Below are 144,179 nucleotides of genomic sequence, written 5' to 3'. Positions count from 1 at the left end.
TGAAAACAAAAACTCAGAAGAAGACAGCAAAATCAAAAATGCTACATCAGAAGGCTCAGAAAAAATATGAATTGGTCTCAGGGTCATGGAAGAGCTCAAAAAGGATTTAAAAATCAAGTAATAGAGGTAGGGTGAAAATCGGAAGAAGAAATTAGAGTGATGCAAGAAAATGGAAAAAAAAAAGTCAGCAACTAGTAGGCACCCAACAATCAGTGAAGAAAATATCACGTCAACAAGCACAACAGACCAAACGGTAAAAGAGACACAAAATCCAATGAAAGGAAAAATGTCTTAACAGCAGAATTGACCAAATGGAAAAGGTGGTATGAAAACTCATTGAAGAACATAATTCTTTGAAAATTAGAACTGGGCAAATGGAACCTAATGACTTTATAAGACTCAAGAAAAAACAAAACAAAACCAGAAGAATAAAAAAAAGAAATAGAAGACAATATGAAATATCTCACGGGGTGGTGGTGGGGGACTGACCTGGAAAACAGATCCAGGAGACACAATTTAAAAAAAAATGGACTACCCAAAAGCCGTGATTTTTTTTGTTTTGTTTTTTTAGCTAGGCAATGAGGTCAAGTGACTTGCCCAGAGTCACATAGGAAGTATTATGTGTCTGAGGCCAGATTTGAACTCAGGTCCTCCTGAATCCAGGGCTGGTGGTCTATCCACTGTGCCACCTAGCTGCCCCAAAGCCATCATTTTTTTTAAAAGAGCTTAGACATCATATTTCAAGAAATTATCAGGAAAAACTGCCCTGATTTTCTAGGACCAGAGAGTAAAATGGAATTGAAAGAATCCACCAATCATCTCCTGAAAGAGACCCCAAAATGTTAATTCACAGGAATATCATAGCCAAATTCCAGAGTTCCCAGGTTAAGAATAAATATTGCAATCAATTAAAAAGAAACAATTCAAATATCATGGAGCCACAGTTGGAATAACACAAGATTCAGCAATTTCTACATTGAACAGAGTGCTTGGAATATGAAATTCTGGAAGGCAAAGGAGCTAGGATTACAACCAAGAATCACCTATTCAGCAAAACTGAGCATAATACTTTAGGGGAAATGAATATTCAAAGAAATAGAGGACTTTCAAGCATTCCTGATGAATAGACCAGAGCTGAATAGAAAATTTGACTTTCAAATATAAGACTCAAGAGAAGCATAAAAATGTAAACAGGAAAGGGAAATCATAAGGGACTTAATAAGATTAAACTGTTTTACATTACTACATGGGAAGATGAGACTTGTAACTCCTAAAAAATCTTTCTCATTATTAGTGCAGTTAGAAGGAGTATACATAGACAGGAGACATGAGTGTGAGTTGAATATTATGTGATAATTTTATAAAAAAAAATAAATTAAAGGGTGAGAAAGAGGAATGCACTGCAAGAATGGGAAAGGAAGAGGTAGAATGGGGTAAATTATCTGACAAAAATTTGCACAAAAGAGCTTTTACAGTGGAGGGAAGATGGGGAAAGTAGGGGGAGTATGAATTTGTTCTCATTGGAGTTGGCTCAAAGAGGGAATAATGCTTTCATTCCCCTTTTACTTAAAAGTGTCATAACTGCCCAAATTTCCCCTGTGAAGTGGATAGCCTTTTTTTTAGTCATACATATCTTCAAATGTTTCTATTATTTCTCATTTTCTTATATTTACGCTCTTTATTCATAAAACATGCTTGTGAAAATGAGGTGCTCATCATGTCTTAGCTCCTAGTGGATGTCTTTGGTGTCCTCTGTTTTTGTGTTTTGTTTTGTTTTGTTTTTGTTTTTTGTCTTTTTAGGAATCGTATTTTTTGTAGTTTTTTTAATAATATTTTTTTTTAAAAAGGTAGTTCTCTTACTCTTTAAAACGTTAAATTGTCCCCACACAAGTGAGGTACCACTCCACACATGAGCTAAGTGGCATAGTAGATAGAGTGCTTGGGAATATCGTTAAATTTTGTCTTCCTTAATTTCCTTAACTGTAGAATGGGGACAATAATAGCACCTAATGCCTAGGTGGTTGTGAGGCTCAAATGGAATAATAATTATAATGAGCTTAGCACAGTGCCTGGCACATAGAAAATCTCATATAAATGATAGCCATTATTATCATCATTATTATTATTTTTGACAAATCCTGAATCCTTACTTCTATTCTACTGATAACTTTCTCTCCCAAATTCCCTACAATCTCCTCTAACCCATATTAACTACCTAAATGTGTCAAATTTGGAGGGGCATGGAGGGGAGGCTCCCCCAGCCTCTCCCGGCCCCCAGCATGGGCAGGAATGGAGTGATCATGAGCTGCCTGGTAGAAAGCAGTTTCCCAATTCATGAGATCATAGATCCATGCGAGTGCTGCCATTGTGAAGCGCTTTGTAAACTTTAAAGAGCTGAATGAATGCCAGCTCTCCTTAGTCATTAAGAAAGCAGAGATCAGCCACAATTTTGCTGCTTGAGATTCAGGATTATTTTCCTGAATTTGTGGAGTAAGATGGTCTTTCCTTTTGTTCCTGGCTCAACAACTGAGTGGTATAAGAATGTCATAAGGATATTAGTATCATAGCTCAAGATGTGGAAGGCACCCCACAAGTCCTAGAGGCCATCCCTCTACCCATTTTGCAAATGAAGAAACTGAGGCCCATAGAGGTTATAACACTACTCATAGTGACAGAGTGTCAGTGGTGAAATAAGAATCAAATTATCTTGATTCCAAAGCCAGGGATTTTTTCTAACACCTTATACCTTGATCTCCTTTCACAAACCATTAAAATAAATGAATCTATTAATCATTCTCTCTCTCTCTCTCTCTCTCTCTCTCTCTCTCTCTCTCTCTCTCTCTCTGTCTGTCTCCTTCAATGCCATTTCCATTTCCTTAAAATCTTGTTGGATTTCTAGGGGAACTTTCTTTCGAGCCAGTCTGAGATCTTTCCCTTAAGTGAGCTGTCCCTGTCCCATTCACTCAGCACCTTTCTGACTAGGCAACCTGAATATGTCAAGATGGCTGCTGCTGCTGCTCCTGCAAAATCCCTTCTAAAAGCCTTCAGATTTCTTTAATTGTTGCTTATTGAAAAAGGGTGAAACAAAAGTTAAGCCACAGATGCAATTTCTGCCCATTTTAGTACCAAAGCTATTTTCTCCCTGGCTAATCCTTCATTTTACCTTGGCCCCTGTTTACCGAACCATCATTGCATAATTCTGAGCTAATTAACATGTTTACTGTAGGTGGCTGTTTAGCCCTGTTAAACATTGTAGCTCCTCATTGTTTATGTGGCTTCTAAAAGGTCAGGCATTTCATTCTGTAATGCTCCTGATCCCATGTCTCCCACACACCCCTCTTGGGGAGAACTAGTGCTATTTTTTTCTACTTAATGCATCCTGTATTTGGATTATATATGGAGAGTTCTGGGCTCTAATCCTTTCTCTTCTGGGAATCCTTTTTGAAGGTAATTAGGAGCAATCATTCTATTCTTTCTAAGCCTGTTTCTCCACTTGTAGAACTCCCTTCTCTCACTTTAATAAGTGCTGAACAATGATTCTGGGAATAGTAATTCTCTGTGCTCAAAATGGCTTAAACATAATGAAAACAAGAGAGAAAATTTCACATTCTCTCCATGACTTAATGAAGACTATTTTATGAGATATATGATTGTTTTATGCTATCATTGTTAGTATACTAATAAAATGTTGCAATTAAATATAAAATGTGTTTTTATTACAACAGGTGTACCTGGGCAGCTAGCACAATAGATAGAGTTCTGGGCTTGGACTCAAGACTATTCATCTTTCTGAGTTCAAATCGGACTTCAGACACTTACTAGCTGTGCGATCCTAGGTAAGTCACTTAAACCTCAGTTTCCTCACCTGTAAAATGAGTTGGAGGAGGAAATGACAAGGTATTTTTTTCTTGGCCAAGAAAACCCTAAATGGGGTCACAAAGAATCAAACATGACTGAAACAACTGAACAAAACGATGCATGACAAGTGCTCATTCATAGATTTCTCCTTGCTTCTGCCTTCTTCCTATCCATGTAAAGAAGGTTTGTAATTGCCTTCCTAGTTTCCCATGTGATTGCCTTGTTCTCCAGACCTTTAACAATGGCCTTTTCTGGGCAGAAACCAGTTTCAAGCAGTGGGCATCAGCACCTCAGATTCTCCCAGATGTCCAGGAGATGCTGTTGCTTTATTGGGAATCTGGACATCACTATATTCAGCTTTGAGAAATTCTCAGTGCAACAGATTCAGGGCCAAACAGAAACTGGGCTTAACCTGAAAGAAATGAGGTAACTGGGAAGAATTATTGTGAATAGAAAAAGCAAGAAAACTCAGACTGTCCTCTCTGCTCCAGAGATGCACTCATCAGGGGCAGCATCACTGAGACAGTAGGATGTGCCCTCAAGAGCGCTACAGTGCCCTAAAGAGCGGCTTCCTGCACTGGGAACCATTTTGGCTGACTGGGGCTGGATTTTATTTTTCCACATATTAGACAGAGAAAGAATAACTTGCCGGTAATTCTGCTCTTTAGGCCTTCTTCATAAGCACATTGTGTGGGTATAAAGCAGCACACTAGAACACTTTCCTCAATCATTTGTTGTTTTCCTAGTTGCCCCATCTTCACTGCTGACAATTACTGTAGCCTCAGCCTCCCACTGTAATCAGTACCTTCTTTCCCTCCCGCCTGTCTGCTCTAACCATTTGTTAGCGACAAACTGTTTGTCCAAGGGTAGTCAGACATCTCCTGTCTACTCCCAGTTGTGCTCTTTCAGACTAATTCCCATGTTTTTGAAAACCCTCAAATGGCTAATGGCCAATGCCACCCCTGGTCAGCCTGCAATCTGTGGCCAGCCAGCCTGGGAACAATTCCAGAGCCCTGCCCAGGCTCTCACCAAGTTCAAAGTTCTTGCCCCACAAGGCATTTTAGACTCATAAGACTGCATGGTCCTAGAGTTGGAGCCCGTGGGACCTTAGTGAATCCTGAGACCAGAGCCATATCCATCAGCTACTTACATGGACCAGAATGGCAAGAGATCCTATTTCTAGACTAGAAGGCTGGTAAAGCACTGGGCATCAGAGCCTCTCAGCCTCACAGCAACTTTGCCAAGCTGGTACTATTATTATCTCCCTCTGAGGCTCAGACTGCTTAAACACTTGCCTGATTTCACAGGGCAAGCAATATCTAAAGGGGATTCGAACTCCTGTCTTGACTCTCCACATGCTGATCATAATCTACTGCACCCTAAACTTAGGAACCACTGCCTTCAACTCTTGCCTTATATGTCAGATGGCACTTGTTGGATCTAAGCTAAAGTGCAAGGAATGTGACTTTTTAATCATGAATTTTTTCATTGGGCTCACAACATAAATTCTCTCTGCTTAATATAGCAATTAATCCACAAGCATTTATTAAGTGCCTACTGTGTTCCAGGCCCTGAACTAAATCCCAGGGATACAAAAATGGTCAGTCCCTTCAGGGAGCTTAATCTGAGGGGAAGAAACAACATGCATATCAATAGATGTATTCAAGATAACGGAACAGACAGAAGATAGTATCCAAGGGGAAGGCAATAGAGACTGGAGGAACAGAGAGAGACCCCCTGTAAAAGTGATGTTTAAGGTTGTCTTCAAGGAAGCCAGAGATTCCAAGACTCATAGATGAGAAGTGAGAGTATTACAGGCATTGGAGACAGTCAATGGAAAGGCATGGTGGTGGGAAATGAAATATTGTGCATAAAGAATAACAAAGACAACAGTGTGGCTCAGTGATGTGCTGGATCTAGTTGGGTTCATGAGAGTTGATTGTTAAATTTTCAATATGAGCTGTCTATATGTTGGAAACTGGCAAATACTACAAATCAGGGCTTGACTTATGTTTATTGTCTAGACTTAAGAAGGCTATGGAGAAAATGTTAATAATGCTGATTAAATTTGTGTGTTGCATGCACACACCGCTCCCCCCCCAAAAAAAAATTGTTGTTAAATATTTACCAGCACATTCATGGTTTGGATTGCTACAAGGGAAATAATGTACAATGGGGCTAGAAAGAGAGGTTAGGGTCATGTTGTGAAAGGCTTTGAGGAGCTAAGAGAGGAATTTGTATTTTACCCTAGAGATAATAGGGAGCCATTGGAGTTTATTGAGTGGGGGAGTGACCTCATTGGTGTGTGTGTGGGAAGAATTATATTGTGGCAGAGAGATTCATTAGAAGACAATAGGAATAGTCCAGGCAAGAAGTCAAGAGGGCCTGCCTAAAGGTGGGGATTGTGCAAGCACCCAGAAAGGGGTGGCTATGAGAGATGGGGTATTGGGAGAAAGAGCAAGGTTTGACAAAGGGATGGGTGTGGTGAGGGATGGAAAGAAGAAGCCTTCTTCATTCCCAAATTTTAAAGGATTATGCCATCACTGATGTACACACTTCATAAAATCTGCCAGTATTTAATCTGAGAAATTGACTTCTTGTACAGAGAAAACTTCAGATTGATTCATGATGAGAAGATAGAAATGGAATGGGTCAACTGCAGAGATTCAGGTTTCCATTTGTCACACACACAGACATACACTCACAGACACATACACAGATGTACACATTCACACTCATAGACACACATAGAGACATACTCACAGACGTATGCTCATACACACAGACACACACTCCCTCACTCACACACATAGATGCTCTCATGCATGGACACACCCACTGACACATACATAACACACACTCATATACACTGACAAATATACTTATGTGCACACACACTCCTACACAGACACAAGGAGACTCAGAAGCAGGAGGATCTCTCAGGACAATGGTGACTGTGCAAAACCTATTGTGGGTTGCCAAGACAGAAGAGGCGGCTGCCCATTCTCTACAGAGCTTAATTAGACTCCATAGGAAGACTATGATAGGGAATTGAAAAGCTCACTTGATGCTTGAAATTCCTTCTGCCAAGGATGAAAGCTGGCTAGTGTCCAAGGACTGCATCTGGCAGAACAACAGGCCAGCACTGACCCATACTGTGGCTCTGCTGAGACCAATCCCACAGACATTGGCTGTATTCAAAGGCAGTAACAGTCACTCTGGCCTTTCTTCATTCAGATTCCTATCTTTGCCAAGACTCTGAACTTGCATTAAGAGTTATCATCCATTTTAAGGAATATATTACCCAAGGAGCATCTTTCCTCTAGTCAGAGCTGGTTAGCTGTTGTGTGCTTTGGGTGGTTCAAAGTCTGCTGAAAGCTTCCTGATTAACACTGATGAAAGAAATGTACACGTTGCTAGAATTAAAATAAATGCAGATGGGTATGGGTACTTGAGAGGTAGATTGGTGTCATAGTGTATAACAAATCTGGGCTAGGAGTCCGTAACACCTGAAACCAAATCCTGATTTGGCACTTAATAGCTGCATGACTCTGGGAAAATCACTTATCTCTCTGAGGTTCCGTGTTTTCATCAGCAAATGAACACAATAGTAGTATCTACCTCACTGGGTTGTTGTGAGGATCAATAAGATTATATAAATGTAAAATTCTTTGCAAATCCTAAATAACATTGCGAATATTCCTCCTCATTATTAGTTTCATCACCAGTTATCTGAAGAAACTCTCGCTGGCTTGGAATTTTTAGGGGTGGGAGTGAGGATGGGATACTGATATATCAATAAACATTGTTTTCCATGAAACAGATCACTTATCTGAATATAAATGAAGGCCTCTTAGGAGCCGTCTAATGCTATACATAGCATTAGACAAGAATCTCCCCCCTCCCCATATTCCCCACAAGTGACCCTGCAGCCTTTGCTCCATGATCTCCTGGGGTGGCCTAGGTCATCATTCCTTCCCAGGATGGGTCATTCTATTCCTAGGTCACCTGGAATTCTCAAGAATTTTTTTTTCCGGACACCAAACCTGTATTTTCCTTTTGCAGCTTCCACACCAATTCTTCCCAGTTCCAGCCTTCAAGTCATGCAGAACACATTGAATGCCTCTTCCCCATGACATCATTTTTAGCTTGACCCTGAATCATGCTGGTAGCTCCTAGGGTTCTTTCACTTAACATTCGCTAAACTTGATCAATGTGGATTATAACACCACTGCTCCCACAACTCATGTTGGAGACGTATGAGGAGAGGACAGGCAGCTGTCCTTTCATAATTGGCTCCTGTCTATTTTTCTGGTGAGCTGGTAATAAGGAGGCTTAGGACTTAGGGAAATGATGAGGTGATGATGGGCCCAGGATAATCATTAGCCTTAAAGCTGTCTACTGGCTGTTTCTGGCCCTGGTTGGTTGCTGTCCTTGGGCTCATAGAAGACCAAAATGATATCACTGTGCTGGGGCCAAAGTGTCCCACTGGGGCTGAATAGCCCAATATGAGCTCAAAAGGCTCTACCCCAGGTCAGGCACAAATAGTCCATGTGAACATTTGGAGTGGAGATGCCTCTAAATTTGCACATCTTTTCAGAATACCAGTTCATTTCCAAATATCTGTTCAAAGAGTCACACTCCTTCTGTTTTGTTCCTCCTTCAGTCAGTCAGCATTTATTAAATGCCAATGATATGCCAGGCACAGTGCTAAATGCTAAATGCTAAAAGCATCTAAAGAAAGCAAACAACAATGAAAAAATGAAACAAACAAAGAAAATAAATAAAACCAGTCCCTGTTCTGAAGGAGCCCACCATCGAATTCGCTCCCTGTCTATAGCTATCCCTCCCAATCTTCTAGGTACAGCCTTAGGCTCACTTCCTTGCTCAAACTTCACTTCATTCCCTCCCTGCTCTCGACACCGATGGAATTCATTACCTCTTTCATTCTAATTCAGGTCACTAAGCCATTCTTATGTGCCAGGCAATATGCTAGATTCTGGGGACATAAAGATGAAAGGCAAAACAAACTCTTTCCTTCAAAGAACTTCCACTCTACTGGTGGTTTCTTGAATTTTAGAGTACCAGACTTGAAGTAAGGAGGACTTGGCTTCTAATCTCATGTTTACCACTGTCTGTGGGACCATGACCAAGTAATTTGACTGCTTAGTGCCTCAGTTTTCTCAAGTGTAAAAAGAGGGGCTAGACTGGTTAGCCTTTAAGTTCCCTTCCAGCTGTAGAGTTACGATCCTGGAATTCCTACAAAGTACAGTACTTCACTCAAACTCTGCTTAGTGGATGAATATACAAGCTTAGATGGCCAATGGGGGAAGTGTATCTCTGGGGCATATGGCAGAGGGGACTAGGTTATGGGGGACTGTGAGGATTGGCCACTTTAGTACCTGGATTCCTTTTGGTCCCAATCCCATAGTCTGTCTTATCTCCTCTGCCAGTAACCTTGATGATTTGTTAGGCACTCCTGCTTAGACCTAAATGCTGTTTGTCTCCATCTTCCACTCAAGGATTGCCTTCAGCAAAGGCGCACTCTTGGACTGATGATGGCTTGAGAAAACTTGTGGTTGTAACCAAAGAAATGGATATCAGGAGAAGACAGCAGAGACAGAAAGAAATGGAAAGATATGAGTACGGACAGAGAAACAAAGACATGAACATCTAGATAGAGACACCCCTCCCCCCAAGCCCTGCCACACACAGAAGACACAGAAAGAGATTCCAATGTGGAAGGAGATGAACAGAGTTGTCAGAGTATGATGGGGATGGGAAGAGGGGGTTCCTTGACTCTGTGCCTATGAATCACTGAGCCAAGGATATGCATGATTCAGTATTCTTATAGGGGTGAAAATGTGGCCTCCATGTTTGCTGAAGCTTTCAAAGGCAGTTATTTGTATTACTAGTATTAGTCCTCTAGGGGAAAATAAAATGAGAGTGAGCCAAGAAGGAAGGAAGGAAAGGTGAAGGATCAATGAAAGTTGGAAAAAAAAACCATTGTCAGCTCTCTAGATTAAACTTGGGCAATTCTGTGATTTAAAGTTTTAATTCATAATCCACGTGTGGGACCAAAGCTGCTCACTTATAAAACTCCCTCATTTTCAGTGCAGAAATTTCTGTATTTCCTGTTCTGGGAAGTGCAGAGCGCTTCATGTTATTTTGAGGAAAAATGAGTTTCTCTCTGCCTACCTAAGGACATCACTGCCTTCTCCACATGGCTCAAAACTCACCCCTCCAAAGGGCTTTCTCCTCTGCCATGCAAATACCCTCCCCTCGACTCCAAGTCCTCTTATCTCAGTCTTTTCTTCCCCATCATTACAAATGACATCTCAATCGTCTTTCCCCCTTTCAATTCATTTTAATAAACAATGTCACTCTATTCTACCCTTATTTTATCTGCATATGGGGCCACTTCCTTCCTTTAGGATAAACTCCTGCCTTTAAATGCAGCTGTTCTACAAAACATGCCCTAACACATCCTAAAGCACAGACAATGTGTTCAGGGCTAGAAGGAAAATAGTTAATAATGTGCAAGAGTGTCCACAGATGGCCAATTAGTTGCTGGCTAGCTTCGGTGATTAAGTAATGCTTTTAAGATGTAACAATTATTCGAATTCACCAAGCATCTCACAAGTAGGTACCTGCAACGTACAAAGTCACACACTAGGCACTGAAATTACAAAGATAAAACCAAGAAAACGCTGTCTTTCGGTTAACTACTGAGGTGAGGGTGGGGTATGTGTGTGTGTGTGTGTGTGTGTGTGTGTGTGTGTGTACACAGCTAAGAGTGATTTAAATAAGACTGAGGGGAGGGAGAAAAGGATAGAGCCAAACAGCACTCTGGGAAACTTTGGGTAGAGAGGAGAGCACTTTAAGGGTGGGGGAGGGGGAAGCCGGGGAAATCAGGGAAAGCATCATTGCAGGGTGAATGTATGCTGAACAGTGAAGAAAAATAAGGAGATGAGGACTATTAAAGGTAGAGATAATAGTGTTGTGTGCCCTGGCATAGTGGACAACCTGTGTGAATTCACACAGGTAGGAAATAGCATGTCAAGTTGGGGAGTCAACTGGGAATCCAACTTGTTTGGAATTTAGAGTGCTTTAAGGGCAGTCAAATTAAATAAATTTTGGAAGGTAAGGCAGAATCTAACTCTAGAGGACCTCAAATGGTAGCCTGAGGAATTTATTGTACATCCTAAAAGCAACGGGGAGCTACAGAAAAATTTAGAGTGAGGGTGTGCTATGTATATTTACTTTAGGTAGATTATCACCAATTATGTATAATGATAATGAACCTCAGTTGCCTCACTTGTAAAATGAAGATAATAATCTCAGTGGATTCTTTCTCTAGGGATTGCTGTGACACCAAGGGGAAATCAAGCATTATGCAGACTTTCCAATATAAAGTAACAGCAGTTATTTACAGTTTGTTAACGTTACCTCCATCAGCCCTTTGAGTTCCATGGTGTAGCCAGGAACACCTCCATTCTCCTTTCTTTTACAAGTGCCTGTGGCAGTCTTTATTTATTAACCCAAAGGTATTTCCTAAGATAGTCCTTCCAAATGAATATGTCACCATAACGAATAAAAACCAGCTAAGCAGTCAATGTCAGTGTATGTCCCATTCCACACCTGCAGTCACCCACCTTCCCACCAAGAGAAGAGCAATGTGCTACATGATCCTTGGCTCTATGTACCAGCCCCATTTTACAAAGGAAAAATCTTGGGGAGGAGCTGGGATTTGTAGGCACCTAAACATCCTATGCTTTGTGCCTCCTTCCTCAAAGGGAAAGAGGTGTCCTTAAATCCTTTCAGGCATCTCACCAGGTCTTGGGGGAGGAGTGACCTAGCCAGAAAATCAGGCAGAGGCTTGAGTTCCTAAGCCCAGTAAAGGAAGCCTGGGACAGAATATGGCAGTGACATGCCATGAGCCTAGGAAGGTGAGGCTGATATACAAGGTTACAACATCCTTGTTGATTATTATGACATAGAGGACTTCCCATGTGCGGTGAGAAGCAGGCACTGTGCTACTTTGCCTTCCTCTCCTATTCTAGCACATTGCCTTCCAATCTGTCTTGGTAGGGAAAACAATGACTCAATCACTTCGTAAACAAAGTCTCACTAGAGGCTTGCAGGAGGATTGACTAGTTTTGCTGAGACTTGTTAATTTTGCAGCTGGAGCAAACATTTTCCCCACCATAGACAATTGAGAGGTTTTAGGGTGTGGGTGGGTGGGGAATGTTGAGGAAAGTACCACCAATTTAGGATCAGCACCAGGTCAGTGATAACTGGGGTGGGGGGGGGAAGGTAAATGGTGAGGAAGACTGCGCCAGTTAGGTAAATGCTTCTACTCCCCCATACTGGTATTCTGAATGACAAGGGAACATAAAGAGGATAAGGAATAAGGGAGGTGCTTAACGATAATTTGAAGATTGGCCTGGGGTTACAAGGATCTGGGTTCCAATTTTTGCTCATCTACTTAATGACTGTTCCTCTCACCCCACTTAGTCCAGTCCCCTTACTTTATGAGAGGAAGCTGAGATCTCCAGAAGTTTGGTGACTTGGCCAAGGTCATACAAGTAGGAAATAGAAGAACAGAGCTTAGAACCCAGACTACCAAAGTAAAGGTGGCCCCTGGCCTCAAAGAGTTTACGTACCAAGGAGGGAAGCAGTAAACCAGGAGGACACTTTGGTCTGAGAAGTTACAAAAACATTATTGGCAAAGTTGATGAGATCTTGTTTCAGTGTTCCAGAGCTGCAGGGTGAGGGAGGAGAATGCTGGAGGAAAGTGTATGGCCATAGCAGCCAGATGGTGGGTGAGGGCTGTGGAGTGGGGAGTAGGCAGTGAATGAATGCAAGTCCCCTGAGAGCAGATTCAGGGCAGCCTTGAGGACACATGTGGCCCTCTAGGTCCTCAGGTGTGTCTTTTTGACTGAATCCAAAGTTCAAAAAAAAATGTGGCCTTGCTGCCTGTGTTCTCCACTCCTAGATTCAGTGTGTATTTATACTGTTCATACCCAGTGTCTAGAGTAGTATTGGGACACAATAAGTATTTACTCATTGCTTCCTGAATTGACTTGAATCCATTTTGTGTGAATGAGTCCAGTTTCAATATCCATCAGATTAGATCACCCACAGGATTCCAACAGCTTCCATGGAAGCTTGGGGCTCTCACTGCTAAGTAAATCCTGAGCATCTAACAATATTTGAGATGTAGACCATCCATCTTGGCTCCTCTTTTTTCCAAACCAGACCCTCAAACAACACAGCCAGGGTAGCCACAAATCTCATGGGTGAACATGTGTTTGCCTTCTCCAGTGCTCTGTATATCCTGTCCTGGCATTGCTCTGCAGAGAGGGGATGTCATTTTGGGGTCTGATGGTTGTCTTGAATGCCCCAGTACTGGGCTCTCCAAGATGGCAGGCATCTCCTGGTTTTCCTGGACTGGCCTTCAGTGACTTCAGTGGCACCAAGGTGAAGCCATTAAAAAAAAAAGTTCTAGTATATATGCAGGACTTGGGCACTAGATACTATCTGCAGTTTTCTTGAAGCTTCTGGACTTTTTGTGTGTCACTGATGATTCCATGAGCAGTAGTACTGCCTGTCTGCTCCACAGCTGGGTATGTTCCAAGGATCTTCTCAATTGCACAACATTGGACGTGTGAGAAACATTATAGATTTGGGGGAGTAAAACAAAGGCCAACAGCAATGGCCAAATTTGTTGTTGTGGGTGCCCCGTTTTCAGTAGCAAGATGTTTGGCTCCCATGTTTTCCACGCCTGAGGAACTTGACTGTGAAGATGATAATATGCAAAAGGAAGACAGCATGCTAATAACTGCACAGATAAGAAGGCTACATGCTCACAAACAACTGGATAGGTAGATAAGTAGATAGATAGCTAGGTGGATAGAAAAATGGATAGATGGATGGATGGATGGGCAGGCATCTAGATAAATGGATAGATAAATGGATGGATAGAAAGATGGATAGATGTATAAATGGATGGATGGATGGATAGGTAGATAGGTGGATAGGTAGATAGATAGATAGATAGATAGATAGATAGATAGATAGATAGATAGATAGATAGATGGATAGATAGATAGATGGATAGGTAGATAGATGGATGGATAGATAGATGGATAGGTAGGTAGGTAGGTAGATAGACAGATAGATAGATAGATAGATAGATAGATAGATAGATAGACAGACAGACAGACAGACAGACAGACAGACAGACAGATAGATAGATAGATAGATAGATAGATAGATAGATAGATAGACAGATAGATAGATAGACACATAGATAGATAGATAGATAGATAGATAGATAGATAGATAGATAGATAGATAGATAAATAGATAGATAGATAGATAGATAGATAGACACAGATAGATAGATAGATAGATAGATAGATAGATAGATAGATAGATAGATGGATGGATGGATGGATAAGTATGTAGGTGGATAATTTCAAAGCGAAAACACTAGCAGTGAGGGGAGTAAGGAAGGGCTTCTTGCAGAAAGTAGAACTTGAGATCTCTTAAAGGAAACCAGTGAAGCAAAGAGGGAAGAGAAAGAGGGAAAGCCTTTTGGGATTGGAGGACAGCCAGGGGACAGCCAGTGACAATGCTCAGAATCCAAAGATAGAGTATCATGTCTGAGGAAGAGCAAGAAGGACGATCACCCATATCATAGGGTTCACGAGAAGGAGAAAAGGACAAACAAAAGACTACAAAGGTAGGAGAGGGCCAGGTTAGGAAGGAATTTGCAAACCAAACGGGATTTTAGATTTATCCTGGAGCTAATAGAGAGGCACAAGAATTGACTAAATGTGGGGCAGGGTATGAAAGCGTCAGACTTGCTCTTTAAGAAGGTCACTTTGACAGCTGGGAAGAGAATAGACTGGGTGGGGGAGAAACATACCTTAGAGACTATCTAGCAGACTATCCTAATAGCCAAGAAATGATGAAATGAAGCCCTATACATTTGCATGGGTAGCTAGGTCCTTACAGTTGATAGAGTGCTGAACCAGGGGTCAGGAATTCTTATCTCCCTGATTTCAAATCTGGCCTCAGACACTTACTAGCTGTGTGACCCTGGGCAAGTCACTTAACCCTGTTTGTCTCAGTTTTCTCATCTGTAAAATGAACTGGAGAAGGAAATGGCATACACCTCCAATAACTAAGCCTGGCTTGAGGAACCAGCAGTCTTAAGGCCACATGTGGCCTTCTACATCCTTAAGTGTAGCTTTTGACTGAATCCAAATTTTACAGAACAAATCCAACTTGTTCTGTAAAATATGGATTCTGTCAAAAGACTGTAATTCAGGATTTAGATTTAGAAGCATTTAGAAAGCCATATGTGGCCTTAAAACTGCTGGTCCCCCACTCCTGAGCTGAGCCAAGAAAGCCCCAAATGGAGTCTCAGAGTCAGACATGACTGAACAACATCTTTGCTCTTTTGAGATATTTAATAAATGCCTCAACTCTAAGAGACTGATGTGATATAAACCAACCTTCCATAGTGATGTGTGTGTCTATGGGGAGTATGTGGGAGGGTGTGTGTGTGAGCATATGTGAGTGGGTGTGGCTGTGGGTATGTATGTGTTTTAACTAGATCTGTGATTTTTTTTAGTATGGTTTACTCCCAGTGTACTCCCAGACTCCCAGAAATTCCCTGTACCAATGAGGACATGTCATTGAGAGCCTTCGAGCACTATCTGGGAGCCCTGAGAGGTCCAGTGATTTGCTCAGCATCCTCAAAGGCAGGATGGGAACTCAGGGCTTTCTAAGCCATAGACAAGCTTTTTACTCACTGCACCAAACTGTCTTTAGATTCATTTTTAAGAAAACAGAAAATAATATCTGGTAATAAGCCAGCAGGTGAATTTCAAAAATGGATTACGTTTGCTTGTTGGTACTAAATGTACTGAAATTATCAATGATGTTTCTTTCACTTATAAGCACCTCCCCCTTCCACCACCAAAGTCTATCAAAGTCTAAGCCTAAGTCGTCTGACTTATCAATAACACAGTATCAGAGAGTCTGAGCTTTATGGGATGTTGGGGGCCCTCTCTTCCATCCCAGAGGATATGAGAAGAGCAGAAAGCATTGGGTTTGGAACCAGAGACAGCCTGTGAGAAGGGGTAGAGGTTCAGTGCATGCTACATGAGAGACCCAGGAATAGTTTGAGACTCTGGGTGTCTTGGAATGTGTTTCCGTCTTAGTCACCAGGTTCATTTAGATGGTAGTTTGGGTACACACAAGAACAAACTAATGGCCTGGATTATTTTCTTCTTTGCAGTTGCACAAAACTGCCTGATGATGAAACACCCATGAAGATCAGGGCAGAAATCCTTAATGCCACAGGGCAACCTGGGGCAATCTGCACATTGGAATGTTGGTCCATCATAACATTCAAAGAATGAATGCTAGAGGCTACCCAACTCATAACAGGAAAAAAATATACTACGCAGAATTGCCTTTCGTGACTCCATGACCAATCATCACAAGCTCTCTGACTTGGCATTGCAGAGACCACTGAGTCAACCCATATTGGAGTAGAAGTCACTTATGTAACATCCCTGACAAGTGTCGCCCAACCAACCTCCTTTTTATCTTGAAAGGATGAGCGCTGTGGGAGCGAGGGGAGTCTGAGTCCTGGAGATACTTTATCTTCTGCAGACATGTACAAGGCGATTTCTCTTTCGTGTTGTTGTTGTATAGTCATTTCAGGTGTGTCAGACTCTTTGCAACCCTGTTTGGGGTTTTCTTGGCAAAGATACTGCAATGGTTTCCTATTTCCTTCTCCAGCTCATTTTGTAGATGAGAAAACTGAGGCAAACAGGGTTAAGTGACTTTGTCTGGTGTTGTGCAGCTAGGAAGTATCAGGCAAAATTTGAACTCAAGAAGATGGGTCTTCCTAATTCCACTAAGCCACCTGCCTACCCATTTATACTTTCTATCCCATGGGAATACAAAAATATTCTGTACCCTGGTCTTTTGCTGGAGTGAGACCAATACCTACAGTTGAGAGAGCCATGAATCTTCTTTAGGGACTGTCAAGAGTACTGATAACACCTAATGATCTCACATACATCCATTCTCTCCTTTGTTTCAGTCTTAGTCAAGTTTATTCCTGCATGTATATATGTATGTATGTATGTATGTATGTATCTATCTATCTATCTATCTATCTATCTATCTATCTGTATGTCTAAGTCCAGTTGAATTCTGCTTGAGTCCTTGATTCAGTTCCATCCTGTCTGTTTTCCATCATGCTTCCTCTGGTCATTCCCTAGCCCTCTATCAACCTCAGCCTCCTCTTATCTATTCACTCCTTTGTTGTCTACAACATGTTCATGCCTCCCCAATCCTTGACTCTCCCTAAAAACCCCACCATAGTCCTTCACTTAACCCTGGAATTTCTTACAATTTGTTTTTCAGTCAAACAGTTATTGAGCTCCTACTTTGTTCAAGATCCTTTGCTAGGGAGTGGGATGAAGAAGAAAAAGATGGAATAGCCCCTGCCCTCAGGGAGCTCCTCATCTTAGGCAGTTTTTACTTTATCTTCTGTGCTGTCTGCTCACTTCCTGATCCCTTTTCACCTGGCTGAAAAGCCCATCATTCTATTAAAGTTGCTTTTTAAAGGCCATTAATGATCTTATAACTAATACCTGGAACAGTCTTTTCTCCATCTTCATCTTCACTGGCATCTCCACAATATTTGTTATGGGTGACCTCTATCCCCTCCTTCTGGACAGCCTTTGTTGCTTTGGACATAGTTTTCCCCTGGTTATCCTCCTACCCCTCTGCCTAGTGATCAATCTTTTTTGCTGAATTATCTCATCATCCTCTCCCATCGATTACCCATAGTTCTGCTCTGGGTCCTCTTCTCAACTTTCTCTACACATTTCTCTTGATGATCTCAGCTCCAACAGGATAAATTATCTTTAGGCAATTGCATTCTCACTCTATGCATACATTTTAAAATGTCTTTCCTAAATTCCATCCCCAACTGCCTGCTGAACATCATCAAATGAATGTCCCTTATTTTCTTCCCTGATTCTGCCTCTCCTCCACACTTCCTTATATCTAACATGGCTATCACCATTCTCCCAGCATCCCAGTTCACAATGTCCTATTCCTCCTGAACACTGAATTCTTCCTCACCCTCCAAATGTGATAAGTTGGAAACTCTTGCAATTTGGCACTTTGCAGCATTCCCCATGTCTCTCCAAGACTCTCCATGCACATGGCAATTATTCAGGCCTTTGCCATCTTGGACATTGTAATAGCTTCCAAACTGGCCTTGATATTTTCCACCGCTCCCTTCTTCAACCCATCCTCCTCATAGCTTCCCTTTCCACCCCCAAAGTCAGACTCTCTCCCTCCCTTGCATAAAACCTTTTCATCATTCCCCATTGATTCTAGGATAAAATTCACACTTGTGACCCTAACATTTCAGTCTCACCACAGTCTGCTTCCAACCTACCTCATGTGAAGAAAATACTTCCCCCATTTGAAATTCCAGCAAGGCTATACAAATGGGAATGCAGGTAGAGAGAGGGAAGGATGCATCGATGGCATCTAAATCAGCCTTTTCATTTTATGCTTTAGCAAATTATCTCCCATCAAGGCAGCTGTGTGGATAGTAGCACCCTGGCCAGAGTGCTGGGCTTGAAGTCAGGAAGGAAGTTATCATTGTTCAGTCCTGTCTGAATTTTCATGACCCCTGAGGTGTTTTGTTTTGTTTCGTTTTGTTTTGTTTTTTGGCAAAGATGCTGGAGTGTTTTGTCATTTTTTTCCTTCAATATGTGGGGCTAAGTGACTTGCCTAGGGTCACGTAGATAGTAAGTGTCTGAGGTTAGATTTGAACTCAGGTCTTCCTGACTTGAGGCCTGGTTCTCTACCCACTGTGCCATCAGGAATATTTGATTCCAAATCTGGCCTCAGACAGAATGATCTTGCACTTTACCTCTATCTGTCTCAGTTTCCACAACTGTAAAATGGGAATAATACTAGAACCTACCTCCCAGGGTTGTTGTGAGGATGAACTGAGATAAAATTTGTAAAGTACTGTGAAAAACTTTAAGCCCAAGGTCACACAGGGAGTAAGGATAAGAGCTGAATTTGAACCTCTGTCTAAATCTACACTGCATACTCTTTCCACAGCCTCATTCTGGATCAACGTTCCATCTTTTGCCTTAGTGCCTTTGGAGAGATTGGACCCCATTCCTGAAATGCCCTTCTTTTTCAGGGTAAGACAACAGGAAAAACAACCACAACAACAAGAACCTGTATCTGGAGTCAGAGGACTTGAGTTCAAATCCTGCCTCTGACATTTCCTGTGTGAATGTGTAGAATTTTCTTAACCTCCCTGAGGAAGTTGGTATAGACAGTTTTAAAATCTCCTTCCAGCTTTGTATCTCCAACCCTTAGACTTTTTGGAAAGCTATTTCCTTCCAGGGCTCATGCACCAAGTGACCTCCACTTGGTAAAGGCAGTCCCCTTTCTCTCATCTCCACCTTGTGCTCAGCTCCAACTTACATTTCATATGTATGTATGTATATGCACATGTACACGTATACATATATATATACATACATACATACATATATATGTATATACCATCTTGCACAATTCATCACTTACTCCCAATTTGTCCCCACCTTGCATTTTGCTTCTTAATATCTGTTTTCATTTTCCTGTTAGAAAGTAAAGTCATTGAGAAAAGGGCTGATTTTGTCATTGTAACCTCACACCAATTTCCTTGTGTATATTATGGGCTTGAAAAATGTTTCTTGAAATGAAGCCTTTGGAACTGAATAAGGTCTCCTGGTGCAGGACCATTGGTTTGGGGCCAGCTCACTGTGGAGAGTCAGGGGACCACATAGGCCATGTTGGTAAGAAGACAGAAACAGGTAAAGACTTAGAGAGTCCATCAGATTCCAAAGGAAAAGGGAAGAACCAACAGGACAGAATCAGAGAATCCACTTTGGATTCTCAACAACAGCAAAGAAATGTTTGCTCAGTTGAATGAAGGCTATTGAGACAGTGCTATGTAGCTATATCATAATTCATCTCTTAGTGTATCAGGGTGAGGCAGCAGATGCCAAGGATGCACCGGGCTCTGAGGGTAGAGATGGCATTTTCAATCCAGGAAGAAAATAAGAATCTGAAACTCAGTCATGAGGCAAATTGGTGGTAAAGTCTGAACAATGCAAATGGATTTCTGAGCTTTTATCAGTAGTGAGCTGAGGGTGGGGTTCAGAGGAAGGGGAATTGCAGGTTGGTAGCTGGGATACATGTGGTTGAGCCACCCCTGTCACCTGCAGGTGTGAAAAACTCCAGTTCATCTCTTCAGGCCCCTGCATGGGAAGAAGTGGCGCTCAGGAGAGAGGCTGACACTAGCTTTGGAGTGACAGGTCCTGGGTCCAAATCCCAGTTCTGTCACTTCTGTGTGACTTTAGACAAGCCACTTGAATTTCCATGGTCTTAATTTCCTCACTTGTAAAATGAGGCAGTTGGACTCTACCTGACAGCCCCTGGGGTCATCAAGGTCCCGGTCCTGCAACTCAGAACTGAAGAGGCACAGACATAGCAAACTCTGTAGGACAAGGCAAGGTAAGCTCCCAGGGACCTGTGTGTGAGGAATGAATGGAGATCTTTGCTAACTGACTTAAGACTCAAAGCTTGACTGAATAAGCAGGATCATTCCGATCTCTTCCAGCTGGGGTCTTTCCAGTTCAGAATCTGTTCTATATTCCAAGACACATATAGCAGGACTACATCATATGAGAGTCCAGCAAACCTCTCTGGGATTAGCATTCCTTTCAAATTTCTGCCTGTGCCCTATACAGGCTCAGCAAATTCAGCTGCCAGGCCCAGGTCAGGTTCTCAAAGCCCCCTTCTTCTCCCTTGAGCCTATCGGGCTTCCTGGGTTCATACATAATGATCCCTGATCTCTGATCCCAAGGAACCTAAGTGCTTTTTTGTCCCTGCTATATGACTCAGAGGTAGTAGTAGTAGTAGTAGTAGTAGTAGTAGTAGTAGTAGTAGTAGTAGTAGTAGTAGTAGCAGGAGTAGTAGTAGTAGTAGTAGTAGCAGGAGTAGTAGTAGTAGTAGTAGCATTAGTAGTAGTAGCAGGAGCAGCAGCAGCAGCAGCAGCAGTAGTAGTAGTATCATTAGTAGCAGTAGTAGTAGTAGTAGTAGTAGTAGTAGTAGTAGTAGTAGTAGTAATAAAAGTGATGATAACAATGGTGATGATGGTCATGATGGTGACGATGATGAAGGCAATGATGGTGACAATGATGAGAGGAAGAACAGCTAACATTTCTATAAAGCTTACTATGTATTAGGCACTCTGCTAAGTGCTGTATAACTACTATCTCCTTTGATCATTGGGCATCTATCCTCTCTTTCCCTTCTTACCCTTGACTGATACACATTCTCTAGAATATGACTGGTATTGCTATTGTCATTGCTGTAATTTTTATGGCTTATGTACAAGGGAAAAGAATATATACACAATTCCAAAATAACGCATCGGGGTAAGGGAATTAAGGTACAATTGTGAATGCATCCTCAAACTGGATGGGTCTATCTGACTCTGGCCAGTCAATTCTCCACTAGCCTGGAGGTTCCATTCTTTTGTGACCCTGGATGAGAATGGCCCCTCTATCTCAATATTATCTCTCCCACCAGTTGGCTTTGGGCTTTGCCCAAGTCAAATCTTGCCATGTAGAACTCATTAAGCCATTCTACAATCCCAGGTTCAATCTTAGTTAATGAGAAAGCATGATAGTTTTCAATAGTCCAACAATCAGATCATATTAATGTAACTAATCACATATTTTTCTTCCTGTCTCCAATTAGGAAGGGAGAAGGAAAAACAAAACAAAACAAAACAAAACAAAGACATCACCTAGAACTGTTTATCCTCTCACCTCCAAAACAGAGTGTGTCGCTCCTTCAGATTACACAAAAGTGAGCTTAATCTTCTATTACCCTCTACAAGAACCAGGTGTGATTGGAGCAGAAATTCTGATGACATTTGAAATGTTCCCTATCTCAGCCAAAGAAGAAATTATATGAGCTACAAACAGAGATACCAGTCTGCTCTCTTGATAACGTTCTTCTAAATTTCAAGGGGAGAATGGAGAGTCAGGAACAGTTTTCATCTCTGCCAAGCCCTCATTTCTTAATCTACACTGATACGTTCCAAGTTAGCCAACGATTCTTATCTTAAAAGGAAACATAAATTGTTGGGGGGATGACAAAGTGATTCTTTAGTTATCAAGATTGGTTAGGGTAAATCTCATGATACAAATGCTCCACAAATATTCTGAGGGATTTTCTCATATGGCCCCACAAAATAAGCCTGGGAAAGTCTGCGCATGACTTCCTGTACGTTTAGATGGATTTCCCATTTTCAAGCAGGTAACTCAAAATGTTACAGACAAAGTTTTATTAAAAGGAAAGAACCAAGCTCAGATCTTAGAATTAAAACTATTAATGCCCCAAACGCTGGTGGGTTGTAGTGGAGAAAAGATGCCTGCTTTAAAATCCCAGTTCTACCATTATTGCCCATATGACCTTGGGCAAGTGACTTCATCTCTTTGCTCCCCATGACCTCATCTCTAAAATAATGCTATTTGGCTCAATCATTTTCAAAGTTCCTTCCAGCTTTAAATCTGTTGCTTCGGATGTTGTTTTGTGTATCCTTCACATGACATGTTGTCTCTCCTGATAGCATGGAAGCCCCTTAAGGGACACTTCATCGCCATACCTTAGCTGACTTTGCCCTCTACCGCTGCAGGCTTCTTTTGGCGTTGTTGAGTTCTTCCTGGCCCTTCCATCTTGAAGAAACACTTAGAACAGATAGCGCCCCCCCAACCCCCTCCCCCCACATCCCGCTTCAGCCGCCATGGCTTTTTCCTTCTCCTTTATAGATTGTCTTCCCACATTAGAACGCAAGCTCCTGGCGGGCAGGGACGTCTTCCCTTCTGCTAGTACTTGTACCTTCCGAATTTAGTACCAAGCCTGGCATAGGGTGAGCACTCAAGAAATGCTAATGAGCTGACTGACCGACTTCAAGTCAGGCATATCTAGCACAGTGCCTGACACACAGTGGGGGCCTCATAACTGCGTATCAATTGATTGTGTGGTTAAGTAGTTACTTGTGTACATTCCAGTAGTATGTCTTGATGAAGGTTCCCCAGCAAATCCATTCTTGACCTGATGCACCCAAACGTTTATAGTTGTGGCATGGGTGTGGTCTCTGTTGCTCTGTCTCTGTCTCTCTCTTTCTCTTTCCTCTTTCTGTCTTTCTCTATCCCTTCCTCTTTCTTTCAGTCTCCTTCTCCTTTTTCCTCCTTTTCCACCTCCCTCCTCCCAACAATGTCTCTCTCTGTCTCTTTGTGTCCCTGTAGCTCTGTATATGTCTCTGCTTCTCTCTCTCTTCCTTTATCTATTTCTATGAGTCTATTCTTCATGTTCCTCTGTCCCTTCTTGTCCTTTAATCCCTCTTCATCCTCTTTCTCCCTTCATCTCTCTTCTTTCTCTGTCAATACTCTCTCTGTTTCTCTTTGTCTCTCTCTGTGACTATGTCTCTCTGTGTCTATCTCTCTGTCTCCCTATTACCTCTTTCTCCCTCCTCCCTTTCCTTCTTTCCACATCCAATGTTTCTATACCATAACCCTTAAACCATTGGTTTCTCTGACTAGACTGAATCACCTCCGAGCTCTCCAACGTTTCATTGCCCCACCCCCTGTGTCTCAAGATATGAACAAAAATATATCTGAAGTTTTCTTCTCTCACTGTTGCTGTTGTTCTCCCCCCACAATCTTCTTCCTCTTCTGTCTTATTTCAGCTCTGCCTTGTGATAAGTGACTCCTATTGCCAGGTATATGCCTTGGAAGTGGGTGCTTTATTTTCTACACTTATTCCTACATTGGCACAGCAGCTTGGAGAACCCTGCAGAGTGTGGAGGTGAGAGGAACAGGTGATTTCTTCATGAGTAATGCTATGGCCACCACAGATACATGATTGAGGCAGTTAGCAGTAGTATTTAAGGGGAGGGGGGAACTATTGCTCTTTCTGCTGGATGAAAAATATGACTGCCTGGGGGCAGCTAGGTGGCACAGTGGATAGAGCACCGGCCCTGGATTCAGGAGGACCTGAGTTCAAATCCGGCCTCAGACACACAACCTCACTAGCTGTGTGACCCTGGGCAAATCACTTAACCCCATTTCCTAGCCTATATATATACATATATATATATATATATATATATACATATATATATATGACTGCCTCCTTACTACCTCTGGGCAGATTTTTTTTTTTGCAGCAACCAGGGCACAATCAGCATTTGGTTCCCATTCTGAAGACAATGCAGAGCCTTCACTTTTGTAGATGTTCTGCGTGTTCCAGTTTGTGTACCTGCCAGGCATCAATGGCTGTCATTGGCACCCACCCTGGAGTTAGAGGTAATCAATCTCCTGGCAAGGTGAATGTGTAATGACGATGTGAATCACATACACTCTAGGCTGCACTTCTTTGTTTCTTTTGTAAATGTCTTATTGTGGGCTTTCCCCCCCTCCTCTGTATATATCACTGTCACATTCCAATGATTCCTTCCTTTTCCCACAATAGAATCCTCCCTCTCATAATATAAAATGTAAGGGTAGCAAAAACAAATCCTCAGAGGGGCCATGCTTGAAATGAGTGCCTCCGTTGGTACCAGCTGTCCCAAAATCTTTCTGACAAACAGTGGGCAGGGAACGGAAGTCACTGTCAAATCCTCTGATGCCATGAGGGATCCCCTCTTTGAGCAGATTTCTGAAAAACTCACAAAGTTCTTCCCCTTTACATTACCAAGGTCATAATGTAAATTCATCTCCTGGTTCAACATACTTTGCTCTGCATTAGCTCTTCAAAAGTTTTCCTACTATGTCAGAATGCTTTTTTCTTCCAAATATAAGATCACTATTCATTTCCTCCATCACAAGACAAACATTTAAGAAGTTGTAAGCACACTTGGACAAATGCTACAAACATGCTGTTGCACCCTCTAACTCCTAGCCTCCTCTGGAGTGCTGAGTTCATAGTTAGCATTACTGCAGCGCCTTCGATTTCACAAAGTGCTTTCTGTCGCTTATGTCCCTTGATCCAGAGGACAACTCCACAAGTGAGATGCTGATATTATAATATCCTTATTTTACAGATGAGCAAACAGAAGCAAATAGCAGTTAAGGGACATGACCAAGTCACACAGCTATTAATTGTCTGAGGCCAGACTTGAACTCAGGTCACATTTTAAGTATTTATCCTTGCACATCAATTTCACTTTCAACTCTGACCTGCACTGTCTGTGTAACTTCATAGGATTGTAGGACCATCGATTTAAAGCAAGGATGGATATGAAGGGCCCTCCATTCTAACCTGCTCACTTTTAAGGGAGAGGTCTCATGTACCTATGCATGCAGATACACATAGACATTTTTTTATAGTAGCAAAGAAATGGAAGGAAAGTGGATGATCATTGATTAGCAGACAGCTGAACAAATCATGGTGGGCTTGAGAGCTCAGCCCCTCAAGGGATCTCAAGAGGAGCTGGGTGTCAGTGAACCCTGACTGGGCAAAGCAGACAGAGCTTAAAAAGTCCTGCCTCCTGCAGAACAGCGAGCAGGGCAAATGAACAGCTTTGTGGTTGGTGAATTTGGCACCTGAGACTGATATACATGCATTATACATGTATATTACATATATTATTAATATTATGTATATACATATATATTTATAGACATGTGTTATATGCTGTCTGAATTATGTATACTTTATGTATTTTATATACTATGTGTATTACTTACTATGTATGATATATAACTTAGTCATCAACAAACACAAATATACTCATATATGAAGAACAAAGCAGAGTATTGTATATAAGAACATGACCTTTTGTTGCATTGTGTTTTTGTCTATTAAAATTAACATTAAAATAACAAGATTGCCCTATTTGTGTCCCCTTTTCAATTTTTTTGTTTTCTTGAATGAATGAAAGAATGAATGGAAAAGCATGTATTCAGTAGTTCCTGTGTGCCAGATCATAAGCAAATCATTGAATACAACCAAGCAAGAAAGCCCCTGCCCTCGAGGAGCTTAGGTTTTAATAGACTTGGGCAAAATTTAGAGGAAAGTTACATCCACGGAAGAGATTTTTTGAGAGGCAAGCCATAGAGAATGGTAATTAATCACAGAGTAGTTGATTAATGGATCTTTTCTCAGAATAGTAGCATGGATTTTGTTTACTATTCCCAGAACTAGAAATAGAAAAGAGGAGTAGAAGTGGGGAGAGGCTACACCCAAGGGAGGTGGTGGGGAAATGGCATGGCAGCTGGAGAGCAGTTGGGGGTGTGTGTGTGTGTGTGTGTGTGTGTGTGTGTGTGTGTGTGTGTGTTAAATGTCTTGTTGAGATTCTTTTCATCCTCTCTCTCTCTCAGTCTCTTTATTCCCTCCCCTTCTCTACTTTGCCTTTCTCCTTTTTTTATCTCTGCCTCTTTCTTTCTCTCTCCCTCTCTCTGTCCCTCACTCTTTGTCTCTTTCTCTCTTTTGTCAAATCATCAGGTTATTTTTCTTTAAAGAAAAGAAAAACAAACTTTCTTCTCTTTCTGCCCAGATAAAATAAATTCAAATTTCATCCCTGCAGTTAGAAAACCAACCCAACTTGTTAAACCAACTATGTTTTCCCACACACAGAGAACTAGAGGGCCCCCCTTCCTCTTTTTTTCTGTCTCTTTTGGAAGAAAACTCTCTTGAGTCAAAGTCTCTGTTAGGTGCTTATCTCCAGTTAGTTTCCAGTAACTGTGGGTGGGAGCAGAACATGTGTGGAACCAGGGCCAGCTCTTGCTTAGCACAATTCCTGAAATCATTTCATAGACATTGAAGGCAGAAAGAAAGGGATTTTTAGATTTAAAAAAAGTAAGTCCCTCACTCTCTTTGTGGGAGTTGAAACCCAGTCCCACATTGGGCCTATGACCAATGGGGTATCACTACCATGATAATGGGGAGGTTGGGTAGCTCTTGTTCCTTCCTTTCTCCTTTCCTCTTTCCCTCCCTCCTTTGTTTTCCTTCCTTCCTTCCTTCCTTCCTTCTTTCCTTCCTTCCTTCCTTCCTTCCTTCCTTCCTTCCTTCCTTCCTTCCTTCCTTCCTTCCTTCCTTCCTTCCTTCCTTCCTTCTTTCCTTCCTTCCTTTCTTCCTTCTTTCCTTCCTTCATTCCATGAAGTGAGGACAGTAGTGACTGGTTGACCACTCCCTGAAGGTTTGCAGTTCTCCCAGTGGGGGATTGAAAAGTCCTTGACTGGTACAGGATGGAACACATAAACATATCAACATTTTCCAAAGAAGTCTTAAACCCACAGAGCTTTCACAGCTGATTAGGGGATGCCATTGTTGGGAGGGGCAAACTGATTATTCTCTCTGCTTGGATTCACCTTTGTTCTGCCCAGAGAACACCCCTCCTTTTTTTTTCTCATTAGCTTTCTTCACTAACCCCCACATGTACAAATACCAGGCTTTGCAGAATGTACAAGATCTGACTTGTTGCAGGGAATATATTTGGAGAACTAGTCATCAGAGGTCTTATTCTGAAAGCTGGCAGCCTCTGAGGCTTAATGGTGAAAATGGTCAAGATCTTTGACCCCCCTTTCTCACCCCAGGACCAACTCGTCATCTTTCCCCAGGTTTAAGTCACATACACTATTCATCTACTTCTTGTAGTTGCCAAAAGGTGTTGACAAGAAGGACCTCTCTTACCTGCTGCTACAGAAAAACAAAATCATCAGACTTACAAGTGGAAGGAGTTCTGTATCATTTCATCTCATCGGAGGAACTCAGTGAAGTAAACAATACATGTATCATTGTTCCCATTTTACAGATGAACATACTGATGCTCAGAGAGGTTTGCCCATCACTGTTTAGATCAATTGCCATGGAGAGGAATGGTGGCAAGAGGGGAGGAGCTGTCCAGCTGGGGAGTTTTGAATTAGCCAGGGGGCAAGATCAAAGCTGAGAGGAAGTTCTGTAGCCTAAGGTCAGATGGAAACTTTCCTATCCCTGACTTCTCTCCATACGCCTTTTTCTTCTCTGACCTTATAGCTCTAGAAGTCAAGTCTCCATTCTTTATTCTCTGTCATAACACAATGTCTCTGCTTTCCAAATAGGGAATCCTCATGGTCATTTCTTCCTCATCTTCCCAGTCAGGAAAGCTTCAGACTGTACGATGGAGTCCAGTTGGGATTGGGCCAGGGAGGGGAGGGGTGGAGCCTCAGAACAAAGATGACAATTTTGCCCTTGGGTTAGAGCTCACAAATGGAACAGCTGGAATTCTAACTTATTCCTCTGGGGAGTCTGCAGTGCTGCTTACTTCACCAGGTTAATTAACAGTGTGTGCCTATTGATATAGCAAAGACACGTGTGTGTGTGTGTGTGTGTGTGTGTGTGTGTGTGTGTGTGTGTGTTGTGCATGTGTTCCCTGACTCCACCAACATGCTATTGCCAGAGAAATGTGGTCTTTCTCTCACATGGTATACCTTACCGCAATGGGATGCAATGTGGTACCATATAAAGAGTAATGGATTTAGAGTCAAAGTATATGGTTTCAAATCCTAAGTTTTGCCTGCTATGATCCTGTGAACTTAAGGTAAGCAGCTGTGGGAGTGCTAGCTCTTCAAGCAGACCTCAATACTTTGAACATCCTAAATGGTGAAACTCATGGGGACATTAGCGATCATTGGAGAGAATTTGGAGTGTTTTGTCAAGCTTCTCGACTTACAGGGATCCGTCATTCAGATGAAGACATACCTGGAGACAGGAAAGATCACCTAACCATCAGGTCAATTTATGAGAGCCCAGAAGTTGGTAGAAACAACACAAATCAGAAATTCCAAGATGGATCCTAGCTGCAGAGCTGCCTCCTTTTGTAGAGGAGACAACTCTGCTTTGAACAATGAAGGTACTTGCCCAGGGCCACACAAGATGTGTGGCTTACATGGAACAGGAGTGTAGGGCCAGTGACTCCAAGGTTTCTCAGCTCTTTCACTGTCCATTTTTATCTGTTTCCAGAGAACTGTGAACTTAGTGCTACTCATTGGTACTCTCTCCTCTACAGTATCCTTGGAAGATCTCAAAACCCTTCACAGCCATGGAATCCTAGAAGGGTAAGCCACCCCTATCCATTTTATAGATGAGGTACTTCACTGGCACTCCATCAGCATGTCAACACTGTGACAACTGAGCCTTCCATCAAGACAGAGAATTCTGGAGCATTCCCTGGGCAGCCTCGGATGGAGGCAACAAAAATGGCTTTTTCTCAAGCAAAGGGAAGCATGGGGACAGGGAATAACCCAGAAGGCATCAGGACTCCACTTGCTGGGAACTGCAGAGAGCTATAGGAAGAGCTCAGACCTCGGGAACTAGAAGAGCCTCAATTTCATAGGAGCCTTTCCTGTACTTGGCAGAAGTCACTGAGGTTATACAAGTTTGGGGGAATGATGACTCATCAGTTGGTGACATTAGCGTCTATAAGCACCATCACTAATTCTATTTTTTCCTTAACCAGTAAATAAAGGATTTTTTTTTCTTCTTTGAATTCTGAGAATCAAAGTATTAAAAGGAGACTTAGCACCAATACCCTGCCTGACCTCACATGGTGAGTTTCCCAGATTTGGTGGGTGGAGCAGTGAGTCACAGAGGTGGGAGATTGCTTAAAGTGTGCCTATCATAGGACAGCCTTTGATACAAAGATTCTATGGTTAGTACTACCTACTGGGATTCATCTGCTTGATGCTATTGCTAGTGGTACAGTGAAAAGGTTTGCAGTCAGAGGACCTGGGTTTGAGTTGTGACTTTGTCATTTAGGTGATGACAAGTCACTCTGTGGGCATCAGTTTCCTCATCTATAAAATTCGGGGGTTGGACAAGACAACCTTTGGGGTCAATTACAGCTTGAAATCTCTGCCCCTATCATCCAATATTTGGAAAGGGCTTTGAGATCCTCAAAAAACAGTTGATGGAGGAGTTTAGGAAATAATTAAGTTCCAGTATATCCAGTATGTCCAAATCCATTCATAGAGAATTGAGGTATAGTGGGCAAAACATTGGACTTGGGTTCAGAAAAACCTGTGTTTGAACCCCAAGTTATTTGCTAGCTCTGGGATCGTGGGAAAGTCACTTAACTTAATTTAGGCTCAGTTTTTCCATCTGTAAAATGGGGATAATAATTGTTCCAGCTTCTCAGGGATGTTAAAAGGTTCAAATGAAACAACATATGTAAAGTGCTTGGTAACTCTAAAAGCAAAATCTAGTATAGATTCTGTAAGTGAAACCATCCAAGCCACATTTCCTTTTGCCTTTTAGATAGAGACACATACTTAGAACTCTGCCAAGCCATCTGGGGTAGATTGGAGCCTGGCTTTTCTGCATACCCCCACCCACCCATCTACAGCATATTTGACTTGCTTTATTTCCCAGAAATGCTGAAGGGCCAGGAAACAGTATCCACTTCAGGGTAGAGGTCATTGGCTATGACTTTTCCCTTCACAGCCTTTCTCTGAAGGTCATGTGGAAAAGTTCTTACTTTCTCACCTATTTGCAGCTTCTGGTTTGTTTTGTTTTGAAGGTTCCCCCCCCCCATACTATAATTTATTTTGTAACTCAACATTTAATCTTACTTTCTTTCCTTAGTGTGTGTGTGTGTGTGTGAATTATGAAGCTAAGAAATTAAATAGTCCAGATGTATGAAAACCATTTGTTGGCATCAACTCACTATTTTTTTTTTTAGGGAGAGCCTGGCTCCAGGGTGGTGGGAGAAATGCATCTACTGCGGACATGAGTTATTTTATGTATTGTGACGAAGGGATCTAGGCATTTGGGAAGTTCTTGAAACACTCACAAATGACAGATTTATTTATCTTCCCAGAAATGATGTGGGCTGCTGATGTGAATAACACAAAATGAGAGATGGTCCCACTGGACAATCTCTGGACTTCACTGGACTTCATGGTCAAAATTTGCATGCTGTGCTTCAGGTGACCTCCATGGATTTCCCATCTCCATCCCTCCCTTCAGGATGAACAGGACCCAGATAACCCTCGGCTTTAGCTGGCTCTCACCCCAATGCTTGGTCATTTCTTGGAATAATTTGTGTAAAATCTGTCCCTGCCCACACTTGTAAAACATGATCCTTCTTAACTTGTTTATAGAAAATCAACTCAGCAATGTTAATTCACCCAAAATGAAATGCTTACCTGGTCATGACACTCTGCTGGGTGTTAAGGGATATATAATGGTGAAAAGTGAGATAGTCCTTATCCTCAAATGTACTTGCAGTCTAATGGAAAGGGTTAAAAGCAAGAGAGAAAACAAAGCTAAAATGTATGTCAGAAAGCTACGTAATTTGGGATTCGGGAGGGATATCAACAGTCACCCATTATGACTCATCTCCAAAATGAACGTATGACATTCTGAACAAATGCCTTTCCAGGCTCTGCTGAAGACCTCTGAAGAAGAGGAACCTGGTACTTCTTCAGGTGATCCATTATACTTTGGGAAAAATTTAATCCTTTTTAATTTTTCCTCCTCCCACTCAACTGACCCCCTTGCAGCTTAAACCCATGGCGCCCCATCTGCTTTCTGGAGCCAAATGGAATCATTCCAATATGGCCAGCACAAGAGAGCCCCTCAAAGACTTGAAGACATCATCATGTTCCCATTGGAGTTTTTCTTCTTCAGTCTGTATGTGTTTACTTCCTTTAATATATCTTCATATGACAGGGATGAAAGACTCTTCACCAGCCTGGTAGCCTTCCTCTGGACACTGATAGGATATGCAATGATAGCATGGTGACTGGGGTAAGAGTACAAAAGAGAATTAAGATCAGGGCTAGGACACTTTGACCTTGACTGCTTGACCCACTAACAGATGGATGTAACAACTGACCAACCCAGTGGTTAATAAATGGACAGATTGAGTGGGGTCCTGATGAGAGATCTGCTCATTGAGAAGCCTATCAGATCCCTTTTGCAGCCTGACTTTCTTAAAAAAAGGGGTTTGGAGAAGATTGGATCAGATGATCTCACATGTCCCTTCTAACTGCTCTGATTTTAGAAAAGACAAAGGAGCTTGGATCTCTAGACTTTTAGATCTAAAAGGGGCTTATCTAATGAAGGGATTCTTCACCATTTTTATAGACCATGCTCACTGTGGGCATTCATTTCAGGATTCATGGATTGTTTCTCATAATTATATTTTTAGTTAATTAAAATCAAATGCAAAGGATTACAAAAGAAAACAGTCATAGGAAATAGTTATTAAACACACACACACACACACACACACACACACACACACACATTCAAGGACCCCTGGTTAAAATCTCCTAATCTAGTCCAACTCCCAGGACCATCCCCATTTCACAGATGAGGAAACTGAGGCCCACCAAAGTGAAGTGATTTGTCAGAACACTGATCGTATCAGAGCAGCTGACTTCTAGCCCAATACCTCATTTGATTGCAGCATAGGACAACGTGGCAATGACCATGGCCTGCCCTTTGATTCCTGAAGCCTCTATTTTCCAGGGAGTCCTGCACAGCCTCAGCCTCAGGCTCCCGTATAAAAATGAAATGCTGTTTCTTATCCTGGGCTCTTAAATCCTCCCTTTCTATTCAAGCCCAATGAAATTTTACTGAGGAAGACTCTTATCAGTATGTTTTTCTTCATCCCTTGAAGGATTTCAACTCTTTCAAAGATTGGCTTGAGGCGATCGTGCTTGGACCCATTGTAAAATGAGAGGTTAGAGAAAACATTGAAGAGACCATTGGTGAGGCCCTGTAAGACTTTTTCTAGAACGTGTTGCTAAAGGGCCTGGCAATGTGACATCCCAGGTGAAGACTTGGAAGGCACCCCCGGGGGGCACTTGGGCTGACCTCCCTACCCGCCCCCCCCCCATTTTACATAGGACAAAACCACTAGACAAGATAAACGACTTGGTCAAAGTCACCTTGGAAACAAGCATAAAAGGAATGTTCACAGTTCTAGCTTCCTCCTGTAAATTTCCCCCTTATTCTGCACTCCCATGACATTTGGGGAGCCCTGCTTTGATTCTCAGGAGCACCTTCCTTGTTATCCTGCTACAGTCAAACAATTCACCTGTCATGGCTAGGTCAGTCATTGAAAGGCAAGCTAAACAAAAGTGTCCTGCATGTCCAGGAGGTTTGGCATCATTCATTAATTTTCCAGAACATGTTAGTGATTCTCCTTCAAAAGATGATCTACCAATGGTTCGCTCTCATTAACTCAAGCATTAGTATATGGCGATGGTCACAGAGCTCTCTGGTGAGCATATATGTGGAGGGGTGCCTTCTGGGTACAGTGCAGCACAGGGAGCATTTGTGCCCGGTGAAAAGTGGAACAAATATCTTCGAAGTAAGGTGTTTGCTTCACTTTATAGTAAGGAACTCACAGCAGGAATTCACAGAACGTCAAAGTTGATGGACTAACAGAACTATTAGGTTAATCTCTATTAAAAACAAACAAACAAAAACAGCTCATTGATAGGCCTTGATTTTACATTATAATAGTTTCCATATGTGCCCCTTTCTGCCTGACCTTATTCTGAAAAGAAAAATAAAAGCAGTTAATAAAAAGCAAATGACACAGCCACTACATGCCAGTGTATGCAAAACTCTATACCTATAGTCCCTCGCATTTCCACCCAAGAGGGAAGGTACATTTCCCTATTTCCTCATCAGGACTAACACTGTAATTATATAGCATTCCTTCCCCCAACCTTTTTTTTTTTTTTAAATAAGTCAGGGAAATGAGGGGGCACAGAGAGTGGAAGGAACTTGTCCAAGACCATAAAGCCATTCCCTAGCATCCAAGTTGAGACCAGCATGACTCTTTCAGGTAAAGAATTGAAAATATGAACAAAAATATATAGTTTCTTCTGTTTTAAATTCTACTGTGTTGACTCTACAATTTAATTGATTTTCTGCTGTATTAATTTTATAATGAGCCTTCATCTGCTTAAATCCACCTTGCTAAACCTTGAGTTGAACCCAGGAATCTGGATTTCCTTCTGCGTTAGTTTAAAGGTAGAATTAAAAGAATTTTTTTTTTATCTCTCATACTGGTAATCCCTGGGATACTTCCAACCCCCACAAGTTCCATCCCCAAAAGATAAGTCACATGCTGGCCTTGTGAAATTGGGGAGATTTCATCTCTTACAAGGGGACAGCAAGTCTGGTAGCACTGATCTCCTAGCAAAGATTACAAAAGGCAAATGGGTTCCATGAAAGAATTTACATTCCTTGATTGTCAGAGAGAGGTGTGATTAGCCTCACCTAAATGCCAGACCACTTTTCTTAGTATAACATAGCCAATTGTTTCATGACTACCAAGATCCTCTTTTTCTTGTGTGTCAATAAAGAGGGTCCCCCCTTCTCATTGGGGTTGCCAGCTTTACTGAGGTGGCCAGTCTGACCTGCTTTATAAACAGTTATATACATTGCTGCTAATTAATTGATTTTATTTGGAGTGTATACTTCAGCTTATGTTTAGTAAATTTGCTCTAGACAATATCTCCCAGTCTCCCACAACCCTTACGGGAAGAGCTCAAGTGGCCAGGTCTGTGAAAGAGAATGAAAAAGGGTTAAAGGGTTTGCTTCAGCTTCTCCCTATGATTTTGCTAAAGAAAAGAGGAAAATCCAGCATCATGATGGTTAGAACCCTTCCAATCATCCAAGGGCTAGAACTTGAAGGCTTGCCCTTTTGCTTCTATGATTTATGGACATATATTTGTTGGAAGAACAAGGAAAGCCTTCTCAGTATGTCTTTCTCAATTTTGAACAGGCTTAATCAGCCCTTCAGTGGTATTCCTGAGCCAATGAGGAGCCTGGCTGTGAGGGGCACATTGCGTGGACATTGAAGGACACAATGAGAACCTAGGATCTTGTTGGCAGGCCAAGTGCTTGTAACCACAGTGTGTGTGTGTGTGTGTGTGTGTGTGTGTGTGTGTGTGTGTGTGTGTGTGTGTGTGTGTGTACGTAGAGAGAACAATGTGCTGTCTTGTATTCTATCACTCTCAGTATTTATATAGTCAAGGATTGTAAAGCACTTTAGACATATAAATTTGATTCTTATTTAATCCTTTCCACAAACTTGAGAGGTGGGTGATATTTTACCCCCATTTTACATTTGAGACTGAAAGAGTTCAAGTGACTTATCCAGCGTCATTCAACTAAGAAGTATCTAAGGCCAAATTTGAACTCAGGTCTTCTTGATGCCAAGTCCCCAGCTCTAGCCACTGCCTACCAAGCTGCTGTTGTGACAATTTTCACTTCACAACAGCCCGCGAAGGGGGGCTGTAAGTGATAAGACCTCTATTTTATATTAGAATTGTATTTTTATTATGATCTTTTGAAACGTGAACATTTCACATGCAAAGAACAGAAATGAGAGGATTGCTTTTGAAACGCTGACTCTTATTGTGTACAATATCATTTGGAAGTTCTGAGGACCACAGTGGTTAACTGCATTGTGTGGGTTGCTCAGCCAGTCAGTGAAAGGGGTTGAAGGGGAATCACGTTCTTTGCATGAAGCTACCATGATGTTGGGATGGAAGACAGGCTTGGCTAGTCGCACATTGGACCAGATGCCTCTGATGTTTCTTTCAGCTCTCAGATTCTGTGACTGAGGCCTCTCACTTCCTTGATCTGACTATTATACATGTGTAAATGTGGCCTCAAGGTGCAGTTGCATTTGCCACATCATGCTCTTGGCTGATGGGAAGCAAACAGTCAACTAAAACTCTCTGTCCATTTCCGCCCCATAATTTACCATTAAAACAGTTGTAGTGGTTTCATAATTGTGTGGCTCATTCTGGTCACCCAAGAGCAGGCCTTTAGACTCCAGTACTTTGATGGATCCAGGAATGCATCCATGAGCTCTTCCTTCTACTGGTACTTACCTTAGCTCTTCCATGTCTTCTCATTCTTCATGATTGCCCCAAGTAAAAGGACCACATAAGGGAGAGGGTTATAGTCGTTATTTGCATTGTGCCTTGCCATGGCCCGTGAACTCGTCATCTCCTGCTCTGGGCCTTTTAGGGCAAGCGTGTTATCTGGGGCCTGTTTTTGCTACTTTTTCGCATGTATTTGGAGGTTGCTATTTCTTGTGTCACCATGACCCAAATAAGCATCACTTAAGTGACCTAACTTCTGGTGCTGAGCCTCTCGGTACTTAGCTGTGCTGGTCCTTGAAAGCAGACTTGGTCTGTTCCTGGAGTTCTACTGGATGCATTTCTAACCTGGTGGAACTTACCAGAATTTGTGCTCTGTTTGCTTAGTTTTGGTGAATCTAGGGTCATCATCGTACCACAATAAGGCATTGGAGTAGGACTCTGTGGAGGACGATTTGCATATTTGAGATTCCTCCCTCCATTCTGTCCGGCCTCTCTGCTTAACGTTACCTACAAAGTTCATCAGCAGCATAGCACGCCTTCGGCTATAATAAACCAAATCATTATTGAACATCTTGAATCAGACGTGGACCAGCAAAAGGGCTTTTTACCATGACTTCCAGAGTCGAAGCAAAGCATTAATCCATGTTATTAACTTTTGGTTCTTTCACTGGCTCAGAATAGACCCACCCAAACTTTCTTCTAGCATGCATTTGCATGCCTCAACGATGAGAAAAACGTGAGAGCTTCCATTCAATGTTTGCTAAAATTGCTGTAATAATGTCTCTCATCTCCATCTGATCTTGGAAATGCCACTTGGCAATGGATTCTTTGGCCATGGAAACCTATGAAACAAAGCAAGCTGTCAACTGGCCCTTTGGCATCAGAAGCCCTTTTACCCTCATCAGATGATGGCGGTGGCATGGTGTAAAAGAGGCCAGAGAGTGCTGATCATCTAGCTGTTTTTATACTACCTGCAAACATTTAGCTATCGGACATACTCACGTGGCATTGCCAGTAGCTCAAATACAACTTGAGCAATGGGACTGTAGAAATCTTGACATTCTTGCTATAAATGAAACCAAGGAAATCAAAGGAATTTGCAGCTCGATGGAAGGTTGATTAACAAGTTATCTCTCCCAAAGCAGGCTAATAAAGGCATAAGTAGAATGAGTTTTGACACATACTCAAAGGAAAAAAGCTACATCATTTCACAGGAAAGAATCATAAAATTTTTGTCAGTCAACAATATTTATCAAATGCTTACTTTGTACCAGATACTCTGCTAAGTGCTGGAGATAAGAACTAAGAAAACAGAGTGCCTGCCCTCAAGAGGCTCTCATTCTAAGGAGGAAGACTAACCTGCTTTCCCATTAATTATGTGTGTATGAGAACATTTCAGAGTTATCTAAGGTTATCTTATGGGTGACTAAATTAGATTTCCGACAGAAGGAAGTATTTCAGCTGAATCTTGAAAGTTAGGAAATACTGGAGGTAGAGATGAGGATGAAAAGCATTTCAGACTTTGGAGATGTACAGGGAAAAGGAGATAGTGTCATGTGGGGAACAGCAGAGGCCAGCATAGCTGCATCCCAAAGGACACAGGGAGAGGGAAATAGTAAAAGGAAAAAAAAAATAGAAAAGTAGGAAGAGGACCAGGTAGTGAAGGCCAAACAGAGGATTTACTATGGATCCATGCCATGAGGTAATAGGGAACCCTACAATTTATTGAGCAAAAGAGCAACCTGGTCAGACATGTACTTTAGGAAAATCATTTTGCCTATTGAATAGAGGGTAGATTAGCCAGGGGTGGGGACTTCAGGTAGACATTCCAATTAGAAGGTGATTACTGAGCCCCAGGCAAGAAATGTAATTCAGGGTGATTGTTGCTCAGAAGAGGGAGTATAGGAAACAAGCATGATAAAATTTGAAAATAGATTACGTAGGTGGGGTGAGGAATAAATGAAAAATTGGGAATGACAGTGAGACTGTAAGCCTAGATGATTGAGAGAATGGCAAGAAATAAGAAAGGTGGGAAGAGTGGAAAATTTGGGGGAGGAAGATACTGAGTTGTGTTTGGATCATACTGAATTTGAGATGCCTACTGGACATTCAGTTTGAAATATCCAATTGGTAAGTGGTAATATAAGACTGACAATCAGTTGAGAGCTTAGTGTTGAATATACATGAGAATCAATGGCATAGAGGTGTTAATTGAGGCATGAGAAATGGGGAGACCAAGAAGCAAGATAATCTAAAGAGAGAAGAGAAGAGGGCAGAGGATAGAACTTTGGGAAATGGCCCTGGTTAATGGGCATGAAATTCACAAAGAAACATCAAAGTGTCTAAGGAGAAGTCATTGAACACAAGGGGTAAGGAAGGAAGGGATCTCAGTAGGCATCTACATCCACACAGATCTGCAAAAGAATTCCTTCTCTCACATGCCCTGCAAATGGTCCTGTAGAGTTACAATGCATGGGCACGCATGGGTGCTCCTGATCTCCATGCTGCCACTCTCCTTTCTGAGGGGTTGGGAGGCTTTTTCTTTTAAATGTCAGTCTAAAGTTGCCACTTTGCCGCCTATACCCATTCGTCCAAGTCCTGTTCTTAGAAGCCAAATAGAATAAGTCCAGCCCTTCGCAGAGGACAGCTTCACTAAAGGGATTATGAGAGCTTTCCTGAATCTTCTCTTCTCTCACATGTCTCTGGGCCCTTCCCTCTACTGCTTATTTTCTTCTGCATTTTCTCTAGCATATTCATTAATATTCTTCTTATATTGTGGTAAACATAACTGAACATGCTCCACCAGAGGACATGTGACTGGACAGAGGACAGTGGACCAATCACTTTCCAATTTCTAGGAACTTGGCTTGTCTTCATGTAGCATGAGACTGTTCTCTTGTCTGACACCATGTTGTTGATTCTTAAATTTTATGGTCCACTCAATCTTTCACTTATTTTTCATACAATGTGTGGTACTGTCATGCCTCCCTCATCTTGTACTTTTAAAATTGATATTTTTGAAGTCCAATACGAGTGTGTGTGTGTGTGTGTGTGTGTGTGCGCACGTGTGCGTGCATTTTGGTCCTAAATCTTCCATCAGACATGTTAGCCATCCCATTTTGTACCATATGCAAATCTGATAAATGTGCCATCTATGCATTTCACAAAATATTTGATAAGCACGTTACAAAGCACAGCTCAGCACAGATGCCTGGGGCACTCCACTAGAGACTTTTTATCACGTTGGAATCAAATCACTAATTCAAGCTATTTGGGTGTAGCTACTTAAGTGGTTCCAAGTCAATTCAGTGGCACTATTGTCCAGCACACATCTGTCCATCTTATTCTGAGATATTGTATGACAGACCTGATCCCATGCTTTCCTGAAACTTGGCTGTCTCAAATGGCAGTGGTAGGATAAACAGATGCCAAAAGAACACCACAGGAAAGCAAATCCTGATTTCTGCTCTACCATGTGTTAGAGAAGCAGAGGAGGCAGCAGCATTTGAGAAAGAAGGCAAAATAACTTGCCTCATTTGCAAAATGTGTATTGAACACTCCAGGATTTCATTTTGGATCTGGACGTAAGGGAGGTTGGTGAAAAGCATGTCAGGAGACAAGGTTCAAAGTCATCGCTAGAGGAAATTTAGAGTTTGATACATCATGCTGGGAAGTTCTTGGAGTACCTAATTGGGCATTGCCTCTGAGCCTAAGGCACATTTTTAAAAAATGTGCTTATTGTAAGCAAACCATTATTTTATGTTTTGTAAAGCATGTCACATATGTTATTTCACATAATTCTCACATTAACCTATGAGGCTAGTGTTATTATTATGATTCCCATTTTACAGATGAGGAGGCTGAGGCTCAAGAAAGTTAAATGACTTGTTCAGTGTCACACAGCTAATAAGTGCTTGAGGAAAGATTTGAAATCTGAATGATTACAAGTCTAGCACCATCCTCATTGCTTATGTGGGGAGGGAAGTAGTGGCAAAGGAGGGAATGACAGGAAGGGAAGAGGGAGTAGAGCATGCACTACACGTGCCCTGAGATTGTTACAATAGCTGTGAAGGCCAGGCAGGAACCCAGGATCAGTGGCCAGTGGGACAAGAAAGGAATAGTTATTTATTAAGTGTTACCATGTGCTAGGACTGTGCTAGTTTCTTTATAAATAATATCTCATTTGACCCTCCCAATAAACCCAGGAGGTAGGTGCCATTATTATCCTCATTTTACATATGAGGAGACTGAGACAGATTAAGACTGAGACAGTGAAGTGACTTACCTGGAGTCACGTGACTAGCAAGTGCCTGTGGCTGGATTTGAACTCAGGTCTTTCTGACTCTAGGCTTGGTGCTGTATCCACAGTGTCACCCTGCCCTGGTGATTTCCCTCACTGAGTTGGTCCCTCAGCCAATGTGATATAACTGTTCCCATGAAGCAGAGACATTTAAAATGCAAAATCTGGCTGTGGGCTGGTCCTACTGGAAACTCTGTGAGGATTAGCCTAGTGTTAAGTACAGTGGATTCAGGGGAACTCATTGTCTGGTACCACAAGATGTCAGGCAACATTGGAACTATACAGAAACTCCTGCTAAAAAACCTCAGTAAATGGCCCAGGTGACTCAACCAGGAAAATCCTGTGAATGCATGAAAGGGATCAAGAGTAGGTATGCTTTACTGAGTTTCAGGATGAGATCAGAAGAAAACTGAAAATCAACCTCCTCAGCTTGAAGCCAGGATTCCAGACTGGTTTTTATCAGTCATATTCTCAGCTCCAAGTCACACACGATGTGTTGTCAATCAGTTCACAGTCTGACTATGAAGTCACTTTATTCCCAAACTCAGATTAGATGAAATAAGAAGGAAAAGAGAAAGAACTAAAGCTATTGACAACCTACCATTAACATAGATTCATTCAAGAGGTGTTCTTCATAATGAAAGAGATGGCTGAATTTGGAAAAAAAAAGCTTGGAAAACTGAGTGAAATTTTGATATGGCCTTCTTGAGTTTTGCGGCCTAAACCCAACTAATCATCCAGGTGTTGGGGCAGCTAGGTGGCGCAGCGGATAGAGCACTGGCCCTGAAGTCAGGAGTACCTGAGTTCAAATCTGGCCTCAGACCAAATACTTGACACTTACTAGCTGTGTGGCCCTGGCCAAGTCACTTAACCCCAACTGCCTAAAAAAAAAAATAATCGGGTGTCCCAAAACAGATGAACTTAACTAAGTTGGTGTTGGCCGTAGGTAGGATATGCTGGAGCCAGCAGAATAGGTGGAGAGAGTAGATTTTTAAATTTTCGGTTGTTAGCATTGACACTTCAGAAATTGGCAATTGCAAATGCTACAAATCAAGGCTTAATTTATTATTTGTTGAATTCTAGCCTCTAAAAAGTGATAGAAAAATAATGCAGATTCAACTTAAAAGTGAGTCATGGGGAGAATTCTCAGAGAAATCATTCTTAATAAGCAATGATTTGGAGAGATTCAGAGCTCCCCCTTTTTCTATAGTCTTCATTTAAAAGTTCAGTCTCTTGATGGACATTACTGATAATGAGATTAGATTAGCTTCCTTAACCATCTGGTCCAGACCTTGCCCAGGTGGGGAAGCCATGGTACTATACTCTGGCATGGGGGAGGGAGTGCAGGATAAATTCTTTGAATAGATTGCCCAAGCCTGGGGGTAACTTAGAAGTAAATGACATAATCAAAATTCATTAGAATAGGTCCAATTTCTCATTGAAATGTGATGTGGAAAAAAGTTCTGAGAGACAGAGTTTCTGGGTAGATTAAAATCAGTTTTATTGACTACATCTAGAAAGCAGCCAGTGAAAACAGGCTAATTGTCCCCTCTGTAGACAAGAGAACAAATCTGGCAAATCTTCAATATTTATAAAATGTTTTGAAAAAGGGGTGCACCTTAGGGTGAAGATCAATTCTGATTGGTCAATAGTAATAAGAATGAATGAATATTATAATAGAAGTTGGGCTATATTAAAATAGGAATTTTGGGGTATATGACTTAGATCACCCACGTTTAGTCAAAGAGACTTCTCAATTTCCATATCACCTAACAAAAGGGAAAATCCACATTTTTCCAGACCTGTCTGAGTGAACAAAATGAGCAGGGATCCGTTCATTAGCCTAAGCTTCTAATTCCTTTTACTATTTTTGATTTACATCTTTAGCCTGGGTAAGTCTTTGACACAGATTTCCCATACTGTTTGATTTCTGAATGGGGAAGTTAAAATGGGGAAAAACTTTGGCATTGATTCAATAATTAGTTATTAATACAAGTAAGAAATAATCATTTCTCTCAGGAATATTCATTCTTTCCCATTAATTGTTAACCAGTTGGAGTTGATTGCCCCCCTCAGGAAAAGCTGTGGGCCCGCTGCCATGATAGTCTTTGGCATTTGAGAGTGCCATCGAGCTTTATTAAAATGCTAGCATTATTAATAAAATGACTAGTTACCCAGAAAGTAGGTCTCCTGAACTTTTTAAACACCATGGTTCCCCCAACAAGAGCCCATAATTAATCACTTTAGCAATACACTCATAGTTCCAGAATGAATACATTCTCCCACCACAACACTGTGTTTTAGGACCTGTTCACGAAAGCACACACTAGGGTCATTATCATGGTGAGGATCACAGGTGGAAAAATGGAGCCAACTGGTAATAATCCTAGTGAGCGGCATTCAACACCATTATGGTAGAAATCACCTGAGAAAAGGACTGACAACCTACAGAAAACACTAGAAGAGCACAGCAATATTTAGGCAGAATTGACAATGGAATATTTGAAGATGACACTACCCAATTAAAGATAACAAAAAGACACCCAGAGAGTGGAAAAAAAGAAAAGTACATAGGAAAAGTGAGAACAAAATGGCTGAAGACTCAGCCCACAACAGCAATGCAAGAGTTCAAGTGTCGCGACTTGACTTGATTGATAATGCTTCACACCGGCATGTCACTTACAAGCAGCACCTTGCACGCTGACTGAAGCCTCATGACCCCTTTCTTACTCAAAGGTATCACGTATTTTTCACCAAAGATGTGAACACCAATGACCTTCTTCACATATAAGCCAATTATCTTCTTCTGTACTTCATACAGAGCATTTGTAACTTGTATCATTGCTGCAGCACTTCAGCAAGTGAACAATATAGTGGCTGAGGAGCAGAAAAGGCTTGCCAGAAAGCCGAAGGTTATACAGAAAAACTTTATCAATTAAGTTACTATTGAGTAAGTCAGTCACTCTAAAGCACCCAAACATTAAACCCCATGTCCTGGTGATGGCAGAGCCTTTGACTCAGTTCTACACTTGTGGCCTAGTCCTATCCTGCAAACATAAAATATATCCGAGTAGAATTGTGTTGATGCACTCAGGAGGATTTGAGGTCCACAGGTAAATCAGCTCTTTACTTCAGACATGCCACAGCATCATAACGTAAAATACAAGTGACAGAAAAAGTGTTCCTCCTGGGATAAAAGGTAAGCTTGCTATAGTTCTCCCAAGTTTTAAACTTATTATTATCACTACTAAAGAAAATGAAGCTTATGATAGAGAAAGCTAAGGCTGAGGATGCTAAGAGACTGACTGGCATCTTGAAGTCACAGCTTATCAGAAAAAAAATTTTTAGAGCAATTAACACTAGGGGATAGAGGGTGAAGCCCGGACAGCAGGGCATTCCTCTCAGATCCTCCATTTAGGGAAGAGGCACAGGATAGCCGCCATATCATTGAACTTCCGCATGCCTCTGCTCTGGTTTCCCTACTTGTCCTCTTTCTCTTTTCCATTTTCAGCTTCCTTTTTTGTGTTGTCTTCTCCCACTAGATCATACAGTCCTTGAGGGCAGGTACTGTCTTTTGTCTTTATGGAAGCCCTAGCACTGTACTTGGCATAGTGCCTGGTACATAGTAGGGCCTCAATAAATATTTATTTATTGACTGATTGATCTTTAAAATATCAGTCTTAATTTATAATTTCGGCATGATGAAAGGGGCAAGGGTTTTAACAGGTATACCAAAAAAAACCCAACAACCCTGAATAAAGTTAATGAAACACAGGGTTCATTATCCCAGGATTTCTCTAGAAAGATGAACATTTCCTCATCAAAAATAATGAAGACTTTTGATAGATGTTCTCAGACATATTATGGATATAGGACAAATACTACAGAAGTACTTAATTTACTAAAAACTTAGAAAACTATAATAGAGGGGGTGAAGAGAATAACTTTATTAAGGAGATATTTTATGGCACACACTCACAAATATTATCTCATTTGATCACAGATCAATATAACAAGTATATGCCAAATGATTTGTGGAATGTAACTGAAAGCCATTCATTCCCTTATGAGCCATGAAAAAGTCCAGGTCTAAGAGTAAAACCAGAAGATACGCCATAAGTGATAAGTACATCACCTTAACCAACAATATAGTAATACTAAGCATTAAATAAATAGGTGGAACATTCAGATCTGTTTATACAAATATATATTTTTAAAAAATAGTTTTTTAAGTATGGGGAATTCCTATTAGATATTACAGAAAACTTAGGCTTCAGGAGCCCTGGCTTATGTATTGCTTCAGAGAATGCAATGTGGAGCAGCTAGTGGTGCAGTGGATAGAGCGCTGGGCCTGAAGTCAGGAAGACTCATTTTCTCAAGTTCAAATCTGGCCTCAGACGCTTCTTCGCTGTGTGACCCTGGGCAAGCCACTTAACTTTGTTTTTCACAGTTCCTCATCTCTAAAATGAATTTGAGGAGGGAATGGCGAACCACTCCAGTATCTCTGCCAAGAAAACCTCAAATGGGGTCATGGAGAGTTAGACGTGACTGAAAACAACTGATCAACAACAACACAGATGGTGAAATCCAGTGATGAAAACTGCAGTACGGGCCATGCTGGGATAAAATGAACAGCACTTAGTGCACACCCAGAAATGCCCAATCAAATGGCTGGAACAATGTATTAGAAGGTGACTTTCCACGTCAACAAAGAGGTTACACATGCCCATGCTGTAATGACGGACCTCAAAATACGCTGGAGAACTTGGCCAATACAGTATCCAGAGGCAGGAGAACCATGACAGACACAGGCAGAGCTGCTCACCACAGCTGCCCAGGAAAAATAAATGAACAAATAACCACTGCCTCATAAAATTTAAGAATGACTTTTTAAATAGGTGTGACAGGATTGCAAGGTCGCTGCCACATATTCTGGGCTCATTTTCCCCTTAAAAGGCATGTAAGCCATCCTACAGACTTGGCTGGTCCATGAGGATAAGGTCCAAGTGGTTGACTCCCCTTCCCTGTCTTCAAGGCCATAAAAAAAGCCAGCCAATGAGGAGCCCTTTGGACTTTTCATATCCCATGCTTGACACTGTGTGTGTCAGTATGCCCTTCTGAGCAGATAGATCGATGTGTGGCATTGAGGATGGCTCTGGGTCTAGCTGACCCAGAACTGTATCCTCATCAGATAATCTCTGTATGGCCTGGTTCTTGGCCTTTTGTCAATGGTCAAGATGGTCTAGAATTGTTTCATTCAATTCCGGTCCCCAACTGAACCACTAGACAAGACCAAGTCCAGGCTGACCCTCAGATGATGTCACTGTACTGAATTCTTCTAATCACCAAATGAAATGAAATGAAGGGTTTTTAAATGATACAGATGTAGAAGAAGAAATTGAACCATTGGAGCAAGATCTGGAGTACATCTCAATCATTACAAAAATGGTGATATTCTTATCCCAACAATTACGTTGTTGGAATCTGCCCTGAAATTGTACCAGGAAAACAAACACAGCATTGAGAGCTAAGGAAAGTGTGGTACATGTATGTAATAGAACATTACAATGGAATTATGATCAATAATGTGTAAATGCACAGAAACATGGAAAAAAATCTTGATGAAATAAAATACAGGATAAATATTACAGATAATTTATGGGGGAGGGGGAAGGGAGTAAGCATTTTTAAACACCTACTATGTGCCAGGGACTGTGTTAAGTGCTTAACAACTCTTATTTGATTGCAGAGATAGTAAAGGCTAACAACAGGTGAATGCCAAATGAAAGGGCAACAAATGAGAAGACTGGCTTCCTCATGAACTACCATCACCTGAATGACGATGAATAACAAGAAATGGACAAAGAATCCTAATGGAGTCTTACCAGGAAGGATAGGAAAAAAAAAAAGCATTATGGAACGTTATGGGTTGAAAATTAATTCTATTTTAAATTGTTGCTAAGCAAGCTTCCTTTTTGTGTTGATGTTTAATATTGTTGCTAATACAATGTTTAATAAAACAGTAAACAAATTGAAATTAAATTTTAATTAAATTGACACATCTTTTCTGTCTAAAGCAAGAAAACACTTGAGTGTTTCCTTCTGGAGCAAAAGTCATTCCCAGGGTGTGGCCATCTCTGAATGAATCATGATAGGGCTCTATATTTACTATGGGAGGCTAACCTGCCTCACGTGGAATTTAGAATGAGAGAAAAGACAGGTATGGACATGTTCAAGATCGTAGATTACCAACTGCCTCAGAGTTAGAAGAGATCTCAGAGGACACTGAGTTCAGGTTTGCCTCCTCAACAGATCGTGGGACCAGTGAGCCTGCCTGGGGTTCTTAGAGACTCTGTTTATACATGCAGAGGAGCTAAACTCAACTTGGCAGGAGATGTAGTGACAGAGGAGTGGCTAGGAGAAGGTGGAGAGACAGAGACAGGGAGAAAGAGAAAGTAACAAAACCAGAAAATGACACAGACAGACAAAAAAAAGGGATGGATGTGTATGTGTGTGAGAGAGAAAGAGAGAGAGAGAAGAGAGAGAGAGAGAGAGAGAGAGAGAGAGAGGAGAGAAGGAAACAGCAGGGAATTTTCAATATTGCTCAAGAAAATGTAACAAGTAAAAGAAAGTGTTTTGCTTATAAAATTAAACATAGATATATGTATATATGTGCATAAAAAATTCCTCCACCTCCCATAGGAAGAAAGTCATCCCCTGTAATAAAGAATTTTAAGGGGAGAAAAAAAAATCAAGTTGGTAAAACCAACCAAGAGGTCAACAGTGACCATGATGGTGATTATGATGATGATGATGATGATGACAGCAGCTAGCGTGCGGTGGCACCTCAACGTTTGCAAAGTGCTTGAAGTGAATTATCTCATGGGAGACTTATGACAACCCAGGGCAGGGAATAGGTGCTGTTAGTAACCCCATTTTATGGGTAAGAAGCAGGCTTATGGTGATTAAAAGGGATTTGCCCATAGTTTCACAGCTCATAAGTGTCTGGGAGAGGATTTGAAATCAACTCTTCCTTACTCCAAGACTAGTACTCTTTCCACTATGCTACTGAGCTGCAGTTGGCTAGGGTATGCAATGTTCCACCACACAGTCCCTCACCTCTTGTGCTTGTGACATTAAACAAAATATACCCATTTAGCTGTTCAAGTCATCTTCCTTATTAGTAAAGGCAGGGTGCTTGTGTATGTATGTGTGTTTGTGTACGTACAAAATGTGTTTCCGTCTCACACGTCACAATTCTTCTTGGGAATTTTAACCACAAAGCTCCAACAGCCAGTGCTCTTCTCCCAGCTTGGCCCTAACAGAAGGGAGGCAGCTGGTAGTACAAGGGATAGAGTATCAGACCCTGTATCACCAACTGCATCTCTCACAGTCAGATAGATCTGAGTTCAAATTCAGCCTCAGATACTTACTAGCCGTGTGACCTTGGACAAGTCTTTGCCTTATCTCCATTTCTTCATCCATAAAACAAAAATCTTCCTGCTAGGATTGCTGTGAGGATATATTGATATATGTAGAAAGTACTTAGCATGGTGGCCGGTACATAGGTGGCACTAAAATTGTAATTGTTATTATTCTTGTTCTTCTATCCTGGTGATTCAGTTGTGTCACGATGATCTCACCTTTCTGCTGGTCAGCTCTGTGTTGAGCTGTGACCCTGCAGAGCTTTTGAACTCAGGGAATGATTTCAGGTGAATGACTCAGTGGTGTTAGCCTTCAGTGACATCGGCTCCTCCTGGGGCCAGAGAGGAACTCAGTTAGGTGATGGGAGAACAGCTCTTGGTCTTCCCAGACTTCCTGGGGAACCCAATAGTAGCACTCGTGATTATCATGTAAGCAATGAGGACATGTTGCTCCAACACTGAGACTTTTTGTGTGTGTGTGCATGTGTGTATGCATGTATGTATGTGTGTACATATGTATGTATATATGTATGTATGTATGGGTGTATATGCATGTATGTGGCTTTGTGTGTGTGTGTAATTCCCCTTTCAAAAGATCTTGTTTCATATGTGTCTTTTGCTTTAGATCCTGTTAACAGCCTGTCTTCTGAACTATTCTCCAAGCTGAGCTGTTTGTGTTTGTTTTTAATTAAACTAACCTGCTCTGTTTTTCCTGGGGTTCTTCCAGTTCAAAAATGTTCTTATTTATGGTCAGAAACTCCACTGAGACCTTAGATGTTTCAGTTAATCTTCATAGACTTCTCCTTTCCTGAACAGATCAATTCTGATTGGTCAACAAGTAATAAGAATGAATGAATACTATAATGGAAGGTGGGCTGTATTAAAATGGGAATTTTGTGGTACATGACTTAGATCACCCATGTCTTAGTCAAAGAGACTTCTCAATTTCCATATCACCTGTCTAACAAAAGGGAGGATCCACATTTTTCCAGACCTGTCTGAGTGAACACAATGAGCAGGGACCCATCCTTTAGCCTAAACTTAGGATTTCTTTTACTATTTTTGATTTAGGTCTTTAGTCTGGGTAAGTCTTTGAGAGAGATTTCCCATACTGGTTGATTTCTGGAAGAGGAAGTAAAAAAGGGGATTCAAACTCAAGCTGAGCCCCACTGTTCTGAGGGAAATAGCACCTAGTGAGTGGGTCCCGGAAGTTAGGGAGCCCCTACTTCTTTTCATCCACTTATCCAACAACAGGATTCCACCTGGTCTTTCTTCACCACTCAAAGGTCTGTATATAGAGATTGAGACTGCCCTGGGATTTCACTAGTTTAGGGAGCTCCAGGTAAGAAGACTTCCTCTACTAGTACATGTTGACACCTTTTTCTGCAGCTTAGAATCCTGAAAGGTTAAATGACTTTGTCCAACCAGCAAGGTCAGTGAGCCCAGGACTTTTGGCTTTAAGGGCCAGTGGTCTCTCTCTCTCTCTCTCTCTCTCTCTCTCTCTCTCTTCTCTCTCTCTCTCTCTCTCTCTCTCTCCCTCTCTCTTTCTCTCCCTCCCTCCCTCCCTCCCTCTCTCTCCTCTCCTCTTCCCTTCCTTTCCAATTTTCTGCCTTTCTCCATCTTTCTCTTCTCTCTCTCTCCTTCCCCCTCCCACCCATATATATATGTATGCATCAAGTTTATTTGTCAGCTTTTTCCTTAAGTAATTTTCATTTTTTTCCCCCACAGGCAGACATTAGTTTTTATTCTACCACTTGACTGAAACTATTTTCTTCCAAGAAAACTGATGACCTCCTCACATCCGACTCATAGGACCATGGATTTACAGCCTTCTAGGTCACCCCCTCATTCTTCAGATGAGGACATGGAAGCTCAGAGGGATGAAGTCATTTGCTCCAGGTCACACAGGCAGTAAATGGCACAGTTAGGCTTGGAAGGCCATCCTTTGTCGCTAAATCCATTGAGCTTTCACTTGTGCCAAGCAGCCTTCCCACCAATCCCCCTTTCTTGGTCTTCATTCTGCTTGATATATCTTTACTTTTTGCTGCCCTCTTCCTCTGGATCCTCTCCTCTCCTTTGGCTGCCATAGCATTCTGCTGTCTTGGTTCTCTTCCCATCTGGCTGACCCTATCTCTACCTCCTTGGTGGGTTTGCCATTCCTACCAGGCCCCCTAACAATGGGTGTTTCCCAAAACTCTGTGGGAGGCCCTCTTCTCTTTCTGTACTCTCTCTTAATGATCTCATAAGTTCTCCCGAGTTTCACTGTTATTTTTATGCAGATGACACACAGATCTACACAGCCAGAACCAATCTATTCCCTGAACTTCAGTCCTGTATCACCAATTGCCCAAAGGACATTTTAAACTAGATGTTCCAGAGACATCTCAAACTCAGTATACCCAGCAAACAATTGGTTATCTTTGCCACCAATTTCTCCCCGTTTCTGATCTTCCCGATTTCTGTTGAAGGAATTGCTATTCTTCCAGCCTCCTTCCTCACCTCTACCTCACAGAGTCCCAATCTTACATAAACTTTCAGCTAATGGACCAGCACTTTTTAAATGTATTTTTTTCCTTTTCCTTTTGTTAATCCTTCCCTATTCCTATGGCCATCTGCAATTTAGATAATAATAACAACAGTAACAGTAATAATAATCATAATAAAAAAGAAATCCCCCCACCTAACCAAAAATAGAGCCCTCAGTAACAAACAAGTTGCCACACTGTCCCTGTCCACCAGCAGAGGTCTGTTTCTGGCTCTGGCTCTTTCTACATTTCCAATACATCACTTCTCTGGTCCGAGGTGAATGATGCATTTCATCTGCATTCTTTGGGACTTGGGCAATCTCACTGCATTGTCAAGAGTCCTTGAATCCTTCAAAGTTGGCTTTCTTTGTAATGTTGTTGGCAATTGTATAAGTTGTTCTTCTTTGCTTTTTTTTTTACACTACATCCGCTCATAAACTTTGTCCTAGTTTCTTCTAATTCTGTTTCATCATTTCTCATGACTCAATAGTATTTCATTATGTGAATATACCATAATTTATTCAGCCATTCTACCATATGAGGACCTCCTCTTAATTTCCAACTTTTGGCTATTAGGAAAAGAGCTATCATAAATGTTTTTATATATTCAAATCCATTTTTTTCCCTTTGATTTCTTTTAACTATAGGCCTACTAGCTGTATAGCTGGGTCAAAAGATATTCATAGTTTGATAATTCTCTGAAGATAGTGCTAAGCTTTCTTCCAGGAGAGCTGGAATGCACGAAGACTTCCATAGCCACTCCACCAGGCACCAGTTCTTTCATGAAGCTCTTCCTGATAATGCCGGTTGCTAGTGACTTCCTTTCCTACTGCCTTGGATTTACCTATTTTGCATGTATTTGTATTTATGTCTTCATATTTATTCTGTATATGCTTAGATATGCCCTTGTCTCCCCTATTAGTGTGTGATTGCTTTGTTTGCTATGTTTGTATCCCTCATGCCAAGCCTAGTGTCTGGCCCATAGTGAGTTCTTAAATAAATGCTTATTAAGTTTTGATTGCCTGCATATGAGTCAGAGGTGTCTTACAGCAGCCCAAAAATGCTGATGTGATTGTATGCTGAATGGAGAGAGGCAGAGCTTTCTGGAAGAGGGAGGTGATAGTTCCACTGTCCCCTGCCCTGGTCAGTTCATGTCTCAAGTATGGTGTGGGATTCTGGGTGTCATGTTTGAAGAAAGATCCATGGAGGCTGGAGAGTGTTGAAGGGAGAGATCCCAGGATGCAACAGCCTCAAGTTTCTAGTGTTTGAGGACTTATGGAAAAAGGTCACAATGTTTAGAGGAAAAGGCTTGGGGAAGACTAGGGCCTGATGGCCATCCTCATGCATGTGAAGACCTATGTCATGGAGAAGTGATTGGACATACACATTGCACTTGACTCCAGAGATCAGCATGAGGAACAGGGAAGGACACCGGAAAGAGGCAGATCTGCACTGGACTTGAGGGATAACTTCCTAAGATCTAGAGCTGTCTAAAGGAGAAGGAAGTGGATTTATCCTTACTCAATGTTTTTTCCCCCAGGGAATTCTGTGGGCAATGGCATTGTGTTACCAACAACAATGTAGGCTCAAAGAGGGGAATCTAGGGGATGTGGTCAAAATAGTAATGGAGGAGCCTTGAAATCTGAGACTGTTGATGGCTTCAAGTCAAAGACACCTTAGAAGTCACCTGATCTAAGTCCTTCCTTTTATAGCTCAGGAAACTGAGGCACAGAAACAAAGGCATCTATTGAGGTTACACAGTGGCAGGACCAGGCCTTGAAACCAGGTGCTGCTGACTCCCAGGGGAGTCTTTCCACTATGCCAAGCTATAGAGGAAATGGGGAAAGTTAACCCCTACACATCAACCCTTGCTTATTCCCTACTCCCACTATCACACACTCATCTGGATATCACTGAGTCAGGAAGAGGTGAGTCAGGTGAACATGCAGGCAGGCACCTGACCAGGGCTAATTAAAGGACAGTGGGTTCTTCTTCTTAGGGCTGATGACAGATGGCATACTTTTGGGTGGTACCAGTGTTGCCTATGGCCTCATGCCAGTATCCATCCACCTGGATCCTGGAAGGGATGTTTTATAAGTTTGGGAAGAATATATTACACAAGGCAAGAAACCCTTATCAGTTGTTTCCTATGTTCTAGCATTGTACAAAGAAAGGCAAAGACATAGAGATGGGGCCAGGGGTGAGTCAAGATCTAAAAAAAGTGGGTTCATGTACACCCTATGGTTATCGTCCTTCATGCCTAAAGAGGACCACAATGACATCAGTACGTTAGAGTCAACTGTGTCTGACTGTGGCTGATCAGACCAATATGAGCCCAGAATGCTCTACCACAGGCTGGGCACAAATAGTCTATGTGAACTTTTGGGGTGGATTCTCTAAATTCAAGCATCTTGCATTTCTCCTGAGCTGCTTCAATGCTGCTTTGCTCATAGAGCACAGCACCTTCTCTGATGTGGGCACGCCATGCTGGCTGTTCTTGTGCCAGGGTCTCCCATATCTCACAACTGATTCTAAAGTTCTTCAGAGAGCCCCTGAGAGTGTCCTGTATTGATTCTTCCAATCACCATTTGAGCACTTGCCCTGTGTGAGTTTTCCATAAAATAGTCTTTTAGGCAAGAGTATGTTTGGCTTTGGAACAACATGGCTGGCCCATCGGAGTTGCACTCTCTGCAGCAGAGACTGAATGCTTGGCAGTGCAGCTCAAGGAAGGACCTCAGTGTCAGGTACCTTATCCCGTTGGTGATCTTCTGAATCTTACTAGGACAATTCAAATGCAAGTGGTTCAGTTTCCTGGCATGACGCTGGTGGATTGTCCAGGTTTCAAGGTCATACAAGGATGAGTTCAGCACAATGGCTCTGCAGACCTTCCGTTTGGTAGGCAGTCTAATGCCTCTTCTGTCCCACACTTTCCATGCTCTATACAGAGCAGATAGAAGGCAGTGTGAGAAGGGAAAGGGTTAGTCCATCTGAATCTGCAGCTGGTACCACAGTGGATAGAGAACTGGGCATGAGTCAGGAGGCCTTGAGTTCAAAATTGATCTCAGTCACTTACTGGTTGTGTGGCTCTGGCCAAGTTCCTTACCCTCTGTTGGCCTCAGTTTCCTCAACTGTAATATGGGGTAAAGAAAGAGCCCACCTCCCAGGGTTGTTGTGAGGATCAGAGGCGATAAAACACTTAGACCTATGTGGTGGGCACGTAGTAGGGGCTTCATGAATCCTTGTGTCCTTTCTCCTTCCTTCCTTCCCCGTGACAGACACGCCCTCCCTCTTCATCTCTGCCTCCTGCATTCCCGCTTTAAGTCCCAGCTTCTGAAGGCTCTGTGGATAGCGCCAATTTTTTCCGCCTAATTGGTTCCTACTTGGCTGTCTGCACGTTGCTCCCGATTAGATTTGGTCTCCTTGGGGGCACAGAGTGTCTTTCCTTTGTATTCAGGACTGTTCCTGGCACATAGTAAGTGCTTGGTGTTTATCGACTGAGAAACCAGTAATTTCAGCCGCACAGAACCCTACTTTTAAAACAGCTGCTAGTGGAGCGCATGATGTAGAGCTGCTGCCACCTGCAGGCCCAAGCGAAAATGACAGGACTGGGAACTTTGCCTTCTACTTCTGTAGAGACCATGCAAGAAACGTGGCAAGGGAGTGAGAACGCCTTGCTGGCATCCCGATATGCAGAAAGTCCAAGCTATCTTTGAAAACATTGGTTCAGAGTGGGCACAGGCCATGGTGACGTGAGGCCGACTTAGAGGAATTTCTGATATTATCCAGGATAGTGGATAATCTCTACCAAATTGCAGGCCAGGCCTGTTGTTGCTGCATGTTCAACAGGGGCAAAAAAAATGAAGTCCTTGATGCTTTGACACAGTGACACACTTTCTGACTTCCATGGATCTAGCCATTAAAAACATGGATACTGGCTGTGGCAATCAGCTCAAAGATGCGGCTGGGGAATGGTGTTGAGTGATAATGTAATACAGCCTGACCCTCTCTATGTCCCCTTTCTATTTTGGGAAGACAGCAGAAGAGTGATAGAAGAGAACAGAGAAAGTTCCTGGGGAGGATGGCACAGGGCAGGTATGAATGGGTGACTGACATCTGCAGGAATGGGGAGGTTTAGTCTGGAGAAGAGCAGACTTTGGATGGGGAAGGGAAGCCGTTGGGTGGGGCTGAGATTATGGTAACTGCTTAAAAGTAGTTGAAAGGTATCATATAAGAGAGAAATTGAATGTGTTCTGTTTAGCTCTAGGGTCAGAAAGTTCAACATTTTGCTGGATGCCAGGAAATGCTTCCTGATTATCGGAGTTCTCCAGGAGTGGAGCAGCCTGCTACAGGTCCCTCTCCCCGAAGGTCTTCAGGTAGAGGCCAAATGAACAGAAGTTGCATGTATTGTAGCAGGAATTGTTTGGGGAAGAGGCTATGTTGGCTTGGAAGAGAAGATTTAAGTGGTATTTTCCAGGTGTGTTCAAGTATTTGACAGGCTGTCTTTTGGGAAAAATATTTTCACTTGTTTTCCTTGGTCCTGGGGGACAGAATTCAAAGTGACAAAATTGCTGAGGGGTCAATTTTTGGATTGAAGAGAAGAAAAACACTAGCAAAAGTGGCCTAATGATTGGAGTCATCTCCAGAAGGAATCTGCAGCCTTGGGAGACAGTGGATTCCCCTTTAGTCTTTAAGTAGGGCTTCTCAGGGATGTGGAGGAAGGGATTTCTTTTCAAGGAGGATGAGCTCTTAGGTCTTGTCCAAATGGAGATTCTCTGATCATATCATTGTAGCCATAACTCGGTATTGAGTGAGACTGCCAATCTCAAAGGAATGAAATTGGAATGTCTTTCTCTAATGTTATAGCCCTCATTCTGATATATCCTGTCTCCCCCACCGGCTCCCCAGCAGCAGTGATTTGTGTCTCAGTTCCATGGAACCAATTACCATGAATTAGCACTTACAAAGGGATATTTATTTAAAGATATAGCAAGAACTAAAGTATAAACATTCTCCCCCAACACCCGAGGGCACCCTCTCCCTATAGTATGTGAGTCCTTGTGGAGAACCTGGTCATACTTAATGTGATTTCTACAAAGCACTTACCCAATCAAATTCACTCCAAATGGGTCACAGCTGAAAAATGGATGAGTCTGAATCCCTGCTGCTGCTGGGCTGGCCCAGACAGGTCACTCTGGAGTTTGCTTCTCACCTTCAGCCTTATGGACCCTACAGTCTTCCTGATCTCTGGTGCTAACCGTTCTGACCTGTCAAAGCGCACAAAACCATATCTTTCTCCAGTATTTCTTTACCTAATAGTAAGAGAGAACAAAGATAAAGAGGCAAAGAATAGAGGCCTGAATTCATGGGCCACAATTCAGCCTGGGATGGGGAAGGCAGGAGCCTCGTTCTGTGCCATATTGATTTTCTCTACGACCATAATAGAACCAGATGGGAAAAGATTTAAAGCCAAGAGAAAGGCTTCGGTTTTGCTGGTCAGTGACTTTTCACTGAGCCCCAGTTAGAGCTACATGACCCAGCAAGAGTCTGTGTCTTCATCACATGGGCAGCAGATAAGGACACATGACAAATGCCTTGCTTTGATTCAATGCCATGCCTTTCTGGAAGCAAGCTCCTCAGCCTCCATCTTGTGGGGGATTGCCCACCTTTACATTTTACACACTGATTTTCTTTGTTACAAGAGCCAGGAGCCTGCTAGAGAACCTGATGCTTTCTGACCACTCTGGCAACATTTTTTTGCTTCTGTTTTTCCTTCCCTGGGTTTTTTAGCCCTATTCTCAAACTCTGTCTGTCCTCACACTCTGTCCTCCTCTCCTCCCCCCTCGCCCCCACACTTTTGAGCTAGTTAAGATGCACGCTCTCTTCTTATACAGTGGGCATTTCTTCCTCTGAAATCTCTCTCCATAACCTTGTATCCAGACACCTTTGTCCCCTCCTGCCCTGGGGTGTAAGCTGCTTCAGATCAAGGATCATAGGATCAGAGCTTAAGAGTTTGAGGTTAGCACAGAAGTTCTTTTACATAGATTGAATCTGAGATTCAGGAAGATCAAGTCACTTGCCCAGTGGCATCCAAGCAGCAGAGCTGAGATTTGATACCAAGTCCCCTTTCTAGCAAATCAAGTCAACAAGGCTTTCATCAGCTCTTACCAAATGTCGGGGTAGCTAGGTGGCACAGTGGAGAGAACACTGGGCCTGGAGTCTGAAAGACCTGAGTTCAAATCCAGATGCATATACTTCCCAACAGCTTGACCCTGGGCAAGTCCTTCACCCTGTTTGCCTCAGTTCCTTGTCTGTGAAATGAGCCAGAGAAGGAAATGACAAACTGCTCCAGTATCTGCAAAGTAAACCCCAAACTGTGTCACCAGGAGTGGGGTGAGACTGAAGTGAGTCAATAACGTCAGGCACTGTGCAAAGCACTAGGGATACAAAGAAAGGCAAAGACATTTCCTCCTTTCAAGGAGCTCTCAGTCTGATTGGGGAGACAACATGTGAACGAGGGCTATGCAGGACACATTAGAGATGATTTCAGAGGGAGAACGCTGAGATGAAGGATGGGAAAGGCTTCTTTAAGAAGGGGGCTTTGGGCTGACATGTGAAGGATGCCAGAGAAGGCAGGGGATGAAGAGGGAGAGCATTCCTGGCATGGCGGAGAGCCAGAGAGAACTTCCAGAGTGTGCTGTATTGTGACTAGCATGGGGCAATGGAAAGAATGGATGAATGGCTAGCTGGCTTATAGAACGAATGAATGGATGAATGGATGAGTGAATGAATGAACAATTAAAAAGCATTTAGTAGATTATTATGCGCCTGTTAATGTGATCGTCATTTAAAAAAGAAAAAGAAAAGAAAAGAAAAGAAAAACAAAGAAAGGGATAGCCAGACCATGTCCTCAAGGAACTCATATTTCAATGAAGGAGCCCACATGTAAATAACCAGGTACACTCGAAGTAGATCCAGGGTGGTTAGAGAGGCATGTTGGAGGCAACCAGCTAGGAGATGGCTGGCCTGTGAAGAGTCTCTTGCCGGAAGCAGGATTTGATCTGACTTGGAGGAAGCCAGGGAAATGAAGTGGTGGAAGACGGACGCTTGTGTGCTGCCTCTTTTCCAGCCTTCTCATGCCTCCCTGCCTCCTTCCCCCACAGACTTTGGGAGCTAGTGCTACTGGCCTCCTGGCTGGTCCTCCAGCTCCCAGGTATTCTCACTTACTGCCCCCACCCCATTCCCGTGCCTTAAATACTCTGCTGCCTCACCTCCACCTTCCATGAACCCTGGCTTCTTTCAAGACTCGACTGAAATGCCACCCTCTCCAGGAAGCCCTTCCTGATCTTGCTCACTGTGTGCTTTCCCTCTACTCATTATCTCTAGTACATCCTGTACCCAATTCTCTGTCCATGGCTGTTTGCAGGTTGTCTCTCCCATTAGACTGGGAGCTCTTGGACAACAGGTACTGTCTTTTGCCTTTCCTTGTGACCTTAGTGCTTAGCATAGTGCCTGGCATACAATAGTGCTTACTAAATGTTTACTGACTTGAACTCTTCCTTTTGATCCTTTTTAGCTCTGTGACCTTGGGCAAGTTACTGGGGCTTCCTAAGCTTAGGTTTCCTGATCTGTAAAATGAGAACAGGGAAACATTCAATGTGCTCTTTACTGGAGTGTGAGAAGGAAGTGCTTTACAAATCTGTAAAAATGTGACTTATTGGCTCTGCAAACAACCCACTCTTATTTTCCTCACTTTGGCAGAGTCCTTGAAAAAAGCACTGGACCTGGAGTCTGGAAGACCTGAGTTCAAATCTTGCCTCAGACACAGTACTAGCTGTGTGACCTTGGCCAAGTCATTTTTGTTCTCTCAGGCTCAGGTTCCTCCTATGAAATATGAGGACAAAATAGCATCTATTTCAAAGCATTATTATGAGAAACAAAGTGGAGAATATAGGTAAAACCCTTGGCAAATATTACAATGTTACATAAATAGTAGGTGTTATTCTGATTCTTTTTTCTTTGGGGAATAGCTCTTAGATTCCATTCTCACTTGCCTTTGGTCCAAGGCTCTCTTAAATCCCTCCTCTCCTTCTTGCCGGTCCAGTACAGCCACTTCCTCCTCCAGGGATCCAGGACCTGAAGGCTGGCCTGCCCACTCACTTGGAATGCAAACCCCTCTGGGCAAAGGTTTGTTCAGTGCTATTGCATTAGAGACCTGGATGTCTGAAGTACTGAGTGAATATTAAAATAGTCCTAATAATAAAATTGTGCCCAGTCAAGTGTGTCACCCTCATTCAGCAGGGAAGGGTAACAGCCCCTTTCCCCTGAGGCTTGGGAGAGATCAGCTTACACTTTCCAGGCTGGGCACCAACTTCTTTCTCTCCATCTTCTTCCAGAACTGAAGTAAGAGCAGTGATCAGCCAGAGACCATCACTCCATGGATGCCTTAGCCTTCAGCCTGGGCATTCGGTGCCATCAAAGGTCTTTCCTGTATCCTGCCCAAGACCTAACTGGTTCTTGACCTGGCCTTCCTTCTCCTGATTGGCGGGTGGTTGCTCAGGATAATGATCTTTCTGACCTGTTTGGGGATTAAGGAGGGTATGAGATTTTTTTCTGGCTGCAATTTGAAGGCTGGTTCCAAAGGCTGTGATAGGAAATAGAAAACTCTGACTCCTCCAGCTGTAGGCACTGGCTGAATCAGGCCACTTTGAAAAGTGTGGAAGACTTCTGGATGCCAGTTGTGAGAGGTTTTGCTCTTTTTCCCCTGCTGGACCGAGTAACTGATAGCTCACCAGGCAGGATGAGGGACCTTCACCAGTATTTTGCATGTTGCTTGGCATTTTTCTCTGTTGGGTTTTTGATAGTGGCCACCGGGACAGACTGTTGGATGGTGGATGCTGATGACTCCGTGGAGGTAAGGAGAGAGAGGCTTATGCCTGGCAATCTCTTTTTACCCTTTCCCAACTTGGCATAGGCACCCACATGGACTCCCATGTAATGCCTCTGCTTTGTGTGAATCTCAGCTCTTTGCTCAGGGACAGCATTGACAATACTTGGGGATAGTTGGAGTCCAAAAATGGAAACTGTCACTCCCAGATGCCCCATGTGACCAAAATCACCAAAGGTCACAGAACAGAACTGTGAACTAGGAGGCATCAGATTAAAAAGAAGGGTGGTGGTGTGGGAAAAGCCCAGAAATCAGAGGAATTGGGTTCAAATCCCCAAACTAATTATTACTACTCATGTGATTATGGGCACATGCTTTATTGCTCTGGCCATCTGTCTCTCCATCTTCAAAAGAAGGGGATTAGAGCCCGTGTCCTCTGGGGTGTCTTTCAACTCTGGCACAGGAAAGTTGACTCTGTGTAGGGATCGGCTTACACAGAAGGAAGAAGAGCTTGGTTTCTCCCACTCCTTCCCATCTATTCATGGCCTTGAACTAATGGTCCTGGATGCTAGGCTGAGAGCTCATAGAAGTTTTCCCACTATCACAGAGACTGCATGTGGTGGGGCTGGGACTTGAATCAGGGGATGAGAGATTGAAAGTGGGAAGAGACCTGGAAGTAAACAACCCACAAGTTTTGATTAAGCAACTACTGATGACCCACCCGGACAGAGCGGGAGCTGGGGCTCCAAAGGAGTAACTAATCCTTATTGGGAAGGAGATTAAATTCAAATGGGAGAGCCAAGTACCAATAAAAATGCATAAGACAAAATACAAAAGGCTATTTAGTCCCATCCCTTCATTTTATAATTGAAAAAGTAGAGGCTAGAGAGCCAAAATAACTTGTTCAAGCTCATCCAGGAAATAGGCAGAAGATCTGGGTTTAGATCATTGGTCCTTTGACTCCAAATTCTGTTCTCTGCCCACAGTACAGCTGCCCCTCTCTTAAGAAGAAGCCACTACCGGCAGCTAAGCTCTGCCCCCAGCAGGATCACTGGGGTCACATCCAGGGCTCTTTTTGTAATGCTTCTCTGGGGAAGGAGACTTGGAGCTCAAGAGCCCTCTCTGTTGCCATAGAAATGGAGAGAGGTGAGCCAGAGAGAGCCCCCACTTCCCAGGCATGGCTCCCAGGCTGGGGGACAGGTGGTCATAGGGTGGGAGCAGAAGCCAGCTCTATCAGCATCTCTAATGAGTGGTGTATGGTAGCACAGTCCCTGACTCTCCGGAAGTCTGTTTTCTGTTGTCCAGGATCTTTTATCATCTCTGGGAAGAATGGAAGTCTGAAGGGAGTGGGCTTATTCTCTTACATTTGTAGGGCTGATGTAGGAGGAGGCAGAAATGGGGAGAAGGAGTTTTAATTTCCTCATCAGCTACAAAGAAATCACACATATAACCTACAAGTATATATACATACATACAAAAGTTCGTATGTTCCCCCCACCACCCTACCCCTCCTTGTGGAGCTTTAAAAAATCACTACCAGGCAGTTCATCACACACACACACACACACACACACACACACACACACACACACACACACACACACACACACACACACACACACACAGAGACACTTCCCTCCTCCCCTACATTCTTTTGCCCCACATTTCAAAGCCATTTTAAGATCCAGTGGCCAGCAGTTAGCAGGCAGTTGCTCAGAGGAGATGTCCACAGCTCTTGATGCCCAGGTTAAACCAGATCCGAGAATGGAGGGGGCCAGCTATGTGAGTAAGGCTAGCTCTCCATGCTGAGCCCAATCTCAATTTTAGCAAGTATTCTAAGCTGGCCACGGAAGCCCTTGAACCTGAATTGAGAGGAACGGAACCTATTTTAAAAGGCAGCACCGCCGAGCTCTGCTTCCTTTTAAGTGGTGCATCAGGAAGAAGAGGGCCCTGCTTCTGGGGTCTGTGAAGCTATGGGGCTCAGAGCCTCAAAGCATTTCTTAGGCACAAAAAGGAGGGGAGAGCGAAGGGAGCCTGCCAAAGTCAAGAACGCCAGCGCTCCGTTTTAATTAGTTTCTCAACGACTTTGGATACAATTCAGCTTAAACTGGCTGAGCTGCTGCCTTCAGTCGGCCAGACAGAGACTGTCAGGGTAAAACTCTGCTAACAGCAACAACGATGGTAACTTTCACTGAATGACAATGAGACGAACAACAGTAACTGACATTTAGAATAATCATGCAAATTTCCAATTTCACAAAGCACTGTCCATCCCGAGATCCCGAGGGATCCTGACACAACCCTGGTAGTTGTTAGATTATTCCCATTTTGAGGAGGAAGAAATCAGGCTCTGGAGCAGCTGGGCTCACGGTCACCCATCTGGGAAGCGTTGAGGGCAAGTTGCGAACCTAGCTTTCTCCTCCCTTCAATCCCAGTCTTGGCTCCAAAATACTCTGCTGCTTCTAGATCTGGACATTTTTGAGGGAATTCAGACTGAAAAATAAAGCAGAAACTACAGTATTTGGATGCTTTAAAATGTCTGAATACCATATACAACACCTTTTAGCACTTCTTTATGTGTTGTTCCTCTCACTCGAATGTAAACTCTTTGAGATCCAGGACTGTCTTGTTTCCTTCTATATTTATCCCACCCATCCCCACTACTTAATGCAGGATCTGGCACATAGTAAGCACTTCATGATCTCTCTATTATCATCTATCTATCTATCTATCTATCTATCTATCTATCTATCTATCTATCTATCTTTTTGTTATTGTTGTTCAGTCATTTCAGTTGTGTCTGCCTCTCTGCGACCCCATTTGGGGTTTACTTGGCAAAAATACTGGAGTGGTTTGCAATTTCCTTCTCCAGCTCATTTTACAGATGAAGTAACTGAGGCAAACAGAGTTAAGTGACTTGTCCAGGGTCGCACAGCTTGAAAGTATCTAAGGCTAGATTGGAACTCAGATATTCCTGACTCCAAGTCTGATCCTCAATAAACCATACTACCTAGCTGTCTCCATCTATCTATCTATCTATCTATCTATCTATCTATCTATCTATCTATCTATCTATCTGTCTATCTGTCTATCTATCTATCTATCTGTCTATCCATCCATCCATCCATCCATCTTCTATCTACCCATCTATCTTTCTATCAATGCATCTGTCTATCTAATTAATGAATATCTACCAATTAATATATTTCCATCTTTTTTTTGCTATTTAAATCTCTATAATCTTTTGGTTTTTCATCTGACTCCCCACATATATGTCTTTTCTTTCATTCATATATATATACATATACATATACACAACCATTTATGCATTTTGTAGCATTTATCTACCTTGCTCTTTATTTATATCTATCCATCTATCTGTCTAGACACCTATTCATCCACATATATGTGTAGCTATCTCTTTATTTTTCTATCCATCCATATCCATCTATCTACCTACCTACCTCTCTAATCCAATCCAACAAACATTTATTAAGCCCTAAAACATCCCAGGTACTGTGCTAAGTGTTGGGAATACAATTAATAAAAAGAAAGACAGTCTCTGCCCTTTGTGACGTTGTGATCTAAAGGAGGAAACAACACATAAAGCCCAATCTTCACATAAGTCCTGAATGAGGCACTTGCAGTATTATTATTCTAATTTTAAAGATGTAAATACTGCACTTCAGAGAAATTAAGTGCTTTGCCATTGTTCACACAGCTAGAAAGTACTGGTGGTGGGATTTGAACCCAGTGCTGTCCTGCCTCCTGTGCCATTACACCATCTTATTTGCGCAATCTGGCATTTAAGATGGAATAGTATGACTTTTATGGAAGCCCTGTCCACTTGGAGCCCAACCCATGAAGACAAAAGCCATCAACAGTCTGGTTCACATCCTTGGAATGAATTCTGGCTCTCCTTGGCCAAACAGATTTGTGATAATTTCCAAGCTTCCATCCATGCTTCTGATGTGGGTAGAACCAAGGCACAGGAGAACGAATAGGGTCTGTGAAACTTCTTCTCTATGGCAGGGATCTCATGGAAGCCTGATACTTCCTATTCCTCTAGGGATTTCTTTCATTGCTCCTTCACAAAAGGGAAGAGAAGCTTGCTGAATGCTGCACTGGGGTATTCAGAATTTAGGCATCCCCTCCTCTGAGTAAGCAAGCTTGGCAGCTGCACAGTGGAGCAAAGGAGAGTACATTTACATTCTCCCCCCAGTCCAAGCCTGTAGCTATCTCTCAGCCTCAGTCCTCCCTATGGATTGGGTCCATCATGCTGTAAACACTCATTGCTCTGCTTAGGAGGCTGCTGGATTATGCGAGGAACTCAAATGTCTGTCAGGCACTTACTTCATTCAGAGGAAAAAACTTCAGAAAAGCTTGAATCTATTCACTAGGAAGACAACCACTAAGGGCTTCTGTGTGTAATGTGCTGCTTGACCGAAGAGATAAACACCGTGAATTTGGAAAGGACCTTAGTGAATGCTCATGCCAAGCTTTTCATTTTAGAGATGAGACAGGGAGAAAATCATAGAACTTCCAAGATGGGACCTCGGAGGGAGACCTCACCTTCCCATAGAAGTCAGGCTACAATACGGCCACAAAAGGCTTTCTCACTTTTACTGAAGACCAGTGAGAGAGAGCTCCCATTTCTGGATGGCTCATTCCACTCTGGGGCAGCTCTTTTGGATAAAGTTCATTCCAACAGAAATTTTGGGACCTCCCCACTGTCAGAAAGGGAGCAGATGTCCTCAGATGAATGCCTGAATGATGTAACTACCCTACTACACGGCCTCTGGTAAAGGAAGTTAGATACTAAGTGGTCTAATTGATGTGAAGACACAGCTTCAGGTAGCTTGCACTCCAGACAAGGCAATAAGATGCACTCACACAGAACTATGGGGCCAACCAATATTCCCAAGAAGACAAGAGGCAAAACAATGCTCATTATAGGGGCAGGAGAGAACAGCTCCATTTAAGGGCATGAGAGAAGGCTTGGCACCGGAGGTGGCCTTAAGTTGGGTCTTGAAGGATGATGAGAAATTCAGTAAGTAATTGAGACAGGCAGAAGGAATGTAAATCAATCAGAAAGACCTTTTTGATTCACTTAATTAGGAAAATCATGAGATTCTACTGCATGATGCTGAAACTCATAGAGGGCTGTGTGGAAGAGGCGGACATAGGAAACAAGGACTGGAAAAATGGCCTTATGGCTATAACCAGACTCAGGGAGACCAGGCAGGGTCTTTACATACTGAGCTAGAGAATGTCTCGTAGACTCCCAGGGGCTTTGATCTGGGGTAGATGAAGTTGTTGTTTTTGTTTTTTTAAATAATAATTTATTAACTATATTTCAGAATCATTTTCTTCATAATCCTATGCATGCTAATTTATTCATTGAAAAACATGATTAAGAGAGAAGGTTCTTAGGCCTCACCAGACTAACTGTCAAAGGAGAACATGACTCACACATGCACCCAATGTTAAGATACCTCTCAATTTAACAATGAACGAACTGAGGTCTGAAGAGGTCCAGTGGTTTGGTGGAGGTCATGGAGATGGCCAAGCTGGGATTCGTCTGAGGGTTACCTGTCTCTCACCACCATGTCATGTCTGCTTCAGTGCTGGTTGTCATTGCAGTGAAGCAGAAGAATGAAGTGGATAGTAAGGGTCTCACCCGGCAGACAATTCCCTGTCTTCATCCATGCCATGGAGCTCTGTTCTACATTGATATGGTGCTTTGCTCCAGCTGCTCAGGTTTGAGTTATCTTTTTAGGTTTAAGATGAGACTCTGGCCTCCCCTTATCTCCTCAGGAAGGCAGCATGGTCAGGAAGAAGGAATTTTGGATTTATATCCTGACGACCTGGCTTTGACCTCTCCTGGCTCTCCCTCCCTGCCCACTGTCTCAGCTGAGAACCTTGCCTCATATAGTTAGGAAAAAAGGGAGGCCATTGTCTGTGAGCAACCTGTTCCTCTCTTCCATCTCCTATCACTCAGGTGCCTTCTGCCTCTCTCCCCTTCACCTCCATCTGGTCTGATGAAAGGTCCTTGCTCTTTACCAAGGCTGACTCCTTTTCCTTAAGCGACACCACCTAACCCATCTCCTCCAACAGATGGCCTCCCTCTGGCCTCCCAATTCTCTCACTTGTCTTCAATTTCCCCCCCTCTCATGGCTCATTTTCTACTGCCCACAAATGTGCCCATTTCTCCTCTATCCTGAGAAATCCCTTGTTTGACCATTATATCCCCACTATCATCCCATAGCTTTCCTTCCCTTTGTAGCCAAACTCCTCTAAAAGACACAAAAGGTGCTTCTGCTTTCCTATAATTTCCTTATTAATACCTTTCTGTCAGCTTCTGACCACTGACCAGCTTGGTGTCACCAAGAATCTCTCTGCACAGTTACCAATGAGCTTGCTAATGTTACTAAAGTGTTGCTAAGGCCAACGGCCATTTCCCAGTTCTCATTCTCCTTGCCCTGTCTGAAGTTCTTGACCCTGCTGACCCTCTCCTCCTTGATCCTCTCTTCTTTCTAGGTTTTGGGGAACCCATTCTCTTCTGGTTCTCCTCCTCCCTCTCTGACTGCTCCTTCTCAATCTCCTTTGCTGGATCCTCCTTCAGATCACTCCCTCTAACCATAGATAACCCTCAGGGCTCTGTCCTGGGCCCTCTTCCCTCCTCCCTCTGTACCAATTCACTTGGTGATCTCATCAGTTCACACGGATTTAGTTACCATTTCTTTGCAGATGATTCTCAAATGAACCTATGCTGTCCCAACCTCTCTTCTGACCTCCAATCTCAGATCTCCAGCTCCCTTTCAAACAACTCAAATTGAATGTCCTGTAGACCTATTAAACTCAATATTCAGAAAGCAGAACTCATTCTCTTTCTGCCTAACCCCCCACCCTTTCCCTTTTAGCATAGAGGGCAACACCATTTTTTCCAGCCTCACACTATAGTAGCTATCCTCATTTACACAGAGTTTACTCTGTTCCTTACACAGTGTTAAAGACTTTACAATTGTTATCTCATTTGAGGCAAGTGTTCTTATTTCATCCATTTTACAGATGAGGAAACTGAGGCAAACAAAGGTTAAGTGACTTGCCCAGGATTACACAGCTAGTAAATGTGTGAGGTTGGAATTGAACTCTTGTCTTCATGACTCCAGGCCTGGTGCTCTATCTGTTGTGCCAGTTGGCTGGTATAGCAGTAGGAATATTGGGTTTGGAGTGAGAAGATCTGGCTGTACCACTGCATGTCTGTGTGATCTTGGGATCTCCCTTCTCTTTGGTGAGTCTTGGATTTGTCCTCTATAAAATGAAGGGGTTGGGCTAGCTGCTGTCAAGAGTGAAGTCTCCCTCCCATCCCAGTAAAGATAACAACTCTGGGTTGCATGTTGTCCATGGCATTTCTGTCACTATTTCTTTTAGAAGGAAGGACGTGGAGAGTTTCTGTATTTATTATGACCTCTCCCCTCAGACTTCTATGAATTAGCTGGAGACATATATCTATGCTCTAAAAGGCTTTGAGCACTAATAGGCTTTAGGCCCTGAAATAAGGACCTGCCCATAAATTCATCAGGATCCCTCAATCTGCTGTCCCCAAGTGCCATCTTTAAGGAACAGCATGCTATGTGACATACACGTCAGGATTCCATTTTGGACTCAGGGAAATATGGTGCCTGGTATGGCAGCCCGTACAGACTGAGTCCCAAGCAGGGATTTATAGCTCAGCACTCCCATCATAGATCCCCTGAGAGAAAGTATGATCTCTTCTCTGGGTTTCTATATAGTTTCCTCATTTCTAAAAAAAACATTCATTTACCCTTTCTCACTCATAGTTGATAAATGGAAAACAATACTGCTTTAGAAATCCAAATGAATCAATAGCTATTTGGTATTCCCATTTAATAAAGGGAAGAGGCAGTGTGGTGAAGTGGGTAGAGACAGAGTCTTGGAATCGAGGAAGACAATTCAGTTCTTGCCTCTGACACATACTGTCTGAGTGACTGTGAATAAGTCAGTAAACCTCTCCCAACTCTCCAAAGCTAGAAGTTGCGGAGAAGGTACTCACCTGCTTTGGTAGAAGGACTTCCCTCAACTGGGAGTTTCCTTTTCCCACAAAAATCACAGGGCTAATCCAAAACAAAAATAAAAATTAGAAAGATAAGGCAGTTCTCCTTCCTCCCCTCCTCCCCCCCCTTCCCCCCCCTCCTCTTCCCTATGGGATCCTTCTAGGCCTGGTAGAAGAATTTCTAAAGTTGTGACCAAAGAAATTATCCCTTTGTAGTCAAGGTGAAGAGGCCTCCCAGAATGTGGCCAGACTGATTTTAACCTGTCACCAAGAGCTTGCTTTGGCAGCTTCCACTATCTGGTGCAGCCTTTGACACTCCAGGCTAACTTTTATGCCTCATAGGGCATCAGAAGAAGATGTCCATATTTCCCAATAGAGACAAGTCATGTTGGGAGATAAAGGAGTGTCTTCCAATATATAACATCCACTTTTTAGATGGTTGGCCTCTCAAATATTTATTGAACATCTGTCATTAATAAATCAACAAACTATGGCTATTTATTAAGGTACTATTCTCCAACAAGTAGTGAGAATATGAGTATAAAGAATGAAAAAAAAACTACTCCTAATGAGTTTACTTTCAAATGGGGGAGACAAGTATATAGGTTATGTACTAAATATACATTATTCTACATACAAGTAATTATATACACATAAAAACAAAATTATTATGTACATGCAGTATACAACGTAATTAGACACAGACATACACAGAGTAACTGGATACATGCATGCACAGAGTAACTGTATATACAAATATGCAGCAAAATTAGTTACCAGGTTGTTTGGGAGAGAGGGCGCTACCAGTTTGGCATTCAGGAAAGTTGTTCTGTAGAAGATGGCACCAGAGCTGTGTCTTAAAGGAAAAGAGGGACTCAATGAGGTGGAGTTAAGAAAGGAACACATCCTAGGCATGAGGGACAGTCAGTGCAAAGGCAGGGGGATGGGCGATGAATCAGATGTGTGTGAGGAAGAGAGAAAAGGTCAGTGTGGTTGGTTGGATGGATGTGTGTGTGTGTGTGTGAATGTGTGTGTGTGAGTGTGTGTCTCTCTGTGTTTGAGTGTATGTGTCTCTGTGTGTCAATGTATGTGAGTGTGCATGTCTGTGTGTGTGTTTGTGTGTGTGAATGTGTGTGTGAGTGACTGTGTGTGTCTCTGTGTGTATGTGTGTGTGAGTGTGTGTGTGACTGAGTGTGGGTGTCGTGTGTGTGTGTGAGTGAGTGTGTGTGTGTGAGTGAGTATGTGGGCATGTCTGTGTATGCGGTGGAGGAAACGTTCAATGAGGTTGGAAAGAAACTAGGTCGTGTAGGGTTTGAAAAGATTAAATGGAGAGTTTAGATTTGAATCCAAAGGCAATGGACCTGGCAAAGTAAGGGAGAGACATGGTCATATCTGCTGTTAAGAAAAATTCCTTTGGCAGTCTTGGGTAGGAGAGATTGGAGTGGGCTGAAAGTTGAGGCAGGGAGACCATTTAGGAAGTGGTTGCAATTATGTAGGCTACAAGTGATGAGCACCTGAACTAAGGTGGCATGCTTCTCACCCTCATATGTGAATAAAGAAGAGATTGCATGGGAGAAGCTGGGTAGGAATAGCAGGATTTGGCAATGACTGGACATGGCAATTCAGGTGATGGAGGAATCCAGACTTTGGACGTGTCACTTTCCAATTCTGGGCCTCATTGCCCTAATTTGTACACTGACAGAGTTGGGTTGGATCACCACGGAGTTACCTTTCTGCTAACAGCCTGCAAAAAAGTCACATCAACCTCTCGGAGCCTGTTTCTTTATTTATAATTTGAGGAGAACAATATAGCAGGCTGCTCCCTGCCTCAAAGGGCCCATGTGATGGTCATGTAATGGCTACAAATGCTTTGTCAAAGGCAAAGCCTGTCTAAGAAGAGCTGGTGTGGATGTGGTCCCTTAGGCCTTACTAAGTGCTTTACAAAATACATGCTCTCACATGAGCCTCACAGCTAGCCTTTGAGGTATGTGCTGTTACCATCTCTATTTTACAAATGGTGAATCTGAGTTTCTGAGAAGTGAAGTGACTTACCCAGGTCAATGTGGAACTCGCCTCCAAGTCTGAAGCTCTATCCAATAGACAAGACTGCCTTTCATCCATTATTGTCACTTCCTGGAAACAGAAAGCATCTTTGCTACGGGCACCTTTTGAAGTCAATCCATTGGATGGCAGAGCCCAGGTCCAACAAAACATCAGCAGGCTAGAATGGGATGAAAATCTAATCAGATGGCCTTTCCTAGGGGAGAATTTGTCACCCTAAAACAGGATTTAATTCATCCGCATCACAAACACAAAGCCAAACAGGCCTTGGGTGGGGAAAGCAAAAGCAACCAACTGCAGTCTGTTAGAGAGCTTAGTGAATAATAAGGTGAATGTGGGTCAACCATGTGACCTGGGAACCAAGAAAGCCTCTCTCCATGGAGGTAACATGGTCCCCAGTGTCAGACTTTGCCGGCGTCCTAAGCTTAGTTCTGTGAACTCCACTTTAGAGAGGATATTTGGAAGCTGGAAGGCGACCTGAGCTGCCCATAAGGATTCACTGTGACGTGGACAGCCTTTCTTCCCCTACTGAGGCTCAAAATTACCTGAACAAGATAAGGGCTTTTCACCTTGTCTTCCCTGCACAAAGGCACCTTTGAGGTTGTCTCTCCTAAGTGGTCCATTAACAGGACCTGGGTTAATTACAGTCCCTGTTCTCACATACCCAAATGAGGCTGAATACCAGAGTCAGTCGTCAGTGGTGCCCCTGGCGTTAATGCCTAATGGAATGGGGTTCCTTGTGTCCCCTAATGAGCTCATTGCTGATCTAAGTATGTTCATTGCAGGTAAATGATCAATAGCCTTGACAATGGCCTCACCTGTGTCTGCTTTAGGTCAGACTAGCATTCTTCCAGCTGGAGCTTGGCATGGCTGCTTGGACTGCTCCAGCCACCTTACACAGAACCTGCCCTATACAGGAGGAGATCCTGGCACAGCAGTCTGTGGGCAGAGGTCAGGGAGCCAGTGGAGCAGGGCACCAGCCACCTGGCCTGAGAAAAGATTCTAGTCTCCATCCTAATGATCCTTACCCCAAGCTATCCTTAATTAGCATAAGAGGAAAATGGACTCAGCCAACGGGAAGTGCAAATGACCTCTTGAGATAGTATTGAAGGCTGTAGTTATTGGATACTCACCAGAAAGCTGTTTGGTGGGACCTTTTAATAGCCCTTTCCCTGTTCTGTGAGTTCTCTCTATAGCAATGGCTAATGCTCACATAGTGCTTTAAGATTTGCCAAGCAATTTCTGAATATTATCTCAATAGACTCACTACAAGCCTGGGAAGTGGGTGCTGTTATTATTCCCCTTTTACAGGTACAGAAACTAAGGCTGAGGGCACTTGAATCACTTGTCCAGGATCACACAACTAAGATCTTCATTACTTTGAGTCCAGCACTACAACCTTGGGAGCACCTAGCTGCCTCTGCAGCTCCACTGGGCAGGGGCGGTTACAGCTTTGTCGCTGTATCCTGTGCCTGGCACATAGTAGGGGCTTTTTAAGTGCTTGTTGATTGTTTTGTTATAATCCAAGCTCCACTCAGACTCTGCTGCCTAGGCACGGCCGTGTTCTTGAGTACCATGGAGCTAACGTGCTGAGACCACACGTTTGAAAATGAAGATGAACCATGCCCATCCGGAACATGTCTGGTTTGCTGTAGTGACCAAGACTCATTTTCCTTGTCAGATTTCCCAGTGCATGGTGATATTTGGTGCTGTTGTCTGACATCTAGGAAGTGTTTAATAAATGCTGGTTGACTTGGCAAATTTTCTAGTTTCTTGGGTGGTTACATTGTCCAGCAGTAGTATTCCTGCCCAAACCATCAGCTTCCATGAAAACCTAAGGTGTGGGGCTGTGCAGAATGCTTAACAGCTTAAATAATGAAGACTGCCTCCTAGTTTTTAATACAATGTATTTTCAGACCCTTACTCACTTTGTGATCCTAGGCAAATCACTTAGCTCTATTTGCTTTAGTTTCTCATCTATAAAATGAGCTGGAAAAGGAAAATGGCAAACCACTCCAGTATCTTTGCTAAAAATAAACAAAAACAAACAAACAAACAAAAAAAAAGCAAATGGGATCACGGAGAGTCAGACATGACTGAAATGAATCAACGACAATAAACACACAACTTGGACACATGTTGAGCTGTTCAACAAGCGTTTCTTAAGGAGTTAGAAGGGGTTATGTACTATGCTACTACACTCCTGTCGATAAAAAGAAAAGCCCCAACCCAGGCCCTGACCTCAGAGAGCAATGTCTAAATGCTGCTGATCTTTTTAGATCATTTCATCCAAATGGGTTTGGGAACAACCATGCCATAAGCCTCAGGTGAATAGAGCTCACAGATCCCTGGGGTATCCAAATATTGTCCTAGAGATGCCACATGAGGAAGGAGGCTTTAAAATGCTGTCGTGCTTTTTCAACTCCTTGTTCACCAGGTTTCATTCCAAATGCTGAAGAGGGGACTCTGCTTATGTGTTCTTTGATATATGTATATATTTTTTTTTCCCCAAGGGTACATGTTTTTATATCTCTCCTCCAAGTCCTCAGTCCAAGCTTTCTCCCTTTGCTTCCCCCTACTGACCCAGCTCCCTTCTATATCAGTAAATGAAGCAACATGTGTGTTTTTCATTCCCTGAGATAATTTTTGTTCAAACCTGACTAAAGTTATTCTCAGATTTCCGAGGTAATAAGAAGCACTCATTGAGGCAGAAGGAACAAAAATATTAACTCTGCTCAATATGCATGAGGTCTCCCAAGAATACTCCAAACCATTTTCTCTTGGCATATTTACAATTCTGAGAACTCTACCATGACTTTCAGCTTATGGATACATTATGAAAAGTCTCAGGGCTTTGGTGCTTTTTAGCACTAAGTAGCTGGTTAGAATCCTCAGCACGACATTTCCGAGGTAAAGTGGTTTGCAGCTGTCAGCCTGGCAGAAATGAATGTTCCATTTGTCTCTCACCCTCACCCCAGCTGCAGCATTTGTAATCTTGCAGAGGCCCAAAGAAGAGGTGAGCGCTGGGCTCCTTAGGGCCACACTGCTGGGAGCATTCTTTGCTGTCTGTTCCGGTTAGGACTCAAAGCAAGATAAACATTCGTGTATCCAAACCGAGTCCACAAGCTTTTTCTAAGCACGCACTCTCTGCACTTATAGTTGGAGTTACAGACACAAGTATTCAGCAGTCCTCAAAGCCATTGAGGAGCTTATGTTCTATGGGCAAGATCTACCAAGTCCATAAATGCATGGAAAACACATGCAAGGTAAATGGAAAGTGATTCGTAGGCGTTGAAGCAGAGGACTCTGCTGAGAGGCAGGATGGAGTGGGATCGAGATAGACCATGTGTATGGGATGGTATCTGAGCGGAGCTTCATAGTATTTTAAGAAAGTACAAAGTGGGAGAATATTCTAAACCTGGGAGAGTGCCTGTGAGTTCCCTATATTCCTCTATATAATATTCCTAGGTACTAATGTTATACATTATTTTTTACTATACACATACTCAGTATTCTTCATATGACAAATATGATGATATTTTCCATAGAATTAAAAACATCATATTTTGAGCCCAATGGACAATATTCACTCCATTCTTACAATGGCATGAGGGGAGATTATACATTGCTGTCTTCATTTTCCAGCTATTGGGAAGGGGAACCCAGAGGAAGGAAGTACATTTCCTCCAGGGAAAACACTCATTCCACGGCTGAGCAGAGCATTGGTGCCTCACTCTACTCAGTCCTGTTTTCTAGCCATTCTCTTCATGACTAATCTCACTAAAGAATCAGGAAGTGAGTTAACTTCCTCATGGTGAAAGCATTTATTTGTTGACCAGAGTGCTTTAGGGTAACAATGGTAAGTTCTTTGCTGGGAATGAACAGAATTCAGATCACGTTTCTGACCAGTTCATTTGGTTATCTGAACCCCAGCAGCCCAGGTCTGCCTTTGATCGAAAGTGTGTCCATGGATTTTCTTTCACATGGTGTCTTCTTTGCATCTAGGTTAGTTCAAGGTGCCGTGGCCTCTGGTGGGAGTGTGTCACAAATTCTTTTGACGGCATTCGAACCTGTGATGATTATGACTCTATACTGGCTGAGCATCCCTGTACGTATACTTTAGACCTCCTTCCCTGCTGGCACAGGTACAAACTACACATCTGGCCACTGAGGCCTGGCCATCCAGGCTTGACTTTGGAAGGTTGTCTTGAAATGTATTGTGTCTGTGGCTTCCTCCCTCCCTGCTTTACAAACAGTCTTGTTGAATTTCAAATGTCTCTTTTGAGTGTTAGGAGGAGTATCACAAAGAAAGAAGCTACATTGGCCCAGAATGAATGAAAGACAAAAAACAAACAAAAACCAACACTTCTTATTCCAGTATAATTCCATAGATGGCCAGTATTTAAGCTATCATTTTCCCTTCATAGCTCCAAAGCAAGAGCTCTTATTTCTTTCTATAGAAGTTGTGTTGAAAAAAGGATTTAATCACCACTTTTCCCTGCCCTCTAAAGGACAGAAAACAGACATTACTTGCTAAACAAATCAGCAAACAGCACGGGAGTGCTGGCTCTAAATATTCTACATCGGATTACCGGTCCTGTTCTTTGGGTTTTCTTATTTCACTTCACAACCTGAATCTGTCAGAAGGTTTCCTACACATCAGAAGGAAAAATTCTCCAGAAGAGAGCGAGCATGGTTATTGCTCTTCCCAGGCTCTCCTCTCTGTACTTTCTGGCGAACCCAAGTCAGTTCCGCAGCAAAACAAAATGAGAATGTCAAGAAGACGGGGCCCATCCTTCTTTTGGTTCCGGTCCCTGCTGACACCGGTGCCTGGCATAGGGGCTTCTAGGCAACTGCTTTCCCTGTGACAAATGAAGCAAAGCTCTGGCTCTTTCCCCTAAAATAGTTTTTCGGGGGAAGAGCAGCAACCCTTCAAGGTAACTTAGTAGAGCTCATCTTGATGCCATTTTAGAGCCAGGGGCCTGAAATATGGTTAACATAATTCAAAAAGCCCATTCATTTCCTGAAAAGCCTCACTTTGCAGTAGAGTTATATCTCAGGACTTGCCTGAGTCTGCCTGCTAATAAGGCCACATAATTCAATGGGGATGAAAATGTGTATGTGTTTCATGCCTGATAAAGAATGCCTCAGCATCATTCAGAAAAGTGGAAAAGGAAAGGAAAAGAAAGGAAAGGAAAGGAAAGGAAAGGAAAGGAAAGGAAAGGAAAGGAAAGGAAAGGAAAGGAAAGGAAAGGAAAGGAAAGGAAAGGAAAGGAAAGGAAAGGAAAGGAAAGGAAAGGAAAGGAAAGGAAAGGAAAGGAAAGGAAAGGAAAGGTTGAGAATTTCCGACATTATACATTTCTCCTATGCACATTTTATACAGAAGACTTTTTTCTTGGATCGTGATTTACTTTAACCTCAACAGAAAGTAATTGAGGTTAAATTCTGGTCCATAATTTCATCTGACTGTTTTGGGAACAGAGAAGAAGTGTGACACGGAGGATAGAGAGGTGGCTTGGACTCAGGAACCAGGGACTGGATATTTAGAGTGGAAGGGACCTCAGAGGCCAAAGGCCAGCGTCTTATTTTAGAAATGAGTAAATTGAGGCACAGTGAAATGATTTCCCTGGTCTTACCCAGCTTGAGTCTGAGGCAGTATTCAAACTCAGGGCTTCGTGACTGGGGCTGCCTTTCAGTGGCCTCAGGGAAAAAGTAGCTAGTTTCACATCACTGTCTCTGACACACATTGGCTATATGAACCAAATCATTTTACTTTGTGCTGGCCCAGACAATTCTCTGAGGCTACAAGTTCAAAAGTTGGGGCTGATCTCCATTAGAAGAGAGAATTCACACATTGTAGTTTTCCATTCCAATGAAGTCAAATTCTGGTCTCCAAATCCCCATACTCAATCAGAAACCCAATTTTATATTCCCATTATGTGCGCCTCTAGTCAGCACCTTTCTCCCGTCTTTCTGAAGTTCCTACGATTTAAGTTGACAGACACTCATGCACAAATTGATGGCACCTGATTATAGCTGAACTGAGCATAGAATCAGAAACCAGAGATCTGGACAGACTATTCCCATTGGACCCTTCTCTGCCCTCCTGATCATTTCAAGGGTGGTCCTTACAGGAGAGCAGCATTTGGTTTTAAGACTTGCCTGAGGCCCTGAAAGCCTTAACCCCAAATGGATGCCACCTCTCCTTCCTCCTCTCTGTTTTCTTCTCAGAGAAAATGCCGTGTTGGTCATGATGACCTAGTCAGAGATTCCTCCTCCTTGCTGATGCCTAGGAACACAGAAATACAAACCCACTGACCATATCATTTTCCCCAAGTTTAGGCTATAGGAGAGAATTCATATTGTCCCACATGTCACTTGCTTTAACTTTAATGTAGTTCTGACTGTCCTTGTTGAATGGAAAGGTTGCAATAAAACTATGGAAAGACTCCCCTGAGTCTTCCCTGTGTACATTTTTAAAGCTAGTCCATCTGACAAATGATACCATATACCATCTTAACGTTCTGAAAGAAGCTAGGAATTTAACTAAAATATGTCCAATGGGGCTTTGAGCCAGGGTACCAAAATCTAGGGAAAGAGTGGCCTTCCTCCCTGGAATGGGGAGTTTCTCCCCATACATTCTCCTCAGGGTAATCTGTTATCTTTCTCTGTGGTCATTACCTTGTCTCACACCACCATCCACCACACTTGCCCCTGGGCCATCCCTAAAATCTGATTGCCACCCCACCTTTTGCCCAGCCAGAGCTCCACTTGGGCCAGCCTGAAACCATTTGAGGGATGGGATACCACTTTCCCAGTGACTATCCTTTCTTTCTACTTTCTCCCTCCTCCTTCCCAGTAGGAGTGGAATTTGGCCAGGGCTCAAGAATACCTGGTTAGGGCCCTGCTGAGAACTGAGAAGGAAGTTTCTGCTAGATCTGCTTTGCTTTTGTATGAATTTTTCTAGGTGAGTTCAATGATGAGCTATTCTAAGGATCTCTCTGACTCCCCATTGTCCCCAGCCTACATTTCCACCAGTTCTTATTTATTTATTTATTTATTTATTTGGTTAGAAAATGTCATGCATACTCAAGCCACAGTGTTCTCTTTAGCAGCCTAAGAAAAAAAGAAAGCCTTTATCCTGTCCATTCTAAATGGAGTCTATCTTCAGGCTGATGGGCAGGCACTGATAGATTGATGGACTGTCTGTGAGGGTCCCAGTCCTCTGAGTGCCAGGGTTCTGGACTTCTGCATGCCTGGGTCCCAACCCTCGGCAGTCAGGGTCCCAGCCCTCTGTGTTCCAGGGTTCTGGCCCCCTGCACGCCTGGGTCCCAGCCCTCTGCAGTCAGGGTCCCAGCCCTCTGTGTTCCAGGGTTCTGGCCCCCTGCACGCCTGGGTCCCAGCCCTCTGCAGTCAGGGTCCCAGCCCTCTGTGTTCCAGGGTTCTGGCCCTCTGCATGCCTGGGTCCCAGCCCTCTGAGTGCCAGGGTCCCAGCCCTCTGCCCTTGGATAATCTTGTGACCTGAGAGGGTCTGATGTAGTCCAGGACTTTCAGGAGAGTTTGACTAACCAGTCCTTCTCTTCTTCTGTCTCAATACAACCACCTGTCCTGCTTTTCTAGTGAAGCTGGTGGCGACCCGGGCTCTGATGATCACTGCAAACATCTTGGCTGCCCTGGGATTCCTCTCTCTGCTGCTCGGGCTGCACTGTGTGAAATTCCTTCCCAATGAGCCCCTCGTCAAAGCTCGGATGTGCTTTGTAGCAGGAATCTTTCTGGCTATGGCAGGTACTTGTGGCGGGGGGAGCTGATGACTCACAGGCTGTAGGATCCGGTATCTCATCCTGGAAGGATCTCAGCCCAGCCCCTCCATTTCCAGAGGGGGAAACTGAGGCGCAGACTGTTGGAATGGCTTGCTGTCACCAAGTGGCAGACGTGGGGTTCACCACCGGGTCACTGGATCCTGAAACCAGAGCTCTTTCCAGCACTCCGAGCTGCCTCCCTTTTGTAACTGAGCTACTTTGGCAAGAACAAAAACACACAAATCCATGGGGAATAGTGACTTGGAGAACGCCGTGCCACATTCTGTTTTCTCCCAGGGAGACCCAGATGCCAACCTGAAGATTCCTCGCCCTATAGCCCTAACTGATTAGAGAAAGAATTCAGGTCAAATCCACAAACCTTCAAGAAACAAAAGGACCTGGGTGGGCCCTTCACAGAAGGGGAGGCGAGGGCTCTCAAGGTGCTGATGGGGATAGCCAACCGATGAACACTTTCAAGGGAGAAGTCTTTGACTGTGGGTCCAGGATGGGGCTGTGGGCCTATTCTTCCAAGGATCAGCCTTGCTAAATTCACAGATTACAAGGCTGTCCTCAGGAGGATGACTTCTCAGGCACAGAAAAAACTATCTAAGATCCAGGGTGGCCACACCCACATAAATCACATAACATCAAGACATCAAAGGAACATACTGTGCTAAATGTGGGAGGAAATTTAAAAAAAAAAAAAAGATGAAAGATGCTGCAATATGTGCCTTCAAGAAGCTTGCAATCTTACAGAATGTAAAACTAGTTTTGTGAAGAAAAGAACTTGTAGACCATAGATTTAGAGCTGAAAGGGACCTTTTTACAGATGAGGAATCTGAGGCACAGAGAGGTTAAAGTGACCTGACCTGGGCCACATGCAAAGTCAAGAGGAAAAGCCAGGAATCAAACCCTGGTCTTTTACTTTACGTGCAGAAGTATTTCCATTCTATAGTGCTGCTTCCAAGTAGACCATAGCAAATGTTCTCTCATCACATGACAGATGAGGAAAAGGCACAGGATGGGGAAAGGACTTTTCTGTGGACCACTAGGTATTGGGAAGGCACAAACAGCAGGCAAAGATCTACCTTTCCATCTCAAGCTTTGCCTAGCAAATCCCTTGACCTTTCTCACAGGACAAAGGGTGGTATAAGAAAAGCCAATAGTGATTTGCTAAATTTTCAGACCTGAACATGTGAATAACACATTTCATTTATGAAAACAAGCAGGTCAATTTAATCTCAATTTGTTTAGTGTGAGAACAGAAAATGAGCATTTTTAAAGTTGATAGATTTCTCTCTTTTTAAAAGTTTTTAGGGACCTTGGGAAATGTTGAATTGCAGATTTAGAGTAGAAAGGAGGCTACCATCCCCAGCCTAAACCTTCACTAAAATCTCCAATTCAGCCAAAATGGACAATAGTTATTTATTTGATGGTTGTCTGATATGGAACTTGCTTACACTATTATTTGTTAAATAATAATAATAATTTCCCTACAGTGTTGTCCATTTTCAAGATGCTTTGAAAATGTGTGAGCCTCACAACAATGCTAGAAGGCAGATGCTACAATTATTATTATCCATATTTTATAAATGAAGCATCAAAACCACAGAGAAGTTAAAGTATTTGCCCAAAGTTACACAGAGAGTCAATTGAAGAGGTTGGATTGGAACATGGGTCTTCTTCCTGACTAACTCTACTATCCATCCATGACTCCACCCTGATTTTCTGATTCGTTGTGATTATGTGAAAGGCACTCTGCTATACTCTGGGGATAGAACGGGGAAAAAGAAAGAAAGAAAAAGAAACAGTCAGTGTTCTCCATGGCCTTCTGTTCTCCTAGGATAATGAGGAAACTGAGGCCTGATGCTGACAAACACCCTCCCCATGCAGTAGGCAGAGGTTCACCGGGGTTGGCCGCCCTGATCTCCTGATTCTATTCCAGAACTCTTTTCCCAGCCCATGCTGCATTATGCTGGTGTCAAGGTCCCCCCAGTCTAGGAAGCATGGGCTGCTCTTTCTGCCCATCTCTGAGTGCCCCTTTTGTTTCAGGTGTTCCTGGGATCATTGGCTCTCTGTGGTACGCAATCGATGTCTATGTGGAACGCACCTCCCTGATTCTACACGACATATTTGTGGGCCTCCAGTACAAGTTTGGCTGGTCCTGTTGGCTTGGGATGGCAGGGGCCCTGGGATGCCTTCTGGCTGGAGCTGTCCTCACTTGTGGTTCATATATCTTTAAAGGTAAATAAATGTAGAGAACATAGTTACACACATGTGTACACACATATACACATATGCTTGCATATATGAATATTTTTGTATAATAGGTGCATAGGCATACAGTTGTATACAGGATGTTCCAAATGTCTTTTTAACTATTAAAACTGAAACTGTGTATATACTACATATTTATGTGTATATACATATATAATGTAACATATACAGATAGAATATCACAATGATGTATGTTATTGTATAGATAAGAGAGAGAGGGAAGGAGAGACAGAGAGAGACAGAGACAGAGAGAGACACAGAGACACACAGAGAGAGAGAGAGAGAGAGAGAGAGAGAGAGAGAGAGAGGAATTAAAATTAAAAGATGAGTGGGCTTGTGATTATTATTTATCTTTTCAAGTTTTAGTTTTGACAACACATCCATTTAGGCTCCTTCCTTGTGACAAAGATCATTTTACTGGCCAATACTCAAGCCTGATTTGATTTCTTCTTCTCTGAATCTCTAAATTCCAAGTACCCTAGGACAACCTGACTCCCAAATGTTCCAAGAGTTAAATTGTTTGTGTAGGGGTGTTTAAGCCAGCTCTAACCAGCTTAAAAGAGCCTGCTTATTAAATGTTGGCCATCACACACTTCTCTTGTCGTATGAACAATGCTTGAGCTTGACAAGGGTGTAGTAGAAGGGTGTGGAAATGAAGTCATCACCACACTGGAGGCCTGGGGACTGTTGGCTCATAACAACAATAATGGTAACAGCAACGACAATAACAACAACAATGGCATTTCCATGATGCTTTAAGTTTGTGACATGCTCCCTGTTTTCGTTTGAGCCTTGTAATACTCCTGGCTGCACGAAAACATGATCAGTACCATGAAGGGAAAAGAAACAACACAAGCACCAATTACACCTGACTCAGTTTTGTGTTAAAACCTGAAGTTTTCCTGCACATGTGACCTATTTTTGTAGGCACATGTGACTGAGTTGAGAGGTTTAGGGTCCCTCTTGTCTTCCTCTAATGCTTCTCCTGGTGTGCAAGTGCCCCTTGGTTCTCACCTGTGCAATTTCACGTTCTCCCAAGCTGACCCAGGAGCTTTGAGATGGCCTGTGCACCTGCAGTTCAAAGGCCAGCCCAGCTATGAATGCCTTTGGCTACAAGGGATGGCTTTTCCAGACGCAGTTGTCCTCTTGCCCTTGGAGGAAGGCTCGGGATGTCCTAGCCTGCCTCTGGGGAGGAAGGAGTGATGGTGATGGTGAACGTCTAGACAAACAAAAGAAGGTCTGAGTTCACGTGATTGGGCAGGGAAGAAGTGGTGATGAGGACAGGCCAGGGAGACCTAGAGAAACTTTGGGATCTTATTCCTTGCTGCCCCTCTAAGGTGATGCCTGCCACTACTTTTTATTCTCAGACAACCTTCAGTTTACATTGTACGTATCCCATACGTGCAGAGTTATTTGCATCTTGTTGTCCCATTTTAATATGAGTTCTATGATCATAGACCTTATTCTGGCCTTTTCTTGTGATCCATGCTCAGGGTGTAGTCAACATGTAAGAAATGCTTGTTAACTGTCTGACTGACTGACCCTCGACCCCAAATTGGGTGCCATCTGGAAACAGAAATTATGTTTTACCATGTAAAAGACCTACCTGCCTATAATTGGGAATAAAAGCTTATTTCCAGTTTATATGTTAGGTACACGGTAGGTGCCTAATAAATGTCCATTCAGTAAATATTGATTAAAGGACACTTGTATTCAGGCATTATACTGGGTCCTTGCTATGTCTGAATCTCAATATATCAACAAGTATTTATTAAGCACCTACTATGTGCTGAGCACCATTAAGGACTGGCAATAGAGAGATGAAAATTACAGCAGTCTCTGCCCTCAAAGAGCTTCCTTGAATTGTATCAGGGAGACACTATGAATGTGTTTAAGGAAGTAGAGAAAATATGAAACATAAATGAATACAAAGTAATGGGGAGGGACAAAGAGGGGGGGGCTTGGATCAGCAAACACTTTATGAGAAAAATTCTGAAGGAACCAGGAATTCTAAGGGATGGAAATGATACATGAATGCATTCTAGGCATAGGGGACAACAATGCAAAGGTGTGGTGAGAGGAGATGGAAAGGAAGATGTATGTAAGAGAGAGAAAGCCTGTTCTGAGGGATTGTAAAGAGGGTAATGTAGAATAAGGATGGGAAAGTAGACTGGGACAAGCTTGGGAAGGACTTTAAACATTGGCCAGAGAGGGCTATATTGATTTTAGAGACCACTGCAATGATTGGAGTTTATTCATTAATGAGTGTTTACTGAATTGAATTAAGTACACACCCAATTGGGTTGTGGAGGATGAAGTATCTGGAAGAGGAGCGTAAAATGGGTCAAGTGGAGTCCCCAGGGGCCTTGTGGTTTTATCACCCTGACCACAAGAAGCTTCTCCTCGTCCACCCTAATCTGGTTGCTGTCTTTGGGAGACGGCCTCCATAGTCTCCTCTATGCATTTTGATTGTACAGAGTTGTTTTCATGCAGTCTCCCCCATGAGGGCATATCCACCGTACTACCTAGCTGCCTCATTCTCAAACCAGAGGTGGTGGCAGAGAAAAGCAGGCACAAATGGGATGCTTTATCTCTCTCCAACACTAGAGGGCATCAGAGAACACTAGTTATCAATGAAGCCCTTGGCTAATCACTTAGGTTAAGACTTCTGTCAATTGACTGCCTCTTGGGACCACCATTCCCCTAGGACATTCTTTCCACCTTTTGCTGTAGCTTTACTCTTTATGCCGGATCCTTCTTATCCCAGCCTCATATAGTAGCTATCTGTATGTACAGGGGCCACCAATGAGAACTAGGTGGCCTCAGAGACTCCTTTTTCACTTGAAAGTAAACAGTTCTCACATTTTCCCCAAATAATTGAAAATCTAAAAAATCTTACCTCCATTTCCCAATATTTCTCTTTCTGTATCTCTCTCTATTGGTCTCTGTCTCTCTCACCATATCTGTCTCTTCCTTTCTCTGTCTCTTGGTTTCTCTTAGGTTGGTGGCATAGCAGATAGAATGTTTGACCCGGAGTCAGGAAGATAGGATTTTAAATCTCGCCTCAGACTCTTACCAGCTGTGTGACCCTGGGCAAGTCATTTAACCTTTGCTGCTTCAGTTTCCTCATTCGTAAAATGGGGGAGGGGTAATAGCACCTGTACCTCCCAGAGTCATTGTAAGGATAAAATGAGGTACTATTTATAAAGTGTTTTGCAAACCACAAAACACTATGTAAATGCTAGTTGTTATCATCGTCGTTGTTGTATGCAATTAAGCTGAAGTAAAACAATTCCCTCAACCCTAAAGTCTTCTATATGTTCCTTCCACCCACTGTTTTGCCATGGATTTATTTCTTCATATTCATATTCTTCAGGGTGTTTTTTAAATAAATTTTTTTTCCCTACTGACCCTTTTAAATCATTAACCTGTCTGTAATGCTATAGGGCATCATTCTAAATCATTGACAAGGTGGATTGAATGCTTATTTGTAATCCACAATTCATTTCTTCCCCAAAGCTGATCAAATCCCATTTGATTTTTTTTTTTAATCCAGTCCTGGTTCTCATTCTTGTCCTACTCCTCTCTGTTATTTAAATGCTTTTCTGTAATGTGATACTGTGTTACATCATTTAACACAAGCCATAACACTTTCTTTTTTAACATAAAATACGTGTCCCCATTTCTCCATAAGAAGGAGCAGTATTTTAAAAGGGAGATATGTTATGGCACACTGAGGAACTTGCCTCTTGAGGCATGGTTTCCCCATGTCCTGTCTGGAGTCTAGAAAGGCAGCGGAACCCAAGGTAGAAAACGGCCTTGTGTAGAGAAGAAAGTCATGTGGAGATGAGATCCGAGTCATGTGAGGGATGAGGGGCATGCAGTTAGTCTGACAAATTCAAAAGAACCCTCTCCCCCTGAGACTGAAGATACAAATGGGTGAAGCTGTGGAAGATTTTGAAGTGGAGATGAGAGTGTTTAAGGTGGTCCACAGAACGTGAAAGGGTTAAGGCTGGCCATTATTATAGCTAGATAAGTGCTGCAGAGGATTTAGTGGCAGGCCACAAGCCAAGCAGACCTGAATTCAAATTTATCCTCAGACATCACTTAAACTTTGTCTGCCTCAGTTTCCTCACCTATAAAGTGACAATACTAATAGCATCTACCTCCCAGGGTGGATGTGAAGATCTAATGAGATAATAGTTGTAGAGCAGTTAGGATAGTGTCTGACATAGAGTAAGCAGCATATAAACATTAGTTGTAGTTATTATTATTATTACTTTTGGAGCAGCTAAAGGAGGTTTCAATAGGTTGTTAGAATTAGGAAGAGATTCCAGATTTGATGGAAAAGACTGTGTGTATTGAGAGCACACATTGCCGGTAGAGGTATGGAGGCAAAGCTGGAAAAGTCCATGGGAATAACCTAAAAAACATAATGGTATTCCCATCACTCTAGTATCATGGGCCTTCAAGCCCAATATGGCGTCTCTGACATGGTATGAATGGAATGTTGATATCACTTGAATGGCTAAGATGAATTTTGCCTTTTAGTTTAAAGATAATTATTTCATTTTAATGTATATACCAGAGAAAACCAGCAAAAATGGGATTTTATGCTAATTTTTAAAATTTATTAATTATTATTAATAATATTTATAAATTAACATCTATACGTTGCTTACTATGTGCCAGGCACTGTGCTAAGTGCTTTCTAGTATTCTTTCATGTTATCTTCACAAGGACCCTGGGAGGTAGGTATTATTATCATTCACATTTTTAGTTAAGGAAACAGAGGCAAATGGGAATAAAGTGACTTGTCCAGGGTGACCCAACTAGAAAGTGTCTCATGTTGGCTTTGAACTCAGGTCTTCCTGAGTCCAGACTCAGTGGTCTGCCCACAGTACCACTTTGATGCCCGAAGTTACATTCCTTAGTTATGTTTCAGCCCAGTTATTTAAGTGGTAGATAATTTAAATTAAACCTCTAGGACTTACATAAGGTAGAATGAGTTTTGGACTTAGAGTAAGGAAGACCTGAGTTCGATGCCTGCTTCTGATGTTTACTATCTATGCGACAACAAGCAAATTGTTTAGTAGCCGACGACTCACTAAGGCTTATTATGTACTAAATAACAAATAAAAATCAGTCAGCATTCGATCCACAGGATCATGCATACTCATATACTGACTTGATGCCATGGAACATGTTACAGCTTATTTTCTCTTTCAATTTGCCACATTTCAAAACTCATCTCATTTTCTCCTTTCTCTTGGTTTTATTTATTTTTATGCAGTATTTCTATGTCATTATTTTTGCAGATTTGGGACCAGAGAGGAGCTATGCTTATTCCATAAGCAAGGCCTACTCCCATGCCAGGATCTCCATGGCAAATTCCTATGTCCCAACTCGAACAGAAACTGCCAAAATGTATGCTGTGGATACAAGAGTGTGACTCCTCTTTCCCTGTGGGAGGCTGTGCCCACACCCCACTCAAATACCAGTCCATTTACTCAGCTCAATAAAGATCCATCCAGTTAGGCCAAAATATCATTCCATTTATGTCTTCAGTTGACAGGAGTGGTTAAGATCACTGGAAAGGTTAACGTAAGAGCCTCCGGTTATCACTCTTATCTTCTTTACTTCCATCTACTTCTTTCCTCATTTGCTTAAATGCTCATTATCTTTTTCATTAAAAAAAAGTCCACTTTGGCTTTCTGATCAAGTTGCCCTTAACTTTGACATGTGCTTGGAATTTGTCTATTGGTGTTACAGATGAGAACTTAGTGACATTAAGCAGGGTGTCTTTTTTAGGGAAGAAAGCTGGGTAATATCAAGAAAAGAACAGAGATTAGGATCTTGGTGACTAATGGGAGCCTTCTTACTCTCTCATGCTCTCATGAATCTCACTTCTGTGAATCATACAATAAGTATGAGAAAAGATAAATCAGTCCGGCAAATCAATGTCTACAGCTGTCCTCTTGCAGAGAAAATGAGAAAAACTGGGCAGCTGCATGAAGCTGCCATTGGTGAGAGAATGAAGATGAAACTCATTCCCCTCCACATGTTAAATGAGCGGCTGTGTTAGAGGAGAAGAGCATGGATACCATCAACTTTAGGAATAACAGGCAAAGAGATTTGCTGTATTTCTGCCACGGCAGCTGTCTCAGAGACTGCAGGCACTAAGGACTTGGACTAAAGCAGCATGCTCAAGACATGGTTTAGTCAAACACGGATTGCACCAACCTGGCCCACTTTTCCTCATGAGGTATAGCTGAATGGATGGCTCTTTCAACTAGAGGTCCCCCGTTCTAGCAGAAATCAATTTCATTGTTCCTGCTTACTAGAAATGCATAACTCTCCTGAGAAAAGTTCTGCGTCTCCTGTAAAATACGTTGTTTTTATACAGTGCATGAAATCTTAAAGTAATTGCGTATTCTGAATTTCATTGTATTTGCATCTATGATGTAATCATGAAGAGCTTCCCCTGCAGTAATTGTGGGCAAATGGCAGCCAGTGGGGTAGAAGCTATATCTAAAAATAAAGAAACCATACAAATATTGTATTACGTTTTTCCCTTATGCCTAATTATTCATGTAATTTTGGGACGTATGTAGGATGAACACATTCACGGTACCTTAGGAAGAATCCCTATATGTCGGAGCTAAGAGAGACCTTAATGATTAGGGTCTACTCCCACACCCAGGTTAAGTAGATGAGGGTCAACCCTGAGGTTTCAGAAATTGAGGTGACTTGACCAAGGTCATGCAGTGAGTTCATGACAAAGCTAGAACGAGGTTCCAGCCACCTGGTTAGCCCATGTTTTTCCCCCTCTGCCACACTGCCTCCAGATAACTGACCTCAATAGAGGCTCTTGGAAAACTAGAAATAAAAAAGTCAAAATTGAATGTCAGTCAGATTAGAGTTCCAAGAAGTGCTTGAAGTATAAGATGCAAGAGAACTAGGTTTTACTTCATCCTTTGTCCTTGTGTATGGAAGATGAAAGTTGACCCTGGTGTATTACATGTGAAAGTAAGGGCAGCCTTTCAAGGGAACTTTGACAACTTTCTTTCTTTGTCCTTTCTTAAGGCCTCTTTTTTTTTTTTGTATGGATGAGTGTGCCAGAGGGTGATGGTGATTGTTGAAGAGTTCGAATGATCCAACACATTTCTGCACTAAAAATGATTTTTAATAAAAATATGTATTTCTAATAAGTTGAATTGTTTGCTGATTTTCTAGAGGGAATTGTTTTCTTATACATCACATCTTAAGGAGGTGCAATGTAATAGGTTTTTGGCTGTGCTCATGCTACATGTAAGATGTATAGAATTGGGGAGGGGAGGAGGAATGTGCTCCCTTTTATTCATCTTCTCAATCATCAACTCTTCCAATTACACAGCCAATAAGGGCACTTGTACAATCTCACAGTGCAAATCTTAGTGATGAATAACACGTGACCAGTACCTGGCTCCCTAAGCTGTCCCATAGCTTCACGAGGTTTGCTGTGTTCACTCCTCCAATTCACTTTGGAATTGGTAGGTTGGATCTCCACAGGGGTTATTATAGTGGTGATGACTCTCAGGGTTCTTATTTTGTCCCTAGGAGTCACTAGTCTCCTTCCCTGTAGGTCATGAGCCCCTATCAGTGTCCTTTCCCTAAACAATCATCCAGTACTTTGGCAAAAGCTAATGAACTCAGCTCAAATGGCATGGGAAGAACAGTAGTTCAAAAGTGTTTTCCCCAAATCAGGGCATTACCCTATGTCAAATGCATGCAGGGTCAGGGGGACAGATTGGGAGGGAGAGAATGGGCACACATGTAAAATATGATGGTAGGAGAGGTGACACATGGCCAAGTCAATTCCAAACTCCAGGTTTCAATGCCCTTGATGTGCCTGGGGATTCCTCGTGAAGTTTGCTGCAACCTGTGATGTCAGAGATGGATGACTGAGTGTCCCATTCAGCCGGCCTGACTCTTTACAAGGCACAGATTATCTGCTTTGTGGACAGCTTAGGTGGACCTGCTTATTGTAGGTCTCAGTGTCCCAGCTGAATGGATTGGGTCGTTCTCTGATGGGCTGAGCCAAGGTGGACATCTGCTAGTGTATTGGTTTATACCAGGCTTTACTACTGCTGGGCTGGATTACACAGGTTATTCAGTCACTGGGCAAACATGCTGATGGGCTGGGCTGGACATGTCAATTGACCCCTGGGCAGCTGTTGCTGGACTAGGTCAGGTTGGTCACTCAGCTGCTGCCAAGCTCCTGCCAAATTAGGCTTGCAGGGCACTCTGATGCGGAGCAGCTGGTCCTGGAATGGTCTAGGCAGGACACTAGGCAAGTTTGGTCACTGGCTCCATTCGAGGTGTAACATCTGTGAAATGGATTAATCCACGGGACTTCATGGGCTCAGCTGTATCACCACAAGCCGCTGGCATGGCTGAGTGGTATTTTCTCTTCAGCTGTAGCATTACCTAGTCCTTTGACCTCGACACTAACCCTTAGGCTAGAATGGACAGAAGTCTCCTCTTTGATTCCCTCAGAGCCTTGGTTCCAAGGTTGGTAATGTCTAGACAACACATGTTAGAGATCTGACCTCTCATATGTGACCATCTTTCCTACTTTAGGGTCAGGTACCTCAGATAATGACTTTTCTTTTGGTAATATGGGCTTCTTCTGACCACATACTCTAAGGTCCCGGCCTGTTACATTTTGCTGCACTTCCTTTACACACCTGGGATTCTGTGGTCAATTGAGGGAGGTAGAGATTCTGTCTTTTCTGCCATTAGGTCAACTCCTCACTAATTGTGTCTCGTCCTCACTTTAGGGGGCCCATGATAAGCAGTCTCCATTAAACACTGAATATCAGATTTGCTTTTACAAAGGGATATTTACACACATCTCCATCAATGCGTTGGGATATAGCCTCCCCCCTCCCTGCTCCTTACGATCTCAGTCTCTTGGGGAGGGGGGCGAAATATTAGAATAAGAACTCAGTTCAGCTCTTGCATTAGTCCCACCAAGTTCAAAAGCAACACTGTACTGGGTTGACATCCCCAACCCTTCTTCCTCATGTGTTATATCCTGGGCACTATCTGGTCTGGATTCCTGGATTTCCGGAACCCCATGGCTCAAGCTCTCAGGTTGGAAACTCTATTCCCTACATTTAGGATGGTAAAGGAGGAGGCATGTGGAGAGGGGGTCTTTAGGATCTCTCCCAAGTGCCTCATGATATTGCCTGAAATGAGTGGAGGAGTTTTTTACCCTCAGATGAAAATGCATGAAAAATTCTGAGATGCAGTTTTAAAAACTTAGCCAGTTATGTCTTTGTAGCCAATTGAGTAAAAGACTGCTCTTGTCTAGATGGTAAGTCAATCTAGAATGTCCACACATGTTCTAGCTCTCCTGTCTCCTAGAAGCAGTCATGCTCAGTGTATCCCATTTGGGTGACACAATTTTAGGTGTGCACCAAATCCCCATTACCCTTGGCACATGGTGTTCAGTTCTGAATGGGCTGGTACCCTTCCCAGAATTCGTTTGTGGTCATAGGCAGGTGAGTGATTGGGAATAAAGACAGGAACATAGATGATGCCCTAGTGACAAGATCATTGTGTTTGCTAATGTCTTTGAATCCAACTGAGTTATTCCAGATTCAGATTCTCTCTGAGGTGTGGAATATTCATTTTGCAATCTAAGAATTTCTCCTTTTGCATGTCAATGGCTATCTCCTTTAGCCTTTTCTGATCTTTTGGCTTTACTGAAGTCTGTTTGGGACACACTCTTCCACTTGGTAGCAAAAATGGATATGCTAATCAAAGCTCTCCTTATACTCAATCACAAGACATTCCACAAAAAGCAGAACTCTGTCTGGTAAGAGGGTGTCTCACACACCTTGGGCATGCAGTGTGAGTTCTGGTGCCTTAATGAGCACCCGGTCTCATCGGTGTCGGTGCTCCCTCTAAAGAGGCAGACCTAACCCACTCACATGTTCTCATCCTCTGAGATTCTTACTCATGTTCTCCTGTAAGCAACAATTGTTCAGTTGTTTCAATGGAGTCTGACTCTTCATGATCCTATTTGGGCTGTTCTTGTCACAGATTTTAGAGTGCTTTGCAATTTCCTTCTCCAACTCATTATATAAATGAGGAACTGAGGAAAACAGGGTTAAGTGACTTGCCACATGTAATATGTATCTGAAGCCAGATTTGAACTCATAAAGATGAATCTTCCTGACTTCAAGCCCAGTCCTCTAGCCACTGTACCACCTTATTTGCTGCTTTAAAGTTGACAAAGTACTTGATGTATGTAACCTGTGGCCCTGAATCCTGCCCCCTCCCCCAAACTCAAAGTGATTGGGTTTGACTTCAAATTAATCTTCTTTTGCCTCATTGTTCCCATCTGCACTGATCTAGTAAAGTCTCTCTCCCCACCCTTGCACCCAATCTTCAGGGTAGTTGATGTCTAGGGCATCCCAAAAAAAGAGGTGTGGTCTGCCAATCCTGCATGCACACTCAGCGTATGGTGTGATCACTGCCTATAGGACACTCTAATCTCACCCCATATAAAATGCATAAGACTGAGTATTCACAGATGCCCTTGAACAAATGAAAAATCTCAAGGTATTCTAGTAGTCTATAAGCTTTCCCAAAGAAGGGAACAGAACCTGAGGGGTTTTATTTTTGAAGCTCCCTTCTGCCATTTTGATGATTCTTTATTATAGAAAGAGAATGTCCACAAGTTTTCCTTAGACTTGGAGTATTTGCCTTGTTGCTTAGACTCCTGTCAGATGGAAACATGCCTTGGAGCCTGATGAGTGAGCAAACCCTTTCTCCCCGGTCCTCCATTGTCTGAGCATGTCGGTGGTTTTGTTCTCCAAGTGCCATGCTGAAGAGATACTTGGCAGTCCTCTCTGTCTTCTAAGGATCAAGAAGTGTCAGAGATTCTGTTCTCTCTAGAAGGTCCTTTCCAGGATATTGACTGTAAAAGAGGGAGAGATATATGATGATGTCTTGAGGAGACATAGGAACAAGTAAAAAGGACTCGTTTTTAGAATGGGGAAAAAGGCACATTTATGGGTGGTAGAAGAGTCATTTTCTAAAGGCAATACTTTTATCTGAAGCATCAGCCACATAGAAGAATTAGAGGAATAATTGTTTTGTTTGGGAGCCATCCAAAGCAAGTTTTCCTTGGAAAAGTCTGCTGTGCTACACTAGTGAGACACTCATTCAAAGACTGTGTTGCTGTCCATTTTCATCTTCCTCCTTTGACTGGGAGAGTAGATCGGGAACAAGATCCCCGATCATTGCCATGCAGGTCTCAGCTTTTCCATTCGGGCAGCTCTGCATTCTCCTCCAAGGAGCCATGTGATATCTGTTAATCATTCTCCAGTAGACTTTTGGTGAGTCAGTTAATCTTTATGCGCTTCATTTTTCTCATTAAAAAAAAAGTGTTCAAACAACAACAAAGAAACTATTTCTGCCTATTCTCCAGGAATATGTGCTATGACAGGTAATAACACATGGGAGAGATAAGCAAAACTTTTAAAAAAAATTTTTAACTGCTATTTTTGTTATTAATACTAACATAAGTGGTACTTATGGACTTATCATTTTGGAAATCACCTTAGCCTCATAATTATTATTTTTTTAGTCTGATAACTATTAAAAAATACATACACATTCCCCCTTGCCAAAGTTTTGGGTCAACTAGAATAAAACCATAGAGAGTCTGATCGCAGTTGGTTTTCAATTAAGTCTTTAGGTCTCTATAAAATCAGATGCTGAGACTAGTCCTAATAGGTCAAATTTTACTATTCTAATTAGGAAGAGAGTCACTATTTCTATCTCCTCTCCCAAAGGAAGAAGCCACATTTTCTTTCTCTTAAAATATCAAGGGAAATGAAGTGCCCCACTTTTTTCATGACCCTCTCCAAAGAGAGGCTTAAACTGATTTTATTCTGTCTTCTAAAGAAGCCAGGACCCTTTTTCTTCAGGACAAATCAGTTCTAGGGGGAAATTGGTTTGGCTCCAACACAGTGGCTTCTGGGAAGCCAGCCCTGGAAAACCACAGGCTGCTATGGGTTGTCAGCAAATGTTTTCAGAGTTCATTTCCTTTCTGCTGGTTCTCAAACTCTTCCCAAAATCTGCTCCAAAGGATGTCTGTGGGCTACTTGCAGGGCTGCAGCTGGTACATTTTCACTCTGATTAAATTTGTCAAAAGTCTAGCTCCATTGATCCCCCACAGGGATCAAATGGGAGGCCTTTATTTTTGTGTTTTGGCTGGGAGATGAGTATTGCTGGTATTGTCAGAATGTCACTGTGACCAGAGGGAAAGGGTAAGAGCCCACAGTGAATATTCACGGGAGGCTCTTCTGGACCATTGTATACCCACTGGAGTCAGACACTACAACATGAGACCCCATCACACTTAAGGGAGAATGAAAAGACACAGTGTTGGGGAAATGGGGCTGAGGGCTGGCCACCAACTGGCTCGTAGGCTGGAAATTAAAATGCAGTCATCAATGACAGAAATAAGTCATACCACTTACACTGAACTTTTTCAGTGTTATTTGTTTACACTCAACTTTTTGATCCAGCTCAAGCTTGAGTTCATATCTGCTTTGGGGATGATGTTCCAGAGCCACAGAGCAAGGGGCAGTGGAGAAAAAGAAAACCAAACCAAAGCAGACCATGAGGCTTAAAGTTGAAGGACTCTGCTTCAATTCTTGCATCTGCTACGTAGTGACCTAGGCTGAATTGCTTCATTTCTTTAAACCTCAATTTCTCCCTCTGGAAAATGGCAGAGCTCAGAATGGCTAACCACTTAGCTCTCTTCTGCTGCTGCTATTTTCATCTATTATGATACTTCCCATCACCTGCTCTATTCTGGATAGAATCTAGCATCTCTCTATTCTTCACTCAATAATGAATCACCCTTATTCTCGTATGTGTCCCAAAGATTGCTTGGTGGGCCAAACAATATCCATGTTGTTCTATGACATTAACGGGACGATGTGGCAGGCAGTGACAAGTCTAGGGAACAAGGCATGCACTTTTCTAATCAATAGATTTTATAATGCTGAATAACCACCCTGGGAAAGGCACTGTGTGACCCCATTTCAATCCTTCATTGTGTTTCATTATCTTGTGTTGTGAAAGATCATTACTTTAGGCACATCATTTAAAAAATGGAATTATGATTTCATTAGTATAGAGAGCTCTCAGATGAGTAAACTCCTTTTATCAAAATCTTCTCTGTAAATTATAGTCATCGAGTTTCCTAGGATACTCAAAAGTTTAGAATTGCCCAAGGTTGCATAGACCCTGGTGGTACTTGAGTCCAGGTGGTGTATTTAAATATGAGAGGTGATGTGGCATAGTATTCAGAGAACAAGTTTTAAGTTAGGAAGTACACACGCACACACACGCACACACACACACACACACACATGTATATACAGAGAGAGAGAATAAGAGCAAGAGCAAGAGAGAGAGAGAAGGAGAGAGTTAGGAAGCATATGAAATAAATGTTGTCAGGAAATATGTACACACACACAATAACTTTATATATATATATACACATACATATATATACATACATATATATATATATATATATATATATATATATATAGAGAGAGAGAGAGAGAGAGAGAGAGAGAGAGAGAGAGAGAGAGAGAGAGAGAGAGAGTCAGGAAGTGTACAAAATACATATTGTCAGGAAATATGTACACACACACACACACATGCGCACAGACAGACACACATATACCAAAATACCATCCTGTGACAAACATGCAGTGTTACTGAGCGTAATGGGGGTCTTCCCAATAAGCCCAGCCCTTCTGAGCATGTGACACATGCCCTGATGACGCAATACCCACATGGTCTTCAAATCACGTGCAGATATTACTTTTGGTATCCACATCACATGAACAGTAGCCGTTCAAGTGATATCTTAACCAGAACTGAGAATATATTTAAAAGGCACTAACAGGCCATGGCCTTTTCTCTTTTCTAACTGGTTGTTCTGGAGTGAGCAGACAATTAGTTACATTGTAAGCCTCTCATTGGGGAGAGAGGTCATCAGCTTTTATGTTCCTACCTGAGTTACCACCATGAGGTCCATGAGCATCCAGGCCCTATTTTGCTCTGCGTCTGTTGTATTTTTTCTTTGTCCTCGTTAGGTGCAGGAGTATCAGACTAAGGGATGACCTCATGAGGCTTGAAAGATCTGAAGAAAGAAACACTAGAGATCTGGTAGCCAGAGTCAAGACCAGGGTTTGTACTCTGCCCACACATACCCAAGGAATAAATGAGATTCAGCCCAAGAGTAGAGTGACTTTCCATTCAAGAATCTGGGTCTTAGAAGAAGAAATGACTCTGGAAGTGACATTGGTGGAAGTAAATCCTTTGGAGAAGCTGTTCAAATTTTGAGGCAACTCTCCCCAGTGACTGAAGAGGCACAGGGTAGTTTCTCCCGGGGAGGGACAGGCTAATGCTTGTATCACTCTTCTTGCTGTATCTTTTAGTAAATATCCCTTTGTAAAAACAAATCTACATTAATTGGTAAAATAAAACTGTGGCACTAATCACTGGTGTTTGATACTGGGGAGAACACAGCAGAATGAAGGTTTAATCCTTCAGCATTAAAGAAGGCATTATCCTGAAAATGTAGAAAAGGAGCCTAGTTTTGGGGGACCAGCCTCAGCAGTGTAAGTGGGAACCGAGGTAAGAATCTTCACATCTCTAAAGGGCTATAAATAATTGTTATTCCCTGTTCGAAGTGATCTACTCTCCTGACATGGATAATCAAAAGCTGATCAGAGTTGACTAAGTCACAAATCAGATGAAATCCTATTACATGTTCCTACATTGTAGAAGCACTCAGTGATGAAGTAGAACAGCATCTCATAGGTCTAGGCTTGTCCTAACCTTCAGAATCCCATCTTATGATGAGAAGTCACCCTCATCGATGGGTACTAAACGCAATAAAAAGTCACTCCTTCAGTAGGGATCAAGCCTCTGGGAACAATTTCCCCCCCTTAATAGTGTTTTATTTCCCCTCAATTTCACATAAAGATAGTTTTTAACATTCAGTTTTGTAAAATTATGTTTCACTTTTTTTTCCATCCCCCTCCCCTTGCCCTCTCTTCCTCCCTCCCCAAGACATCAGGCAATCTGATACAGGTTATAAATATACAAAGGGAACATTTAAAAAAAAATAGAACACTACATGTCTCTATCCAGTGCTCAATTAGGGAAGGGGGTCTATGAATTCAAATTAATTCAACAAATAAGATTAAGTGTACATTTATTCATAAGACCCTGTGCTAGGCACTATCCTCTTCCTCAAGAAGACTACATTCCACTGGGGGAGAAGAAATGCAAAGAGCTAAGTAAATAAGTGAGCATTTGAAGAAAGAGAAAAAAACTGTCAAGTGGATAAGGAAATGCTTCTCAAAGAGAGCTATTCATGAGTTAAGCTTAGGTGAAGACAAGCATTGCAAAAGTCAAATGGTGGAAGCTTATATTCCAGGCCTTTGAAGAGTCTACCAAGGGTGGAGGACTTGAGGCCTGGAAGGGCACATAGGGCCAAACATGCCCTTTGGGCCGCAGCTTCCCCTCCCCCTCCCCCTCCCAGGGCCTATGCAAAGACATGGAGGTAGGACACAGGATATTGATTTTTGGAAGAAGTAGGCTACCTGGCAAATGACAGGTTATTTTCTGGTCCTGCCCAACCCTTTCCTGTGCCTGACAAAATCCCCCTTCCTCTCACAGTATTTCCTCCCAGTGAGAACAAATAGCTGATAATTAGCTTGGCCAAAAGACACCCACTCTACTATTGGTCTATATTCACAGGCTATATCTCTTGGTGGTACTTTCCAGAGCTCAGCAACCAGCAGTCAAGGCTCCAAGGGCCCAGGCGCACCTCCATGCCGAGTTGAGACATCCTAGGGGGCCTGAGAAAGGAAATGGATGGGGATCTGAACTAGCAGGAGAAAGCAAAAAATAGAGTGGAGGCAGCTTTTTGTAGCCACGTTTCGTCCTGCACGTGCTCCAGTTAGAAATGCCTCCCCTGATGACATCTAGTGGCCACAAACATATATGTTCTGGGTAAGTTTTCAGGCTTAACACTCCCTTTGTGTCTGTCCCCCATAACAAGATGAAGGAGAGTTTTGGGTGAAGCAGATGTCTAATGACTGCCATGGAAACAGAAGATGCAAGACATCCAATGACATTAAAGCATTTTCTGGTACTTTCTCTGAGGATTTTATTTAGCTAGAAATTATTATTTTACAAATTGATGAAGGCATCACAGTGTGTCAGGGCTGGAAGGTGCCATGGTGACAATCTGATCCAACCCTTCAGTGCATTGTGGGGGAAGCTGAGACATGTAAAAACTGAGCAGACCATCCTCATCAGTTATGTAGGGTACAGTGGTTATCTGTGGTGCTTACTAGCTGTGTGACCACAGGCGAGTCCCATAATCCCTCTGGACTTCACCTTCATCTTCTGTAAAATGGGCATAATTGAACTTTCAGGAACTACCTCAAGATGCTTCAATGAGGCTGAAATGACATAATGCATGTAAAGGGCTCTGGAAACTTTAAGTGGCACATAAACATTGGCTATTCATCTAATATGCTCTTTTACATCGCTCATATTGAAGAACACTGGTGAACTCCCCCTGCCCCCACCATAAATAACTGGTATTTTAGGCTCTGACAGTATATGGTCACATTTCAGGAATGTCATTTAATGGACGGTATTTCCAAATCCACAGCAAAGTCAGCCATGTAAAATGTAGGCTTATGCTCTCTGTTATTCCTCTAAGGTCCCTTTCAACTCTGCAATCTAAGAATCTTCCCAAAGTACTTTCAGATTGCAGCAGCCCCCAGCATGTTGACATTCTTCCTCTTTCTATGTGGAAAAGTTGAGGTCAGCATCTGTTATTCCCCAAAAAATCATCACTTCGGGGAGAGCATTCTGGTGATGAACCTCACTCAGTCAAAATAGTAACAGTTCCATTTTACATAGAGCCTTGAAGTTCCTACAACAGCCTTGTGGGCCCCTACTTGCCTCAACCCCTGAATCAAGCCCCTTTGGTGGCGGTTGTCCTTAGGATAACATATAAAATCTTCAGTCTAATGTTTAAGGCCTTCCATCATATTCCCCCACCTACATTTATAGTCTTATTATGTCGGTCTTCTTCATGCACTGGCCAATGCCATCTAACTGCCCATACAATATCTATCTCTCCACATGGTACCTTTGCCTAGGATATCCTTCCTTTTGGAGGCACCTCCTTCTTATCTTCATCTCCTGGAATCTGCACTTCATTCTTACCACAGTCAAGGTGTTAGCTGCTACAGGAAGCGCTCTCTTTCAGTCTTCTCTCCCTCTTGGAATTTTTGTTGTTTTGTACATAAATTGTCATTACTTCTTTTGGTACACATTACATCTCTCCGCCAGTGGACTTTAAGCTCTTCGACGAGCTTTTACTTCTGTCCTTGAATCGAGGGCCCTGGCACAGTCCTGGGCACATAATAGGTGCTTAATGGATATTTGGCAAATTCTCAAACCATTTGCCATAGCCCCAAGTAAGACCCTGACTCATATGGTAGGATGGAGAGCCTATGAAGCCACTAGCCTTTCCTCCACGTCTATGATGTGACAGGGGAAAGAGAACTATCTGTTGTGAGCAAATGTGAATCAATAAATAACCTTTAGAAATCTTGGTTCAGAATAGAATCTTTGTGGTTTTCTTAACTTCAATCTTCAGCCAAGTCTCTTCTTTCATTTTCCTGTGTTAGCTTTTCTTTATTTATACATTCTGGGGTCAGGAAAAAAAAAATAAAAACAAGAAAAAAGGGTCTTTTGTTTTGTGGGGAAGAGTTAGAAACCAGGTAGCCAAAATTGTACCTATAGCATCTGCTGTTGCCTTTAAGTCCCCAAATAATCAACATGGGGCAGTTTTTTTCTTCTCCTGCATTGATCAGTATAGAAAATGACTTTCTGATTCAGAAACTTTTAGAGTTAATAGCAGAAGTCATCCATAACATGAGAGAATTACATCGAGAGAGGAAATGGGGCCCAGGGAGGTGGAGTAGTTTATCCAGAGTCACTTAGGTAGGAGGCTCTTCTGTCTTCTTTGGAAAAGGATTCCTAACAATCTCTTGTGAATCACAGTATGAACCCAGAATACTTAATGTTTCTGATGGAAGTTCTCCTTGAGTTTTTCTGTCATTTCTAACATGACACCTTGAGGCCAGTGTATAACAAAGTGAAGTTGATTCTAGACAGAAAATGCTTGACTGATTCCATTCATTGCCCAGGTCAAGTGCAGAATTCATGAGAACAGAATAACAAACAAATGAGTGAATGAATATATACATATGTGCGTGCACATAAAAGTACATAAATTTAAAAAAGAAATATTGTTTTTGGTTTCAAACAGGTTAACCTTAGTCATGGCAAACACCATCCAAATACCTGGTTCCTCATTCCCTAGGCAAAATTTCAGTTTCTATCAATTTTAACAGTAAGAAAATGTGATTCCTAAGTTATTGAGGCAGACACTTGTTGGCCAAATCTCCTGCTGTACTCCTTTACACAGTGGCCAAGTCACTTACCCCTAGGGTGCCAAGCAAACAATCTATTCCTTTCAAGTGTCATTGAATCTCTGCTTTTCCTTTCCTTTGTCATTTGTCACAATGAATACCTAGGTTAAGTACTTAGCACTCCACATGCAGACCCTCCATGTTAACCAATGACTGCCTTTAAGCACTAACATAAACCCTGGCTTGTGCACAGGCAAAGAAGAAACAGATGTAGCAATGATGCAGTAGCTTTGGTTCCATTTCGTCGGTGTAAAAAAATCAAGCTGGCTTGCTCTTGGAGACAAAAGTAAGATGGTATTTTCCCAATGGGGAGGACATAAAAATACTGACATGCTTAGTAAATAAACAAGACCATTGCAGGTGTGCTAACACAGCAGAGTGAGCTGCAGGGGTGGGGAATGTCAATCCTTAGGATCCTCCCCACTCCAGCTGCTCTCATGTCATAGTACATTGTGATTTTCTGGAATCCTTCTCATGTGTGTGTATGTGCATATGTATGTGTGTGTGTGTGTGTGTGTGTGTGCACGTGCGCACACATCTGTATTTCAGAGTTATCTGGAGCAAGCTGACCAGGAGAAGCCGATGATTTCCTAGATGCACATACACTGTGCTTGACAAGGTCAGCTGCATTCCCATGCTTCTCTGTGTTGTCTTTCTTCATTCCCCAAGGATCCCAGCAAGGTCAGAGCCTGGGGATGAGTTCAGCTAACTAGGCTCAACTTTGGAATGGGAAAAGATGGCCACTGCTGAGAATTCTTCCCACAGAATAACTGATTTACAAATCCAAAGGGAACAACAAGCCAAAGGCTCATTGAGTGGCTCAGCTTTTCTGTGTTTCTCCCTTTCTAGCCAATTCTTCTTTGGGAGCCTCATGCCTTAGAATGCACCCATCCAGAGAGCAGCTCTCTGGGCAAGCCATTGTCCTTGTCTCCTTTCCTCCTGCAGCTTCCTGCAGTGGCCCACATTTTAACCAAAATATCTTATGAAGGGCAAATTTTATTTCAGAGATCTCCACTTATCGAACTATGTTCAAGGCTTTTGAAAGTGCATGGAAGGAGGTGAATATTAAAGTTGTCCTTTCTTGAGATGTTCTAGAAGTGACAGAAAACACGAAGCTTTGAAAGAATCTGGTGTTTGAGAAGAAAGAATGGAACAACAGTAGGGAAAAGTTTCACTTGGTGGCCCTACCAGAGAGATGGACAGTGAGGGTAATAATTGTATTAATGACACTCACCGATGACCCAGATGCAGCACCAGACACTTCACAAGAGGTTTACTCATATTAGCTCACTGAGCTTCACAGCCAGCCCTGTTACAGATGAAGTGTGATGAGGTTAAGTGATTTGACCATGCTCCCACAGCTAGTAAATGTTGGGGAAAGGGGTGCTCATTTGAACTTAAGTTGCTTCTGACTCCAAGCTCAGTACAGATAGGCAGCTCCAAAACTGACTCCTCATGCTAGTGAGTGGAAGCGTGGTTCATCTAAAGCTAAGCCAGTTGATTCCCTTAGTGACTGTTGCTGCTGCTGCTGCTCATGAGGAAGGGGCCAACGAGAAGATTCACTTCCATCTGTAGCACTCCCCTCACAACAGTCTAGTGTGCTAGTGAAGCTAAGGATTCTCACCATCGTTTTCCGGATGAGGACCGTTGGAGGTCTGACAGGTGAGGTGACTTAGAAGCGATTCCACCTTGGGCTTCCCTGACTTTGTCCACACTACCCCCCATGCCCAACCCATTCTCCTTCCTCCCTTGTGCTTGTCAGAGCCCCCAGCTCCCTCCAGGGCTCAGCTCATGTGCTGATTTCTCTGCATTATAGATTTGAGAGTTGGAAAGGTCTGAAGAGGTCAGCGAATCCATCTCCTTGACTTTATAGACAAGGAAACTGAGGGTCAGAGCATTGACTTGCTGCCTATGATTGCACAACTAGTGTGTGAGGTGGGATTTGAAGCCAAGTCTTCCCGTCTCCAAGCCCATCACTCTGTCCACTACAGCTGGCTGCTTTTTGTGATTCCTCAAAGTTGTTACTCTCTACCTCACCCCTACTTGGACCAAGTCACTCAGCATTTAGTACTTTGTAAATCCTGGATTTTCTGGTGTGGGAAATGTATCACCCTAGGAGACTGTGGGCTCCTTGAGGGCAACGGTGGTCTCACTTTTGCATCTGTATCTCTAGGACCTAGCCCAGTACCTGGCACATAGTAGGCACTTTCCATTAATGGCTGTTGATTAATTGATTCTGGTTCCCCTTTAAAAACTCAAGTGGCTGGTGCATCCCTTCTTGGATTCAGTCACTTCTGAGGCTCCTACCAGCTCTCAGTCAATGATCTGCTGCTTTTATCCTAATGCAAATTGGCCCAAGATCAGATAACCATTGGAAATCTGGCCTTCCTTGGCTTATGGCCACATTTATTTCAATCTGGCAAATTTCTGATGCAGTCCTGAATCTGAGTACTCAATGAGCTTCCCCTCCCTCTGCTGGATATTTGCAGTAATGGCTCCCTATTACTTGGAAGTAGCAGAAGTGAATGACAATGCCTTAACTCTGCAAGAAAGATCATGAGATCACAGGTGGCCAGTACAGCTGCAGGGGGACTGCTTGAGACCTCATCTAACAATCCCTCCCATTTTAACCTGGAGAAGCTGAGGCTTAGAGAGATCAAGTGATTTGCCCAAGATGGCCCAACTAGTAAATTTCCAACCCAGAAGTCAAAGTCAGATTTCATGACTCCCAATTCAGCATTCTCTCTGGTATTTTCAGCTCCATACAAAGTGGGCCCTGAATTATCAGGGAAGCCTGCCCATGACTCAGGAGATCAGAAAACTGTAGATGGAGTTCAGTCTGAAAGTAAGACTAACAGAGAAGGGGAAAAAATGGATTCTAGAGATGAAAAGTAATCAATAAATCAAATACAAACATAATCTTAGCTTTCCGAATACTTTCAAAGGTTATAATTTAATAATTCAGGTGGGTAATTTTTGGACTTTTTTATAGACTATCTTCTAAGGACTTAAAACATCTCCAATGCTAAATTCCTGCCTGAGAAGCAGAGCAATTTCTAGCTCACAGAAAGACAGCATGGTGCAAAAGTTCTAGTCAAGGAAAGCCCACTGCAGCTGGCTGAAAGATCCCCCCCTGTGCTGTTTGACAAGGAAGGGTCTCTAGAGAAACCCTGGGAGGGGGGAGAGAAGGGACGGGGGAGAAACAGACTCTTTCTGAGCTTGCTTTCATGGAAGTCTACAAACAAATTGTGTCCTCTCAGCCCCATTGCTACTCACAGCCAAAGCCAAGTGGTCAATTATCCTCTCTGATCCCAGATGTGCCTGTAAGAAGAAACACAGCTCAGGGAGAGAGGGCTGCCCTGGTTCTCAGCTAAATTGTATCTTACTCAATAAATGGAATACATTTGCTCAAAGCCAAAAGAAGAAAAACAAATACTCTTTTCTGTTTTATTTTTTATGTGAAGAAACTTTATTATTGGTAGGCTCAAGTTTGTTAAATTAACAGAATGCTTTATGGGCTTGTTAATTTAGTTTTATTTTTTTGGCTTGTTTTTCAGTAGACAGCACCCTCATGGGCCAAGTCTGTCCAGCTTTACAAACAGAGACACTGAGGTACAGGAAGATATCACTTGCCAAGAATAACATCTGGACCAGGAGTGAGGTCTCTTCCAGACTTGCTATGCTTGACTGCCAGCTGCCTTTCCAGTCTTATGATTCCATTACTCTCTTGGATCCAGCTAAACTGTCCCTTTTAGCATTTTTTCATAGACAACACTTCATTCCTCATCTCCATGACTTTGCAGAGGAGATTCCTCCTGCCTCCTCATCTGAACGTCTTAGAATCTGGGCTTTGCTTCAAATGCTGCTTGATCTCCTCAGCCTCTAGTACCCTCTTCTGCCCCAGCATGTCGGTCTCTATTAATACATGCACATTTTCTTTCCCCCTGATAGGAAGTAAGTTAGAGGGCAGGACCATTCTTACTTTGGTATTAGCACATTGCCAGAGATTGGGCATCCTTTTTCTCTCTGTCTTCTTTGGGGCCACGTCAGATGAAGAATTACATTTGAATATGAGACCTGTGTCCATGATGTCAGCCCCTCATGGAGTCTGTATTAAGAAGTCAGAAAATGGACGATTGACCTTTCAATGGGTTGGCTATTGTGTGGACGATAATGACCTTTGGTCCTTATGGAAAATGCTCTGGATTACAATCTGCTTGTTTTCTGAGCATCTTCATATGGAGGTGGGGGTCCCAAAGGGACAATACAGGATGGAGAATGCAGCTCAGGGTATGGAGAATGGAGGTCACCTCTTACTGTTGGAGCCATGACTGCTTCTCTGCCTGGAAAAACAAAGATGGAGTGGAGTGACCTTTCTATGCAGTACAAAACAGAACTGTATCATCCACCCATTGAAAAATGCCCCTTTTTGGACTAAGGGAACAACAGAAATCTATGTGGAGCAATATTTCACACAAATACACACACACACACACACACACACACACACACACACACATACTACCCTACACTTAGCTAGAAAAATTTACTTCCTGGAATGTGTGATGGGGAATTCAAGAAACATTTACAATTTAACAGCCAAAACTAGAGATCCCATCACCATTGGTAGCTATAATGTGCTAGCATGTGAAAAGCCAAGGTACTTCTGCCAATGGCTCCATTCTAGGAGGCAAAGGCTAACCATAAGAGAGCGGTCACTGGCTTCCTGGCTTCTATTCCCTTGTCTTTTCTTAATTTGCTATTCATTCATTAATTACGATGGATAGGATTGATGACTTTCAAGCCCCTTCTGCTGTTAAAATAGAACCCAAAGGCTAAGTTGAATTCTATTTTGAATCTATAGAGTTTCAGAATAAAGTTCAACTATATGGGGGGGGATAGGCACAGTGAAATCAAGACCTCATTAAATGTTGTTTTTCATCAGAATTCTCTTGTCCCAGAACAGATGATAAGATAGAAATCAGATAATTGGGAAAATACACTGGAATTGATGCAACCAGAGGAGGTTTTCCCACTTCAAAATAGTCCCATTGCAAAGTTCCACACTTATTTCCATGATGGTGATATTTTATGAACTTTTGTTTCTAAACCAACAGTTATATAATGCTTTAAAGTTTACAAAGCACTTTTTTTTGTTATTCTGAACTTGGCCAACCAAAAAAAGCATATCAATAGATAGATAGATACATGGCAGAAAAATCGGCCAACAGACAAAAAATGGCTCTACGTGACTTTTGGACATTTCCAGGAAGAAAATCCATTCATCACAGACTGACACTAGTGTATTCTCTGAAGGTAGTTCAAAAAAGGAATATACTAATGATGGTGATGATGATGCTGATAGTGGTGGTGGAAATAATAAACATTTATGCTGGGCAGAGCCAAGATGGTAAAGGAGAGGCAGGCATTCTTAAGATCTCTTACAACATTCCCTTTTAAACAACTTTAAAATAACACTGGAAATTGAATTCTGGAGTGGAAGAGCCAACAAAAGGTCAGGATGAAACAATTTTCCAGCCCAAGACAAATTAGGAAGTCATCATGGAATGACTGTCATACAGAGTCAGTGGTCAGGCCCACAGTGCAATGCAGGTCTCAGCCGGGCTATGACAGCAGCAGGTGTTAGAGGCAGCTGCAACAGAGTCAGAAGCAGTTTTGGGAAGTCTCATCCCACAGAAAGTAAGGGGGTCAGAGAACTAGTCAGAAAAAGATAAAACAAAAAAGGAACAAGGAGCTACTTGTACAAAAATATATTTATAACAGCTATGTTTGGGGTAGTAAAGAATTGGAAAATGAAGGCATGCCCATCAATTGTGGAATGGCTGAACAAGTTGTCTTATATGATCATGATGGAATATTATTGTGCTATAAGAAACTATGAGCAGGATACTTTCAGAATAATCTGGGAAGACATCATTCATTGTTCATCTTTTGTTTTCAAAGAGAACCAATTACATCACAGGGTGTCAATAACATCATGATGTCTTGACTTATTCATGAATTGGATTTAAATGAGGCAGAGTAGTACACAGTCAGCAGCCTCACTCTCTCTTCCAGAGTCATCAATGACCAGTGGCAAAAAAAACAAACAAAACCTCAGAATGTTTGGTGAGCTCCTAGATAAAGTGGATGATGTTGGCATCTTTGATGTCTGACCAAGTTCTAAAGCAGCACCTGCTTCAACTGCCTTCATACCTGTTGGAACATATTGTTTTCATCCACCTCTTCTTCCTTGGGGAACTCTTCACATACTTGGGGTAGACATTCCCCTAATTCCCCAATGGGCTTGAGGCCTGTCACTTACTCTCAACCTGCTTTAGCCTGTTTGCTGAGATGGCACCCGGGCTGCTCATCTAGCTTTGGTGTTCACCTGCCACCCGGCTCTCACTTGTGGCTCCAAGAAGCTATAGAATGTGCAGCAGCCACACCTCGGAAGACTAATATGAACTCATGCAAAGTGAAATGAGCAGAACAAGGAAAACGCTATACACAGTCGCAGCAATAACGTTCAATGATCAGCTGTGAATGACTTAGCCATTCCCAACAACACAATGATGATGTAAGACAATTCTGAAGGACTTATGATGAAAAAGTGCTCTCCACTTCTGGAGAAAAAATACTGACAGTCTGAATGCAGATCAAAACATACTTTTCAAACTTTATTTTTCTTGGGTTTTTTGTTTTGTTTTGTTTTTTGGCAACATAGCTAATATGGAAATATATTTTGCATTAATTCACGTGTATAATCTATACCAAATTGTCTTCTCAAAAAGGGGGTAGGGGAGGGAGGGAGAGAATTTGTAATTCAAAATTAAAAAAATGTTAAATTTTTAAACATATAATTGAGAAATATTTATGAGAATAAGTAAAATATATTGGGGAAAAGCTAATATATACATATGAAGAAAATAAGGACACAGAGAAATTTAATTATTTGCCTAAGGTCATAAAATTAGGAGGTGTCCAAGGTAGAAATTGAACTCAGGCTGTAACCCTCTACTTGTGTTACCAACTGGTTGACCAGTTGCTGCTCAGTTTATCAAGTGAAGCATGGTTGAAATAAGTGCCTAGTCTCTTCTGGTGACTACCTTGAAGGACACAATACTCATCTCCACGTTTAAGATTATTGTCTATATGTGAAAAGAATCAGTCATATGACTGACCTTACATTTCCACATTTCTAAGCTTCGCCATCCTCCTCAGAAACATTATCATCATTCATATTGAGACACAGGCAGGAGAATGGCAAGTCAAGGGCTAACAGGAGAGGCCTGGGGTATGGCCAAGCACAGCAACTAGTTGTAAATCTTCAGTTCATTATTCTCCTGAGGCCACATCAGTAATTAGTCAATGGAAAATTATGGAAATATGGAACATCTAGACAGTGCCCAATTGTCAATTGGGAAGCTTACACTAATATGAAGATGTCTTTAAGGATCATTTGACTTAGAATGAAAAGGGATTTTTGCCTGAGTTCCTTCATTTTTCAGAGGAAATTGAAGCCCAAAGGAGGGAATTGGCCAAGACCGTGCAGGTCAAAAGTTGAAGAGTCTGGATTTGAACCTGTGTCTTCTGAGTTCAGATCTGGAGATGTAGCCATGGCTGCTTCATTAGAGGCTAATACTGAGAGCCAAGCTGGGCATCATTCCTTGGCCACATATGTCTTGATAACTTACTTTTAACTTCTCCTGAAGTTACTATGCTGTCTTATGGAACAGTCCCAGGTGTGTTCAATGGAGAGTTGAGGGTGATGGTCACTGAATTAGTCGTCTGGGTAGGAGCTTCTTGTCTTCATCTATCACTACCAATGATAATCCCCAGGCAATCAAACCCTGATAATTGCTCTCAGTTGAGAACATGCTTTATTGTTCTCTTCTTTACACCAATTTAGTATCTGTGCTTAAATTTACAAGGAAATCAAAGCTACAGGGAAAAACAAAACAAACCAAAACAGAAAAGCGACAAGCAAAACCATAAAATGAGAACAGCAGCTGGCAAAATAACCCTGCACCCGATGATGTCCACTTGTCTCAAAAGTCTTTGATAGAAGGAATTGGTTTCCTTGCAAATTACAACATTTAAGAGAGTCTCAAGGGCTGTGAAGGAGGTGGTGTAATATGCATAGTTCTTCCTCTTGGTATCCTGTCTTTGGGACCCAGCTTGGGCTTTCCCATTTCTGAGCTTTTGCTTGTAAGGATCTTGTTTAGAAGCACACTCCCTTCTTTTTGCGTTACGCAAATCTTCGTATAAGGAATTCATGGGGGAACTTCCCACATTATTTTAATTCACTTAACAGGCCTATGAGATTTGTTTTAGAAGCATTGATTATCCATGAGTTGAGTATTGATATTACCACAGGAATAGTTGAACAAAAAGGAGGACAGTTCTTAGTGGCTGGGGATGGCTCCGAGTGAGTCAGTTGGTTGGAAGGCATACTTTGGTAGGTTCTAGGGAGTGGGTCTTCAGGGACTGGGGCTGCCCCCAAAGAATTCTTTAGCGATCCTTAGTAAGTGGTTATTGAACCTTTGTTTGAAGAACTCTAAAGAGGGGAGAGGGATCACTTCCTCCCAAGCAGCACTTCCGCCTTTGCTTTGCTCAGCATGTTGATAAGTTCTTCCTGACCTTGAGCCTACGCTTGACTTTGTGCAATAGCTCTGCTCTCCATTGTTCTTAGTTTGGGGTTTTGTTACTCAGCAGAATAAATCCATCTCTTTCCTGCATAGCAGACATTCAGAACTTAGAGGATCCTAGGATCACCACTCTAGTCCACGTAGGGGTCAATTTAGAGGTCATTTTATAACTGAGTAAACTGAGTCCCAGGAGTTTGGTCTGCCCAAAGTCACAAAGGTAGTAACAGGTGGAGCTTTGTTTCGAATTCAGGTCATATGACTCCAAATTCAGTGCTTCTACCATTTGAAGAAGGGAATACCTCCCTTCTCCCCTTGCCCCAGCCTTTTCCTCTCCAGGCAAAGCATCTAGTTCCTTCAATTGCTTCTCATATGGTATGAACTTGGGACCATCACAATTCTCATTAACCTCCTTAGAAAATTCTATAATTTAGCTTTCAGCATTACTTCAGTCAATTCTACCTCAGCTCTCTCTCTCTTATATCTTCATTTCCATTCCCAGTGAAATCACCTCTTATATTTCAGTGTGGCTCTTGTAACATTCCAAGAACTCTCAGCTGTTTGAAATCAGGGTATTGGACCACATGGCCACGGAGTTTCCTCTAAATCTGTGGCCCACTGGGGTATGATCTATGAGCCTTCTCACCTTGAGCTCTCCCCTCTAAAGTCTATTCTTTGTATAACTTCCTGAACATTCTTCCTGACACACGGATCTTCTCCATTGACTTCTTTTTCTTCTTTTTTGTTTATTTTTGTTTCTGGTGAGGCAATTGGGGTTACATGACTTGCCCAGGGTCACACAGCTAGAAAGGGTCAAGTGTCTGATCTGATATCAGATTTGAACTCAGAGCCTCCTGACTCCAGTGCTGGTGCTCTATCAATTACTGCACCTAGCTGTCCATCCCATGACTTCTTAACTCCAAAACACTCACTGGCTCCTGAATGACTATGGAAGAAAGTATGGTCTTCGAAACCTGATATCTGGACACCTATGCCATATAGCTGCGGTCTTCTTCTGTAATTCCTCATTTATGTGTTCTGCACCCTGGCCAAGTTGAATATTAACTGTTCCATTCTTGTCCTGGCCTTTCCCACCTCTGGGTCTTTACCTACTCATTACCACCCTCCACCTGGAATGGACATCTCCCTTCTCCAGCTTCACCTGCTTAAGCCTCTTTTGTCCTTCAGAGTCCAAGTCGTGAGGTCATCTTTTACAAGAGGTACCTTAGCCCCCACCTTTTACTGTAAGTCATTTCACATTCTTACAAGGCTTGTTCTCAATTTTGCCTTTGCAGTTACCCGATGTTCTCCTGTTTTAGTTATTCACTTGCAGGATTATCAGCACCTTGAGCGGACAGAACCCAGACCCTATCCATCTTTGTCCTTATGATAGCTCACATGGTGCCTTCCTCAGAGCAGGCAGTTAATTATCTCTAGTGAAATGAATTGAAATGCCATGCCAGGCCTCTCATTAGTGGTAGGTTTCCAGAACATTAAGCAATTTAAAATGGTGCCTAAATTGATATATTGTGAGGCCTTTGGTAAATAGATTTAGTCGGGGAAGAGTGAAAGAGTGTTGGGTTAGGAGTCCAGGAGACTGGGCCTGAACTCTCCCTCAGCCATTTACTCAGTACCTGGACACTAAGGGGAGCAGTCTTAGGCAAATCATTTCACTGGTCAGGGCCTTAGTTTCCTCATCTATAAAATGAGAAGGTAAGACTTAAGAATTTCTAAAGTCCTGTATGCAATGAAAAGTAGCCACCTGTGAGGGGATTTCTGGGCTCTTTCCCTCTAGGGACAGAAGCTGGGTGTCTGTCCTGGAGAATGACACCTATCTGCTCACCTTTCTCATCTCCCAAGTATGTACCCTTCAGATAATCCTTCAGGAATAAACCTCTTGTTTAATAGGTCTATGGGAAATCTCATCATTACCCACAATGCCCCAACAGTGATCAACTCAAAGAAGCCCCAAGACAAACCAGAAATGGACTCGATATCATTGACAGCAAATACTGCCACAGTGCGCTGAGGGAGACAGGGGTGAGACCTCTTCAGCCAATGCTGGAGGCAGAGCAGGACCATACAGCATATGATTGTGACCAGAATGATTAGCATCAAGGACCTGAAACAAAAGGGAGCACAGGAGAGTATTATGGAGAAGGCAGCTAAGAGTCCTTACAAAGGGGAACATTCGCCCAGTCCCATCTGCCATGCAATGCTTCTAAACCTCTGACCATAGAGGGTCCTTACCAGATGTACCAGCCACTCAGGGGTTGTTGATCTTGGCCCACACACCTGTCAAACCAAGGAGAGAGATATCAGACTATGAGACTGGCAGCAGCCACTAGGATTGAATGCCAAATGGTGTTATCCCGGGCAAAATCCCAGCTTCAGAGCTTGAAGGGTGAGTGCTAAGGAGTCAACTAGCCTGACCTCTCATTTTACAAATGAGAAAACTGAGGCACAGAGCCGAGAAGAGACTTGCACAAGGTCACATAGACAGTAAATGGCAGGGCCAAAGTTTCATGAGATCTTAGATTTAGAGCTGGCAAAATCTTCAGAAGCCATCACTTCAACTTTCTCCCTTTCCAAATGAAAAGACCGGTGGACTCCTCTGGGGAGGTGAACATAGATTTACCCAAGAAAAATGAGAGCAAGTGATAGAACTAGGATTTGATGTCAGCTACCCTAATGTCAGAGTCACACCTCTCTTCATCCTGAATTGCTTCTAAGGAGAAACGTATCAAGGCAAGAACAGAGAGAATCAAAATATCCAGTAGAAAAATCAAACTCAAGCTAAATAGGGAGACAGTAGGTGCATAGGTCCAGCTGTTGTTGATGAATTCTGAATACTGGGTCCAATGAGTTTTTCTTGGCAAATTATCAGAACTGGTGAGTGTGAGTGTGAACCACTGTCCATGATCTCTGCAATCATTCTTTTAAATTTTATTTATTTATTTATTTTGCTTAGGCAATGGGGTTAAGTGTCTTGCCCAGGGTCGCACAGCTAGTGAATGTTCTGTGTCTGAGGCTGGATTTGAACTCAGGTTCTTCTGAATCCAGGGCCAGTGCTCTATCCACTGCGCCACTTAGCTGCCCCCTGATCTTTACAATCATAATAGCAGTTAACATATCTAGTGGTCCTTTAAGTCTTACAAATAATTTCATATCTATTATTTCAATCCTCAAAAGAGCCCTGTGAGGTAGGTTCCCATTTTATACATGGAAAAACTGAGGCTGACAGATTAAACAACTTCCCCAGGATCATACAGCTACTCAGTATCAGAAACACGATTTGAACTCAGGTCTTCTTTACTCTGAATCCTGTACTGTATTCACTATACAGTCAGTGAAAGATGATGGCTTATGTGAAAGATACTACAAAAACAGAGAAAGGCAAATTTTGCCCCAGTTGAAAAAAAATGGAAGAGATTAGAATTTGCAAAATGTGGCCTATTGAGCTTGACTGATTCCTGGAAAAAAAATCCAAATGCATTATTAAAGCCATGGATGGTTAATGAACATCTAGAGAAGGATCTGGTGCCAAGAAGAATCCTTGGCATTAATGTGGCATTTTTTGCACATTATCTCATCTGAATCTCCCTCTGACTCTGGGGAGGTAGATACAAATTGTATTCTTCATAATTTAGAGATGAAAAGGGAACAGAAGAGAAGGGAAGGGGAAGGGAGGGAAGGGAAATAAACAGGAAGGGAGGGAAAGGAAGAGAAGGGAAGGATTTCCCCAAGGTTACACAGCTAGTAAGTTTCTAAAGTGGAATTTAAGTCCAGGTCTTCCATACCTCAATTCCATAACCATGTTCTGCACTAAGACATAATGCCTTGCCATAAATCTCACAAAATATTTTACCAGAATGACTTCATTTTCGATTTTGACAGGTAAGTAGACTAGACTTTAACTGAGTCAAAGGTGTACACATTTATCTGACTATTTGTCTCCCATTTGATTTTGACTCATTACTTTTGTGGACAAAAGTAACAAATATGGGCAGGTGTAGGCTAAAGAGTAGACATTTAGATAGATTTGATTAAATGGTTGGATCCACAGATTCATCTCTAATGGTTCAAAGACAAATTTGAATAAAGTCTATTTTGTATATAGATGGCATAAGTTGGGATGGGAGGGGCAGCTATCATACTGGATGATGGACTCAAGAGTAAAGAAAGTTTTGTCAGGCTGGTACATTGGGCAGAATCTAACAACAATGAAAATGACATTTGATAAAGATCAATGTAAAATGTACATTTAGGTTCAAAAAATCAAGGTTCCTAGTACAAGATGGAGAACAAGGAAATACGTCTAGGTAGGAGTTTGAAAAATAGTGTGGGGTTTTAGTAGGCTGAAAGCTCACCATGAGTGAAGAGAGGGATGTGTCCATCAAGGAAATTACTATGCCCTTAGGGAAGTTTAAGAGAAGCCTTGTGTCTAGGTAACACTGTTTCCAGGTGACAGTCATAGTCTACTGCGCTCTGGCCAAGATAAATTGGGAGTATTCCCTTAAATTCTGGTTGCCACACCTTAACAAGCTGAGAATGTCCAGAGGGGGTGCCTCTGGGTGGGGAAGGGCCTTAAGATGATGTCCTGTTAACACTGATTGAAGGAATTAGAGACGTTTAGTCTAGAGAGGAGAGGACTCAGTGGGCACTTAATGGCCATCTTCAAGGATCTGAAGGACTGAGATTTTGAGGAGGGTCAGAGGGAACAGAAGCAGCATTCATCTAGTGCCCACCATAGGACTGCCAGACACTATGCTAAGTGCATTACACATATCATATCATAAACTGGAGAGTTTAGGCAGAGGGTTTAGGTTTGAGCTTTTAGTCCCCCAAGGCAGATAGGGGAGCAATGGTTGGGATTGCAAAGGCTGGATTTCAGGAAAGCTGCCTTAATGAGCAGAGCTGTCCATGAGGCTGTCTGGGTGGTGGCTCCCAATTCAGGCCATTGGCCAAATGTTGGGGCTAGAGGCAGTTAAAGGAAAATGTGTCAAGGACAGTTTGGATAAGGCAATCTATGAGCATGCCAACTCTAAGGTTACTGATTAATGTGGTTCTTCTAGACTAGTCTCCCATCAAATACAAGTGATTCTGGAAGAAATCAAACCTTAAACCTTCATCAGATCACTCTAGCTATCCATTAACCCCCAGAAAATATTAGCAAGTACCGGAATGGCATAGGACAGGTACTGGGGATGGGGCAGGGAAGAAAATACAAAAAGGGAAGACAAGGGCATTGAGGCTAAGGGAAAATGAAAAGACTAATTCATCATTTTCCCCAAAGCTGGACCTTGATTCTTCCTTTCTGTCCATCTGTCCATCTCATTGGTCTCAGGTAATATGGCTATCAATAGGTTTGTAGACCTCAGCAACATTGAGGGTTTGTCTATTCAGATAAAACAGAATAGATCTAAGTAAGCTGGTTAAGTCAGGAAAAATATTCAGAACCTTTTTTTTGGGGGGGAAAAGGGGAAATATATCAATAATCTGTCCTAGGAGACATCTTTAGATTTCTTGAGGCTTAGTTTCTGCAGGAAGAGATTTGTTGTCATATGGCTTTACCTCCCAGGCTTATAGCACAGCAAATCTGTATATAGGAGGTAAACACTAAGTGAATATGATTATCCATAATTTCTGCCCACATTCAGGCTACGGGTCCGGTTGACTTGGGCCATTCTGGGTTTAGAGAAGCTACAGACTCTTCCTTTCATTTACCAACTCTTACAGGACCAGAATAATGTTCTTCAGCCCTTCTTTCTCTTTTTAAAACTATTATTAAAATAACACTCGGTATTTTTCATCTTTAGAGCATTCAGAAATGTCAAGTGATTCATTGGTCTCTCTAAGGAGGAGGCAGGTCATTTTTTATTGCTGTACCCATATAAAATGACTTCTAATATTTGTAGGGTCTCTTCTACTCAACTTAGAAATTGAACCCCAAACTGCACACCTAGAGTCAGTCAGTCAAGTTTGGTGAGTCTACTGCCTATGGGAAAGAGAGCTGGGTCTGAGTTCAAATCTCACCTCAGATTCTTGCTAGCTATGTGATTTTGGGAAGTTCACTTTGTCCTTCTGAGTCTCCGTTTCCTTATCTATAAGATGAAGGCGATGGATTTGGTGATCTCTAATGCACCTTCCAGCTCTGAAACTCATGATCATCAATCTGAACTTAAGTGATAGGGCTGAATCTCAAAACTCTCCCCGTCCACCCCCCGCAGGGTCCTCTGCAGGACAACATGGGTAAACCTTTGCCTTATTAAATCTCCATTCTTCCAACTTTCATTTACTTCCTCCTCAGCCAAAATTTCCCTGCCCTGGGACCCCTCCCCTCTGGGCTTATTTGTGTTACTCTAGAAATGGCTTCAAATGGTTTGATGGGCTATCCTTCATGGGTCCATAAACTTTTTAAAAAACTTGAATTATTACATTTCAATATAATCTGTTTCCTTTGGAATCCTATGCATTTTTGTAGTGCACTTAACCCCCCTGTCCCAACATTCTGAGAAGGGCTCCATAGGTTTCATCACACAGATTGCAAGAGGTTCCAGGACACAAAACCGGGGATCCAGGGACTAGACCATATGTAGACCTGACCTTGGTAACACCTGTCTAATCTAAACTGGATTTGGATACCAGTCCACTGATTTTCCCATTCCTTGCCTTCATGTTTACAATGCTGCCTTCCTTTTTCTCCTCAAGCTCCCTCTTTGTTTTGTCCTCTGATCACCCTGAGCTGGTACCTTAGCCCCAACGCCTGCCAGGTGTGGGGCCGTGACCTTGTCTGAAGGGCTTGACTAGCTGCTACCAGTTTCTGAGCCTGCTGATAAACTGGTGAATCAGGCATTGCCTGGCCAGCCTAGTGAAGGGACCTAGCTCCCAACTCTGCAGCCGAATTCCGACCAAAGTTATTAAGGCCGAATGCAGGGAAGCTTTAAAAATGAATGGAGAAGTCAAGGCATTGTTAAAGTAATTAACCTCCCTCACCACTTTGCATGAAATAGACAGGTAACAGAGTCCAGAGATGGGATTTTTTGACAGGAGTTAGTGAATGGCTACTCTGATCTCTGCTTCAATCTATGGGTGTCTGGGATTTCCTCTTTTTACCAAATACCTTGGCACTTGACCCAAGAGCCTGTCATCATGGATAGACTTGAAAAATCTGTCTTCCCCTCCTTTACTCAAGTCGACCTAAATCTCCCCTCCCCTTTAACAATCCTATTTGTATTCTTAAATTATTAATTAGGTTCTCCCTGTGAGGTTCTATTATTAGATTTTGAGTAATCCAGGATTTCTTCAAGACTTCAATAATGGCTTTGATCCTTTGACATTTTGAATGCCAAATTAAAGCCCTCTTGTTGTTTACTTACGTTTCATTTTCTTCACAGGTCGGGTCTGGGCTCACCAGCTGAAACAGAGATTTATAACAATAAACACTGAGCATCTTATCAGCCTAATCCTCTTCATCCAAATGGTGTCTGGAGACAAATGTGGGCTTATTGAGCTTCCTTTGTTTTTTAATTAAAAGCTCCGGAGAAGCAGGGCACTTTGAAAGGGAGTAGAATTCCAAATGAAGAAAGAACCTCTCTGGTTGTTTTCTGTTGGTGCAGAACAAGGCAAGGACGTCGATTTCCCACTTAGTGCCCATTTTACTCTTTCCCCCAGGTACAAGCTGGGGACTGGGGATCGATTTCAAGGTCTTCTCTGGCTTCAGGTAGATGCTGCCTTTAGACATGAGTTGGAAGCTCAAGGATGGTGGTGGTGATGGTGGCATGTTACAATACTCCCTTTGTTTCACAGATTGACTTTCCAAATTTTTTCAAAGGACTTTGTGGTAATTATTCGTTATTTGACCTCTCTCTGCCTCAGTTTCCTCAACAGTAAAATAGAGATAAAGATACCTACTTCACAGTGTTGTTGTGAGGATCAAGTGTTACAATAACTACAAAGCTCTTGGCGCAGTGGCTGGGACGTAGCTGGCCCTTAATATATAGATATAGATAGATACATAGATAGAGATATATAGATAGGTATGTAGATATAGATATAGATATAGATATAGACATAGACATAGACATAGTAGGTAGATAGATAGATAGATAGATAGATAGATAGATAGATAGATAGATAGATAGATAGATAGATGGATGGATAAAATCCACAATTTTGTAATCCAGTATTTTGGAGGATGCTGGATGTAGAATTGGAATAGGCCTAGAAAGCCTTTAGTCTGAGGCCATCATCTTACAGAGGAGGATCCTGGGGCTTATGGAGAATGGTCTTGCTCAAGGGCATACAAGTGCCAGGCAAGTGACTAGATCAGGATTAGTCACCAGGTCCTGGTTCCAAAACTTTGGGGAGTTCTTCCCAGTTTCCCTTTCATCATGCCCAGAAAAATAGACACATGACATCTTCCTCAACAAGGATGAAGTGTTTACACTGTGGAATGAACCTTCCCCACCTATGGAAAAAAAACCCTTCAAGAAGATCCCATTTGAAAGGGGAAGACAGGTAGCCATGTAAATATGTGCTGTCTGCTTTCCTTTCACTAGACCCTCTGGGCATTGTTCATCATCTGTCCTCGAGGGTTGAAAGCAAAATCAAATCAAATCAAATCACACCTTTGGAACTTCAGAATCTAGCCCGGATTGGATTGCATCTAGTTTCATAGAAGATTCCCCACCGCCAGGTAGAACACCAAAGTAGCCATCTTCAGAAGTGTAACTAGCATAGGTGACTCATATCCAAAAAGCTTCTTTGGGAGTTGGAGGTTGGGGTGGGGAGGGAGGAGCTTTCTCTCTCCAGCAACCAATCTCCCACCACCGTGCCTTGAGGCCTCCCTCTAGCTCACCCCCCATGGGATAAGCCATGCCCGGAACATCATCCACTAGATATAATTCCTGGAAAGACCCTTTTCTGGAGCCTGATTCCCTCTGCAATCCCATCACAGTCTTAGGCTGAGCCTTCCACATGTGACTGCCCTGGACAACAGGACTGCTCTCTGGGTCGTTATCATACATCCCCCATTCATCCTCTGTCCAGCTGGCTCTGGCATTGCTGTAGGGATCTCTAGCAGCACCTCTGGTTATACCAGTTTGAGACAGGCCATTTAGCTGAGGCATAGCCCTTTTGGGAGGTCTTTGCTTGGGCTGAGGTATTTGACTGGTTCTACTAGAGAACTGCCAGTGGCAGTTGGCTCAATGAATCGATGACAGTGTCAGGAGCTAAAAGCCAGGCCCAGGAGTGCCCTCTTCAATTCCCAAGTGGTGTGAAAGCTGCTCTGTACACAGTCCTAATCGCCTATGTCCCTTTGCATCTCTCATTCACTCCACAAGTTTCTCGCAGCACAGAGATCTGGGGAGGTACAGATGGAGAAGTGAATGAGCCATCAGAGGACATGGTAATGAACGATTTATAAGCAGAGAAAATGAGTTACCTTCCATTTTGTTCAACTATTGCAAGTCACTTTGCATACTAATCGAGATGAAAATGAAGCTGCAAATGTTGTCTATACAAGGGTTTATGTATGGGCTGAATTAATCACTGGGGATCAGGCTGAACTGAGAGGGCCACCACGTTTCAGGGCTCTGTCTTGCCTATGCAACCTGCTCTGACCATACATGGTGCAGAGGTGAGCAGTGGATACCCCTATATATTATCAGCGAGAAGCCAGCAAACCTCCCAGCCATTATCAGCCTTAGGGAGGGTGATGTGGGCAGGCAATTTGGAACTGACCCCATTTATCTGGTGTTTTGGTTCAGATATTCAGTTGTAGAGATGCTGACATTCATCAGGATGGTTCATTTCTTTTTTTTCTTTTTTTTTTTTTTGCATCCCTGGTGCCTAGTTAAGTGCCTACCATATAAGTACTTAACATGCAGTTTGATTAATTGATAGATGGACAGAATCAGAAGGAACAATAAGAAAGCAAACTCTTATAGCTGGGGGTGGCATTTCACGTTTCTAAGCTCACAAGATTTGAAATAATTTTAGAGCTGGAAGTTACCTTAGAGAATATCCAATCCAATTTGCTCATTTTCCAGATGGGGCAACTGAGGCCCTAGTTTTGAAGTGTGACCCTAGACAACTCACTTTTCCTGTCTGGCCCTCAGTCTCCTCATGTGTATGAAAGTTTTGGGCTTCACAGACTCCTTGGTCTTTTCTAGCTCTGAGGCTGGGATTCTATGATCCTATGTATTGTCCCAGCCGGGATGTGACTCTACCCCCTTGAACTCCAAATCAAGAGAAGAGACTTAGCAAGCCACTGGTAGAAGGGAATCTAGGAGCCATCTAATGTCCCTTCCTCTCAATTTACAGAGGAGGAAACTGAGATCCAGAGATCTCATGTGACTTTCTTAGAATCCTGGAGATGGAAAAAGTGAGATGTAACCTGGGCCTTCTGCTCTTTCTCCCTCACCATCCTATTCACATTACATCTTAGTCTTTAGATCCTATGAATAAGTTGATTTAAAAAAATGTTCCTGGCATTTAATCAGAGCAATGTAATTTTGCTCCTAAAGGAATAGAGTTAATGAAAAGAGGAGGTGGGGCAGAGAAATAATATGGTTATAATGGATACATATTTCATGGTTCTTTCTTATCCCAGCTAAAGTAAAAATGCCTAACAAGTTTGCTACTTTTTTCTTATAAAATTGTTGATAATTAAGTTATTCAGAGGATGAAGAACATAAGCTGTGCCTAACCCTAAAGTCTGTTCCTGGAGGAGAGATTTTACCTGGAAAAGTGTCAAGCCCATGGCTCCAGTCCTTGGGAGCAGTGAGGTGAAGCTTGCCCCTTTGGGTGGCCACATGCCGATCAGGGAAGCTCCTGGGCTGGCTGGATGCTTGGTGGTCGAGCGTGTCTTCCCGGGATGCAGAACTCAGGTGTTGCCCTCTGGATCATGCTCCGTGCATGGCATGTGTTAATGATCTCTGCCTGTGACTGGCAAATTATATGGCTGGGGAAAGAATGCCCTCACACACTCCAGCAGCCACCGGAGCCCGAGGAATGTTCATGTAAAGGTCAGGCCATCCGCAATGTGGACGCTGGCCCTTTGCAGCAGGGGATCAGGAATGATGACCTGAAAGGTGGCCTGGCATCCAAAGGCCACAGCAGGAGCTGCTCTGCCCTCTACACGTAGATTCAGCCCTCTTTTTGCTGGCATCACTGCTTGATTTTGTTCTCCTCAGTCAGAGTGCCATCCTTCTCCCCTCCCAGCTTCCTTGGCTGTGCAGTAGACTTGGAATCAGGAGCAGTATTCAAGTCCCCATAGATACCTACTGATTGGGAGACCATGGGCATATCACTTTTTCTCCCAGCCTCAGTTTCATCTCCTATAAAATGGGGATAATGGTATACCTCTAGTACTTACCCACACATCAAAAAGATAATGTATGTAAAATGCTCTAGGAATGTTGGTTATGATTCTCCAAATCCCTACCATCCTGCAAGGAACTCAAACATTTTCTTCCTTGCATTGCCTTCTCCAGGGGCTCCAGTAAACCTTGATCTAACCTGGCTCTGTACCTTGAGCATGATTGAGAGCTACAAGGAATGATTCCCTATTTCTCTGAATGACCCATGTGGGTTAGCCCAGATGAGCTCCCTGCCTCGGTGTGCTAATGTCAGAGGACACAGGGCAATTTGTTGTTTTCAATCACACCTGTCAGTAATTCTCAACCCCAACAAGTCACCGAGGCCCATGGCCCTCACTTGGATGAGGTCTCTTCCTGTGCTGAGATTCTTGGACATGAGCAAGGAGTCATAAGCAACTTGTTGGAGTAGAGAACTTAGAAATGCCATTCCTGAATATGTGTGTGTGCTCATGGATGATGCGTTTGTGTTATTCCGTTCATTTCCTGAGATAAGTGTGACAGCACTCATTAACCATCTTACGGTCAAATCTTCTATTTGGAGCCACAAGGCCTGTGTTTGAATGGAGGCTCTGCTACTTAACCCTGCGGCCCTTAGTTTCCTCTTCCATAAGAGGAGTGGGTTGGACTGGATGGTCTCTGAGGCTCCTCCCAGACTTAGCTCTACTATCCTGCGACCTCCAGCTCTAAATTCACGTCCCTATCATTCTGAGGATCATTCTAGGCATGGAGTAGAAACTCCCTGAGTTGACTGTGATGTGTGGGGAGGTGGTTTCTTTCCTGGCTAGGGAAAGACTTGTTTGATTCGTTGTCATGGACAGCTGCCTAGAATTCACAGATCATAGCTGTGTGCACTGGATCCAGGCTCTCCTTCATTCTTTGGAGAGGTCTCTTGGGGTTGCCAGTTTAGGTTCTCAAGGTCAGAGATTCAACTTCACTTCCAGCCTTCTGATCATGGAATGAGTGAGCCCCTCAGGGAAAGCTGGCACTTGAACTTTCTCCTCTAGTCATCAAATGGTCACTGTCAATGGTTAAGGTGACCAATTGGGTATGCTGTAAAGGGACAGCTGAAATAGATGGTGTAAGATGAATGGACCAATGAGTTTCACCTTGGTCAACTTCATATGAACATAGAGACAGAATTGCTGCTCTATCCACCCAAGCAGTAGAAATGGAAGGAAGACCAGTCTTCAATGAGAGACACCCTACACTTCCATTTTCCCTTTCCCTTTCTTTCTTCCCTTCCCCTCTTTCACACCCTCCCTGTGAATGACCTCCGAGAATCCATCTGGACTTCTTGACTTCTCAGATTGCTTGTATAAGATAGAAATCACCAGCTCTTTTCTTCTTGTGGGATGGACAATTACCAAGCCTTACCAGCTGCCCTTCAACTACAACCTTAGGACACCTGGGTCTTTCCATGCCTTCTTCCACTGGACATTTTTTCATGTGTCATCTCCCCAGTTGGAGTGTAGGAGGAAATACTTCATTTTTTTTCTTAGTGTCTCCAACACTGAGTATATGGTAAGTATTTAATAAAGGATTTTTCATTCATTCATTACAGGAGGATATAATGAGTACATCAATATAGTCTGAAGATTTCACTGGCCCCAAGGCTCACTCCCTTTTGAAAAGATGAACATCTAGTAATTGAACAAAGGAGAAGGTTAAAGGCCCAAATATTCCTAGTGAACTCACTCATTATGTGATCTGAAAGGTAAAACCTGGGAAATCTACATTAGAAATCACAAGAGGCCTTTCCAGGGAATAATGACAATAATAATAATGATATTATTTTAATAACAATGAGTACTTATATAGTGCCTTAAGGTTAGCAAAACACTTCATAAATATGATTTCATTTTATCCTCATAAAAACCTTTAAAAGTAGGCATTATTATTATTTTCATGTCACAGATGAGGAAACTAAGGCAGACAATGACTATGGTACTTGGCCCAGGGTCACACAGTTGATAAATGAAGCTGGATTCAGACTCAGGGCTTCTTGATTCCAGAGCCTGATTCTTAGGTCTTCTTGGCTCCCTATCCACTGCACCCCTATCTGGTGAAGGGGAGTTCCAGGAACATGTGAGGACAGAGGAAATTTAAGATAGTAAGTGTCTGGTACAGCACAGCTGTTAAAACAGAAACGAATTACAGGCTTGAGGAACACTGGACTCATTGGTTGTTGTCACTCCTTCATTCTCAAGGAGGACTGTGCCATCAGGGAGGTGATCTTGGGGCATACAGGCTAGATTTCTTTCTTTCGGATCATGCTTTGAACCTAACTCGTTCTGGTTCTCAATTACTCGCCAACAGAACATCCTGGGCCAGCCCCACTCGATCATCGTTTGGGCCCCAACTGAATCAGAGTGAATGTAAATAACAATTGTTAATGGTTTGGATTTATTGGGCCTTGATTCAGAAGATGCATTCTGAGTTCTGGTCTTCTGCACTTATTGGAAACTTTGTGGAGTCTACCTCTTCCTCTCAGCACCCTTGGCTGGGAGAATGGGGATGACAATCCTTGCACTGCTCACCTTATAGGGCAAGGCCAGGACCTTATGAGAATTTTTGAACTGTAAAATGGCAGATGCTTTTCATCTTGACTTGGAGAGCTGAGATTCATGGAAAATGAGCACTAGAGAGGAAGCATATGCCAGTGAGATTTGAATTTGGAAACTGGATTTGTCTTCATAAAATCTCAGAGTTGGAAGGAAACTGCTCAGTCACCTTGTGAAACCCTACTGTGCATACTGACCTGTCTGGCAATGGGTCATCCAGCTCTGGCTTGAAGACATGCAGTGAAGGACTTCTCCCATCCCACCCCAACACACACAGCCTATTCGGCATAAAGAGTTCTCTAATCGTGATGATGTTTCTTTTTACATCCAGCTTGAATCTAACACTTTGCAACTGCCATCCATTGCTGCTTGCTTTACATTCTAAGCCCCAAAGAATAAGCTTAATACATCTCCATATAATGCCTGAAGACAAGTTATCAGACAGCACAGCCCACCTTGCCTCCCAGTCTATATTTCTGAAGGCTAATCACCCCATATTTGTTCAACTAATTTGTGTATGTGGTGTCCAAGCCCTTTACCACTCTAGTTGTCCTCTTATTATGGCTCTCTGGCCTTGGAGTCAAGAAAGAGCTGAGTTCAAATGCTCTCTGAGCACTCCTTACCTATAAAAAAATAGGTAAGTCACTTAGCATCTCTAAATCTCAGTTTTCCCATCTATAAAATGAGGACATTTGGGCGATACCCTGTCGTGTTGTTTACCTGGGTTTAATTTGTAAGCCACTAAAACCTGTGGAGATTTTGCCCGTTACATTCTGTTTCGTTCCATCTGATACTTGTGGGGATGATTTTTGACATCAAGTATAGTACTTTATGTTTTTCCCTATAAAAATTCATTGTATTTGAATTCACTAGGCCTTGTATATATGTGTATATATGTTTATAGACTATATACGTGTGGTTATAACATATATGTATGTATACATATGTATATGTATACATATGTACCTGTTCCTATCATTCAACATATTAGCTATCCTTCTGAACTTTAAAAAAATAAATATACACTACATAAGCATACATCTTTACCCTTATTTCAATCATTAATAAAAATGTTAAATAGTGTAAGACCAAATACAGGTGCCTAAGGCATTTGCCTCCATTTTACTTTGAGACTAAAACAAAACAATCTGTATTGACACCTTTTGTCTTTACATCATCTACATTTCTTAGTGTTTGCCTTATCTTACACATGCCAGGGAACCATCTCTTATAATAAAGGGGAAGGGAGAGAAAGGATAGATGGGTTGATAGCTAGATAGCTAGTTAGGAGAGAGAGAGGGAGAGAGAGAGAGAGAGAGAGAGAGAGGAGAGAGAGAGAGAGAGAGAGAGAGAGAGAGAGAGAGACAGAGAGAGACAGAGAGAGAGATTTTTTTTTTTTTTTAGTGAGGCAATTGGGTTTAAGTAACTTGCCCAGGGTCACACAGTTAGTAAGTGTCAAGTGGTTGGTCTGAGGCCGGATTTGAACTCAGGTCCTCCTGACTTCAGGGCCAGTGCTCTATCCACTGAACCACCTACCTGCCCCCAAACTTCATCCCCTCAGGGGTACTCCTAGAACTATTTTTTTTCCTTTTGTTTTTTTTTTTTTTGGTGAGGCAATTGGGGTTAAGTAACTTGCCCAGAATCACACACAGCTAGTGGGTATTATGTGTCTAAGAGCAGAATTGAACTCAGGTCCTCCTGACTCCAGGGCCAGTGCTCCATCCACTGTGCCATCTAGCTGCCCCTTTGAGAGAGAGAATTTGTGAAGAAATTAATATATAGTCAAGCACTATGCTGCACACTGAGAGTACAAATGCAAGCAAAAAAGAAAGTCCTTGCCCTCAAGGACCATCCAGAGGGTGAATGAAACTCATGAAAAGGTAGTTGGGGCTCAGAAAAGAAGAGTCATGGGAGAGAAGTCTAGAAGGTCAGAAGCAGAGTCAGGAGAGGAGTTAAGGAATGAGCATTGCTGGCTTCGGCACTGCCCCAAATGGAGGTGCTTTGGAAGAAGTCACCGATCAGCAGAAGTGGCCACAGCGTGTAGACATCATTCAGAGTGAGGCTACTTAGATGGGAAAGATGTTCCCTGAAATGAAGAATTACGTACAAAACGTCGGATGTTACAGATGGCGCTCTAGATCCAAGGCAGCTCATTTCTGAAGAAGAGCTGGAAAGGGGCCTTCTCAAACCTCGTCTTTGAGATTGTTGGAGGTCATTAGAGGTTCTCAGGATTCCATTTGATTGTTTCTTTATTATGAGTATTCTTTGCTCTTAGATTATTGTAAGCACTACTTGCCTTTTATAATTTTCTGACTGCAATCAACCCACTGGGCAGCCACTTTTTGGTGCTCCTCTGTGTTCATCATGTTCCTCATTTCCTAGCGTAATGTTTCTTCCTGTTCATGTGCTACATTTTGTTCAATTATCCTCCATTTCTGCAATGCTGCTTTGCTTTCAGCTCTTTGTCACTGCCTCCCAAAGTGCTGTGAGGATTGTTTCGATATTTTGGGCTCTTTTTAAGTCCTTCATTGAATTCCTTGGGGTATAATCCTAGCAGCAGAAATTTTGGTTCCAAGGCTGGGGATATTTTAGCCACTTTGTTTTTATGATCCCAATTTGCTTTCCAGAATGTTTAGACCAATTAATAGCTCCTTCTCAAATGAGGAAGTGTGGTTTGGCTGGTATTATATTTTCTCATTGAAATCAGGCTGTTATTTACTGATCACCAAGTCAGAGATTGGGTTCAAGTAGTGACTATCCTAATCTTGGAATCCTCCTGTTCAATATTTGCCTTGCTACTCGACCCTGTTACATGTTTGTGACTCTGTGGCTCTTTTTATGGACTTTGGCCATATCCATTCTGCCCTCTTTTTTGATACCTTTATATTCTATGATTTTTTTTTAACATCTGGCATCTAGCCTATAATCATTCATATTTTGATGTTCTTGGGTTTACCAAAATTCCTGGTCCCCAAGTCTAATAACAAAATAGAAACTTAGACACTGAAGCAGTTAATTGACTCAATTTCCATTGCCTTTCTTTTCACTTCTCTCACATTGAAAGAAATCAAACCAGAATGACCCTGGCCTGGAGGATTGCTAGTCATCAAGATAATTGTAAAGAGCTGGTTGATCCAGTGGTGGGTTGTAGGAGGGAACAGACCTAGCTCTCTAGCATTGCCTTGTCTGTGATAGCATCAGAAGAAAGAAGGGCATCTCCTTTTCTTCCACTCTGCTTGACATTGTCCCAAAGTATTCCCCTGATGCCAGGTTAGGGACCATGTGGGCACAATAGTTTCAAGCCTCAAGCCAGCAGACATTTGCATTTTTCCTCTGACCAAAAAAAAATACACCCAAAATGAAACTGAACAAACAAGCCTTGACATTAGTTTGTTTGACATTCATTACCAGATTGTACCAGCAACTCTGGGGCCATGTCTGTAATGGGCCATTAATTTCGACTCTGCAGATTTAACACAAATTATAGCACTCTGAGAAGTGCTCTGACATAACTTAAGGTTAAATATTGGCCACAAATGCCATTATTTATGTAATGATTGACGAACCAGGTTAGTTTGAGATAGGATGAGGGGATTTCTACAAGAGTGCCCCCCAAATACATTCAAGTGTTTGTTGTTGGTGGTTTTGTTTTAAATCATTGAACATAAGTGGTAGCTGGGGCTGTCTTTTATTTAGTGAGCAAATATTGTGTAATCAGTCTCTGAAAGAGTTAGTTAAACTTATCAAGCAGTTATTATGAGCAAAGTACTATCATCACCAGGGGAAAAAATAATCACTGCAGAACAGACCCAATACTCAAGAACTTTGAGATAAAGCTATAGAAAGACAAGTACAAAAATAACTAGGATGCAAAAGGGAGGTAAAGGGGAGGGCAAGGCAAAGGGCTATGGAAAATTGGAGGCAGGAAAGACAACTTTTACCTGGGCTGATTGGGATCAGCTTCAAGGGGGAGGCAGTGCCTCAGCTAGGCTTTAAAGTAAGGGAGACACTTCACCAAATGGAGACTGAAGGAATGAGCCTAGAAATACCTTCCAGCCCAGAAGGGTAATGATGGCTGAGGGCTGAGAGAGGGCAGAATAAGAACCCTCATTTGGCTGGAATGTTGACTATGGAAAGGGGTTAATATAAGTGTGGCTAGGTAGGTTTGAGCCAGATTATGCAAGACATTAGGTGCTGGGGTCAGGAATTATGCTGTATTTAGTAAGCATTCAGGAGCTAATGAAGGTTTTGAGTGATGTGGCATGGGGTGATAACCGTATATGAGGAAGATGATTTGATAAGTGATGTGGAGATGAATAGGGAAGGGGACAGACTTCAAGCAGAAAGATCTAATAGAAAGATATTGCATTAATTTAGATGAAAAGAAGTAAGTTTTACATCTGGGGTTCCTAAAACACAATTCAGTGGAAGGTTTGAAAATTGGCCTAGAGACCCAAGAACTCTGGTTTCATATAAACTAGGTCAAACCTTAGAATACTTCACAATCAATCAGTCAATAAGCAAACATTTATTAAATGCTTATTATGTGTCAGGCACTGCGATTGGCTTTGAGGTTATAAAGAAAGACTGAAACAGACCACTTTCTCCTTGGCTTATTATGTTCTCACCTAGAATTTATTTTGGGAATAGTAAAAAAATTGATTGTGTTTAGATTTTCAGAAATGTGTATAACAGGGTCTCCAGCTCCAGCATAAGCACTCAAGTTAATAAAAACAAAATTGTTATAGGACAGCCTCAATTTCAGCCCACAGAAAATGTAGATGGTGTGAAGGATTCATAGGATCTGCAAATAAGATATAGAATGCACATAAAGCACCCACAGTAGCCCATGATTGATGGAGCACACCTTAGAAGGTAGTTTACCTGGGGACTGCCATCAGAGAAACACTGCAGCATGCTGGTGAAGGCAAATGTTCTTTGGAGCTGCTGGACATTTGACCTTCATGTCATGGGACTTCCATGGTTTAAAAAAGTAGGCAGAGAGGGTGGAAAACTATAAGTCTTTCTGTTTTTCCATCTCGTGTCTTTTGCAACTTGCTAATCTTTCGCTACAGGGCCATGCGTATGAGCTGAGAGACAAGTCACTCAGGCATTGCCTTTTCTTAAGATTGTATCACTAAAATCTTGGATTTAGTATTATTGTTGAGACAATCCTCAAGTGTGGTGCTACCCAAGAAAATTTCCCTTCTGTATTAGAAGTCTAAATTCTAGTAGAAAGCATCCCTATCCCCTACTCTACAGGTGAGGGTACAGGTGATAGATATTTACTCAATGAAGTCATCCTACTACTTTTAAAGTAAGTCATAAAATGCTTAATCAGTTTCAATCATATAATTGAAATGGAATGAAAAGTCTTTGAAAGATATTTAATGAAGTGAAATGAAACAGCAAAAAAAAATCTTTTCCAATTGTGTGACCTATGGGTCTTGGAAAAAGACACAGAAGTAGAGTCTTAGGGAGTTCCTAGGAGTGATAATCTAGGACATATAGCTTCCTAGCAAGAAGAACATTTGGAAGGCAGGGAGAGATTTCATCTTAGGCCTTGACCTAAGCCTCTTTTATCACTTTGCCTACAGGGGGACTTTGAAAGCTTCAAAGAGTTTGGAGAATCAGCTGGACTTTCCATCTTCCCATCGGATGTCCTAGAAGCATTTTTGGGTCAGCTGTTGACAATGTCTACACTTGCAGAAAAGGACAGACTAGATAGTAGTTGAAGTTCCACCAAGGAGCCATGTAAAGAAACTACACTACACCACATCTAAGGTGAATTTCTTGAGCAGCCCATGAATGGAATAAAAGGACTTCTGGCAAATAGGAAGTGTGGTTTTGGTCATATGGGCTCTCTAAGCTTAAATCAACTTTCCCTTAGACTCTGTCTATACTTGATAGAGGGTGTGTCATAGACTTAAACAAAAGAAGTATACCAAATATCCTTTTTGTGCTATTTTGGTGAATACCCCCTTATTAAAAAAATTACCTAAGTAGATCCAATTAAAATGGAGAGGACACGTAATAGTGCAGGCTCAATGACGTTATAGAAGCCCACCAACTGCTAGAAAAAAGAAGGGGGTAGAGGCTGCAGATTTGTTGTATGAACCAGGTGTTGTTTGTGAGAGTGGGAGTTGGAAAAAGAGTCTCAGGGCTTACTTTGACTAAACACACATTTTCATTTTCTGAGCAGACATTTGCAACCTGACCCCCAAAATCAACAGGGGCCAATCAAAACCCACAGAAGAATGTAGACAAAAATGGGTCAGGAACTGTGTCAATTTTTCATTTTGTATTCTCACTTTTTTTTTTAGTTCTGACAAAACATCTTTATTTATAAATGTTATATTACTTAATTTTATTTATTAAAATTCTTAAGATATGTATGTATATGGAGAGAGAGAGAGAGAGAGAGAGAGAGAGAGAGAGAGAGAGAGAGAGAGAGAGAGAGAGAGAGAGAGAGAAGATAGTTATTTCCATTCTACAGAAATGGAGCCTGAGGCACAAATAGTGGAGTATATTGTAAAGCAACCAGGTAGTGTAGTGGCTAGAGTACCCAATCCAGAATCAAGAAACACCTAAGTTCAAATTTTACTTCAGACACTTACTAGCTGTGGGCCAATTTGCTGAAAGTGAGGTGAAACCTCAGAGCTGTTTCAATTTGTTTTTCTTTATTATTAATGATTTGGAGCTGTGTTCAATGTATTGTTAATAGCCTGCAATTCTCTTAATAATTTTTTGTTCATGTCCTTTGACCACTTATCCCTTGTGTAAAAACTTTTGATCTTAGATAATTTTCTTTCTATATTGGATATGAGACCTTTGTCAGAGATAATTCATACAAATTTTCATTTTGTCCTGGTTTTGATCATTTTATTAATATTAGCTAATATATAGTATAACTATATGATATGCTATATTTTGTTGTTGTTTAGTTGTTTTCCAGTTTTATTTGATTCCTTGTGACTGTGTTTGGGTTTTTTTTGGCAAAGATATTGGAGTGGTTTGCCATTTCCTTCTCCAGTTCATTTTACAGATGAGGAAACTGAAGCAAACAGGGTAAAGTGATTTGCTCAGGGTCACACAGCTATTGTCTGAGATCACATTTGAACTCAGATCTTCCTGACTCCAGGCTCGGTGCTCCTTCCACTGTACCACTTAGTTGCCAGATATACTATAGACTGCAGTGTATAATATCGTATTTATTTTAAGCTTTGCAAATTGCTTCATAAATATTATCTCATTTGAACAACCTTGTTAAATAGATGCTGTTATTGTCCCCAGTTTAAAGGTGAGGAAAGTAGGGGTGGGATGAGGGTTAATCGACTTGCCCAATGAGACACAACTAAATACCTCAGACAACATTTGAACTCAGATCTTCCCAAGTCTAAGTGCAATTCTCCATCCATCACACCATGTAGTTGCCTTTTCTTTATATATTTAGAAAACTTTTTCCCCCTTCTAAATGTACATATCTAATGGGAGTAGAGTTCCTTCTAAAAACCCCTCCCTCATCCTCTCCTCCTTCCAAATCCTCTTAGGCTTTTATCTTTTTCTGAATTTAGAAGACTTTTTATACCCTTCCACATATATGTATCTATATAAATATATGTTTATATATATATATATATATATACATATATGTTTATATATATATATACATATATACACACACATACCTGTATACACACACATACATATGTGTGTCTATGTATGTATGCATGTATGCATGTATTGTTCCTTCTTTAACCCATTCCCAATAGAAGTAGGGTTCCAGAACTACCAGCCTCCTTCCCCATCTAATTCATCTGTGTCACTTCTTCCTCTAGCTCTTCATTTGCATAAGATAATTACTCTTTTTACCTTTTCTGAGACAATTTAGTTTTTTAGGATCATATCATGCTTAGTTCTGTCCCAATCTTTCCTGTGAAGTATCCCATTACTAATAACAATCTTAGACATACATTTTACATTTCTTCATATAAAAACTAAATGGTCTGCCCTCATTGAGTCCCTGTAATTAGACTTTGATATGCATCTTATCTTGGATCTTGTATTTCAAATTTGCTGTTAATTTCAGATTTTTTTGTGGCAACAAAATCCTTAAAGTCTGGAAATTCATTGAACGTCATTTTTTTTTCATTCACTATTATGCTTGACTTTATTGGGTAGTGCTCATTTGTTAATATTGTATCTCCTACAAAGTAAGTGGCTAGTTAATGTTAGTTGGATGAAATTGAATTGAATTCATAGTTTAGTAGATTAAAGCTAGGAGAGCCCTTTGAGGTTATCTAACCCCAAACCACTGATTTCAATTCATTCAATTCAACAGGCATTTGTTAATTATCTACTATACTTAAGGCATATCACAAGGCATTGAGGATACAGAAATCAAAACAAAAAAAAAACAATTTGGGGCTCAAGGACCTTTTTTTTAACTAAATGTCAGCAATATGTAAATAAATATGTAAATATGATACATAGGACATATCCAATAGCTTGAGTTTTTCCCTCCCTTTGGTATGAGAGAGCTCTAACAATGTGGCAAATTAGGAAAAGCTTCTTGTAGGAGGTGGCTTTTGATCTGAGACCTAATGGGAGTGAGGGATTCTAAGAGGCAAAAGAGAGAAGGGAAGCCATTCAAGGTGTGGAAGCCAGCATCAGGGCACTGTGGCGAGCCATGGACTATCATGCATGGGGAATAACATTTATGCTGATTGGGCTGCAACATGAGGTCAAGTGGAGACAGATTTTAAAGGACTTTTCATGCCAAAGTGGTTCAAATTTTCCACAACAGTTTATAGTTTGCCACCAAATCTTATTGAGTAAGGCATATTAAGTCTGTGCTTTTCCTTTCCTTTCCTTTTCACTTTTATTCCAGAGTCTCATATTAGGAGGTCTCCCCCTTCTACTTAGGAACGGATGGTGGAGATTGACAGCAGAAGCACATGACAGGTTATGCACATACTTTCCCATTCAGTTCACGTTTGAAATTCATGGACAATGTTCCTAACCCAATGCCTTGTATAGGAGGGGGGAAGATTTTTATTTTCTGAGACAATAATCACATAATCCAACTTTATGGCCAGATAAAGAATATTGCATGGGTAGTCTTAGCCTTGAGTATTGATTTATGGGCATACCATGTTTGAGAGCTATTCCCAATTTGAAGAATTCAGTGATCAGATCTTGTAGTTAGAAAAGTGGGGAGTATTTTTTGAGTAGCACTACTTATTAGAAAAAGAAAGGAACCACGCACATGATCTCCACAGTGGAAGAGATGCAGTAATGGGGACCCAGGAATTAGAGAAGCGAGGAATCTGGACATTGACACCTCTTTGCTGTATAACACTGGGTTATGTGGTCAGTGTGTATCCACTGGGAAGAAGTTATGTGTCTAATAGTTCCAAAGTGTGTTTGCCCTCTTGGGGAACTTCTAAACCTCACAGGGTGCTGCACATTTTGTGGAGGAGGAACATGAAAGACATTGTGAGAATGTATTAATTCACCAGAATGTCAAAGGGTTACCCCAGGGGCAACCCCCAAACTTAGTTCTTCTGAGGAGAAGTCCTTTGTCTGTTTTCATTGTCCCTTTATGGGCTTTGGTGAGTCCTTGACATCTACCAAATTTTCTGTGGGCTGCAATAATGGCAGTCTTAATTGGATTTAACCATTCCCTTTAATATTTGTATGAAAGCCATATTTACTAAAAAGCCAGATATGAGCTGCCTTCATTAATGACGTTAATGCCATTAATGGAACTCTGAAGAAGAAAATGAAATAGATCTTGCCTCTAGTGGGATGTTCATTTATATAGTTTATGTATTACTGGAGAAAATTCAGTAATGCATTGAGAAATGGTTACATAAACCCCTCCTCACCCATTTTTCTCTCTACCTACTCTGCTGTTTCTGATGATTCTGAACTAAGATCTCTTGAACCATAGCACCTAAAGAATCATTTGTACTATATTTCACTTGTATACAAATTGAAGATGGGGGAGGAAGAGCCCCACACAGTATAATTTGCTCCTACTCTCCCTCTATGTATATCCTTGGCTGGAGAAAATGTCATGTTAAAAGTTGTCTTGTGTTGCACATCTTGAAAGTGCCTAGGTCATGCACATTTCTAACATAACATTTTTTCAGACTCTGGATTCTGGGGTGAAGCAGGCCCATATTTTAAGAGAATCCTGAAAGGCTGCCAGCCTTTGACTGTCCACAAGTGCCAATGAGACAAATGATTCATTATCCTATGCAGACTTCTGCCAGCTGCTCCACTCCTGAAAGGCGTTTGGGAAGCTGGATTTGAAGCAACGTTGACAATTGCATGCCTCAAGGGACGAGCTGACCTCTCTGGAAGCTCCCGCCCACATGGCTTTGGGTAGGAGCCTTTTCTCTCCATAATTTGGAGTGAAGTGTGGGCTGTGATAGGGTGACACTAAGTGGCTGAACAGAGAACGGCTTATTAAGTGGAAATTAAGGGGAGAAGAAAAGAGTTTGCAAGCAGCAGCAGTGTGTAGAACTCTAGGCTATGATGGCAGTGGGGGAACACTGTCCCACATACTCACAACTGGGTTTTCTACAGCATAGTAGGGTAGTTCTCTGATGGGTAATTTGAAAGTGCAATTCTCCCTCAGGGTCTGACAAGCTCCTCAATATAGTGGTGCCCCTTACAATTTAGACTCCTTGCCTCAGTAGGCTCATGAAAGACTGAATAATGATAATAGATGGGAATTGTGTCCCAACTGCTCCATTTCAAAATTAGGGGGTACATGCTCCAAGTTTTGGGGTCTATATTGGGAGGAGTAACCTCATGCCAACATTATGTACTATTTTGAGAGACTCTAGGACTCATGAAACTGTTGAGCTTGAAAGGCTACAGCTCCTCTGAGCTCTCTGTACCCAAGCCTAGAGAAGCCTGTCTAATTGTGGCCTCCAAAGAAACTGCTCCTCTGATAAAACGTAATCTCCTCATTCAGCAGAGCTCCAGCTTGAAAGCCGGTATGGAATTACTGAAATGAAACAGGGGCTAGGACCTGCCTCTCTCCCTTCTCTCCCTACCCCCCTCTTCTTCTTCCTCTCCCCCTCTCCCTCTTTATCTCTCTTCTCCCTTTCCTCTTCTGTTTTCCTTCCGTCCTTCCCTCCCTCCCTCCTTCCTTCCTTCCTTCCTTCCTTCCTTCCTTCCTTCCTTCCTTCCTTCCTCTCTGCCTCCATTCTCTCTCTCTCTCTTCCTCTCTCTCTCTCTCTCTCTCTCTCTCTCTCTCTCTCTCTCTCTCTCTCTCTCTCTCTCTCCCTCTCCCTTTCTGTCTCTCTCATTCTCCCTCTCATCTCTTTATTACACCCATTCTTAAAATATACCAAATGCACACATACCCCAATCCACTGATGATCAGCATGGAAGCTTTGACCTCCAGCTAGGTGGCACAGTGAATTGAGTACTAGGCTTGGAATTAGGAAGACTCATCTTCCTTAGTTCATATCTAGCCTAAGATACTTACTATCTGTATGACCCTGGGCAGTTCACTTAACCCTGTTTCTCTCACTTTCCTTATCTGTAAAATGAGTGGAAGAAGGAAAAGGCAAACCACTACAGCATCTTTGCCACGAAAACTCTTAATGAGGTCATAAAATATCATATACTACTGAAATGACTACAATCAAAATTATTCCATTAACTGGTTCACCCCTTCTTTGGCAGCCTGGTGACCCCTGGAATCCTGTGGGCCCATGATATTGGTGCCAATCTTAGCACATGTAGTTGATTATCTTTATCTTTGTCACATCTCAGAGCTTCTCAACTCAAGTGATTCACGAGCCTCAGCCTTCCCAATCTAAACATTGCAGGCATGTGCCAGCATTGTTTTCCTTCAAGCCCCTGAAAAAACATGTTCTTCTCCATATATCTCCAAGTTCCTATAAGCATGGCAAGTCCATGCTGGTGCTTATGGATGTTACCTTTGGGGGTCTTTCCTTTTGAAAACCAGTGGAAACACTTTTCCTGACAGGGTCCAGTATTGGGATAGAAGTCAGAAAACTCCTCTTCACCCTTAAATTTTTCATCTGATTTCCAGAATCTTCTTGAACTCCAAATGAAAAAGTATACACATGGACTGGGCCTGGATGTGGGATAGTCGCTCATCTCTCCTTTATGTAAAACTTTTCAAATAGAATTATTTTAAGAAGAAAAATGTTTGAGATGGAAAAAAAATCTTTGTACCAAGTGTCTTAAATGAAAAAATATCTCAAATCCAAGGTGTACATGAAACTTAAATTAATATGTAAGACCAGGAGCTGGTCTCTCATGGTCAAAGTGCAATGCAACGATTCTCCAAAGAAGAACTGAAATCATGAACAAGCGCATGAAAGATTTTTCAAATCATTCATTATAAGACAAATGTGAATCGAAGCAAGTCTGAGGCTTCATCTTCCACTAGCAAACCAGCAAAGACAGTAAAAGAAGGACATTATCAATGTTGCAGAATACAAAGAAAACCAGGCCCACTGATGCTCAGCTGCTCAAGCTGTGAACCAATCCTGCTGTTCTCAAAAGCAATTGGAAACTGTGTGAACAGAGTTCCCACACTAAGGGATCCCTTCTCAAGGTATCAGAGGGAGGGAAGGATACCCCCCAAACTCATACCATGTTTCTGTCCGAAGTATGCAACTATGAAAACATCAGTAACTACCAATCTATATGTTGACTTTTGCAGCTATGTAAATTGATGGTAATAAACTACACCCCCATGGAAAATGTCCTTGATGAGGGTGCTCATATGGAAGAGGCCTGTAAGTGATCTTCTGCTGTAGACCATGTATTTACCACTGCACAATTGAAGGAAAAAAGAGGAAATGCAGTTTGGACAACTCCAATGACTGGCAGCACACTTGATCAGTATCTCATCAGTGGGTTCTCTTCAGAATTCCCACAGGCCTTCTCTAGCCCCAAACTCTCTCCTGAACATCAAACCTTCTTTATAATAGCTGGCTGAATATTTTGACTTTGTGATACCTCAGTCTCAATATGTCCAAACAAAATTCATATTTTTCCACCCTATTTCATGCCCCTCACAAAAGACTCTATCTATGGTGCTTGATTTTCCTTTCTCTACAAACTTGAAATTATCTTTCAAACCACCCACTTATTTCACTCTTATATCCTCTCACTCTTCAAGTCTTGCCCATTTTAACTTGCCCATATGTCCCATGTCTGTCCTTATGTCTTTAACCCCACTACCTCCAACCTAATTCCATTGCTTGTTAGTTCTTTCTTGGGTGTTGGATCATAACTGAGTTCATGGTCACCTGAACTTCCCAAGTCAGTTTCACATGAATTTATCCAACTAAAGCCCCGACTACAGGCAGAGGGCCATAGCATCTTGTCCTCCAAGCAGTCAGACCAGAACAGGCCAGTGCCAACACCCCCACCTCATGACTGGTGCCTTTGGTACACACTCTATTTCTAGCTATATGGTAAATCAACCATCTGACTCCTCCTTGCGTGGTTATATGACTAGAACCAGCTCCAGAATGTCAACAAATGCTCCAAATTGAGTAGCAAGGCACATTAATTAGATAGTATTATGACTTTATATGTGCACAAAGAGAAAGCAAAAGCAATCTTGTAACATGCTATAGAAGAGGTTGGGGTTATATAGTGCCTACTATGTGCCAGGCACTGGACTAAATATTTTAAAACTGTATTATTTGATCATCACAACAATCCTGTGAGGTGGTAGTTATTTTACAGTTGAGGTAACTGAGGCAAACAGAGGTTAAGTGACTTGCCCAGAGTCACACAGAGGATGGGCTGAATTTGGATTTAGGTGTTCCTGATTGCTCAAATACTCTATCTACTATGCCACCTAGCTTCCCCAAGATCAAAGGAAGAACTTTTGGAGTCTCCAGTCACACAATCAGAAGGGGGGAAGAAAAGAATGAGTACAGAAATTGCCTCTCCTTCAAAGCTCACTGAGTAAGCAGCTCTCATTGATCAGTGATCTATCTTCTTAGATGAATTTGTCTCTTCTTTGTGGGAGCAGGATCTGGGACAGTTAGGACATGGAAACCAACTGGTGATCTCTGACTAGACATGTATTTTATTAAGGTGCCCACAGGAAAGAGCCAGGGAAAATGTGTCAGTCCCCAGAAGGAGCCTAGGTCCTTGCATATGTGTTTAGTTAAATTATGAATTTTGTCTGGTCACTATTTTTCTGATTCCTTGCCCCATTTCTATATTTATCTTTGGTTATGTTCCCCATATTGAATTTTTTTGGGGGGAGAGTAGAAATGTCCCCAAAACAGCTATCTCTTGGAATAGTTTATATGTGGCTGCACTGGTCATCTTTCCCACATGTTTTAGTTTTGGTGACACTGTAATATTTGTAGGTTTGCATTCAAAATCTCTTACCCCTTTAGAACCATGTTTCTTTCTAGAACATCAAGTCATGGCATTGTGCCTATATACATGCAGCTAAAAGACAGTCTTCACTAAGAACACATGGAAGCCATCTGAACAAAAGTGCCATTCTGTTGTATCTGCTGGCTCTGCCATCTTCCTCCCCTAACTCACCTGACATTTCTCCTCTCCTAGGGCTCCATTTGGGCTACATTAACCCAGGGAACATACATGTGGACACCATCCTTCCATGTGCATCTGTATCAACACGTAGAATACAAGGACACAGAAAAGACAACCCCAGTTAGCTATCTCACTGGTGGCCTAAGGGTATGAAATGTTCTGATCCCTATTACCAGAACCTAGCTGGACAGACAAGAAGGTCAGGGCAGCATTGTTACTGAAGAACCCATTGGGTCTAAATTTTTAAAAATGCCATAATTTTATTTTCTAAACCAGCCCTATACTACCTGGGGATCTCAAAGTATTAGCATTCAGGTATTTAAAAATATAAATCCTTTCCCTGACTCCCCAAATAACATCACCAAAATATTTCTCACAAACGCAATTCTCCTTGACAGAAAAATGGTGTTTGGGGATCAAATGTGGTAGAAAGAATATTGAACATTGCAGGAAAAGGTTAGTTACTTCCCGCAGGGCCATCTCCCAATATAGCTTCATTGGAAAGGGGATCTCCTTGATCCTGAATCTCACCAATATGGGAGATCAAAGAATCTCAGAGTCAGAAGGAACCAGAACAGCCATCTGGTATGACCTCTCCCTGAACAAAAATGTCTTGTACACCAGCCTTGATAGTGGTTAGCCAATCCATCAGCCTTTGCTTCAAGACTAGCTAGGTAGTGAGGGGGCACAGTATGTAGACCTGAGGTAAGGAAGACCTAAGTTCAGATCCAGCTTCAGATGTATTAACAGTGTGACCTTGGACAAGATAGTAACTTCTGTATGCCTCAGTTTCTCCATATGTAAAATGAGGATAATAATAGAATTTACCACCAAGGGTTACAATGAGGATAAAATCAAATAATATTTTTGAAGTGCTTTATAAACATGAAAGTGCTATCTATTATTATTAAACACCTTTGAGGGTGATTCTCTTATTTCCAAGGCAGCTCATTCAACTTTTGGACAGTCTCCATCTTTTGACAATGTTGATTTCTATCAGACCTAAATCTACCTTTTGGGGGCTTCCACCCATCACTCCTAACTGGATTATCTGATGATGCCAGAGAGATCTTTTGAATGTGAAAAACTCTCAGATACTTGGAGAAAATGATTAGGGTCCCCTTCAGTTTTTTTTTCTTTTCCAGGTCCAAACCTCCTCATTTCCTTCAAATAATCTTCAAACAGTTTGATTTTAAAACTTTTTTTTTTAGTATTCTGATGGTTGTTTTCTGGACTCTTTTCAGTTTAACAATGTTCTTTTAAAATGTGCCACTTATAACTGATAATAATATTCCCAGTGGAGTCTAAGAAGGAGACAGTACAGTAGGGTTGTCACCTCCTCAGTACTGAACATTACATCTTTCTTAGTACAATCTCATTATCCTTTATGAGCTACCATATCACAATGTTCAAGTAATCAATAAACATTTGTTAAGCACTTACTATGTACCAGGCACTGTGGTAAGGGCTAAGGATGCCAAAAGAGGGAAAAGACCACTCCTGTCCTCAAGGAGCTAACATTCTAATGTTGATTCATTTTGAGTTTATGGTCCACCAAAGTCCAAGTTTCAGATAATTCTATCATTAGAATATCTATATACATATATATACTTCTATAACTATTCAGTTATTCTTCTGTTACTCTGTACGTGTATGTGTTGAACACAAGTATGAACTTTATACTCATTACTACTAAATTTCATCTTGTTAGATTTGACTTAACATTCTCTCATGAAATCTATATTGCATGGAGTATCTGTCATCCTCCATACTAGCGATCTCTCCTAGTTTTTATATCATCTGCCCATTTGGCATTTCTGTATTCTACATCTTTATCTACATCACTGATAACAATTTATGCACCTCAGCACAAGTGCAAACCACTGGAGCACTACCCCTGTGCAAACTGGCCTCACACTATCAATGACAACCCTTTGAGCCTGGGCATTCTATTTGTTTCAAGTTCGTTTGCTGGTGATCATCTCATCCACATCACTTCATCTTGTACATAAAAATAGTATTCCTTGGATCTACCCATCTAGCAAACTTATCAGAAAAAGTAATGAGAAGCTGGTCTGATATGACTGGATCTTAAAGAAGCCATGTTAGTTAGTAGTGATAATTGCTTCTTTTTTCTAAATTGTAACTAACCTTCCGTTTAGTATATATTTTGCATTTCCTCAGGAATCATAGCTTGTAGACATCACTTTCTTTTTTTATTCTTTTGAAAACAGGGACATTTATTTTTCTCTAATCCTTTGGTATCTCTCCTTCCATGACATTTTCAAATATTACTCAGTGATTGTTCAATCACACCTGCCAGTCCTTTCCATATTCGGTTTTTGTTTTGGTTGTTGTGGTTGTTGTTGTTGTTGTTCACATTGGACAGGTTATTTACACTCCTTAAGAGCAGCTAGTTTGGTTCTTATTATTATCTTACTTAGATACATAACCTCAGGTTTCAATTATTGTCTTAACTAGACACATTATCTTGGATTTCAGTTCCTTATTAGCATTTATTTTGTTAAATCCTTTCTAGTATGCATGTGCACGTATACTATCTTTGAAAAAAATAAATAGGAACCAAATAAAAGTTGAATATCTCTGCATTCTCTTTGTTGATCATTATCACAATTTCATCCATGTCTAGGCATTATCCTATCCTCGCTTTGTTCTGTACGTCCACTCTCTCTCTCTCTCTCTCTCTCTCTCTCTCTCTCTCTCTCTCTCTCTCTGTCCATCTCTGTCTCTCTCTCTCTCTGTCCATCTCTGTCTCTCTCTCTCTCTGTCTCTTTCTCTGTCTCTCTCTCTCTCTCTCTCTCTCTGTCCGTCTCTGTCTCTCTCTCTCTCTCTGTCCATCTCTGTCTCTGTCTCTGTCTCTCTCTCTCTCTCTCTCTGTCCGTCTCTGTCTCTGTCTCTCTGTCTCTGTCTCTCTCTCTCTCTGTCCGTCTCTGTCTCTCTCTGTCTCTCTCTGTCTCTCTCTCTCTCTCTCTCTCTCTCTCTCTCTCTCTGTCCATCTCTGTCTCTGTCTCTGTCTCTGTCTCTCTCTCTCTCTCTGTCCGTCTCTGTCTCTGTCTCTGTCTCTCTCTCTCTCTCTCTCTCTCTCTCTCTCTCTCTCTCTCTCTGTCCGTCTCTGTCTCTCTCTCTCTCTCTGTCCATCTCTGTCTCTGTCTCTCTCTCTCTCTCTCTCTCTCTCTCTCTCTCTCTCTCTGTCCGTCTCTGTCTCTGTCTCTCTGTCTCTCTCTCTCTCTCTGTCCGTCTCTGTCTCTGTCTCTGTCTCTCTCTCTCTCTCTCTCTCTCTGTCCGTCTCTGTCTTTGTCTCTCTCTCTCTCTCTCTCTCTCTCTCTCTCTCTCTCTCTGTCCGTCTCTGTCTCTGTCTGTCTCTCTCTCTCTCTCTCTCTCTCTCTCTCTCTCTCTCTCTCTTTTCTCCCTCCCTCTCTCTCTCTCTCTCTCTCTCTCTCTCTCTCTGTATGATCCTATGTTGAATCACCACACTCAGCTCATTCTAAGTGTTAATGTTGTTTCAATAGGATAGTAGAACAAAGGAATAACTAGAGTTATTTTAAATGGGATTTATATTTATGGTCTATTTCTTGCCATTATTTTTTAAAGGAATGTTGAGCCATAGTATTATATCTTTAGAGCTGAAAGAGGCCTTAGGAGACAATGCAATCAACCTTCTCATTTTGTATATTAGGAAACAGAACAGAGATGAAGACTTAGAGCTTCTTGGCTACAAGTTCAGCATTCTATCCCCTAAAAATTTAAGTTGATTGGTGGATTCCTTATGTATCCACATTAGCCTTACCAGACACTTTACATTTTACTGTATCTGGCATTTTTTTTTCTATTTGTATCTTTGGAATTTCCTTCTTGGGAACTCTGCATCTCTCCTGCAATGACTTCCTCTGTAAAATTTTAGTTCTTATCAATTTATCAACCCTTTCTCTGAAGACTTCAAAATCTACTCCTTGGATATCTAGAGTGCATCTCCAACAGTTCCTGGATTTCCTTTTCCTGATGAAGGCCACTTTTCTCCAAGGCTCCCATAATTTCTGGTAGTTAGATGGTACAGTTGATAGAGTTTTGGATTTGAAGTCAGCATTCAAATCTTGTCTCTGACACTTCCTAGCTAGGACACACCTTGACCCAGGACACACTTAACCTCCCTGTGTGTTAACTTACTCAGCCATAAAATGGAGGTAATAGCACTTCACTTGGAGGGTTGTTTTGAGAAGCGAATAATATAATACAACTAAAGTACTTTGAAAACCTGAAAGTATTATCTAAATGTGATATAGTATTGTTACTTCCACATAAACAACCAGTTTTTTTTTATTAGAACGAGGACCAGAGTAGAAATTCTCCATGTAGCTTCCTCTACTTGGAATTATGAAATGAACATTTAAGGGGGCATAATCATGTAAGCAGCTTGGTTCAGAGCAAAGAATAAGAAGAGTAGCAAATATCTGGATGATTTCAGTGCCCACCACTGAACATGACTTCTTGACTAGGTAGGTCTCTGTTCGCTGGACTCACTGGACAGCCTTCCAACACTTCTTTCAAGGCTGATGTGAAACATTACTTCCTTAGCTTCTTTAGGACAATGTAAAGTTTAATAGCATCAACAATGATAATTATTCTCATTCATAGGGTAATTTTCAGGTTATAAAGCACTGTACCTATCCTCTTCCTGTAAGAAAAGTGACATAATTTTAATTTCTTCTATTGTACAGATGAGTAAACTGAGTTTCAGAGTCATGAGATAAGTTGAACAGAGTCACTCAACCAGATCGTCTCAGAGCCCAGCTTCGTTGCTTACTTTGCCAAAGAGAAAAAAAAAGGAAGCCAAAAGAAAATACGTCTTACATCTTGCTTTAGAACAGGACATACTTAGAAACTTTCTCTTCTATTGCTTGTTCTGTGGTCCCATCTCTCCTTCCCTCCAATGCCTTGACCAAAACCATTAAATTATAGAAATGGCTGGATTACCATTACTTAAATTCATTCCTATTGGTTTCTTTTGGGGACCTCTTTCTAATTAACCTCTATAATAAGAACTATTCAGTGACCATATATATTACTGAAGAAATACATGGTGGGTGTGAGCAGCAGAAACATATAACATATGAGGAATTTCAAAGAAAAAAAAATCAAGTAAAGCACATTATCAGGAAAATGTATGCTTAGAAAAGGAGATGGGATGATCGTGTGGTAAAAATGAAGAATTACAGGAAGACAGTCCTATGGCTCACTGGCATCCTTGGAATGTCAGGAAAAAAATTAAGAAGGCTCCAACATGCTCAGTGAATACCCGTTAGCAAATTTATGGGAGGACAAGGCAAAAAAGCCAGACAGGTATAGAAGGGGCATGGTTTGTCCCTTTGAAGGGGATAACCAAATCAGGGAGAAAGAAAGGCCCATGTGAATATTTGTAGAACAGGCTGCTTCTCCTTTTACCATGTTTAATTTCCACAGGGTAAGCTAATGACAGCAGGAAGGGCTGCCTGAGATCTCTCCATGGTCTTCATCTTTTAGAATCAGGAGCCATCTGATTAGTTATAGCTGCAGTTTGTGGATTGAGGGCTTTAACTACAAGCTTGCATTTTTTAAAATTTTTTAAGTGCGTCTCCATTAAAGTACCTGAAGCATAATTTTAAAGTGACATTTTAGACTTTTGAGCAGTTCCTTTACCCCCTCCCACAATGGTCTATTTGGAATTCTGCCCAAATATTCTTTTAGCTAACAAATAGCTAGGGATGAAAAACAAAAATGATTATTTCTGTATTCTAGTCTTTCTGTCTCACTTCCTGAGGGACGTTGAAGGACAAAGGGGGAGTAACTTGGGAAAAAAAAATAGAAATGTATTTTCTTTTCTGCTTTTGAGTTACTGATATGGTCTTTCACATCCTATGGATAGACTGGGCTACAAAATGAGATGATAATATCTGGCACTTTGTGAGAAACTTTATCAAGTGAGTTTTCTCCGTAAAATAATTTAGCAATGAATGTGGAAATATACGAAACCTTAAGGCCCATTATCAGCTAATTTGTGCATGCTTTCAGATATTTCACATTGACATGGGATAAAGGAGGACCACAGCATGATAAATACCAAAAATGATTGCTAAAGACCTCAGGAATCTCATGACCAGAGAAATTTATCATACCCCCTTTAACAGTTTTTTAATGAATTTTGTAACTGAGTTTCCCCTGAATCTATTTGGAATTGCAGCTCCCCATCTCCCTGCCAGCTTTGTTCTTCCTAGCCTATGGATAGCTTTGTTTCTTTCTCTGAAAGTTTGCTCTTACAGGAATATTACCTCATATTTATTTAATCAAATTTCAAGATCCTTTAATTTAATATCTAAAATTCATCCCCTTTATTTTACAAATTAAGTAAGTGAGACCCCAGGTTTTGAGTTTTAGAGGCCATGGTTTGAAATATAATGCTAATCTCTTATGCTTGTCATACAGTGTACTTTACAAAGACTGATCAGAAAACGTTTTCTTGGATTCTTGCAAATTTCATCAAAAAGACTTAAAAATTAAAACTAGAGAGAGGGAAAAAAACTCTCTGTACACACATCTATGAAGCTAGACATATCCCACAGAGAAGGTCCAATGGATGATAAAGCATTTCATTATACACACACACACACACACACACACACACACACACACACACACACACATATATGCACAAACACACACACAGATAGAAGAAAGTCATAGAAGTTAAGAAAGACTCCAGTAGAAAAAGCTTCCTGATGAGTATATACAAAATCACCAAGTGTGAGCATCAAAGAAGATTCCCTAGGGATTCTAAGGCCAAATTTGACCACTCATTCTTATCCATGAGATTTGTTGGGGTGACAGTCCTGGTTGGAGTATGAGAAGGGCTGGACACTTGTTTCAGAAGAAAAGAAGACTAGTAAAAGACAAATGGGGTGGGGTGGCATTGTCTATTAAGAAAGTTTGTACACATTGAGAAATCTAGGAAACAGATAGCAGAAGTATAGTGGAGTGTGTTTGAGTAAAGATCAATGGACAGAAAAAAAAAGAAGCAATTTTGTGCTCAGACAATCCTACAGATGATATGGAAAGAAAGAGAAGATAGATGTCAAGTTTGTGACACAGATCACAAGCCAGCACATAGGCATGATTCCTTCAAAAGAGATTTTCATTGGTATCTTTGACTTTTACATGCTCTAATTTTCCATTGTATTCCTCCCTTTCACCTACCTGAACCATTCCTTACTAAGATAGTTGTCAGTGTTGTTGCTGTTGTTTTATTTTAAGAAGATGAAGAAAAAAACAAACAAACAGGAAAAACCATAAATACATTGAAAGTATAGGCCACATTCCATACCTTTGGACCCTCTGCAAAGGAGCAGAGGAAAGTGTCTTCTCTCTTTTTGGTGAGCAAACTTGGTCTTTATAATTTGATATTATTCAATTTCAGTTGTTTTGAGATTGTTATTGTTTCTATTTATACCCTTGTAGTCATTGTGCACAGTTTTCCTGATACAGCTTACTTTAATTTGCATCAGTCATATAAGTGTATCTCTATAATATTTATTTTTTATAACATAATGTTCCATTACATATATATATATATATATATATATATATATATATATATATATATATATATATATACACACACACATACATACGTGTGTGTGTGTGTGTGTGTGTGTGTGTGTGGTGTGTGTGTGTAACTCCTTCCCCAAAGCCCATTGGATGGGACTCTCTCTTTATGGGTGGAGATAAATGGCCTGCCCTGCATGAGGGCTAAATCAAATTGCAGAAAGGCCAGAGAGCTGCAACCTTCACCATTTGGTAACTTTCCCTTTAGAACTCTACAGGGTGAGTCACCTTTGGTGAATCATTAAGTTTCAAGTCTTCTTTGAGCATGGAATTATTTCTGGCTCTTCTGGCATCTGGCTTCCAGCTTGAAGAGAAAAGAGAGAAGAGGCCAACTTCACTTCTGCTTGCTGAAGGAAAAGACTCTGGGAAAACAAGAGGAGCTGGAAGCCTCCATCATGTCCTTATTTCCAGCTAGCTACACTAGAGACCTCAAGGAGTTTTCTGCTTGGGTGAGATCAAGGGTACTCTCTCTTGGTTGAGCTGAGTTATCTCACTCCCAATGGGAGAGCTCCTTCACTCTGTATTGTCAATTATATATTTCCCTGAACGTGCCTTCTCTGATTTTTGTTTTGGGATACATAAGTTTCTTTGCCTTTCACTATGTGTGTTCATTGTGGAACTTGCATTAGGTGAGAAAGGAATCAAGTCTTGGATATAGAGCGTGGGGTCCTCCTTCACCCCCAAAATGACAAAGTGATCAGAACCTGATGGAACCTGATCACATCCCCTAGATTAATAATATTTAAAGGAGACCATAGATATACTTCTAGCCTGGTATCTCCTCTCTCTGAAGACAGCATAGTGGTGTCTGCCCCCAGTTTCCTGCTTCTCTTCCTGGCAGGAATGAAAATTTCCTTTGGAGAAGGATGGGTGGAGAAAAGATGTTCATTTTGCTTCCCTTTCAGCCATGCACAAGGACAGGCTTCAACTTATGTGGACCCCCAATACTTATGGGGCTTACTTTCACTACATATATTATATACATCCCATTACATAGAATACTATAGATATAATTAAATATATAGGTATGTTATATGGTATATATGTAAGCGTATATACATACACACAAACTATAGATAAGTATACACATAAGTATTATAGATATACTATTCATTTTATATATTCTTATAGCTATATATTATATATAATTGTTAATTATATATGTATACACACACACACACACACATACATATACATGTATAAAATTTATCTCCTTGACCATCATTTATTTAGTGATTTCCCCATGCACATTGTTTCTAGCACTTGGCATGATTCAATAGTGAAAGGGGATGTCAGATATCCAGACATTTCCTGCAGTTCTCTTTTCATCCAAAAACAAAGCAACCAGTAACTATTGTCTTCCCTTAAAAATAATTTCATGCTTCAAAAAGTAGAAGAGTCAATAAGGCAAAATTCAATCCTAGGTCTCATTTTCACGACCAGAGAAGAATTCACTGCAGGGGATGAAATGATGGGAACCTTG

The 144,179-nt window shown here is 42.0% G+C and overlaps 2 protein-coding genes across 2 annotated transcripts; one reads left to right on the top strand and one right to left on the bottom strand.

The window, feature by feature from the left end:
• Nucleotides 1-58,516: 58,516 nt before the first annotated feature.
• On the top strand, nucleotides 58,517-86,408 carry CLDN16 (claudin 16). The gene is made up of 5 exons (XM_020964657.2): nucleotides 58,517-59,057; nucleotides 73,174-73,276; nucleotides 76,789-76,953; nucleotides 79,020-79,211; nucleotides 84,563-86,408. Exons 1-5 carry the CDS (start codon nucleotides 58,875-58,877, stop codon nucleotides 84,694-84,696), a joined length of 777 nt encoding a protein of 258 aa, XP_020820316.1. The 5' UTR covers nucleotides 58,517-58,874; the 3' UTR covers nucleotides 84,697-86,408.
• Nucleotides 86,409-101,998: 15,590 nt separating this feature from the next.
• On the bottom strand, nucleotides 101,999-117,520 carry TMEM207 (transmembrane protein 207). The gene is made up of 5 exons (XM_020964834.2): nucleotides 117,254-117,520; nucleotides 113,889-113,926; nucleotides 108,760-108,804; nucleotides 108,489-108,631; nucleotides 101,999-102,204 (listed from the first exon to the last, which is right to left on the bottom strand). Exons 1-5 carry the CDS (start codon nucleotides 117,326-117,328, stop codon nucleotides 102,068-102,070), a joined length of 438 nt encoding a protein of 145 aa, XP_020820493.1. The 5' UTR covers nucleotides 117,329-117,520; the 3' UTR covers nucleotides 101,999-102,067.
• Nucleotides 117,521-144,179: the final 26,659 nt, after the last annotated feature.

The sequence above is a fragment of the Phascolarctos cinereus genome, unplaced genomic scaffold (assembly GCF_003287225.1).
Source record: "Phascolarctos cinereus isolate Bilbo 61053 unplaced genomic scaffold, phaCin_HiC Scaffold_7;HRSCAF=346, whole genome shotgun sequence".
NCBI lineage: Eukaryota > Metazoa > Chordata > Mammalia > Diprotodontia > Phascolarctidae > Phascolarctos > Phascolarctos cinereus.
This window is presented reverse-complemented; position numbering and strand designations above follow the sequence as displayed.

Excerpts from the sequence above, each read along its gene's own strand:
- TMEM207 (XM_020964834.2), bottom strand. The coding sequence starts at position 117,328 with ATGTGGCCACCCAAAGGGGCAAGCTTCACCTCACTGCTCCCAAGGACT. Across the intron at positions 108,805-113,888 it reads ACCTGTGAAGAAAATGAAAC|GTGTGTGGGCCAAGATCAAC; the intron begins GTAAGTAAACAA and ends TTGGTTTGACAG. Across the intron at positions 108,632-108,759 it reads CTGAGTGGCTGGTACATCTG|GTCCTTGATGCTAATCATTC; the intron begins GTAAGGACCCTC and ends CTTTTGTTTCAG.
- CLDN16 (XM_020964657.2), top strand. The coding sequence starts at position 58,875 with ATGCCAGTTGTGAGAGGTTTTGCTCTTTTTCCCCTGCTGGACCGAGTA. Across the intron at positions 73,277-76,788 it reads TATACTGGCTGAGCATCCCT|TGAAGCTGGTGGCGACCCGG; the intron begins GTACGTATACTT and ends CTGCTTTTCTAG. Across the intron at positions 76,954-79,019 it reads AATCTTTCTGGCTATGGCAG|GTGTTCCTGGGATCATTGGC; the intron begins GTACTTGTGGCG and ends CTTTTGTTTCAG.